The sequence below is a fragment of the Hypanus sabinus genome, chromosome 3, assembly GCF_030144855.1.
Source record: "Hypanus sabinus isolate sHypSab1 chromosome 3, sHypSab1.hap1, whole genome shotgun sequence".
In the NCBI taxonomy this organism is placed as follows: Eukaryota; Metazoa; Chordata; class Chondrichthyes; order Myliobatiformes; family Dasyatidae; genus Hypanus; species Hypanus sabinus.
The window spans coordinates 82621426-82763746 of NC_082708.1; the positions used below are offsets into that span (position 1 = coordinate 82621426).

The 142321-nt window shown below is 41.4% G+C and overlaps 1 protein-coding gene across 1 annotated transcript; it reads left to right on the forward strand.

Moving 5' to 3' along the window:
* Nucleotides 1-59825: 59825 nt before the first annotated feature.
* Nucleotides 59826-121649, forward strand: LOC132390786 (leukocyte cell-derived chemotaxin 1-like). The gene is made up of 7 exons (XM_059963333.1): nucleotides 59826-59956; nucleotides 60497-60634; nucleotides 73734-73874; nucleotides 77530-77643; nucleotides 93188-93341; nucleotides 100384-100616; nucleotides 120927-121649. The coding sequence occupies exons 1-7, from the start codon at nucleotides 59885-59887 to the stop codon at nucleotides 121149-121151; spliced, it is 1077 nt and encodes a 358-aa protein (XP_059819316.1). The 5' UTR covers nucleotides 59826-59884; the 3' UTR covers nucleotides 121152-121649.
* Nucleotides 121650-142321: the final 20672 nt, after the last annotated feature.

The window sequence follows — 142321 nt, forward strand, 5'->3', positions numbered from 1 at the left end:
AATTGGGGGACTGTTTTATCAAGCACCTCTGCTCTATCTGCCAAAAGCAGAATTTCCCAGTGGCCAATGTCGGATTGTCATGTTTTAATCCAATGTTTTTTTAGAAGTCAGGAAAGTAGCATGAAACTTGTTCCTTTACAATCATTGTATTAAGAATTGATAGAACAAAGGAAAGTTGAATAGGCAGTGGAAGAAGTCTACCAAGTGAATGGAAAGCGAAGGTTCAGATGGTGCTGCTTCGTGTTTAACTATTTTATAACCATGGGGATAAGGAAAATTCCATTCAAATTTGTAGATAGGAATTAACCATTTAGAAAGCTATCATTCAAATACTGCAGTACCACATTAACCAATGAGAAAGCACTTATTTAAATAAACAAAGCTTCCAGAGCTTTCCAGAACTGTACTGTGTATCGCCACTAGAGGCATATTAAGCTATTATATGTATATAAAAACTACTTAAATTACAAGCAGATAATTAATTGTTAGACTGCACAGAAAATAACAATTAAACAGTCTATCTAAGAATTAAACAGTCAGATCCAACAATTTGTTCAACAATTAATTGCTTAGAATCATTACATCTGAAAATTCAAATAACTTGTAGTATATTTGTTACATATAAAATAATCAAAAAACTGCTTAGGTTTTATCAAAGCATGCAGCTGAAGTCAGAAGTTTACATACACCTTAGCCAAATACATTTAAACTCAGTTTTTTGCAATTCCTGACATTTAATCCTAGAAAACATTCCCTGTCTTAGGTCAGTTAGGATCACAACTTTATTTTAAGAATGTGAATTGTCAGAATAATAGTAGAGAGAATGATTTATTTCAGCTTTTATTTCTTCCATCACATTCCCAGTGGGTTAGAAATTTAAATACACTTTGTTAGTATTTGGTAGCATTGTCTTAAACTGTTTAACTTGGGTCAAATGTTTTGGGTAGCCTTCCACAAGCTTCTCACAATAAGTTGCTGGAATTTTGTTCCACTCCTCCAGACAGAACTGGTATTAACAGTGTCAGGTTTGTAGGCCTCCTTGTTCGCACACGCTTTTTCAGTTCTTCCCACAAATCTTCTATCTGATTGAGGTCAGGGCTTTGTGATGGCCACTCCAGTACTTTGACTTTGTTGTCTTTAAGCAATTTTGCCACAACTTTGGAGGTATGCTTGGGGTCATTGTCCATTTGTAAGACCCATTTGCGACCGAGCTTTAACTTCCTGGCTGATCTCTTGAGATGTTGCTTCAATATATCCACACAACTTTCCTTCCTAATGATGTCATCTATTTTGTGAAGTGCACCAGTCCCTCCTGCAGCAAAGCACCGCCACAACATGATGCTGTCACCCCCATGCTTCACGGTTGGGATTGTGTTCTTCGGCTTGCAAGCCTCACCCTTTTTCCTCCAAATATGGTCAAACAGTTCAATTTTTGTTTCATCAGACCAGAGGACATTTCTCCAAAAAGTAAGATCTTTGTCCCCATGTGCACTTGCAAACTGTAGTCTGGCTTTTTTATAGTGGTTTTGGAGCGGTGGCTTCTTCCTTGCTGAGCAGCCTTTCAGGTTATGTCGATATAGGACTCGTTTTACTGTGGATATTGATACTTGTCTACCTGTTTCCTCCAGCATCTTCACAAGGTCCTTTGCAGTTGTTCTGGGATTGTTTTTCACTTTTTGTACCAAAGTGCGTTCATCTCTAGGAGACAGAATGAGTCTCCTTTCTGGGCAGTACGACGGCTGTGTTGTCCCATGGTGTTTATACTTGCATACTATTGTTTGTACAGATGAATGTGGTACCTTCAGGTGGTTGGAAATTGCTCCCAAGGATGAACCAGACTTGTGGAAGTCCACAATTTTTTTTTCCTGAGGTCTTGGCTGATTTCTTTTGATTTTGTTTGTAAACTTCTGACCCACTGGAACTGTGATATAGTCAATTAAAAATGAAATAATCTGTCTGTAAAAATTGTTGGAAAAATTACTCATGTCATGCACAAAGTAGATGTCCTCAACATCTTGCCAAAACTATAGTTTGCTAATATGAAATCTGTGGAGTGGTTAAACAATGAGTTTTAATGACTTCAACCTATGTGTATGTAAACTTCTGACTTCAACTGTATATATTTTTAAAATATTCATAAATTCATGCCATGGTTAGGCATATTAGTACCCACGCTTACATGAGGTTGAACAATTCTATTAATGATTGCCTGTAAATATGTAAAAAAAAATGTAAATTATGATAAGGCATATTAGTATGAATAATACGACTTGTAATATTTAATAACTGCAGCTTCAGGGGCTTAACTCAATCCAGTCAAAGAAATCCCATCCATCAGACTGATGTAGTTTAGATACGAATATGTTCAGCCAAATTAGACGTGTCTTCAGATTCTCAGGTACAACACTCATTGCCTATAACTGCACATCTTCCCCCTTCTAACTGTTAAGAGAAGATCTAATGCCAAGTGATTTTGTAGAACCATCTTGTCCATGACAATTATTGTTAATTTTCCCAAAGCTTTAGCAGTGTCATTGCTCACTCTTTCTAAGGCTACAGCAACATTTTTAGTCTGTCTTATACTTCTTGCAACACCATAAAGTGGGAATAAAATTTATGCAATTGATCTCCATTTAAAATATCTCATTTACATTTAGGCTCAGGAGATAAATGTAAGGCATGCATATGTCTCACAGCAGGAAAAACATACTTAAGTAACAAGATCCTAGCCAATTATGTGGAAGAGAGGTGCAGGCTCCATTTCCACACATAAAGTACATGATGTTTCATGAACTTAGACCATGTCTTACTACTTGACAGGAGCGTTAACCTGTTTTTAAGATGGCCCCAGTTAAACTCAGCAACTTGCTGGTAGCAACCAAAACAAACAAAACTACTAATTAATTTACTAATCACACTTTTTCTGGTAAACAATCCCTGAAAACAATAATCTGTAACACTCCTTTTAGGTTTGAGCTTTTGGATCGTCTATGACCTGGCATTTTTGCAGTGTGAATTGAAGTCCCGAAGGTGCAGGACAGTTGCGATATGACGTACTGGACCAAATCGAGGCAGTTTGGCACAGGCATGAGAGCAAGGAATGAGCCAATGTTTCACCATTGCTGGAGCAGAGTTGGATGTAACAGAACTGAGGCAAAGCAGAGTTGAGGTGGTGGGACCCAGGCCCAGGCCCGAGAGCAAGGGAAGGCCTGAGGTTTGATGAATTTATGTGCCGGGCCAAACTGGAAAGATCAGGTATGGGCCAAATTGGAGTGGTAGGTCCTGGGCCCAAAGGCGTGTTAAAGCAGCAGGGCCCAGGTCCGAGAGCAAGGAACAACCTGAGGTTTGGAAAATTTAAGTGACGGGCCAAATTGAAAAGGTCAAAGTGTTGGGGCAGGAGGCAAGTGATGAGCTAGTTCAGCTTGCTGTTCCATAAAGTTTACTTATCTCTGTGCTAAACTAAGGCCATGGCCTGCAACGAATGGGCTCCTGAATCCACTGCTGACTTCATGACTGTGGACTTATATTCGTGAACTTCAGTTCTGAAAGCTATTTGCTTACTTTTATTATTTGCACTATTCTTATCTGCACATTGGGTGTTTGATGGTAATTTTTTTAATGGATTTGATTGGGTTTCTTTGTTTTGTCGCTGCCTGTAAAGAGACTAATCTGAAGGTTCTATATAGTATACATACTTTGGTAATAAATGTACTTTGAACTTCATTGAATTACAATATTTTTCTGATCAGTAACAAACGTTCCAGAGTCATTATCCTATTTAGGAAAACGTAGAAGGTAATTGCATAAACTATGCCCTACTGGAATTTTAACTTCTGAACTCAAGCAAAAAAGTAACTTTTATAGTGATCAGATAATAGATTTAATTGCTTTGCATGAACATTAGATGTGGATATATCACAGGATAAGACATGAATAGGGTCAGATATTATATTCTCTAAATTATGCTGATTATATTTACATAAATGATCTAGTTTTAGATGATTTTGTGGGGCCATGATCATGGTATATTTATGTCTTCCTTGGGAAGAATGAATCCAAGGCATAATGTCAATATTGCCATTGCTGGAATGTTTAATAAAGCAGGCAAATGTTTGTTCTGGATTTGTAGGAATGTCTAGCATCAGTGAATATTTTGAATTGTGCAGTATATATTATCATACCCGACAGCTAGAGTCATTTGCATCAGGAAATTCATGTGGTATTCTCAAGTATACATTATGAATCATCTCAATTGGCACATTATGAATAGGGAAACTTGGCAGAAATATAACAACAACAAATAACATTAAAATAAACTTCATAGTGTTCTGGCCAGTTAGTGATTTAGTCACTGTAGCCCATCAGTTACTAGCATATTAACCATAGCATTTGTTGTCCTTGTCAGGTACCACTTTAGCTTGCTTGCAGTGGCTAGTGAGTATCCAATTTTACCTTTTACCTTCACTGCCATGTTGATAATTAGCGGCAATTGATAAGGACCTTCCCATTGAGCTCCCAGTGGTTCCTTATCAGGACCCACTCACCAGGAACCAGGATGTGTCCTCCTCCGACTGGATTACCCCAAGCAGCAAACAAATCTGTTGTGAAGCAGACTGGACAGCTTGGGTTAATTTCACACAATAGTTAATTAAACTGTCTTCTGTAATGTATATATCAGCCTCTCTGAGATCAAGGGCTCCTGGCAGAGACATAGGACACCCTGGTACCACTTCAAATCAACTTAGTTTAGTTTTCTTTGTTCGGAGTTGTTCTGATACTATATAAGATGATACGAAGTGCCACTGGTCATAGTATGCCTTCCTCATGATAATTAGTCAATTGTTGTTTGATAGTTCCATTCATTGTTCAACCTGTCCTGGTGACTCTGGTCATGTGGAGAATGAAAAGACCATTCAACATTCATCTATTAACAAACACTCCCGACGAAATACATTCCTTGGTCAGAATCAATGTGACATAGTCCTTGAGCAGAGTTTTTGCTGGGTGAGTGGCTGTGGCTTTCCTTGTCAGAATATATTCCACCCATCTTAAAACATTGTCCACTATCACTTGTGCGTCTGGGCATCCTCGATACTTTGGTAAAGAAGTGTAGTGCAGTTGGTAAATGTAAAAATGGACAAGGTGGTGCAGGAGCGCTTAATTATCATAACTACTCCATTTCTGCAGGATTTGTTTCCACAACTATAGTGATCACAAAGAATCGGTGGTAGTTGGAGCTCCACAACGACCACCAACATATTTCCTGTGCAACCAGAGGAGCCAACACACTTGACCACTGTTATACCACAATCAAAGATGCGTACCGTGCCATCCTACACCCACACCCAAATTTCGGAAAATACAGTCACCTGCTTGTACTTCTACTCCCAGAAAATAAAGACCACAGCATCAGTGGTGAAGACCAAAAAAGGTATGGTCAAGGGAGATGGAGGAGCACTAACAAGGTGCCTTTGAGGCAGTGGACTGGACAATATTCAGGGATTCATCTTCAAATCTGAATGAGTGTGCCAATGACTTCATCAAGACCTGTGTGAATGGGTGGGTGTTTTTGAGAACATACCAGAGTGTGGGGTCAAGCGGGCCTTTTTACTCTGGAAGGGGTCTCAATATGATGCCTGTTCTGTTTCATTTTGTCAAATAAAGAGACGGTTTCATATCTACCAATACATCTCTCTGCTAACTTGTTTACACGATAACATTTGGGGGCTCATCCAGGATGTCTTTGCCACCAATGTGTGGCTAGTAATCTCAGCAGGCTAAGTGGGTGAGTATTTTTAAATTCGTAACTCCCACTTGAACCTGATCGGGTTAGTGGTTATGGGATTGTTAGGTATCACAAACATGGTGGAGAGCTGAACAGGGAACTATAAAAATTGTGTGTGTGTGTGTGTGTGTGTGTGTGTGTGTGTGTGTGTGTGTGTGTGTGTGTGTGTGTGTGTGTGTGTGTGTGTGTGTGTGTGTGTGTGTGTGTGTGTGTGTGATGAAACTTTGTGTGATAATTTGGTGAGATGGGGTCACCAGTTGCGAAGGGTGGTTATTGAAGTTTGAGGTGCCAGTGGGAATGTGTATACTCATTCTGGGATCTACACTTCAGCACATGTATTTGTGAGTGTGTGTGCTTTGGTGTAACAGATGCAAAGGAATATGGCAGGAATCATGAGTTCTGATGCACATAAGTGGCAGATTGCAGAGTACATACTTCATGGTTTTAAGTATGTACTCTCTAATTTGTGTCTGTCATTTATGTTTTGCATAGTGTGGGAATTAGTATGGAGATCTTTCAAGGAGAGGTTTTACCTATATATATATATGTTGGGATATATTGAGGTCAAGCAACATCAGGTCTAGAATAGATGATGACTTGAGCCAGCCCTTGGCTTTGATTACAACCATCCATAAACCCTTCACCCCCGAGGAGAAGCAGAGCATTTTGTCAGAGCTGCCCTCAATCAAGGCCATTGGTGGGAATTCAGAATTGTGGTGCAAGCTCGAGGGTGTGGCTGAAATTCACCAGATGCACCCTAAAGATATATATGTGTTGGTAAAAATGTAGTGCCCGAGGGATATGTGGGACAGTATGGCCCAGGGAGTGCAGGATGGTACATGGGCAACTACGGGGAACGCCAGCAATGAACAGAGATATTGCCTCATTAAAGGGGAAGTAAGGCAGCAACTGCGGGGGGGGGGCAATGAGTAACTGGGGGGCTATAATGTCAGTGATTCAGAGAGCTAATGAGCCTGCCATAGATTATGCAGAACATAAATATTGAGCATATGAGAAGTATTTAGGGTTGGATAATTCAGGGAGGGACAACCCAGTCTTCCTGAAAATGCTGAATGAAGGCTTGAGCTCAGTCCACCAGGAAGTTTTCAATTTAGGGATAATGGTGGGATCCGCCTACTCAGCAACAGTGTCATGAGCCAGCGACATAGATCGGAGGAGAGGGAGTGGAAGTTGAAAAGTGACTAAACTGAACGCAGCTGCTGTGATGTCACAAAAGACTTGCGTTGTGTGCCAGCAGCTGGAGCACATAACAAGGAACTGCTGGGATAGATGTGGGAGGGTAAAGGAGATGACTTATTACAACTGTGGTTTCTCAGGCCATGGTTGGAAGCAGTGCTCTGAAAAGAGAGGACGGTGTGAGAATCACTCACCGAAGCAGGCGGAACCCACAGCAGTACCCCTTCTTTCCAATTTGTCTGCAGACCAGGTTATAGAGCTGGTGAGGTCAGACAAACGTTTTACAGCAGCCTCTGTTGACAGTGGTGGTCATCTACAGATATACACAATGGGTTTATTAGGAAGCCAACAATGTGAAATGTTAGTGGACATGGGGTTATCAGTGCTGATAACTGATCTACCGTTGGCCACGACTAGAGAGGCAATATACATTACCAGTGCAGGGAGTGAAACAATGAGCGTGCAAAGAAGTCAACCCCAGTTCCTTGGGTTTGAGGGAGAGCAGCTACCTGCAGATTTTTGGGTATAGCCAAACAATGACGGTACTATCCTGGGAGCAGACACACTGAGTAAGGCTATGTGTCACGAGGTCCCAAGCAGGGAGGAGAGACCGGGCAATGTGGGGGAATCATGTCACAAGGTCACAAGGTCCCAAGCAAGGAGGAGAGACTGGGTGATGTGGGGGAATCATATGTCACGAGGTCCCAAGCAGGGAGGAGAGAGCGGGCGATGTGTCACGAGGTCCCAAGGGGAGGGGCCGAGCACAGTCAGGAGTTGTTAGAGAAGTGTAGCTGTCTGAGGTGATTACAGCAAAGGCTCGCCAGAAAGGGGATAGTAAGGAGCAGAAAGGGAATGGGTGGGCAGACATCAGTGTGAGGAGGGCAGCGGAAGAACAAAAAGCAACTGAAATTACAAGTGTACAAAAAGAAACTACAACGGCCAATTTGATAAGGTTACATGGAGATGTGAGAAACACTGTAACCAGGGTAGAGTGGTGAAGGGCGGAGCAGAACAACAACAGCACATCACTGATCAGAGAGAGCTGGAGGGAAAGGAGGTAGTCCTCCCACAGCCCGGTGACCAAGTATGGTGAGGGTGCTGCCAGAAACGGCAGGGTTTGCTTCCAGATGGTACCTTTAACTGTTATGGTCCGGATTTTGATCTGGTCCGTGGACTCTGGACTCCAGGTCTTGTAGCCATCCCTCCTTTCGCCCTTGAGCCCAATTAGTCACACCTGTGGATCATCGTGGCTTGTTGGGGCTCAAGGAGGCGTACCTGATGCTCATCAGCTGTCGGTGTATATAGGGAGCTCTGGGACTGATGGGGGTGGGTTGTTGTCTTGCTTCTCTGGTTGACCTGGCTTGGAGTTCCCCTTGTTAAAGATGTGTTCTTTGAGTAAGTCTGATAGTCACCCTGGACCTAGGTCCCTTCCTATCCCTTGCCTCTGTTGGGCAAGCCTGTCTGGACTGCTGTTGCCTGGCAGGGGACTCTGCCCCTTTCCATCCCTTGCTGCTGATGCTTTCTGCCTTGCAACCTACCCAGGTGTCCTATGACCTGCTCAGGCCCCTGTGTTCCTGCCTGGGAGGTCCGGGCCCTGCCTAGGAGTTATGCGACCTGCCCAGTGAACTCCTAGATCCTGCCTGGGCTCAGGGATCCTGCCTTGCCTGGACTCTAAGACTCTCCTGGAACCCCAGAATCACCCTAAACATCACGTCCCTCATGCACACCACGGTCTCCACATCTTATCTATCATTTAGTTGTTCCTGTCCTGCACGGGTCCAGCCTCCTGTCTCCTTGTGACATTAACAAATGACACTTGTGAATGTGTGCAGACTTGGCAAGACAGCCAGTGGAAACACTGGACTGAGGTTAAAGCATAGAACTCACCCTCTTGTTGCCCTGACAGACAGAACAGGGGATCAAGTGTACCTTGTAACAGTGTTATTACAGAGAACCTAAGAGATGAACACCAGCCAGCTGGCCACACCAGGCCTGACCACAGTTGATGGAAGCAGACCCACAGCAAATGCGAGTGTGGCAGAAATCTGTGAATAGCATGCTGAAGTGTAACAGTGCTCTGTAATGAAGACTGGTTGCTGAAGGTACATGATTAGTTTAACAGCATAGAACAGAAAAGATATTGGGGAAAATAGATGGGAAGGGATTTAAGTTCCAGTGGAGACATCAAGTTCTACAACTTCAAAGGCAATGGCAGGTCAAGAAAGAGAAGAAATTGCGCGTGGCTTCTGAAGATAGTCACCCCAGCCTGAATGAGCAGTGACGACAAATGAGCTGGGCCTTCCAGTGGTTGGACCAGCAATCGACTGGACAGTTCAGAAGGGAGTGCCACTGGGGAGAGGTCCTTTCAGTAATCCAAATAGACACCTCCCCAACCCCTTCCTGTATATCAATGAGAGGGCCTGTGAGCCTGATATATTCACCTTGCTGGTGTCTCTGTAAAGAGAGAGTTTAGCTATCAGAGAATGAAGGGGTGAAGATAAAGAATGTGACTAACCTGCATTTGGCCAGCAGGGAAGGAGGAAACAGCCATACAAATGAAGCTGCATTTTTAAGGAATGTTATTCAAATTTCTGGAACAATCTCTCTACTTCGTGTCTTTTGGTAGCCATTAGCAACGATAGGGTGGATGTAGATGGACACGGGAGTGTTCTGAAGCAAGGAATTTCTGTTGCCCTATTTAAGTAGATCCTCCTTAAGGTTGGCCTTTCCTAATACAAATTTATTTTTGTCCAGGAGGGCCAAGAGGAGGGATTGTTAAGGCATTTTTGGGGTTAGCATGTAAAACAAACAATTTCAGCAACTGACTTCAGTCATATCACTCTCTCATTCTCTCACTCTCTCACGGATCTCAGCAGGCCAGGCAGTGTCTATAGGGCAGCAGAAATCACAGAGGAGGAGCAGTGAGAGAGGGTTTCTACTGTACCCCCATTGAAGAGAAGATTTAAACTTCTTCAGGATAAGCATCCCTGGAAGAGATTTTGCAGTGTGGTAGTCCAATCGCAAACAAGAGAAAGTCTGCAGGTGCTGAAAATCCAAACAATACACACAAAATGCTGGAAGAACTCATCAGGTCAAAGTGTCTCAGCCCAATATATCAACTGTACTCTTTTCCATAGATGTTGACTGATCTGCTGAGTTCCCAAAGCATTGTGTGTGTAAATGCTGATTTAAATTCACTATTTTGTCTGTGGTGTGGGTGCAAAGAGGGAGGTGTAAAGATTGTGTAGTTCAAAGGAAGCATTGTGGATGCATTGTAAATATGGAATTGTCCTGAATTGGCCTTTGATATTTATCAAATAAAATATTGTGTAGTGTTGGATCAAGTGGACCTCTTTCCTTCTAAAGGAGACTCAATATGATGCCTGGTGTGACTCATTTTGTTAAATAAGGAGGCTGCTTCAATACTACCAGTACTTCTCTCTGGTGACTTTGTTCATGTGACACTAACTGACGTATGCAAATCAAATGCTGTGGATGAACCAGGAGATTCGTAGTCTGCTGAGGGCTAGATCTGTGGCATTCAAGGCCGGTGATCTAGAACAATACCAGGTGTCCAGGTATGGCCTATGAAAGACTACTTCAAGAGCGAGAAAAAAACATTCAGATTGAAGTTTGAGATGGAAACAGATTAGCAGGGTCACTTCCTACAAAGCAAAACTTAAAATCATGAATGACTTTGATGCTTCATTCCCAGTTTAGCTTAACAACTTTTCTGCACACTCTGAAAGGGAGAATAAGTATACACCTGTGTGTATCCCTGCAGCATCCAGTGACCCTGTCATCTCTGTCTCAAAAGCTGAAGACAGAACTTCCTTCAAGAGGGAGGGTGCTCACAAGGCATCAGGCTTGATGGTGTATCTGTTAGAGCTCTGAAAACCTGGGCCAACCAACGGGCATCCTGACTCTCTCTCAGGTGCAGTCGAAGGGTCCCACCTGCTTTAAAAGGGTGAAAGTCATACCAATGCCCAAGAAGAACATGGTGATCTGTTTCAATGTCTATCGTCCAGTGGCACTTACATCTACTGTGATGAAGTGCCTTGAGAGATTGGTCATGGCTAGAATCAACTCCTGCCCGAACAACAACCTGAACCTGCTATAATTTGATTATCACCACAATAGGTTGACAGCCCATACTATCTCACTGGCTCTCCATTCAGCCTTAGATATTCCTGGACAATAGTAATACCTAGATCAGGCTGCTCTTTATTGATTACAGCTCAACATTCAGCACCGTCATGCCCAAGGTACTAATCATCGTCCAAAACCTGGGCTTCTGTACTCCTTTTGCAACTGGATCCTTGACGTCCTCACCAGGAGACGACAGTCTGTATGGTTCAGAAATAATATCTCCTCCTTGCTGACAATAAACACTGGTACACCCTAGGGATGTGTGCTTAGCCCACTGTTCTATTCTCTCTACACCTACAACTGTGTGACTAGGCACACCTCAAACTCATCAATAAATTTGCTGACAACACAACTATCGTTGCCAGAATTTAAGATAATGACAAGGAGGTGTACAGGAGCAAGATGGACCAGCTGGTTGAGTGGTGTCACAACTACAACCTTGTACTCAGCATCAGTAAAACCAAGGAATTGATTGTGGACTTCAGGAAGGGGAAGTCGAAGAACCACACACCAGTCCTCATTAAGGGATCAGCAGTGGAAAGGGTAAGCGGTGTCGTTCATGGGTATCAGCATCTCTGAAGATTTATCCTGAGTCTGAGATATGGATGCAATTACAAAGCAGACATGACAATGGTTGCATTACACTAGGAGTTTGAAGAGACTTGGTCTGTCATCAAAGACTCGCAAATTTTTACAGATATACCATGGAGAGCATCCTAACTGGTTGCACCACCATCTAACACAAAGGCACCACCGCACAGGATTGGAAAATGCTGCAGAAATTTGTAAACTTGGCCAGTTCCATCATAGGCACTAGCCTCCTCAGCATCGAGGACACATTCAAAAGGAGATGCCTTAAAAAGGCAGCATCCATCAATAAGGACCCCCATCAGTCAGGACATGCTCTTGACTCATTGTTATCATCAAGGAGGAGTACAGGAGCCTGAAGACAAACAATCAATGTTTCAGGAGCAGCTTCTTCCCCTCCGCCATCAGATCAATGAATGGACAGTGAACCCATGAACACTACCTCATTATTTTTTCCTCTCTTATTGCACTACTTAATTAATTAATTTTTTTCATATACTGTGCCTACAACCCAGCACCGCCCCTTGGAAGTTTTCACATTTTATTGTGAAATTGAATCACAGTGGATTTAATTTGGCTTTTTGAGACACTGATCAACATTAAAAAAACTCTTTCATGTCAACGTAAAAACAGATCTGGACGAAGTGACCTAAATTAATTACAAATATAAAACACAAAATAATCAATTGCATAAGTATTCACCACCTTCAAGTCAGTATTTGGTAGATGCATCTTTGGCAGTAATTAGTCTGTGTGGAGAGGTCTCTATCAGCTTTGCACATCTGGACACTGTAATTTTCCTTCATTCTTCTTTACAAAACTGCTTAAGCTCTGTCAGATTGCAAGGGGATCATGAAAGACAGCCCTTTTCAAGTCCAGCTATAAATTCTCAATCGGATTGAATTCTCGACTCTGACTTGACCACTCCAGGACATTAACTTTGTTGGTTTTAAGTCATTCATGTGTAGCATTGACTTTATGCTTGGGGTCATTTTCTTGCTGGAAAACGAGTCTTCTCCCAAGTCCCAGTTCTCTTGCAAACTGCATTAGGTTTTCCTCCAGGATTTCCTTATATTTTTCTCCATTCATTTTACCCTCTACCTTCACAAGCCTTCCAGGGCCTGCTGCAGTGAAGCATTTCCACAGCACAATACAGCCACCACCATGCTTCATAGTAGGAATGGTGTGGTTTTGATAATGTGCAGTGTTTGGCTCATGTCAAACAATGCTTATTCTAATGGCCAAAAAGCTCAATTTTGGTTTCATTAGATCATAGAACCTTCTTCCAGCTAGCTTCAGAGTCTCCCACAAGGCTTCTGGTAAACTCTAGCTGAGATTTCATGTGTGTTTTTTTTTCAACAGTGGCTTTCTCTTTGCTTCGCTCCCATAAAGCTGCGTCTGGTGAAGCACCCGGGCAACAGTTGTTGTATGCAGTCTCTCCCATCTCAGCCAATGAAGCTTGTAACTCCTCCAGAGTTGTCATAGGTCTCTTGGTGGCCTCCCTCACAAGACCCCTTTTTTCACAGTCACTCAGTTTTTGAGGACGGCCTGCTCTAGGCAGGCTTACAGCTGTGCCATATTCTTTCCATTTCTTGATGATTGACTTAACTGTACTCCAAGAGATATTGAGTGATTTGGAAATCTTCTTGTATCTTTCTCCTGATTTGAGCTTTTCAATAACCTTTTCATGGAGTTGTTGGGAGTGCTCTTTTGTCTTCATGGTGTAGTTTTTGCCAGGATACTGACTCACCAGCAGTTGGACCTTCCAGATACAGGTGTATTTTTATTACGATCAGTTGAAAAATCTTGACTGCACACAGGTATCCATAACAGATCTCCATTTAATTAATTCTGAAACCAATTGCCTGCACCAGTGATAATTTGGTGTGCCATATTAAGGGGGGTGGGAGGCGGTGAATACTTACACTATCAATTATTTTGTGTTTTATATTTGCAATTAATTTAGATCAATTTGTTAGAGATCTGTTCTCACTTTGACACAAAAGAGCCTTTTTCAGTTGATCAGTGTTTAAGAAAAAGCAAATTAAAATCCATTGTGATTCATTGCTGTAAAACAATAAAACATGAAAACTTCTGGGGGGGGGCGAATTCTTTTTATAGGCACTGTATAAACCTATTGTAATGTTATAATGTATTGCAATGTGCTGCTGCTGCATCTCAAGAAATTTCATAACATATGGAAGTGACATTAAACCTGATTCAGATTCTAAATCCTCTCCTATTAGATTCCTTCTTCTTCAGCCCTTTAGGTTTCCCTCTCACCTGGTCTCACCTATCACCTTCTAGTCTGCCCTCCTTCCCCTTTTCCCTTCTTTTCCAGTCCTGATGAAGAATCTCAGCCTAAAATGTTAACTGTTTATTTATTTCCATAGATGCTGACTTCCTCCAGAATTTTGTGTGTGTTGCTCTGGGTTTGCAGCATTTGCAGAATCTCTTATGTTTATGCTAGTATTTTATGAATGTTTCTTTGCTAATTTGGGAGCTGAACCATGGGAGTTCACATCCTGGCTCTGTCATTTCCATTGCAAGCATCTTTATGTTGGCACAAAGTAATCACTAAGCCAATGAATTTAAACCAGCTGCTTTCCATATCCATCCACCAAAATCATATGCCTTTATCTTATAAGTTAAAGTTTGGAAACTAACATCAGCAACATCTCAAGCTGGAGGTGTGCCATCTTCATGCAGTGAGCACAGTCAATGGTTGCCCTCTTGGTGCAGTTGTAGGCTTCAGGTGCTGTTGGGTTAACCCCATTTCATTGCATCAGCATTTGGCCAGACATCACGTGGACTGAGACAGCATGAAGTATTCCGAATGAACACCCAGTACTTTCCCCTTGTACCCCCAGTGATAACCTTAATTTTATTATGCAGGGAAGTAAATTCTGTTTATGTGATCTATTACTGAGATCAGGGAATCAATTTCTCCTTTTTATTATATCAACTTTAACAACTTTAAACTCCTCAGTGTTATTATTTCAGAGGACCTGCACTGGGCCCAGCACATAATTGCAGTTACGAAGAAAACACAGCAGCACTTCTAGTTCCTTAGAAGCTTGTGAAGATTCAGCTTGACATCTAAACCTTAGACAAACTTCTGTGGTCATTTACTGGCTGCATCACCAATGCCCTTGAATGGAAAATCCTTTGTAATTTATTTTTTTATTGAAGTTCATCATCAAACAAACATTTCCATAAGATGTATTTCAGACATTGTACATATATATCATATAATCATATATATCACAAATCTCCACAGAATATTTATCTGAGGTATACACTTATAGAAAAGAGTGGAAAGAAAAAACAGGCAAAAGGAAAGAACTATATACAAGTATGGAGTGATTATTTTTTACAACAGATTCATTGATTGTGAGAATAAAATCAGGCCCATGAGGCATTATGTAGTTAAACCATTTTTCCCAGTATGAATCAAATCCTACAAAATGTAATGGATATGGCCCAGTCCAACATACATAAAGCCCTCCCACCATTCAGCACATCTAAATGGAACAGGAAAGCAGCATCCATTATCACAGACTCCCACTACACAGGTCATGAACTCTCCTTGCAGCTGCCATCAGAAACAAGGTGCAGGAGCATCAGGACCCACACGATCAGGTTCAGGAACAGTTATTACCCCTCAACCATCAAGCTCTTGAACAAGAGGTGATAGCTTTACTCAGCTTCACTTGTCCCATCATTGAACTGTGCCCACAACCTATAGATTCATTTCCAAGGACTCTTCATCTCATGTTTTCAATATTCATTGAATATTTATTTATTTATTAATATTGTTCACTTTTCCTTCCTTTGTATGTGCACGGCTTGTTATGTTTTGCAGACCGGTTGCCCGCCCTGTTGGGTGTGGCTTTTCATTGATTCCTTATGGTTATTGGATTTATTGAGTATGGCCACAGGAAAATGAATCTCAAGGTTGTACGTGCATGTTGATAATATATTTACTTTGAAGTTTTGAACTTTGAAAAATTATATAGGTCAAATAATTTTTCTCTCTAAAGGAGAGCAAATTTGGAAAAGTTTATTCCAACTTTATTCCACAGAACATTTGGGCTTTCAAAGGTGTGTTTGTTCTATCATTTCTTAGTTTTAAATTGCATTTATTAAAGCCATTATAGAATATTTCCACCCCGTTCTGTTGATTCCCAAAAGAAACAAATCATTATTACTTCCAAATCTGCTATTGCATTTCTTAAATCCTTTCCATTAGGATTAATTGTACTGCCACATATTAAGTCATTATAGTGCTAAATGTGGTGCTTTTAGACTTCTTTTATTAAGGCAATTTTTTAAATGAATATTTGAGGCATCCCAGAGTTCTTCAACTAACTATTTATTTTTGGAATATTTAGTTTATGTTCTAAAGTGAATACCAGTCATAATATTATCATGATGTTTTGCATGAAGGAAACGTATCACCTGATCTTGCCATTTTATTTTATAGTAATGGTTTCTTTCTAGCAGTTAGATCTTAGAACAATATTAACATGTAGGCAGTTAGCCTTGAACTGAGCAGCTAAGTCCCTTGTTAGAGACCTGAATATATCACCTGAGCCATTGAACAGAGCCTGCTCCCACTTGGATAAGCAGGGTAGTACTATGAGGATCATGTTTTTTGATTTCTCAAGGGCCTTCAATAGCATACAGCCCTTATTACTGAGGGAAAAGCTCCTTTCAATGCAGGTTGGCACTTCTATTTTATCCTGGATAATGGACTACCTAACTGGCAGACCAGTTTGTGGTGCTTCAGATCTGTGTGTCAGACATGGCCATAAGCAGCACTGGGGTCCCACGGCGACTGTATTGACTCCCTTCCTGTTTATCCTGTATTCCTCAGACATTAGTTACAACACTGAGTCATGTCATCCGCAGAAGTTCTCTGATGGCTCAGCATTAGTTGGGAGTGTAAAGTAAGGATGGGAGGATGAACACAGGGCCCTGGTGCAGGACTTTGTCCAATGGTGCAAGCTGAATCATCTGCAGCTCAACATCAGTAAGACAAAGATGATGGTGATGGATTTTAGAAAGACTAAGTCTACACTTCTCCTGGTTGCTATTGATGGTGAGAATGCGGATATGGTGTGGACCTACAAGTACCTGGGGGTGCACCTGGATGACAGACTTCAGTACAGCACCCACTCAGAGGCTGTGCACAAGAAGGGCCAGAGTCGCTTCTACTTCCTGAGGAGACTGAGGCCTTTTGGAGTATGGAGGCATCTCCTTCACATGTTCTACCTGTAGATTGTATGATTCCCAGTACCGTTGTCTGTGTGGTGGTTTGCTGGGGCAATGGCATCAGCACGAATGATGCCAACAGGCTCAATAAACTGATTAGAAAGGCTGGCTCTGTTTTAGGAGTCAAACTGGACACACTGGAGGCTGTGGTAGAACAAAGGACCCTACAGAAAATCCCGGCAATTCTGGACAATGTTTCTCACCCTCTGCATGACACCTTGGCTGAACAGAGGAGCACTTTTAGTAATAGACTAAGACAACTAAGACAACATTTTAGGAACAGCTTCTTCCCCTCTGCTATCAGATTTCTGAACAGACAATTAACCTCACCTTTTTTTTCTCTTTTTTTTGCTCCCTATTGCACTACTTATTTAATTTATTTTTTATATGTAATGTATTTATTGTAATTTATCATTATGTATTGAACTGTACTGCTATACAGTATATTAGTTTTATAATATTTGACATTATATATACAGGGTGTCCAGGGAGGGGTATCACCTCTAGTGAAGGGGCTTGTTGAATCCATCCCAGGGCAGTTCAAGCAACACACACAAAATGCTGGTGGAACACAGCAGGCCAGGCAGCATCTATAAGGAGCAGCGCTGTCAACGTTTCGGGCCGAGACCCTTCATCAGGACTAACTGAAAGGAACAGCTCATTCACTTTTGGTCCACACAGGATACTCAGCTCCCACCTGAGGCTCCAAGTAGCTGTTTGTGTGCAACAACAGACACACTCTGGTGTGCTGTTTCGACAGGCAGACTAAACGAACTGAGGGTAGCTGGTGACCTCACACCCCAGTGAGATAAGGACATGCCTGTCCTAGCCTGCAAAGTCAGCTCCGGCGGACTCAGTAGATAAGAGCTACACTGAGATCCAGTGGCCAGGTTCAGCGACACTCCATGGAGAGCAAAGGGTGTGACAGGGCTCAGAAGATGTCGTGGTCATCCATTGCAACAAAGGAAGGCCCCAGTTTGTGACACCTGTTCATACCACTAGACCCAGACTTCTGAGGTGCATAGAATGGAACTGCCCCGAGCAATGGCCTTTTCACTTTAAAAACTCTCCTGCACAGGTTTCCTATCATTGTTGTACACAATTGACAACCACCATGTATATAAGTAACCTTCTCACCAGGTTCGTATACAAACTTGGCTTGATACTAGCTCTGCTAACAGCCATGGGACTCAACTGTGAAAGGTCACCTTCCATAAACACTGTACGTCTCAAGTCAGTATGATTTGGGGTTCAACCAAACTGGAATTTTGTGATGTTCCGATTAAAGAAACTTTGAATTGTGGGAATGCTATGTAAATGCTGAAATGTCAGTCAGCCAGAAGTAACAGATCATATACCTCAGAAAATTTTAAGGAAGTATATTTACCAATTTCAACTTTATCAAACAGTTAATAGGAAGAAGAAAAGAAAAATAATATAAAAGGGTCCATTACATTTAAACCACTCCAATGTGCATAAGATCGTTGGAGCTCATACTAGAGTAATCTTTTACTCAATGCTGGGCCCATGGTCTGCGTGAAGGCACTCACCACATTCTGACCATTCCTAGACATCCAACTCGAACAAACTGACCCTGTCTTAGAAGTAGTGGCCCTTCCTCCTTGGAACTATTCATCTACACAAAGCATTTTGTGCAACAGGGACTCTCCTTCCATCTTCCCTTCTGTGCCGCTCTGCAGCTCTTGCCAAAAGCCCCCGTACCAGACTATGTGTGATTCTGAATGGGGTTTTAGGATGAGTGGGGCTCTAGGTTAGTAGTAAGTGAGCAGTCAGCAAGCAGGTGAATCTGAACCAGGCACTATCAGGGTGTTTGGGCCATTGACAAGCAAGACATTGGGACTGGGGTGACCAGTGGGAGTCGATGCTAAGGATACGAGGAGAGTCGAGTCCATGCGGCAGCAAAGGGTCTGGGCCATGGGTAGCAAAGAGGTTAGTCTGGGATGATCACAAAATCTAAGTCAGGCTGAGATGAAGATTTGCTGGATTTTGAAGGTTGGTGGTGTGGAAACCAAGGATGATCAGAGGATGGTGTCAGTAGTGACTGAATTTTGTAGGTGAAAGCAGTCAGGTATTACAACTAAGTAGTCACAAAATCTTCTGGGGAGTTCAGCAGGCAGAGAACTGAGGATGCTTCAGATAGGTGCTGAAGGATAAAAGCATGATTATTAAAAACTACTGTATTTAAATCTGTTGCTCTTTACTACAGACCACTGCTGATTGATCCTTGAAAATACGTGGTTTATTTACTTCCATGATGGTCCAAAGGAAGATTACTAAGTTCAGAGTTCAAAGTTCAAAGTAACTTTATTATCAGAGTACATATATGTCACAATACACTACCCTGAGATTCATTTTCCTGCAGGTATTCACAATAGAATGGAGAACTAGAACAGAATCAATGAAAAACTACACACAAGGACTGACATACAACCAATGTACAAGAAGAAGACAAACTGTGCAAATACAAATAAATAACTGTTCCTGAACCTGGTGGTGTGGCTCCTGTACCTGCTTCCTGATGGCAGCAATAGGACACACTGGGAAGGGCTTTGTCAAACTTTTATTGTCAAGTGGAACAGGCTGGAAATTATTTCAGAAAACATTTTCACCTGTCTCAGAAGAAAGCTGCTGTGCAATCAATATTTCAGACTCTGGGTTTTTATGCACCAAACAAAGGATCACTTCCATATAAAATTTGCCAAGGTAATTCAGAAATCTTTCTGAACATTTGAATAAAAAGCTTAAGTTTATGAGATCCTTATTTTTTTTAGAAACTCCCTTCACCAATCTTTGTCTTACATTAATTTAACATCAGTCCTAGTTTTGGACAGTCCAACTAGTAACTGGTATGATACACTGAACTCATCGGTAAAATAATAGGTTCATCTTATAAGGTTCCTTAACATATGCATACAGCTGTGATGGTATTCGGTTTGCATGCCACAAAGATCTAAACTCAAAGATCTTAAGCCCAATTTGATAAGGATAGTAAAAGATAACTTCACTAAAGAGAAGTTATCCTGTAACTACCTACTTTTCAAAGACTTGTTCACTTCCCAGCTTATCCTCCACAGCAAGCTGAGCTGCCAATAACCACTATTTGAGTGGTGGGTCCCCACTCCCTACCAAGGAGAAGATGCTTCCAGCTGACTGAATAGTTAAAACCCTATTTATTTATTTTTAGTGTTACACTTTTAAATCTAGACAAAAATTTTAAAACACATTTAAAACTCACAGAGGTTTTCTATCTTATAAAATATTTTCAAATTTTAAACTATTTCTAATCCGCAAAGGAACTCCAAACTGCAGGTACAAATCTTATAAGCTAAAAAGACATACCTATGAGTAGCAGATGAACGAATTGTCCACCACAGAAGTCAAAGGCAGAGGGATGGATTCTAGTTCCCTGTCTTTCATTCATTCCTCTTGGTGTTCTTTTCTATTCCTAATAAGCCTGACTGCTCTCTACTGTTTCCCATTTGGGTGAATTCACACATATGTGATATTTTATTGGATACCTTTTCCCACAAGTGGTCTGAAAACTTCTGGGAACAGAGCTTGCATAATTAATGGTGTGAAGCTAACTCTTTGGGTACATAGACCTTCTAATTATGCATAGATCAGCTATTTAATGTGCTAAGTGATAGTATAAATCTGGTCTGCAGGCGTCATTGAATAAAATAACTTGTCTGGTTTGATACAGGCCAATTACCTTAACTCATTGTCTTACACTGTATCTCTTTAGAAATCAGCCCAGGCATTGTGGGCCAGCAGTCTGCCTTTAGACAGTGCCATTTGCAAAGCTGGCCTTCTAACTTCACACTGATTATAGGTTGCCACTTGCATTAGGAACTGCAGATTAGCTCCTATTTATGACAAGAAGCTGAACAAAAAATATTAGCTCGAAGCTTAACTTACTTAAAAACAACCCGTTGACCTTTAGATGTTCACAGACACTGTGTTTAGAAAACTATGTGTGATTAAAAAGAAGGCCTTCAGGCCCTGGACAGTGAATATCCATCACCTTGCTATCTATATTTATGCTTATTTGTACTAGTTTGGTATTCCATTTATCTATCTTACAAGCAAAAACCACTATGGTCCAACATACTGGTGTTTTTAAAGAAGATGTACAAACGTACAGCCCTGAGGGATTAATACAATGTACTTATTCACAAATATTAGTTATTAATTCTGCTTAAAGATGTTGAATTCTATGAGCTGAAGAATTAGGTACTCTATTTTTGTTATAACTGAATTAATCAATAATTCTAAAGAAGCCATTTATCATTTGTTTATTCTCATCAATACAAAGCCAATAAGGGAATACCAGTATGATTTGTGTTCTGAAAACAACAGAAAAATACAACCATGGAGGCAGCAAGACTTTCATCAATAGATGATAATATTCTCCATATATTTTCATGTTTCCAGCTTGCTGGCATAAATTTGTCAAGATTGACGTCCATGGGATTGAGCTTCAGAAACTTGCTCAAATATACAGTCACTTTGATATTGCACATTTCACTTACACAACCAGGGTATATTTCTTTACATCGTATCTGAATCATGGTTAGTTTGACTTTATAATCTTATATCTTGGACTAACAGAACAGTCACTTTTTTAAATAAAATTCTGAAATTACTATCACAAGTTTAGACAACCATAGGAGACACTGCCTGCAGATTCTGGAGTCTGGAGCAACAAATAAGCTGTTGGAGGAACATAGTGGGTCGATCTGTCAATGTTTTGGGTTGATGCCCTGTATCAGGATCACCATATTTCATAAAGGAGGTGCTTGTGAAATGTTTTGGAAAATGCTCAAAGCAGCTTTGAATAGGTCACAGTGAGGGGCATGGAATTCCAATCTGCTGTTCAAACAACACTGCATTTGTATCATTAAGAACAATTATCTTGTTTGAAAATCATAATATAGACAGCATCTTTGCCATGTATTACTATTTATGTTACTGGATAAGTTGTCAGCAGGAGTCTTAAGCCAAGATCCCATTTATTGACAGATCACAATAAGATTACACTATTACTCTTATAGTTCCCTATCAGTACATGTCATTGATAGATGCAATGATTACTCAACATTCTGTGAACTCCAACTTACTGAAATTTGTTTCACCAACAGCTTTGAATAGGTCACAGTGAGGGGTATGGAATCCCAATCTGCGGTTCAGATAACACTGTATTTGTATCATTAAGAACAATTATCTGGTTTGAAAATCATAATAAAGACAGGTTATTATACATTCCCTCAAGAAATTAATAGAATCTAAATAAATCAAACACACAAAAGAGATCCAATCACATAGGATGAGATCGTTGAATATGTCATAAGTAAACAAGAACTTTTCCTTATTACCAGTGCAATATAAAGCACTGAATGGAAGGAGTGAAGGTTTATTGACCAGCAAGAAACCCATCAATCTTTATGATATTCAGTGACAGACCAATATTGGAAGAATTAGCATTTATATTAACACTTTATTGCAAATCTCAGGAATGTCTCAAAGTACTTCAGATATAATGCATGTCTTTGAAGTCTAATCATCATAATTACGGAAACAAATGCAGCACCTCTAGTATTCCCAGTCACAGCCTACAAACCATCAACAATGCATCACTAAATAGTTACGGCACATGAACTAGTTATTGGACCGAAGAATTTGTAACACTTTTATGCCCGCAGAATCTCTCGTCCCACCTTTCTTCTTCTAGTCTCATATAAATACAATTACTCTTATATCCGGCATTCACTTGAATACGGCACTGTGGTGCAGCTATTTCAAAGCACCAGAGACCCAATCAGAGGCTCAATCCTCACCTCAAATTTACACATTCTCCCTGTGACCATGTGGTTTCATCCATGTATTCCCGTTTCCTACACTATTCCAAAGACAGTAATTACAGAATGGCTTTTGTAATCTATGGATCTATTTCTTTTAGCACAAAGACTGCCCTTAGCATTAATTATTGACTGATAACTTACGCATGTTCATTGATTTGTTGCTCTCTCTCTCTGCAAAGTGAATAGACAAGCGACGAGTACGAACCTGATTGTAAGTGAACATCACCAACTGCACTGACAATTGCAAGATGACATGACTCAGAGGAAGGGAGAGAGACAGCAAGAGGAAAGAGTGAACCAGTACAGAGAAGGCAGTCACAGATTCTAGAAATGGGCATGTGAGTACCAGTGCACAGTACACAGTGAGAGATGCACAACTAGGAAAGCTAAAGTAACATGACGATGGCCTTTGCAGAAAGTTAATGAATTTGATAGAGCCATTGTGGGCTGGGGATTGTAGATTGAGAGGGTTAATCTGTATTGTAATGCTAACAATGTGGATGAGGTAAAGAAAGTCTCCACACTTCTTAGCTTAATGGATGCTAGAATGTACAGTTTCTTATGCAACTTAGTAACTTGAAAAGCCAGCAAGCAAGATGTTTGAGGAAATTGTTGTAATTTTGCAAAATTGCTTGATCCTAAAATTGTTAGTAATAGCAAAGAAATTTAGATTTCACAAATGGAACAAGTCAAAGGATGAAAGAATTTCTGAATACATCGCAGAACTGCACAAATTTTTCCAGTTCTGTGACTTTAGAGATAGACTTTCTGAGGCATTAAGAGACAGGTGTGTATGTGGTCATTGTCAGAAAAAGTCCTAAACTTAGAACAGATGTTGACCATTGAAAACATTGTTGGAGACTGCAGAAAAATACTTCAGAATGTGAAACATATAAAATATCCCTGAATGATGTAAAAAGTCAAAAATGTTATCAATGTGACAAATCCTCCCATGATGCAAATGATTGTTGGTTCAAAGAAAAAGTTTGCAGTAAGTGTCATAGCCAAGGGCCACGTCAAGCGAGTGTGTAAGTCAGATAAAAAGCACAAGAACACAGAGTGAAAAACTTCAAACACAAAACTAAACAAATGTATAAGGTGACTGAATGTAAAACTGAATCAGACAACACAGAATCTGACAAAGGGTAGCTGTTATGTCTAGAACTGCATAGCATTACTGAAGCAGATCGCAAAATCATGTGTCTGGTGTAAAACTAAAAATGAGTCAGTTTTGTGTGTGTTTCAGAGGCTGACTACAATAGACCGTTTTCTAAGCAACCATTAGAAAAGACCCCAATGATGCAAAAGACCTACTCATACGAAATGTGTCTCCCAAAGGCAAAATGAAAGTGACATATGGAGGCCAAACGCAGCAGTTAGAGCTTTATGTGATGAAAAGAGAAGGACCACCACTTTTTGGATGTGAAGGGTTGAGAAAAATCTAACTAGACTGGTACACAAAGTTCTTAATGTGTCATCAATAGACAACTGCAGCCCAAACATTAGCACTAACCAGAGACTATCATAGCTGCTTAATGCTAATGAGAAGGTGCTGGAGAAGGTTATTGGTCGACTCAAATGCATGAAGGCCAGAATTAAAATGGATGAAGCAGCATCACCAAGATTCTGTAAAAGTGTGTCCAGTGTCTTACACACTACGTCCTAAAGTGATGCTGAGCTTCAGAGCTTCGAGACATCTGGCATTCTCTCCAAGGATGATTGGAGCAATGGGGCATTGCCCATTGTCCTGGTGATCAAGAAGAGGAAGGCCGGAACTATTTTCATATGCAGGAACTTCACAGGTAAGCATCAACCCTGTGCTGTGTTCTGTGCAGTACCCTCCGCCGTGAGTATCTTTGACAGGTGGAAAGGAGCTTTTAAAGATTGAATTGTTACAAGCCTATCAGCAAATGGAGATTGAGGAGTCAAGCAAGAAGTTTGTCACAATCTACACTCATATGGGATTGTTACAGTATAATAGACTTGCCTTTGGCATCACATCACCTCCAGCAATTTGGCAAAGAGCATTGCACCACGTGCTCCAAGATATCCCAGGAACACAATGTTTCCTTGATAACGTCATTGTGACCGGTAAAAATGATGAACAGCACCTCCAGAACCTTGGCAAAGTGCTTACCAGGCTGAATGTGCATCCTCTGTGTGCAAAGAGAGAGAAATGTGAGTGTTGCAGGACTGAAGGAGTGGCTGTCTTCACCATGGCAAAGAGTGCGTATTGACTTTTCTGGGCCATTCATGGACTCCATGTTTCTGATTGCAGTGGATGCTCATTTGAAGTGGCCGGAGGTCAGAAGAGTTCAGATTATTCATGAAGAAAAGTGGCATCAAATATTTCAAGTCAGCTCCTCACCACCCAGTAATGAATTGGTTAGCTGAAAGGCTTATCTAAACATTCAAGAAATCCATTAAAGTTATGGACAAGCAGGACAGTTCTCTACAGCACAAGGTGGGCAACTTCCTTTTTGCGTATCAGAACTCTGTTCATGCGACAACAGAACAAATAGGTGCAATGCTGTTTAAGAGCAGGAATCTGAGATCTTGCATAGACCTCCTGAAGCCAGATCTATGGAGGGAAGTGCAGAATAAACAGTACAGCCAGTTGCCCAGTAAATCAGCATAGCAGTTGGACAGAAGGTCCTAGTGTGAGATTACTGAGAAGACAAATGGACATCTGGTAGATTAACCACAAGAAACGGACCACTGATGTACACAGTGGATGTTGGAGTTCAGACATGGAGACGCCATGTTGACCAGATACTGGGTGGTCAACTGAAGAACACACCTGAGTCGACTGTGTCCAACATGACAGACACGTTACAGCCACCAAACTTACCTGTCAGTGATGATCATGTCACCAACAACAATGTGACACCTACAACAGAGAAAGTTTGACAAGACACCTGCCAAACCTGATGTCACTCCACGTGTCCAAAGGCACTATCCTGAAAGAAACAGAGCACCACCCAAAAGATTGAATCTTTAGTACAATGAAGTTTATTATGGACTGTTATTGTGAAAGCATTTTTATTGAATATGGTCTGTTAAATGGAAATTGAATGTGTTGGTACATATTAGATTAGATCAGATTATGAGGAGACTCAGACCTCATTTATTGTCATTTAGAATTGCATGCATGCGTTAAGAAATGATACAATTTTACAGCTTTATGTTATACTAATCTAAAGGGGCAGGAATTGTAGTATATGAATCTATTTCTTTTAGCACAATGACCGCCTTCAGCACTAATTATTGACTGATAACTTACCCATGTGCATTGATTTGTTGCTGTCTCTGCAGAGTGAATATACATGTTAACTTCACCTCCAAGTATATGCCTTTATTTATTGGAGATGTAATTGTCCGGGCACAACAGTTTTGACAGCCTGTTCAGTGCTCAGCTATCTCCTCACTATGGGTTGTCAGGCTATAATTGAATCTTTGTGAGGGTTGAGACCTGTTAAAAACATAAAATGAATATAGAATAGATTATTTTAAGTTAATATGTGCATACACATGTTTATTAATTAAAATGTTTAAACTAACTTAGATGTTCACTTGCGTTTTCTCTGCGAGTGAAACTCTGCCTTCCAGTTGTATCAGGCCATTGTTCTGATGCTAGTTTTAACCTGGTAGAGGCTCAGCAGGTTGATTCTCTAAGTGGAGAGCTGGAAGCCAGTGGGTTCAATCTGCTCCATTGGATCCTATGAGTCTATACATGTAGCACAGGTGGTGGGGGAAATGTCACAACTAATTTATTTATCATGACACAGAAAGGAATTGCAATAGCCAGGCAATAAACCGGCATGCCCGTGGGGTTTGGGAAGAAACCAAAGCATTTGGAAGGAACTCAGAGGGTCTCAGGGAGAATATGCTAATTTTCCCTAGGGAGCACTTAAGATCAGGATCAAACGCAGGTTCCTGGAGCTTTGTGCCGACAAGACTAACTGCTGCACCACTGCGTCACCCAGACTTAGACCTAGAAAGGGTTATTTCATTGTGATATGAAATGATCTACATACAACTATATAATGGATAAACAATATATCAGGCCTGCCCCTGCAAGCACCTCCCAGTCTCCACCCCCTAATAGGATTTACCTGCTGCTCATTCAAGACTCAGCACCTGCAGCCTATTTAACCCCAGCACATATTCACAGTCCTTGTTCACTCACTGAACTAGCCAGCCTCAACCAGCTGTTCCTAACCTTCATTGTCGTTGCCTAAAGTTTACCTTGTTGCCACCTGTGTTCAGTTTCTCTTCCCTCTTGATCCGTGGCCCCTTATGGCTTGTTATTTTATGGTCTATTAGTTTACTGTTTAACCATCTCAACCATTCTACCTTTGGGTCAAGCCTCCTCCTATAGTCCCTGACAGGATGAGTGAACCATCGATTGATTCAGCAGAGTATGTTCACCTAAAGGAAGTCACCTGTTGCAACTAGTACATGATCCAGAAGCAGCAGCAGACCTTCTCACCACTCTCTTTCAACTCACCACCTCGGTGCAGCAACTCCACAGGAGTCAACTTCCTCCCTCTGAGCCTCAAATTCTTGTGCCCAAGAGCTTCAATGGATCTCCAACATGACACCACAGCCTTCTGTCCCAGTGAGTCTTACACTTCGAGATCAGGCGTCTCGTTATACTGTGGACCCAGCCTCAATTCTCTCTTGACTGGGCAAACTCTGACCTGGGTTGCTGCTAACTGGGACAATAAAATCTGAATTTGCAACAAATATGAGGATTTCACTGCTGAGATGTGCCAGGTTTTCGACCATCTGGGAAGTGGAATGGAGGAAGCAAATCAGATACTTTGCCTGCGTCAAGTCTCACACTGAGTGCTGGATTACAACGTGGAATTCAAGATGCTCATTATGGAGTACAGGTGCAATGTGGAAGTGCAACTGGCCCAATACCATCATGGCCTCTCAGAAGCAAGAAAAAGTCTGCAGCTTCTGGAAATCCGAGCAACACACACAAAATGCTGCAAGATCTGAGCAGGCCAGGCAGCATCTATGGAAAAAAGTACAGTCGACGTGTCAGGCTAAAAAGTCAACTTTATTTTTTTCCATGGATGCTGCCCAGCCTGCTGATGGCTTCTCAGAATGCTTGAAAGGTGAGCTTTCGATCTGGCAAGTAGCCAACAACCACAAAAACCTCATTACTTCAGCTCTCCATATTGACAAGCTTCTTATGGAATGAGCCTCCTGGTCATCAACCAGACCCTAGTTTCATTCGCAGAAACATCTCACGTTGCAGGACCTTCCTTGTCAATACCTCCAGAACCCATGCAGCTAAAGGGGGCTCCCTTAACCCCCAAAGAGCGCGAAGGTCGGTGGAGAAACAACCTGTATGCCTATGGTGGAGCAGCTGACCACCGCCGAATCAAATGCCCACTATGTCCTGGAAATGAGACCTCCAAGTAGAGACCAGGGGCCTCTTATCATCCCTTGTCGGAGAGCACTGTGAGTCCATCCAATTCCTCCTGATTGACTCCCTCAACACTCCTGTCATCCTGGGTTACTGGTGGCTCTGCAATCATGACTTTTACTTTACTGGGAGCATCCAGTTCTCTGCTGAGCTGGGGACCCAACTGTCTGCAACATCGGTTAACCTCATCCTGTAATTCCATGGGGGGTGGAGGAAACCCTTGATTTTATCAAATTCCCATAGGAGTAACACAATTCACCGAGCACATTCAGTGAAAGGAGAGCCGGCACCTTGACATGTCACAGACCACACAACTGCACAATCGACCTCCCCCTGGGCATCATCCCTCCCTGAAAGTGTCTGTATTTCCCCCTCCTCCTGCAGAGAGCCAACCTATGATTGACAACATCACTGAAGCACTACAGCATGCTTTTATTCACTCATCCCAGTCCCCAGACATTGCAGGAATCTTCTTTGTCCAAAAGAAAGATGGGGGGAGAGTCTTTGTCCCTGCATTGACTTCTGTGAACTCAACAACATTCCCATTAGGAAATGCAGCCCTCACCCCTTGACGGATAGCACATTTGAAACACTCTGTGGCACCCAGACCTTCACCAAACTGGATCTATGGAGTGCATACAAACTGATCTAGGTCCAGCAGGGGGATGAGCGGAAAACAGTGTTCATTACATCCAATGCTCAATATGAATACTTGCTGATGACTTTCAGACTTTCTAACCATCCTACCATTTTGTGAGCTATCATTGCCAAGAACCTCCACAACATTCTACACAGGTATGTAGAACCACAGCACCCATATCATCTCCAAGGATCCCCAAGGCCAGGCCTTTCTCGTCCATTCGCTCCTTCAGCATCTTCTGAAAAACCAACTGTACTGCCAGGTAGATAAATGCCAGTTCCACACCTATGTTGTGAAGGGTTATCGTACCTGCCAGTCAAGAACCACTTCTGCCGTGCTGGTTACTGATAGGCCCATTCAAGAAAATGAGGCAGCTCTCTGTCATTGGGCAGCTTTCGTGCAACAGCACCAGTTTCCGGTTTCAGGCACCCCGGAGGTATAAGAATAATGCATGTGAGATGCTCTGTCTCTTTTTCACTAGGAGCTCCCTTCACACTAGGTCACAACCAGGGCTGAAGGGCCACTGAGAAAATGTGCTGCAGATAGGAGGGCCTACACACACAAGTAGATACAGTAAGCTCCTTATCCTTGTAAACCGAACAAGTGCTACACCTGCCCTCACACTTCCTCCCTCACCATCATTCAGGGCCCCAGACAGTCCTTCCAGGGTGAGGTGACACTTCACCTGTGAGTCAGCTGGTGTGGTATACTGTGTCTGGTGCTCCCGGTGTGGCCTTTTATATATTACTGAGACCTGACGCAGACTGGGAGACTGTTTCGCTGAACACCTACGTTCTGTCCGCCAGAGAAAGCAGGATTTCCCAGTGGCCACACATTTTAATTCCCCGTCACATTCCCATTCTGATATGTCTATCCATGGCCTGCAACCAGATGGCATGAACATTCACTTCTCGAACTTCCGTTAATGCCCTTCGTCCCCTTCTTACCCCATCCCTGATATATTTAGTTTTCTCCCCCCTCCTCTCTTTTCTCTCTCTCTGCCCATTACTCTGCCTGTTCTCTATCTCCCTCTGGTGCTCCCCTCCCCCTTTCTTTCTCCCTAGGCCTCCTGTCCCATGATCCTTTCCCTTCTCCAGTTCTGTATCCCATTTGCCAATCACTTTTCCAGCTCTTAGCTTCACCCCAGACCCTCCAGTCTTCTTCTATCATTTCGCATTTACCCCTCCCCTTCCTACTTTCAGAGCTCTTACTATCTTTCCTTTCAGTTAGTCCTGATGAAGGGTCTCGGCCCGAAACGTCAACAGCGCTTCTCCCTATAGATGCTGCCTGGCCTGCTGTGTTCCACCAGCATTTTGCGTGTGTTTGAATTTCCAGCATCTGCAGATTTCCTCGTGTTTGCACAGTAAGCACCTGTTTGTTGAATGTTTAGTGTTGTAGTTGTGTAACTTGGGAGACTTAACAAAGTACCTGTAGGGTTAGAAGTGGTATTGAATGTTTAGTATCATAGTATATGTAACTTAGGGGCCTTAATTAAACACTTGTTTGATTTAGATGCTTGCTTGAGTGTAAATAAGTAGTTAACATGCTTACTCGCAATCAGTGTCTTCTGTTCCATTTACCAAATCCATGAATCCATGAATCTGCTTCCAAGAAACAACACCTCAGTCATTTCCTTCCTGGGTTACATCCTTTCATCCCAAGGACTGATCATGAACCCAGGAAAAGTGAGCACTGTGCTGGAATGGCCACGACTGTGTTCTCTGAAAAAGTTACTTTGGGTTCTCCAACTTCTATGGCCATTTTGTCAGAAAAGACAGTTGAATCATCTCCCATCTCAACTCCGTCACCAAGTCACCTATCTCATGGATAACCGGGTCTGCTGCTGAGGATCTCACCTTCCAGAAACTTAGGAGAGGAGATGCTTCACCTCCTGTCCCATTCTCTGTCATTTGAACCTCTCTGGACATTTTGTGTAGAGGTGGACACATCTGACCTGGGCAGTGGGGCTATTTTCGCCCAGCAAAAACCGGATGGGATGATACCCCTTTTGGCTTCTTTTCATGCAAATTCAACCCTACATAGCATCATTACAGAGTAAGAGACAGGGAGCAACTCGCTATTAAATGGTCCTTTCAGGAATAGAGACTTGATGGGAGCCCCCCCGATCTAGTCTGACCACCAGAGCACAAAGCCGCCAACTCAAACCACAACAGACTTGCTGGGGTCACTTCTCTGAACGATTCTCCTTCACCATGTCTTGCCACAAAGGTGGACATCCTGTCTTGACAATTTAACCCAGCTGAAATGGAGATTGACCCTCAACACATCATTCCACCCTCCCATATCTTTGCCCCAAATGTCTTAGGCTTTGAGAACCAAATCTGCCAGGCCCTAGAGCACAAGCCTGCCCCAGTGACACACCTGTCAACCATATGTACATGCTAGTGGCTTTGGGCTCTGACGTACTCCAGTGGGCCCACTCCTCACCCCTGTCTGGCTATCCAGGAGCACAATGAACGATAGATATTCTGCAATGCTGGTTCTGATGGGTCACCTCTGTGAGTTTGTCCCCTGGCTACCATCCACAGAATAACTGTCACTCAGAAAGAACCAATCAGCAAGTGGAGAAGTTTCTGCAATGTTTTGCTGCCTCTAACCCACCACATGGAAGAAGCATCTACTCTGGGCTGAACTATCCCACAACCTACACACCTCCTCTACCTCAGCAATGTCAGCCATTGAAGTGCTCCATGGCCACCAACCCCTGTTCTTTCCCATGGAGGAGCCCACACCAGGGTCTTGGTTTTCTCACACCAGAATGCTTGGAACAGAGCATAGAGGGTCTTCCTAGCCACAAACCAAACCACCATCGATGCTCAGCCACACTAATCCAACCTGGGGACCTTGTCGGCCTGCCCATCTAAGATTTGCCCCGTGTCGTGGTTTCTCGTGCCCCACAAGTGACCAGGAGACGCAGAAGATTCTTCAAGAAGTATTAAAATTTAATTTGCAAATCAAAGCTGAGACAGTCATTGAGCTAGTGGCTGATTGCCCACCGATCCTTGGACATAGCATGTTTTATAGCAATCTCCTGGTTTAGTTGCATTAACATATCCAATCGGTCTATAGTTGCATATCACACGTACATCCGCCACTATTGTTTCTACCCATTGACTTAATCATGTTCTAATCTACATCTCTTAGCTACCTCTCATTAACCCACCATTGTCTTCTACATTCTTAAGATTTCATTCTCCTACTAAATTGGGTACATGCATAGCAAATAGCAAGTTTCAAAGCTGACTACACAGTTTTGGTTACACAGCAAACGATTTCAACTTTTATACTCCAATATATTCCCCCTTTAAGACCCAGAGGGTCTCACACAGAGAAAAGACTAAGAGTCTGTGCACAAAAGTCCCAATAAACTCAAGCACTTATTCCCAAATCTCGGGTTAAACTATAATTTTCTGCGCCAAGACCTCAAAGTATTCTCTCCCTGTTACCCTGGGCCGCTGAGCCAAAAACCTGTCCCTCTGTACCTGAGACAGGGAAAAAGACTCAGAAGCCCTTACAATCTACTCCCACACTGTCATTTTGCTCTTGTTCATCCTGCAGGTGTTGTAGGCTGTAACGATACATTTTCGGTGTTTCTTTCTCCATTAAGCTTGCTTCAGTAATTGCCACGAGCATTGGAAATTGTTTGGTTGTGTCGTGGTTTCTCATGCCCCAGAAATGACCAAGAGACGCAGAAGATTCTTCAAGAAGGGTTAAACTTTAACTTGCAAATCAAAGCTGAGACAGTCATTAAGCTAGGCGCTGATTGCCCACCCACCGATCCCCGGACACAGCATTTTTTATAGGATTCTCCTGGTCCAGTTTCACACGTACCACACGTATGCCCCATTGACTTAATTATGTTCTAATCTACATCTCTTAGCTGCCTCTCTCATTAACACACCATTGTCTTCTATTTTCTTAAGATTTCATTCTCTAGCAAATAGCAAGTTTACATTCTTAATATTTCATTCTCCTGCTAAATTGGGTACATGCATAGCAAATAGCAAGTTTCAAAGCTGACTATATCTCTTTAGCTACCTTTAACACACACCATTGTCTTCTACATTCCTAGGATTTCATTGTGGTTACATGCATAGCAAGCTGACTACCTAGTTTTGGTTACACAGCAAATAATACAACTTTTATACTCCACAATATTTTTATACTCCAATATATCCCCCCTTTGAGACCCAGAGGGTCTCGCACAGAGAAAAGACTAAGAGTCCGCACACAAAAGCCCCAATAAACTCAAGCATTTATTCCCAAATCTCGGGTTAAACTATAATTTTCTGCGCCAAGACCTCAAAGTATTCTCTCCCTGTTACCCTGGGCCGCTGAGCCAAAAACCTGTCCCTTTGTACCTGAGACAGGGAAAAAGACTCATAAGCCCTTACAATCTACTCCCACATTGTCATTTTGCTCTTGTTCATCCTGCAGGTGTTGTAGGCTGTAAACGATACATTTTCGGTGTTTCTTTCTCCACTAAGCTTGCTTCAGTAATTGCCACGAGCATCGGAAATTGTTTGGTTGCAGCACACACTACAAGAGACTTGAGACAAGGAAGAAAACAGCATAGGCACAAGCGCACAGCTCAACAATACAATACTGACAGTTATTGCTATTGTAGTCAGCCATGCTCCCCATGCTCCGAGTCTACTTTCCAACCAATCAAAGAACTGATGTTCAAATCTTGCATTCTGTTTGACCTCCGTCCGCAGATTCTTTAATTTATTTATTGCTCTGGTGGAAGACCCTTCTGGGCTAGTATTGTTCGGTATGAAAGTGCAGCATTGTTCTCCAAACATTACACACACACACCCTTTTTCTGCCAAAAGCCAATCCAGTACCTGTCTGTTTTGCCACGCCATCCTGCTAGTTGCATCCAGCTGTTGCCCTAAGGCAGGGGTCGGCAACCTTTACCACTGAAAGAGCCATTTGGACACGTTTCCCACAGAAAAGAAAACACTGGGAGCCACAAAACCCGTTTGACATTTAAAATGAAATAACACTGCATACAACGTTTTTTTTGCCTTTATGCATGTATAAACAAACTATAATGTGTTGCATTTATGAAATCGATGAACTCCTGCAGAGAAAACGTAATTACATTTCTGCATGCAACAAAAACATTTTGAACTCCGAAAAAAAAGACGTTGGGTTGAAGGTTACTTTTAAGTAAAATACTCAATGTCTTTTTGAGTCCTTCGTGTATTTATGAAGAACGCCAAACTTAAATTGTCCGCCAGCAGCAAACCAAAAATAACGTCAGCCAGCGGTCAACCTGAAAAATAAAAGGACTATTCCACTGAACAATGAAAAAAATATGAATATACGTAAAATAATAGGCAATTAAAATATTTATCATACTTGGTTAAAGGGATTTCTGCTCCTGGACACTCCTGGACAGTGTCTGCACATCAGGGCTGTATGACGTCACCTTCATCTTTACACAGGATCGCAAGCTGTCATCTGTGAGGCGTGCGTGATGTTTGTTTTTAATAAAGTTCATGTTGGAGAACACCTGCTCACATACATATGTGGATCCAAAGATCGACAGGACTCCAAGCGCATACTTTTTAATGTTTACATAGCATTCCATGTTTCGAACACAAGTTTGTCCAGTTTGGGGAGGTTTTCAATATCACTCCACTTGTGATTCTGAGCAAGAACGGCCTTCTGACGGGCAACATCTTCAAGGTCTGCTGTCAAGTGTCTAAACTTGGACTCCCATATGTCTTTGTTGGCTATGTCGGCCAGTTCCATCTCAAGATCAGGTTGACTCACACCTGACAATGCAGTCGTATTCAGTAGGGATGGATCGATGCTTAGGGGAGTGACCGGGAAGGATAATGTGTTTTTTTCCTCTCTGAACTCACAGAAGCGTTTCCCAAACGAAGTTTGCATTGCGATGATTGCAGAATGTAAATACTCCGAATTTATCATGTCGTGAGCTTGTTTGAACTCTCTCAAATTGGGGATGTGAGACAATGTGCCTTTCTGTAAATCTCTGGCAAGCACTGTCAACTTGCGCTCGAATGCCAAAACATCTTCCAACATGTGCAGGGCTGTACGTCCTTTCCCCTGAAGAGCTGTGTTCAGCATGTTCAGGTGCGCTGTCATGTCTACCATGAAGTGTAGCTTTTACAGCCACTCTGGCTGTTCCAGCTCAGGAAAGGTGAGCCCTTTGTTGCCCAGGAAAGTTTTCACTTCTTCCAGACACGTGACAAAGCGTTTCAGCACCTCCTCTCTTGACAGCCACCAGACTTTGGTGTGCAGCAGGAGATCAGAATATGCGCTTTCCAGCTCGTCCAGTAACAAATGGAATTGACGGTGATTTAAACTTTTTGCCATTATTTTATTGACAATCTGAATGACAACATCCATTACTTCTGTGCATTCTGGAGGAAATGTTTGAGCGCACAGTGCCTCGGTGCAAGATGCAGTGAAAAGTCAGCAGCTTTCTGTCCAGCGACTTCTGCAGTAAAGCCACAAATCCCTTGTGCACTCCTTTCATACTTGGTGCCCCATCAGTAGCTACTGACACCAGGTGGGTGGTCTTTATTCCTTTGGCTCTTAAACAATTTTAGACTGCCTCACAGATGTCCTCCCCCCCATGTTTGGCCTTTTAGAGGTATCAACTCAATCATTTCTTCCTGTGGCCTGGCAGATTTTACATACCGGCAGAACAACGCTATTTGTTCAATATCACCTGTGTCTTTAGACTCATCACAGGCAATCGAGTAGGCCACAGCTGAATTGATGTCTTTAATTTGCTGTCTTGTGATGTCTTCTGCCATTTTTATGGTTCTGTCTTTGACGGTCTTTGCAGAGAGGAGCGTATCCCTGATTTTCTGCACAATTTCACTCTTGTTTTTAAAGTCCGTGAATAGGTGTTCTGAAATCTTAATGAAAGATTCTTTTACATATTCACCATCTGTAAACTGCTTCCCGTGCCTGACTATTTCCTGAGTGGCAACAAAACTAGCATATGTAGTTGATTTTCCAGACTTCATCCACTTCTTGAAATGATTTTTGCTCAGATCAACCTTCCGCATCAGTTCCGAAACGGCTTTTTTCTCTCATCTCCATCCGGATATTTTTGAGCAAAGGCTGCGTGTTTATTCTGGAAATGTCTTGCGACTTTTGACTTTTTGTTGTTTGCTAGATTCTCATTGCATATTAAGCAGACCGGTAAACCAGTCTCGTCAGCAGTGAAAGCAAATGAATCTGCCCACATATCATTAAACATTCTGTTTTCTTCAGTCACTTTTCATTTTTTAGAATTCTCCATAGCTAGCCTACCTTGGATCGAAAAATTAAAGAAATCGCGCACTGGCGGGTGTCAGGCATTGTCATTGGTGAGGTATATTAATAGCGACAAAAAACACGTTTTATTTAGATTGTACAAGATCACCATAATCTTCAAATTTAGAATTACATTTCAAAAACTAACAAGCTAACATAAAATATATTTTAATTAAATACTCATCATTTATTTTCCAAAGCTACAGGGAGCCACAGCACAGAGATGAAAGAGTCGCATGCGGCTCCGGAGCCGTGGGTTGTCGACCCCTGCCCTAAGGCCTCCAGTGCATCATTGGTGTCGTTGATGAATCTCTGTTGATTGTAGTATATATAGTTTATCCATTCAACATTTTTGCTTACCCCTATCACAGTTATGATAGCTTCCCAGCCTGCAGCAATCTCATTTCGTGCCTTGAATTCATTCGGTATACCTCTCGGCTGTCCTATACTGTCAATCCGGATTGTCCAGTCAGGGTCATATTTTCTCTTCTGCCGTAGCAGTGTCCGCTGCTCAGGGAAGTTAGCGTTGGACTGTACTTCAGGGGACATTATAACTTCCTGAAGCAGCATGACACGCGTACATGTTCCTTCCCACCTGAGGGGGAGCGTAGATCTCAGACCACCTTCCTGTCCACACAGCCACCAAGTGTCTGCTAATGGGATAGTCTGAGAGTCCATTGCACCCTCAGGAGGAGGGGAACCCGTCAAGTGTCTTTTACCTGGGATTATATCCCACGTCTGAGTGCAGTTGCCTCGGAAGTGGCCAACCGGGTGAGTGCCCACCCGCATAAAACATTCATAATTCAGATGGTCCTGCATTATAAGCTGTTGCAGTGTAGGTGTCTGGCTTCTTTTATTTATAGCCCATGGTCTGCTGTAATTGCATTCAGAGGCAAGCTTGCTTTGATCAAACTGCGAGGAAGCCTGATATAGCATACACCAACAGGGGCACATTGGTGCATTGTTCATACAGTTTTGATAGCAGGGATCTGCTTTAACGCAAATCCTCATGACACAAGCCCTAACCGGACCTGGACACTGTCGTTCGCATTGTTCCCTGTGCTCTCTTCGCCACCGCGTGCAGGTGGAGGAGTTATAAGGCATGGGAACTGCATGCTAAGTGGGGCTTTCCCTTGAGCACAGGTAACAATTCTGTCTCTTCATCATTCCTGCCGTGTAAGTTGCACATTGATACCACTGATTAGTACGTGTCTGTAACCATGGTGAGGAGGTAAGTGTTGTGCTCCCCTTACTTCTTTTCTGTAGGTTACCAGTCCCATTCCATTTCTGCCCCACTAATGGTTCCCAAGTCTGCACTACAGTTTGTGGGTGCTTTGTCCCCAGGGGTACAACTGATCGTTCCCAGTTCATCCCCATTATCTGAAGAAGCCCTACTATCCACCACCACATCCTGAGGGTCTTCTGGCCCATCCTCAGAATCAAAAATCTCCCTTACTAATTGATCAAACTCCTGCAGTGCAGTGTCAGCTTCTTGTTCCCCCTGTCTGTCTCCCGCTAACTGCTCTTCTGCATCACTTACCTCGGACACTTCACCTGATTGCCCTTGCGGGACTGCCCTCGTGCAGTGGTTCAGATGGTACCAGGTGGAGCGGCCTTCTACCTGAACTGCGGTGGATGATGCCTTGGTCACCATAACGGGTCCTTCCTTTCTTGGCTCGTTCCACTTTCTCCGAAAAACTCGCACGTAAACCTGGCTTCCTGTTTTAATTGGTTCTTCCCCTTGTATGGTCTCCGGTTCTTTCTATTTTTCCTGGGCATAAATAGACCTATGTATCATAGTTAGCTGCTGCATGTATTGTTTCAATTCTATTTCCAATTGTTCCAAACTAGGTCCCTTATACGCCCCTCTCCACTGGGGCACTGGCATGGGCCTCCCAGTGAGCATCTCATGTGGTGTCAGGCATGTGATCCGATTAGTTTGCATGCGGTAACTCATCAATGCTAACGGTAAAGCATCGACCCAATTAAGTTTAGTGTCTGCACAAATTTTGTTTAGTTTGGCTTTCAGGGTTCCATTAATTCTCTCTACCATGCCCTGCGACTGAGGGTGGTATACACATCCAAATCTTTGCTTTATCCTCAGCGCCTGTAGTACCAGTTTGACCACTTTCTGGATAAAAGCTGAACCATTGTCTGAGTTAACTTCTGTAGGTATTCCAAACCTTGGGATCACTTCATTTGTCAGAAATTTTACCACTGTCTTTGCTCCTTGATCTTTTGAAGGTACTGCCTCCACCCATCTGCTAGATCGATCAATTACTACCAGCATGTATCTTATTCCTCTCACTGTCTTTATCATGTCTACGTAATTGATGACTAGATGTTTAAATGGTCCTTCAGGTACAGGAATGTGGCCTATTGGGGTTGTAATTCCCTTCCAAACATTATTCTGTGCGCATACCTCGCACTGTGACAAGACAAAGTCCACTGAAGCCTGTAAATAAGGTGACCAAAAACCATCCTTCTTTATTTTCTTTATCACTTCCCCCCTTGCACAATGGTCCATCCCATGTGCTTCTGAAATCAGAATCGTCAGGAGAGGGGTGGGCGCTACCAACAAACCATCTTCCATGCTCCACAAGCCTTCCGAGTTCTGCTTGGCCCCCCTTTTTCTCCACATTGTCTGTTCTGCCAAAGTTGCCTTACCTTGTATTTCAATTAGGTCCTTTACATCAGGTTCTGGAGTTAGGCTTACCTGGGGGGCAATGACAGCTGACGTACACCCAGACATTTTTCTGACTGCCTCGTCCGCAGCTTGATTTCCCTTTGTTATTACATCGTTTCCCTTTTTATGTGCCTGGCATTTTACTATAGCCAATGCTTTAGGTTTCATTATGGCTTTTATTAGGTCTAGAATTTGCTGACAATGTTGTATGGGATCTCCGCTACTTTTTTTAAAACCTCTCTGCTTCTACACTGCCCCGAACAAATGGCATACTCCATGAGCATATGCCGAATCAGTATAGATGTCTACTGTCTCACCTTCCATCATTTCACATGCAGCTGTCAGGGCTTTGATTTCCGCTAGTTGGGCGGAACACGGTTGGGGACAGGACTCCAACCTAATAATCTTATAGCTTGACTGATCCTGCTGCACTACTGAGAACCCTGCATGATTTCCATCATAATCTCTATAACAAGAGCCATCTATGAACAGAACCTTTTTATCTGCATCCTCTAGTGGTTCTGACCGTAAATCTGCTCTCAATTTGGCAAATGCCATCATCTTCCCTATGCAATCATGGGGTTCTCCTTCATAGTCTAAAGGGACAAAATGGGCTATATTACTGGTAGTGCATCTCTGTATAGTTATATCTGGAAATGTCAACAGCATCTGATACGCTGCTATCCTGGCTGGCGTCAGCACAAATTTCCCTAATGCTGGTGCTGACTGCAATTCCTGCTTAATAGTATTGAAAGCTATCTCCGCCTCTCCATTCCACTGTAAGCCGTTCTTCAAATTTGTATGTCCTGCTTCTTTCATTATCTTTCTCAAAGGTGCCACAATCTCAGCATATTCTCCTATCCAATCTGAGCTGTACCCTGCCATTCCCAAAAACGTCATCATCTGCCCTACAGTCTGGGGTTTTGGGGCCTTAGTTATTGCCTCAATCTGATCTGGTGCTATCGCTTTCACTCCCTTGGATATTACCCTGCCTAAGTATTCCATTTGCTGCGTGCAAAATTGCAGTTTCTTTTTGGATATTTTATGTCCTCCGTGCGCTAGCTTCTCTAACAGAGTTATAGTGTCCTGCTCACACTGTTCCTCGCTGTGGGAGCAAATCAACAGGTCATCCACATACTGTAACAATGTACTTTCCAATGGCATGCCCTCTAGGTCTGCCTTCAACACCTGATTAAAAACGTGTGGTGAATGTTTAAATCCTTGTGGCATTCTGGTATAGGTATACTGAGCACCTCTGTAAGTAAACGCAAACAGATACTGACACTGGTCGGCTAGAGGAATGCTGAAGAAAGCCAAACACAAATCAATCAGTGAAAAGTAACTTGCTTCTGGTGGAACATTAGTCAAAAGCGTGTGTGGGTTGGGGACTACCACTGGCCAGTCCTCTAACACATCATTTACTGCTCGCAAATCACGCACCAATCTCCACTTAGATTTATCTGCTTTTAAGACCGGCAGCAATGGGATATTGCATGGACTGTTAGTTCTTTTAAGCACTCCTATTTCAAGCAACCCCTGCACTGTCGATGCTATTCCCTCTTCTGCTTCTGGTCTTAGAGGGTATTGTGGTCTCCTGGGTGGAATTGCTCCCCTTTTCAGCCTTATTTCCACCGGACTAGCTGTTTTTATTTTCCCTACGTCCGTGTCATGCTGTGACTACAGAATAGATGGCAACTCATCTAACCTTCTGTCTTTCTGCTGGTCTCTTTCCTTTCCCAGCAAGGGCATGTGTGGTTGGGGAGTTATTTCAACCTCTCTCAATGTCCCTACCATATCTACACTGACCATTATTTTAAAGCAATTGTTGTCTTCTGATATCCAAACCTCTGGCGTGATTTTCCTCCACACTGTTACGGTTTCAGCACTCTTAACTAAGGGTCCTAAGTCTTTAGACTGATACCCCATGTTTACCAACAACATTACATGGGGCGCAGCCTCTGGTATCCTGTACCATTTTTCTAAAAAGGTGTTCTACTTAACTTGTAAAGCTGCCCCTTGCTTTCCAATTATCACAGCCTCCCCTTCCAGGTACTGCTGGGTACGTACCTCCAGGTGCCATCTCTCCTCTAATTCCCTGTTCTGAGTCTCGTCAAAAATCACTGTACAATGTAGCTCAGATTTGGGCATTACAGCCCTGGGTAATATAGCCTGCACGCCCTTTTTCCATTTTTCCAGGTTTCCTGAATCTGATCTGCGATGTCTCCTATCCAAAAGGCATTAGCCTTCTTGTCTTCTCGCACTATCAATTGAGCCCCTGCTCTCTCCACACTCAGCCCATTTCTGGTGCATTCTAATTTTAATTCCAGTTTCAATAAGGCATCTCTGCCTAACAAATTAGTCGGAGTTCCTTTAAATACTAGCACCAGCAAAACAATTTCTTTATTTCCCATTCTCAACCGCACGGCTCGTGCACTGTGTCAACTGTGTTTTCCCCGAGAACCCTACCGTCTTAATAAACATTCCTGACAAGGGAAGATGAAGGGCATACTGTGGCTGTACGCAAGTGTACGTGGCTCCAGTATCTATCATCATTGGCGTCAGTTGCCCTTCTAACATAACCTGAACAATGGGTTCCTCGTTTGCCTCCCTTGTTATCATTGGGTAATGTCCCTTCCCACTCGAGTTCTCAGGGCACCCCTAATACCTCGCATAGGGGTTCACAGGTCTGCTTGGGCCAGTGGGGGCTGGTCCTTGGCTAAACTTTAGTTCCCTTCTTATCAGTTCCTGCTGGTATGTGACAGGCCATGGTGTAAACGGACAATCTCTTCTCACGTGACCTGGCTGATTACATTTCCCCCTCTCTTTCCCCCTGTTTCCTCACTGGTCCCCTCTGCCCATAGCTCCTCTGTCCCCCTCCTTGGAACTTTCAGGCCTGTCTGGGCTGTTTGAATTTGGTCTGTTCCTGATAGGGCATTTGTGGGAATGCTCCTCCAAAGACGATTATTGGCATGGGGTTTTCCAGTCCTTGTCTTACAGTATGATTGGTTCCTCCATATAGCAGTGCTTTGTCCAGTTCGATGGCTGTACTCGGACCGGTGGTTGCTGGCAGTATCTTTTTGCTTTTCTCTTTTTCCTTCTTTTTGAGTTCTTCAAGCTGCATTTGTATTAACTTTCTTTGCACCTCTTCCTGCTGCTCAGTCAACCTTCATTTGTCTTTCCAGTATTTCTCAACTGCATGGACTACGTGGTCTCTAAATTCTTGTGGGGTCTTTGACGTTAGCCCAACCACTTCCTCCAGTTTGGATTATACTTGTGGAGGCATTGCATCCAAAATGCTCTGTCGAAACAGTGAGGTCATAAATAAACTATTTTCCACCTCTTGCTCAGTCTCCAGTCTCCACCTTTTCAACTGGTTTTCTACATAGGCTGCTGGGTTTTCAGTGTCTCCCAGTGGATCCCCTTTTAAGGCTTTGGGGTCCACTTTGGGTGGATAAAGCTTTCTGAGGGCCTGCCATACCCTCTGCCTCACTCTGTCAAACCCGTCTCCATCAGTTCTCGGGTCGTTTGAGTTTACTATGCCAGCCATTTCCATTAGTTCGTTAAATTTGGAGGTTCCCATCAACCTTATCAATTGTGCCTTCAAATCTCCCATAGCCAGTAATTGTCCTGCCGTTTCTTCTTCAAAGGCTCTAATCCATTTCCCTGCTCCTTCATGTAGATTGGGTAGAGTGTTTTTCAGCCCTTCTAGGTCCTGGGATCTCCAAGGGATATACTGCACTTGTCCTGATCCTTTTACTAACAACGGCATCATTCTTCCTCCTTCTTCCCACCTGCCCTGGCTCTCCTCCTCACCTGACTCCCCATCTGTCTCAGGCTATGTCTTTACTGCCTCCCACACAAATATCTCCGGGGTCCTCTTCTTCCCTCGGTCTCCTTGTGGAGTCCTTCTTTTCTGTCTTGATTCAGTACTTGGTTGGCCCCTGGAGTATTTTTCGCTTCTCTTCTGGCAACCCCCTCTCAGTAACTTATCTGGCTCTCTCTCTACTTCCACAAGTCGCTCCCTTACTGCCTCCTTCTGCTCTTCTGGGCTTCTGCCTCCAACCTCTTCCCCACAAATTCTCGCATCCTCTCTCTCTCCACTTAACTCTTGCTCCTCCTATGAGTCACCTTCTTTTCTAGTCTGTTTATTTCTATAGTATAACCGATACTCTTCATACTCCTTTTCCTCTCTCAAGTATTTCATCCGTTCAATCCCTTCTTCCATTTCTCTCTGTGCCTGTTCCACCTTTATCCTTTCTGCCTATATCTCCTTTCATAGCGCCACTTTTTCCTTCTCGTATTGTTTATTTTCCTCCTCATTATCCCAAACTTGTACTTCTCCCTGCATGTTTACTGTTCCCATCAGCAGGGGGCAATGCTTAAGGGTTCCTTCCTCATTATAGGGAGGGGGCTTTTCTGTTTCTTTCGCATCCGGGTACGGAGCTGAAGCCAGTTTCTCACTGTACCTTCCTGTCTCTCTAACAGGCTGTTTCTCCAGCACCTTAGTGTCTTCCTTGCTTGTAATCAATATTCTACCTGTCCTCCTCAGCCTTTCTCCCTCCATTCTGAAGAGTTTTAGCACTTACATTTCTCGTTCACTTTTTTGCTCTCTTTTCTTAGATTTATCTTTTGGTTTGTAATTTTTAATTAGTGTCTCCATTTCTTCGCACAAGCTTACATCAAACGTTCCTTCTCTTGGCCATTTTGTGACCAGGTTTTTGGTTCTTTTTTCCCATTTTTCTGAAGTTTTGGTGATCTCATATTTATTTACCGGGAATTTTTTGCTCAGAATCTCTACTGCCGTTCCTTTACCTGTCATGTTGTTCTCTCTTTTTAAGATATTTCAGAGATTCACAGTTCATTTACTGGATAATATTATTTACTCTAATTCTATGCCTAGTCTATCGTCTATCTACCAGCGCTTTAAACTATATATTGGACTGTCCTTGTTTCCTATTCTGTTCTGCCCGTACAGACCTTTATTCAGAGCAGTATCCACAGAATTTTTCTCTTTGCACCTTGTCTATTCAGACCCTTATCTCTTAAGGAGGTATTCACGAGGATTTTCTCTATTTTCCTTTCCCTGCCCATTCAGACCTTCATTTCATACGAAGCGGTATCCACAGGGATTTTCTCTATTTTCCCTTTCCCTGCCCGTTCAGACCTTTGTTTCATACGATGCAGTATCCACAGGGATTTACCAACACCACGTGGAATTTTTCTTAACTTAACTTCTTATTAACTTATTTGTACTTACCCTCACTGCAGTGTTCTTGATCAATCCTCTGAGCCTCCTGTTAATCCCCAATTCTGCCAGATTCTTTGGACCGGAGAGACCCTTTGGCAGTAGTTCCACACTTCTGAGACTCCAAGACCTCCCCAAAACCAACAGAATTCTTAGTCCAAATTGTTGCAAAAAGCGCTTACCTTTTGTTTGAGTGCACCCTTAATTCTGTTAGCCTTACGGGGGTCCCTAGAGGACTGGGAAGCGTCCCCAATCTGCCGTTTCCTTTCCGCGGGTCTCTTTCCGGTCCTGCCATGGTCACCAATTTTGTCGTGGTTTCTCGTGCCCCACAAATGACCAGGAGACGCAAAAGATTCTTCAAGAAGTATTAAACTTTAATTTGCAAATCAAAGCTGAGACAGTCATCGAGCTAGTCACTGATTGCCCACCGATTCTTGGACATAGCATGTTTTATAGCAATCTCCTGGTTTAGTTGCATTAGCATATGCAATCGGTCTATAGTTGAGTATCACAAGTACATCCGCCACTATTGTTTCTACCCATTGACTTAATCATGTTCTAATCTTCATCTCTTAGCTACCTCTCATTAACACACCATTGTCTTCTATATTTTTAAGATTTCATTCTCCTACTAAATTGGGTACATGCATAGCTAATAGCAAGTTTCAAAGCTGACTACATAGTTTTGGTTACACAGCAAACAATTTCAACTTTTAAACTCCAATACCCGCACACTGACTCCCACAAGCTCTCGCCCTGTTTCAAGATCACTGTTCACATTAGCCCAGTCACTTACCATCTTCAGCTTCCACCATCCCTCAGGACCACACCTACCTTCCACAGGTCCTGCCTTAAGCCAATTGTCTATGGACTACTCAACCCACCTGAAACTACATCTCCAGAACCTTGGATGGTGATCCCACGTACACAGTCTGCTGGCTGCTGAGTATACATTGTTGTGGATGGAGAGTGTAGTACTTGGTCGACAGGGGAGGGTACAGCCTGGAGAATGCCATACAGTTACACCTTGGATCCATTGCTCATTGATCAGTTCCACCAGACTCATTTGAATCATCACGGGCAGTCAGTGGTCAACTGCGGGGGGGAGGGGAGAGCGAGGTTGGCGGTCATGTCAGGCCTGCTCCTGCAGACACCATCCAGTCTCCACCCAGCTAATAGGGTTCACCAGCCACTCGTTCTAGACTCATCACTTGCAGCCTATTTAACCCCAGTCCTTGTTCGCTCATCAAACCTGCGGGACTCAGCCAGTTGCTCCTAGTCTTCATTCTGCTTGGTAAAAGGTTACCTTGTTGCCTATTATGTTTAATTTCTGTTCTCTCTTGTTTGGTGACCCCTCAAGGCTTGTTGTTTTGTGGTCTATAAATAAAGTATTGTTTATTGCTGAACCATCTCCGCTGCTCTGCTTTTGGGTCAAGCCTCCTTTACATTTCCTGACACAATATAAATGGAACAAGAGACATCATAAATGATTGCATTTCTCAGTGCTAACTCCCTGGTGGCATTGTCTTTGGATGAGAATATACGGTGTAATGCAAGAAACCCACCAAATCACTGATAAGGGCAAACAGCATGTTTAAAATCAAATCAAAAAGATGACTGCTCTGACAATGGAGCAGTCATCTCAGTACTGTACTGAAACATATTCTGAAATCAGTTTTGAGTCCACAACCATTGTACACAGAGCTAAGAACAAAATTCATTTTTGCACATTTCAAAAAACAATACATTGTCAGAAAAACAATATACAACTCACTTCTATTATATCATTATTCAGATTTTATTATCAATATTTAGATGTGATAATCACTCTACTTGGATTAAAATGCAATCATTTATCATGTGTTTTGTTACGGGGAGAAGGCCGGGAATTGGATCGAGGAGTAGTAAAAAAAGATCAGCCGGGATTGAATGGCGGAGCAGACTCAATGGACCAAATGGCCTAATTTTACTCCTATGTCTTATGGTTTCATGCAAGTATGCAGTATATCAGTTCATTTTGCATTTTGCCAGTGAATTGACCAAAGGTTTATCTGAGAAGAGACACGAAGTATTTCCTTTTTATTTCTCTCACTCTGTTACATATTCAGGCAACAATAAATATATGAGTTAGGCAAGGGATTTTATAACAAACAACACTTTTATTAAACACTGAAAACAAACCCCCCAAAAGTAAACAAACACTAACGTAACCGGAAACTGCTGCTGTGCGGCAGCTTAAACAGTTCTTAAAATGATGCAGCTCAAACAGTTCTTTAAAGTAGTATTGCCAAAAGTTCAAAAATGCTCACAGTCCATTTAAAAGGAGAGACCCTATAAGATGATTTAAATTCTCTTTCACGTCGTTTTGCTTCGATCCCCGGCGTCGAACTTTTCCCACGAAGAATTTACTAAACGAAACGGCTTAAAGGCACTGACCTTTCCTTTATCACACTGTTCTCAATCTTCTGCTATCCCGCAGAGATTAACACAAGAACAGTCAACGAATTTCTTCCATATAAGGATTAAATAAGGTTGAACCTGTTTCACCGTCATAAATCGATTCTCCTCGATCTTTAACTCCCGAACTCTGATCTTCACTCTCCACTGATTCTCAAACTAGCAGTATTACAAAGAACCTGCTGGCAATGACCTTTTAAACTTTAGGCATTAGATAAAAACTTCATCCTTCAACTAAACTGCGTCATCACAGTAAATTACGCAGTGGCATGAAATCAACTTGGCAAATCCAGCCACGAACTGCCCCTTCTCACATGGTGGGGTCTTCCTTTTATAACCTGTAAAAAAAACCTGTCACATGATCTCTACTGGCGGGAAAATGACATCACTCCACCGTCACAAGACCATTACCTCAAGTCCAGTACAGCTTCAACCCCAGTCACGTGACAAGGGCACCACTGTCATGTCATGAGTACGTAACACCTCCCTCCAAAAAAAAAACATTTTTGGTCTGACAAGAACAAAAATTTCAAAAATTATTTACAAGAAAAACAAATATATAAATATTATAACATACATAATATACAATACCATCATATAACAGGTTATAACTCACAATACAGTAGGAGTGCTACAATTGGAAAAAAAACCACTCCATAAAAAAATTACATTGTACATTCAACATCAAGATAGACAATCAGCAACCACATTATCTTTACCTTTAATATGAGTTATCACAATATTGTACTCTTGTAACATCAAACAATTTAATAATCTTCTGTTTTCATTTTTCATCTTACTCAGAAAAACTAACGGATTATGATCAGTGTAAACAATAAGTGGTTTTTGAATTGTACCAACATATACCTCAAAATATTCCAAAGCTAAAACAAGGGATAACAATTCTTTCTCTATTGTTGAATAGTTTCTTTGATGCTTATTAAATTTCTTAGAAAAGTAAGCTACTGGATGATCAACCTCATCACCCTCATTCCTTTGCATTAATACTGCTCATGCAGCCTCATCACTAGCATCCACAGCCAATGAAAAAGGTTTTTCAAAGTCAGGTGCCCTAAGCACAGGTTGTTGACATATCATTGTTTTCAATTTTTCAAATGCTTCTTGACAAGGCACTGTCTACACAAACTTCACATTCTTCTGCAGAAGGTTAGTTAATGGAAGGGCAACATTAGCAAAATTCTTACAAAATTTTCAATAATATCCTACCATTCCCAAAAATCTTCTGAGAGTTTTTTTCCCTGTTGGAGTGGGAATCTCTAAAATTGCCTGAACTTTTGCCTGAACAGGAGCTACCTTACCTTGACCCACAACATAACCAAGGTAAGTCACAGTGGCATGTCCAAATTCACTCTTAGCTAAATTAATAGTTAAGTTAGCTTTTGAAAGCCTTTCAAACAATTTTTCCACCGCAATAATGTGTGCTTCCTGTCACTAAATCATCAATATAATCATCAGTATCTTTCAATCCCTGAATCACAGAGTTAATCATCCTCTGGAAAGTACCTGGGGCATTCTTCATCCCAAATGGAAGAACATTATACTCATATAACCCAGATGGAGTTACAAATGCAGAAATCTCTCTACCTCTGTCTGTTAATGGAACACACCAATACCCTTTCAATAAATCAATCTTTGTAAGGAACTTTGCTTTTCCAACTTTATCTACACAATCATCTACTCTAGGAATTGGATATGCATCTGTTTTCATTACAGCATTCACCTTCCTATAGTCCATACAAAACCTAATACTACCATCTGGTTTTGGCACCATAACACATGGTGAACTAGAGTTAGAATGTCTAATAATATTATTCTCTAACATATATTCAATTTCTTTCTCAGCAAGTTCACATTTTTCTATGTTCATCCTATATGGATGTTGTTTAATAGGTTTGGCATCTCCAACATCTACATCATGTGAAGCTATAGTAGTCCTTCTCGGAACATCTGGAAACAACTCCTTATATTTAAAAATTAATTCCTTCATCTGTTGTATTCTGCTCTAGCTGTAAATGTGCTAATTTCTCATCAATATTTTCCAGAATAGTTGAATTTGGTAACCTAGCAGAAACAATGTTGGATTTAGAATGAAAGTCAGATGAATCATCTATCATGTTCCTAGTTAAATCAAACTTATTCTCACTAACCACAACAGTCACAGTATCAGATTGTTTCTCAAAATATGGTTTTATCATATTTATATGGCAAAGGTGTTGACCTTCTACGATCAGGAGTTTTTATCACATAATCCACGTCATTGATTTTAGACACAATTTCATAAGGACCATGAAATCTAGCTTGTAAAGGATTTGTCTGCACTGGGAAAAGAATCAACACCTCATCTCCAGGCTTAAACATCCTCATCCTAGCTTCTTTATCATACCAAGTCTTCATTTTCTCCTGAGCCAACTTTAAATTTTCGTTGGCTAAGCTACAAGCTTTATGTAACCTGTCCTTAAATTTCAAAACATAGTCCAACAAATTAGTGTGTACTTCCTTACTAATCCATTGTTCTTTCAATAAAGCTAAAGGTCCTCTAACTCTATGCCCAAATGCCACAAGTTCAAATGGACTAAAACCTAAAGATTCCTGTATTGATTCCCTTACTGCAAATAAAAGTAAGTTTATACCCTCATCCCAGTCACTTTCATTTTCCACACAATATGTCCTAATCATATTCTTGAGGGTAGAATGAAACCTCTCCAAGGCACCTTGCGATTCTGGATGGTATGCAGATGAAGTAATTTGCTTAGCTCCCAATTTATAAACTATCTGTTGAAATAATCCAGACATAAAATTACTGCCTTGATCAGTTTGTATTTCCTTGGGTATTCCAAAATAAGTAAAGAATTTTATAAGGGCCTTTGTCACAGTTTTAGCTTTTATATTCCTAAGTGGTACTGCCTCTGGAAACCTAGACGAAGTACACATGATAGTCAACAAATACTGATAACCAGTTTTTGTCTTTGGTAATGGACCAATACAATCTACAATAACTTTAGAAAATGGTTCACCAAATACTGGAATAAGTTGTAATGGGGCTACTGGTGTAACTTGATTTGGTTTACCCACAATTTGACAAGTATGGCACGTTTTACAAAACATTGCCACATCTTTTCTTAGACCAGGCCAGTAAAAATGTTTTAAAATCTTGTCCACAGTTTTCCTTACCCCTTGATGTCCACCTAAAGGCACACTATGAGCTAAAGTCAAAATCTCATTTCGATAAACTTTCGGGACAACTACCTGGTAAACAACATTGCAATCCTCACTTGCAGGAATTGTAGGCGATCTCCACTTCCTCATCAACACTCCTTTTTCCAAGTAATACCCTACTGGCACCTTCTCAATTTCACGACCTAGCAAAGCTTGTTCTTTTAATTTTATAATCTCAGAGTCTCTATTCTGCTCTGCTATCATCTCCTTCCGAGACAGAGATAAATCTTCATAGTCAGACTTACTCCAAGAATCTTGTTCAAACAACGAAGATAAGAAAGTCTCTGACACATCCTCAAAACTCAAATCCTGAGTTGAACAGTCCTGAGTAACAACCTCATTTTGCACATCAATCTTTTTAGCCATAGCTCTAGTCACAACACAGGAAGAATCTGTGTCAGAATTCAGCTCTGGTTCCTCTGACTCCATTGTCAAATGCACTTCAGGAAAAACTTGTCACCTGCCAAGTCATTACCTAACAATAAAGAAATACCCTTCACAGGTAAGCTATGCTGTAGTCCTACTTTAACAAATCCTGTAACTAACCCTGACTTTAAATTTACTTTATGTAAATGTACAGGCATAAAATCACTCGCAACACCTCTTATGTAATTTACCTCACCAGTATCAGACTCTTCATTAAACTTCAACACACTGTCTAACATCAGTGATTGAGAAGCTCCAGTATCCCTAAGGATTTTTATTGGCACCAGAGTAAACCCTTCTTTCAAGGATACAAACCCTTCAGTTATAAAATGATCATATCCCTTTTTAACTTGGTCAGACTCTAACAAAGCCTCATTTGTGTTTATCAAACCCTGTAACTTTACAGGTGCTTCAGTATGTTGCACACAAGCATCTGGAACTACTTCCTTCTCTAGCTTTTTCAATCTGGAACAGTTAGCTATTACATGGCCAGGCTTCTTACAATAGTTACAAATAAGGCTAAACTGTCTTTCCTTCACAGGCTTTCCTTCCTCCTTACCTTTCTCATTAACTTCTGATTCAATTTCTGATTTACCTCAAGTCTCCATGTTATTTTTCCTCTTAAAATTTCTGCCCTGAGGAAATTTATTCTTATGGATTAAAACATACTCATCAACTAATCTAGCACAGTCCTGCAATTTATCAGTACCCCTCTCATTTAAGTAGCTCCTTACTTCAACAGGAATGCTTCTTTTAAATTCCTCCATTAAAATCAGCTCTCTCAATGTATCATACTCCCCATTTACATTTTTAGAAGAAACCCATCTCTCAAAACACATAGCTTTATCATAGGCAAATTCCACATAAGTTTTTTCCACAGACTTCTTCAAACTTCTGAATCTTTCCCTATAAGCTTCTGGGACTAATTTGTATGCGTTTAGAATATGCATTTTCACAATATCATAATCAAGTGCTTGCGCAGCAGTTAAAGCTGTGTAAACTTGTTGTGCTTTGCCTTTAATTACACTCTGTAACAACACTGACCATTTATCTTTTGGCCACTCTAACATCCGAGCAATAGTTTCAAAATGTTGAAAATATCTTTCCACTTCTGTTAAACTGAATGGAGGGACCAATTTAATTTTTTGACTAGCAACAAACGGTTTTTTAGAACCAGAAGACTGATTCCCAGACCTTAATTCCTCCATTGCATATTCAAATTCCCTCTGCTTTTGTTCAGCCTCCAATTTACAATGCTCCAATTTCATTTGTTCGATTTGCAACTGCATCTCCAGATTACTTATAGGAAATGACTCTAAAACTGAATCATCAAAAACACCCGAATCCATATAGTGTGACGCGATTTTTCTCTGTATTACAGCCTTTGATGTAGTCATCAAAATACCTTTAAGTTGCAATCTACGAGCTATCTCAGATACCTCAGTTTTTATTGCCTTCGCTAACAACTCCGCGTCTGGTGAAGCCAGAAACTCATCAATATTCATTGTTGCCGAAAAACACTCACAAGCCAATCAAACAAAAGAATCGAGTATTCCCCATTTCCAAAACACCGATGCGAAAGTCAGCAAGCATTTAAACACAAATGATCCAATCCGGACGCAGCCCCCATATTTAATGTTACGTATTCAGGCAACAATAAATATATGAGTTAGGCAAGGGATTTTACAACAAACAACACTTTTATTAAACACTGAAAACAAACCCCTCAAAAGTAAACAAACACTAACGTAACCGGAAACTGCTGCTGTACGGCAGCTTAAACAGTTCTTAAAGCGATGCAGCTCAAACAGTTCTTTAAAGTAGTATTGCCAAAAGTTCAAAAATGCTCACAGTCCATTTAAAAGGAGAGACTTTATAAGACGATTTAAATTCTCTTTCATGTCGTTTTGCTTCGATCCCCGGCGTCGAACTTTTCATGAAGAATTTACTAAACGAAACGGCTTAAAGGCACTGACCTTTCCTTTATCACACTGTCCTCAATCTTCTGCTATCCCGCAGAGATTAACACAAGAACAGTCAACGAATTTCTTCCATATAAGGATTAAATAAGGTTGAACCTGTTTCACCGTCATAAATCGATTCTCCTCGATCTTTAACTCCCGAACTCCGATCTTCACTCTCCACTGATTCTCAAACTAGCAGTATTACAAAGAACCTGCTGGCAATGACCTTTTAAACTTTAGGCATTAGATAAAAACTTCATCCTTCAACTAAACTGCGTCATCACATTAAATCACGCAGTGGCATGAAGTCAACTTGGCAAATCCAGCCACGAACTGCCCCTCCTCACAGGGTGGGGTCTTCCTTTTATAACCTGTAAAAAAAACCTGTCACATGATCTCTACTGGTGGGTAAATTACATCACTCCACCATCACAAGACCATTACCTCAAGTCTAGTATAGCTTCAACCCCAGTCACGTGACAAGGGTACCACTGTCATGTCACGAGTACGTAACACTTCCACCTGACTTCAGACTGAATTTGCCCAATCTAATTCTCTCCTTGTAGTTCTCCCTCTTATGGTTTCTCAATCTTTAATCTCATTGATGAAGAAGTGCAGCCTATAAATTGTTAAAGGTATTTATTTTGATCAGTGATGAGCTATGGTGAGCTGACTGATGTCTCACCAAAGTGAGACTGTTTAAAGCGGTACTTCGATAGCTGCCTCACACAAGGATAGATGCAACTTCTAGTGGTTTGACTAGACGTTGACCAAGGGGCATGGGGGAAAAGGTCAATGATTGACAATTCACCTGCTGAACAAATTTGTCTTTACTTGTTCATGTTAAATGGGAGCAAATGAGCACTTCACTCTGCTTTCAAAATTCATTTCAATTGATGCTAATGGGTGCATAATTAAATGTAGAAATGCAGGGTTTATTTTGACGTTCATTAATTTGTCATTAGCTCAAGAATAGCTCAACTACCAACTAACTCCCCATGGGAAAGCAGCTCCCTGTATTTAAACTGTAAATATGAAAGACATTCTCAAGGTAAATCAAGCCTTGTCAAGTCTAAGTACTCTTCAACAAAATGATAAGTGTTATTAAACTGCCCTCACGGGGACTTATCATTAATGCTTAGAGTGTGGGGATTGATTTCTTCAGGTTTTGTTGTTATTGAAGATATTTAAAACAAACGTTTTTATTTCACTTATTATCTGTACATATATTCTCTTGTTCTCAAGGGTGTTGCATCATTTCCATTTTCTAATTCCAGAAACAAAATATTTTTGATCTTAAACAGGTACGACAAGTTAAATTAAAGTAATTGCTATTAGTTATTATGGACCACACTTTGTGTTCTCCCATTGAACTTGTGGCAAGCTTAACAAAGCTTAACATGAAAGAATCAGAGGAGAGATGTAAGGTATTTTTGTTTAGGAAAATAATGAAGGGCTGAATCAAATCAGCTAGCAGCCTGGCCCCAATGAACTGATATTAATATCCTGTGGAATCATAGAGCCCTTCAGCCCAACAAATCCATGCTGACCATGGTGCCCAATTTCCTGCTTTGTGTCCATATTCCTTTACATTTTCCTCCTCGGTGTACTAATCCACGTGTGTTTGAAATGATATTGGACCTGTCTCAACCACTTTCCTTAGCAGCTTATTCCATTTACTTATCACACGCTGTGTAAATTAAAAGTTGCTTTGCAGGTCTCCTTTCAATCTTTCCCCTCTCTCCCTAAATCTGTACCCTGCCCTGGGGCAAACACTATTACCATTCACCTTAACTATGCCTCTCATAATTTGAAGTATTTCTATAAGTTTGCCTCTCATTTTCCTATGTTCAAGGGAATAAAAACCTAGCCTGCCCACCCTCTCCCTGTAACTTCGCCCTCTAGTCTTGGCATATCCTTGTAAATCTGTTCTGCACTCAGTCCTGGTTAACCATAGGGTGACCAATACAGCAGACAGTACTGCAAGTGCAGAGACCACCATGGCTTACACAACTGCAACATAATGTTCCAGCTCCTATACACAATGTCCTAACTGATGAAGGCTAGCGTACTAAACACCTTTTTCACCACAATGCTGCTTTCAATGAACTGTTCACTTATATTCCTAAATCCCTCTGTTCCTTTATACTCTAGAGTCTGAACAACCCTTCATTGTATAAATCTTGCACTAGTTTAACTGTCCAAACTGCATCACCTCATACTTAACTGTATTGAAGTTCTCCCCTTGGCCCACTTCCTAGCTGACCAAAGTCCCCCTGGAATCCACAATGGCTTTCCTCACCATCAGCAGCACTTCCTAATTTTGTGTCATCCACAGATTTGCTGATCAAGCACATGGCATTTGTATTCAAATCATTTAGAAACAATAGTGAATAACAAGGATCCCAACTCTGACCCCTGCAACCTGCCTTCATTGTCACTGGCCTTCATTCTGAGAATCAGCCTTCAACCACCACCACCCCTTGCTTCCGGCCTCCGAGTCAATTTTGAATCCGTTTATCGTTTATTTTATACATGGCACAAAATATTTTAGCTTCTGTTGCTGTTTATATACATGCAGAGTGCCTAACTGATGAAAGACAACTGAGGGGAAGGTATAGATACACCTGCTCATTAATGCAAATATCTAATCATCCAATCATGTGGCAGCAACTCAATGCATAAAAGCATGCAGACATGATCAAGAGGTTCAGTTGTTCAGACCAAATATCAGAATGGGGAAGAAATGTGAAATAAGTGACTTTGACTGTGGAATAATTGTTGGTGCCAGACAGGGTGGTTTGAGTATCTCAGAATCTGGAATTTTTCACGTACAATGGTCTCTAGGGTTTACAGAGAATGGTGCAATAAAGCAAAATAACATACAGTATGCAGCAGTTCTGTGGGCAAAAATACCTTGTAAATGAGATCGGTCAGAGGAGAATGGACAGACTGTTTCAAGCTGACAGGGAGATGACAGTAACTCAGCTAACTATACATCACAAGAGAGGCCTGCAGAAGAACATCCCTGAATGTGCAACACATCAATCCTTGAAGTGGATGGGCTGTAGCAGCTGAAGACCATGAACGTACATTCAGTGAATGTAGATAATAAGCAGAATTAAACACTTACACTTAAATATAGCAGGTGGCAGAGTGGAGATACATCTCTACCATAGATGCTGTAAGGTGCTCCTTCCCTCTACTAGCCTGCAGGTCACCCTTGGGCAAAGCGTAGCACCTTGGGGTGGCTCTATTGGTAAAAAATGAAATCAAATCACTAGAAAGGGGTGACATAGGATTGGAAGGTGTAGAATCATTGTGGATAGAGCTAAGAAACTGCAAGAGTGAAAACAAACCCTGATAGAACTTATATGCCAACCTCCAAACAGTAACAAGGATGTGGTTTACAAATTACAACAAGAGATAGAAAATGCATGCTAAGTTGGCAATTTATGATGGTCATGGGAGACTTCAATATGCAGGTGGATTGGGAAAGTCAGGTTGGTGCAGGATTCCAGGAGGGAGAGTTAGCAGAAGGCCTATGAGAGGGCTTTTTGCAGTGGCTCTTACCTGAGCCCACTGGGGCATCATCCAGTGTGGTGCAACAAGCCAGAATTGATTAGAGAGCTTAAAGTAAAGGAAACCTGAGGGGGCAGTGATCATAATACAGTAGAAATCACCCTGCAATTTGAAAAGCAGAAGCAAAAGTCAGATGTAATAGTTCTACAGTGGAGTAAAAGGAATTACAGAGGCACGAGAGAGGAGATGGTCAAAATTGATTGAAAAGGAACACTAGCAGGGAAGAAGATAGAGCAGCAATTTTCTGGGAGCATTCGGAACGTATGGGATATATACCGCACATCCCCAAAGAAGAAGAAGTATTCTAAAGGCAGATGACACAATCATGGCTGACAAGAGAAGTTAAAACCAATGTAAAAGTCAATGAGAGGGTAATAGAACAAAAAACAGTAGGAAGCTAGAGGATTGGGAAGGTTTTAAAAACCAACAGAAGGCAATTTAAAAAGTCATAAAGAAGGAAAAGATGGAATATGAAGGTAAGCTAGCCAATAATATTAAAGAGGATGCCAAAGTTTCTTCAAATATATAATGTGTAAAAGAGAGGTGAGAGCATGTATCAGACTGCTGGAAAATTATGCTGGAGAGGTAGTATTAGAGGATAAGGAAATGGCAGATGAACTGAATTAAGTATTTTGCATCAGTCTTAACTGTGAAAGACATTAGCAATATACTGGAAGTTTGAGAGCATCAGGGGGCAGAAGTGAATCAACTTGCCATTACTGGGGAGAAGGTGCTTAGGAAACTGGAAGGTCTGGATCAGATGGTCTACAGCCCAGGTTTCTGAAAGTGGTGGCTGAAGAGATTGTGTAGGCATTAGTAATTATCTTTCAAGAATCAATGCCATGGTTCTGGAGGACTGGAAAATTGCAAATGTGACTCCAGTCTTCAAGAAGGGAGAGAGGCAGACCAGAAGAAATTATAGGCCAGTTAGTCTGACCTCAATTGTCAAGAAAATATTAGAGTCAATTGCTAAGGATGTGATTTTGGGGAATTGGAGTCACATGATAAAATAGGCTGCAGTCAGTATGGTTTCCTTAAGGGAAAATCTTGCCTGACAAATCTGTTGGTGTTCTGTGAAGAAATAACAAGCAGGATGGTCAAAAGAGAATCAGTGGATGTTGTGTACTTGGATTTTCAGAAGACTTTTGACAGGATCCCACATATGTGCCTGGTTAACAAGTTAAGAGCCCAAGGTATTACAGGAAGATTTTACATGGCTAGAGAACTGGCTGATTGGCAAGAGACAAAGAGTGTGAATAAAGAGAGCATTTGCTGGTTGGCTACCATTTACTAGTGCTGTTCCACAGGTGTCTGGAACTGCTTATTTTTACATTATATGTTAATGATTTGAATGAAAAATTGATGGCTTTGTGGCCATGCTTGCTGACAACACAAAGATAGGTAGAGGGGCAGGGAGCGTTGAGGAAGCAGAGAAGCGACAGAAGACTTAAACAGGTGAAGAGAATGGGAAGAGAAGTGGCAGATGGAATACAGTGTAAGGAAGTGTATGGTCATACATTTTGGTAGAAGAAATAAAAGCATAGACTAAAGAAAATTCAATTATCTGAAGTACGTAGAGACTTGGGAGTCCTCGAGCAGGAATTCAGAAGCAGGACGAGGGATCTTATTGAAATCTGTTGAATGTTGAAAGTCCTCAATAGAGTAGATGTGGAGAGAATGTTTCCTATGATGAAGGAGTCTAAGATCAGAGGACACTGCCTCATAAAGAGGGATTTCCATTTAGAATAGAGGTAAATAAGAAGGAATTTTTTCTAAATTTAAACATAACATTGTTTGAGAAAACCAATGAAATACAGCAGGAGGATTAATTTCCTTCCATTTCAACAAAATAGATCTTCTAGCCATTAGTGTAAGAAATGCAATCATTCGACAAGCGGAAGAAGATAAATGAAGTGAGTCCATCATTGGTAAACCAAAAATTGCGGTAATAGGATGGGGTTGTAAATCAATGTTCAATACCGCAGAGATAATATCAAAAATATCTTTCCAATATTTTTTCAAAAGCGGACACGACCAGAACATATGAGTTAAAGACGCTATTTCAGATTGACAACTATCACAAATAGGATTTATATAGGAATAAAAATGAGCCAATTTATCCTTGGACATATGAGCTCTATGTACGACCTTAAACTGTATTAGTGAATGTTTGGCACATATAGATGATGTATTAACTAATTGAAGAATTTTATCCCAATTCTCAATAGGAATAATAAGGTTAAGTTTAGAAGTTTAGAAGCTTAAAATTAGAAGTGGTGTATTTGACACTTCTACTAAATTTGAAAAGATATGGAGACCATTTATTCAATATTTTCATATGATGTAATATGACCCTGTTCCAGGCCTATTTGATTTTCCAGTTTTGATTTCATATATGTCAAGAGGATCGAAGTTGACGACACTGATGATTTTGTATTTTTGTGAGATATTATAAACAGCCCTTTTTTTCTCTCTTTTTTATTTTTTCTTTTTTTCTCTTTTTTGTTTTTTTCTTCTATTAGTTATTAGATTTTTAGATTAATTTTTTTGCATAATGATTTTTATTTTCTTTTTTCCTTTTTCTTTTTATTCTATATTATGATACACCTAGGTTTGCCTTGTCTATTTGTATATTGTATCATTTACGATGCGGGAATACTCATTTATACTGTAATCATTGTTCTTGTAATCTTTTATAGTTAGTTGAAATATGTACGTTTGTAATCCCATTATCTATGTACAAATTTTATTTTGTTGTTATTAATAATGATAATAAAAAAATGGAAAAAGAAGGAATTTTTTTTAGCCAGAAAGTGGTGAATCTGTGGAATTTGTTGCCACAAGCAGTTGTGGGTATATTTGAGGCACAGTTTGACAGATTCTTGATTAATCAGATCATGAAGGATATGGGGAGAAGGCAGGAGACAGGGGCTGAGTGGAAAATGGATCAGCCACAATGAAATGGCAGAACAGACTCAATGGGCAAATGACTTAATTCTGCTCCCATATCTTAGGGTCTTCTGGTCTTCTGACTAACTTGAGTACTTCAGTGAAGGGAGAGTTTAAAGTATATGCTCAAATTTCTAGTTTGGAAGTTGAACATGTAACATTGTGCTTTGAGCTGAGAGTGATTCTGCTGAGCAGTCTTTCTCTCACCCCTCACTCTTGTTGAAAGTGATGTCCATGCTAAGCTGTGGTTGGGTTTCCCATTGTTAACTCGATTTATAAGTGACTCACATCATCTGTGAATTTTGGTACTTAAAGGAGCCAATAATTCACTGCTGGTAACCATTTCATACAGTATCATCATTCCAGTGTCTGAATAGTAGTGAGAAATAGGAGCCCTGACTGATTTTATTTCTTGTATCTGATCGACTGAGAATAATTTTACAAGTGTTCAAACCAGGGTGGAAAATTTCAATGACAATCCCTAAATTTCTCACAAAAACCACATTGGAGTCTTGGGTATCAGACATTACAAGTCATCATTAACCATTCCTATTCTTGTTCTGCTAGAATTAAAATGGGCCAGGGAGAAAGAACATGAATTGGCACACATTCCCAGTTCTAATGAATAAACTGTCATTAATTATTGGTATCTACCAAACCACATTAAAAGCAATGTCAGCTAAAAGGACATATTTAATTCAACATTTTAACATCAAATTCACACATCACTGTTATTTATTTCATTTTTGATATTTCTGTTCAGAAATATCATAAATTAGTTGTGGCATTCTATATGTTGATTTATCATACATATTTTAGTTAAACTTTCTTAATGTATTTAGTCAGAATAAAATCTACTTATCATATTCTTAACCAATGAGCTTTTCCGGTTGGAAATGACGTGAAAGGGAATATGAGAGGTGTGTGTGTGAATTGGAGGGAGCAGCGGGGGGCAGGCGGAGGTTGTTAGATATTCAGAACACGTTGCTGCCTGCTGCGGCAGGGACAGAGATTATCCACGGACGCTGAGGGTCAGTGCCACACAGACACCATGGCAGAAACTTCAGAAAAAGTGCCCATAGCGCTGGCAGGGCCAGCTGACGTGGAGCAATGCCTGCCGCCTGTAAGTACATAGGAGAGGGAATAAAATGTCTTCAGCGCCTCCGTCCCTGGTACATTTACGTAAAGTTTAGACCCATTTCCAAACAAAGTTTCAAAGATTAGTTAAGCGAGACGAAGTGTGTAAATTTTAAGGGTTTCTTTGATAATATGAAATAGATTGCAAATTATTGCAAACCAATTCCGCCACTTTACATGACGAGAAGCTGTGTACTTTAAAAATCATGAGAAAAATATTCCAGCGTACTGGAATGAAGTGGCAACTGAAGTTCAGAAGGGGCAGTGAGGTGCCGGGATAACGAGCCCATTGTTTACCGGACAGGTTTTATTGAATTGCGCAGGATTTGTTACAATTTAGGTTTTGGGAAAAAGTTTCATATGTTATTCATTTCTGATGGCAAAATTCATTCAAAACTGTTTTGTCAAAGTTCCTCGCTGTGCGTGAGACAGTAATTCTATCATCAGTAGCGGTGCTGGCGTTTTTGCTCGAGTTTATAATTTGAAGTTACTGCCGTTTAAGAGTTCATTTCTGTCCCTGTTCAAGGCATACACCGTGGCCGTCAAACCCTCGAGCAGCGGCCGCCTGTTGAAGATCGGCGCCGTGATTCTCATCACCGGCTCTGCCCTCCTGGTCCTCGGAGCGATTGGAGCTTTTTACTTCTGGAAGATCCATGACAAAAATGTAAGCAACGTAACCCCGATATTTATGAAATTATTAGCCCCTCCACCCTTTCCAAACAGAAAGGGTAACGTAGAAGGGAAACTTGATCAAAAAGTAGAGGTGCAAAGCCAGCGACCAGCTGTGTGAAGCTTCGATGGTCTCTTGGCGGCACTAGGGTCGGCTGGTGTGTGGCATCGCTCTGTACATCGATCACCGCCGGTCGCTTCCCTTTAAACTGTTGCACAGTACCGGCCAGGGTCCCACTTATATCGTCTTAAACCCTTTTACTTTTGCAAAAGAAAGTGAACGGTTAAATGTTTTGACAATAATCCCGACAGGAGATGAGCCCTTGTAAAGAATGTCAATCAACTTTAGACACAGCTATATGGTAATGATGCAGTGATGGGAACGGGAAAATATTTTCTTTTAAACCCGGTGAATGTTGAAACGCTGGTGAAGGGAAGACTCTAGCCTCTCCTCTCATTTGTAACTAAAAGTTGGGAGAAGTTTGGAAGAAACCAAACCCGTTCGCAGCCCAGTCTTCCCCTTGCCGTCCCATCCCGCACCCTTGCCAGCAGTGCTGGTCATTGGAAGTATATATGGATTTTCACCAGCTGCTAAACAGTCTCTTTGGAGCCAAGGCTGCCGTTTTCTCCAGAGAGGAATCCAGGTTTAGGACAAGGCCCTTCTTATGTCCTGGAATTCCACAGATCAGAGGTGCTGCTCTGTTGGCCCTGAGGAAGGAATCTGCCAGACAGGAATTTTCAATGAATGAAAAGTTGGTAATTCTTGAGAGCTGCTCTTTTCCAGGCTATTACAGGCAAAATATACTAAACTAAACTGAATATACTGTATGTCTGTCCCTTTTGCACTGCAAGAGACTCTGTCTAGAAAGATAAAGAGCTGGAAATGTAGGGATTTTTGTCTGAAACAAGAGGCTCATTTCCAAATGTTTCCTTTCCATTTCTGCTGGAAGGTAAAGCAACTGGGAATGGAAAAATGAAAAAAAGTGGCTGCTCAATGCGAGTCCACATGCCAAAGTACTGTGGTGTTAAGGTGTTCACTCAGTGAGTCAACCAGCTAAAAATCAATCCCATGGCATTGTCCTCAGCCCAGATTCAAACTTTCCGTCTGGTTTATTTATTCTATATCCACTCCTTCCCTCTCCTTTCCCCTCTGATTGTAAGTGTAATTACTTCCAACACAATTTCAGTGTGACTAGTGAATCACAATCAAGTTTATTATCACTGACAAATGTCATGAAATTTGTTGTTTTGCCCAGCAGTACAGTGCAAAAGATAAAAATTATTATAGGTTACTAAAATAAATGGAAGGAGAAGCTGTTTGTAAAACATTGGTGGTAGGTCTTCGGAGACTCTGCTTGGACTACTTTCCACCTTTCCAGCCCCGCTGCTGACCCCACCACTTCATGCAAGAGGGAGGAGATCCTTGGTCAGATTTTTACAATCTATTTGTACAATGCACCTGGGAGCTGTGAGACTTGGAGCAGCGTAAGAGAGTGGTAGGTATTTTAACAGATAGGTCTAACTACTTGAGCTTGTCGGGGAGTAAGTGATATGAGTGTGTGTGATCAACACCTGTGTTTAGCACAATATTTGGTGGGGGTGGTGTTAGAATGGGCATTCAGAAGGTTAGAACTGGTTTGCCACTGAATAATAAAATAAGAAGGTAACTCAGATTTGGTGTACAGCTGGTAAAAGGCCCAGCAGGTGGAGGTTAATGGTACATTGTGATCCCCTTCCTTGTTTTCCAACACTATCCAATTTAATCCTTAAGGATTTATTACAGATGAGATGGAAATTCTAGGCAGCTTCATTAGCTGAAAATAAATAAATTTCCTGAGCCACACAGTATTAATCAGGCAGCTCTGAAGGATCTGAGAGCACTAATATCTGTTAGGAAAGAGATAATGTACACACAGTTTTTGGTGGGGAGTTCCAGAGATACAATTCAAACCACTAGTGAGAACCACTCATTATAATTGGCATTATTTGAACAGTACATAATCAGATACTGATAATTTCAGGCAAGTCTAAAGGCACAAATGGCATAGTTCTCATTGCTTCCCCACATCACATCATTCCCTCAAGTCTGTTTTATTGCTCCTCTCAGTTACTCTTGACTGTTCTATTTCCTACTAATTGACACCCTCACCACTGCTTCACCACCTCCCCACAGAGCTGTCATCTTGTTGCTTCAAGCACTGCCCTCTCATTGGCCCACTCACCACTTCTCCAATACCTCTTTTCACCTTGCCGGACTAGAAGTTTATCTCAGTTACTCGTAACAGACCATAATCCACTTTTACTATGTCAGCTTTATGGTCAAAGATGATCACACTACACCTGGGTCAAGAGTTGGATATGGACTTTGATCTAGACTCAGGATAAGGATATTAGACTGTGGCCAAAATGGTCCCTGGATATTTTGTCCCTGGGATATTGCCAATTCCTGTCGATCTTTGGGTTACATTGGGCCCTGACATCTTGCATCAGGAGGTTATTGAGGCCATATCAAGTGCATTCCAGGTTGTGAAGACAACAAGGGTCCATTCCTTGGAGCAGGTGTCACCATGTCATCACTGGAGCAGTGCATTTTGAAACCACTGGAAGATTGAAAATCACCTTATATAACTTCTCACATTCTCCACAGATGTTAAAAATGATCATAGGTAATTCTCAGAGCAATTTAACTTCTATTCCATGCTAAAAAATGGAATTGATGATCAGAAATACACCATTGAGGTCTAAGTTCCTTGCCAATGATAAATCCAGATTTTTTTCTGACTACCCTGAGCTTTTTAAGCTATCATTATTGTGAACTTTGTTAAGTCCTGTGCACTGTTCCACTCAAAGGGCTTTGCATGGAATTCCACATAATTTCAAAGCTCTGTTGATTCTTAGTATAAAGAACAACATAAAACATAGAACATAGTACAATACAGCATAGTACAGGCCCTTCAGCCCACAATGTTGTGCCAACCCTTAAACCCTGCCTCCCATAGAACCCCCCACCTTAAATTCTGCCATATACCTGTCCAGTAGTCTCTTAAATTTCACTAGTGTATCTGCCTCCAGCACTGACTCAGGCAGTGCATTCCACACACCAACCACTCTCTGAGTAAAAAAGCTTCCTCTAATATCCCCCTTGAACTTCCCACCCCTTACCTTAAAGCCATGTCCTCTTGTATCGAGCAGTGGTGCCCTGGGGAAGAGGCGCTGGCTGTCCATTCTATCTATTCCTCTTAATATCTTGAATACCTCTATCATGTCTCTTCTCAACAAGCTGAAGGAACAGTAACAATGTGTACATTTAATTAAGTTGGAACAAAGGGGGATGTTGGTTTCCAAAAAGGATATTAGCAGATCAATGGTATGGTCATTCTGTTCCTAATTTGTGTAAATGATCTGGATTCAGAACTTGAGTGGCCAGATAATATGAAATCTGGAGGAGCTATGACCATTGGAGGAGACCAGTTCAAAAACTGAGCCGGACAAGCTAATGTGAGTGAATTAATGGGGAAAGAAAGAAAAAGCACAGTTACTGCATATTGAAATTGGTAGGGTTGAACTGGAAAAAGATTATGAAATATTAGTTTCTTCAACTGTCATTGAAAAAGTGAAAAGAGTTTGAAATACACAACCAAATCCTGGAGGGTTAAAAGTGTAACCTTGGAATGACTGAATCAGCTGAATCTTGAATATTGCTGCAACTCTGATCAGCACAACAGAAGTGATTCCCTTGGTGAAGGATGTACCAACGAGAGGGTTAGTCTCTCTGTATGAGCTGCAGACCAATCATGATGTTAAGTTCTTCTTCCATCACATCCACCTCTGTGCCTATCCCTTTGCCAAGGATTTCATACCCTCTTTAATTGCGCTCCCTCTTCTCCAACACTCCTCCTCCTCCTCTTAAGGACCTTTTACCCTCCCTTTAGTTCTCCAACTACTGATGTGAGATCAACCATCTTGACCTCCATTCCTCTCACTTACTCTAACTTCACCCCTCTGAATGCACAACTCTCCACTCATTCTGCACGATGTCAAACATTTGCTAAACCTGCAGACAAGGGAGGTGTTGTTATAATCTGGCAAAAATCCTTGGTAATTGTCAGGCACTTCCCCATACATACTCGGGCACTAGTGATCATCATGCCACTGTCTCCAAAACCATCACAGATCTCACCACTTGCAGATGTCTCCCATTACAGCCTCCAACCTGTTAGTCTCCCAATTCCATACTGTCCATTTCTGTCACCTATTCAGGATTCACAAACAGGACTGCCTTGGTAGGCGTGTTGTTTCAGCTTGCTTTTGCCTCGTTGAATTCACATCCTCATACCATGAGTCTATATTGTCCCCCTACATCCAGGGCAACTCACGTGCTCTCCACCATTTTAACCACTTCTATTCCACTGCTTCATCTTTACCATGGATGTCCAGTCCCTATATGGCTCAAATTTCCATCAGGAATGCCTTCGGGTCTGTGCTTCTACCTAGAGCATAGATTCTATCAGTTCTCTTGAACTACCACTACCCTCCACAAATTCTCTTTTGATTCCTCTCACTTTCTATAAATAAAAATTATAGGCATAGTCATTCACATGGACTTATTTTCACCTGCCTTTTCATTGGCTATGTGGAGTGGGGTTTTTCCAAACCAACTCTGGCATCATTCACCAGCTCTTTCTCCACTGTGTTAGTTCTGCCTCCTGCACATGAGCAGAACTTCTTAATTACATCAATATCACTACCGATTTCAATCCTGCACTCCAATGCACTTAGACTATATCTGGCACTTCTCTCCCCGTTCTTAATCTTTATGCTTCCATTTCAGAAGACAAAATATCCACTAAAATTTACTGCAAATGCATTGACTCCCTCACTACCTAGACTATATCTCCTCCATCCTGTCACTAATAAGGATGTCAATCCTTTTGTTCACTTTCTCTGTCTGCACCACATTTGTCCTCAAGATGACATTTTTACTCTAGGACATCTGAGGTAACCCATCAGGAAATGTAGAAGAGGTTTGACCCAAACACAGAGCAGAGGAGATGACTGAATGGTGAGTGATAACTTTAATAATAAAATACAAAATAACAAGCCACAAGGGGCCACAGAATAAGAGAGAATGGATACTTGCTGAAGGCTAGGAGTAACTGGTTGAGGCTGGCTAGTTCACTGAGTGAACAAGGAGAGAGGGTGAGAGCTGGGTTTAAATAGGCTGCAGGGGATGAGTTGGAATTGAGCGGCTGATGATTCCTTTTAGCTGGGTGGAGATTGAGAAGTGCTTGTAGGTGAAGGTATGACAGGACCCTCCCACTTCCTTCTTCCTTATAGCCCAGGACAATCCAGGTGGGTCCTGCGATGTGATGGATCCAAGATGAAACTAGAAGGCACCCAATACCTCTCCTCTGGGCTCAACCATTCTCAGTCGGCCAGGTACAGTCCACCCTGTGGAAGACAATGTGAATCTATCAGCCAGCGAACCATGTACACTGGACCACCTTCCGCCACTCTTAGTTCCAGTGGTGCGGGCTCAGATGGGTTGAGTAGTCCATGGACAAAGCTTAAGGCAGGACACGTGGAAGGTAGGTGTGATCCTGAAGGATGATGGTGGCTGGTGGCAGTAAGTGACTGCATTAATGTGACTGGCAACTTTAAAGGGATCATTGAACTGGGTCCAGAGCTTATGGCAGTTGCTGCACAAGGGCAGATCATGGGTGGACAGTGAGACATGGTCCTCAAGCCAGAATAGTCTGGCTGGGCACCAGTGACATTGAGGCATAGTTGGCAGCTAGGATGGCCCTCCTTGCCCTTTTCCAGCATTCTGGTATCAGTCAACCAAGACCCTGGGGAATGGGACCACCACCATTGCCTTCTCCATGGGAACAATGGAGCTTGGTAGCGCTGATGTACTTCAAATGGTGACATACCTGTGGCAGAGGAGATCTGTTGTGGTTAGATCATTTAGCCCAGAGCAGATTCTTCTTCCATGTGGAAATGTATGAGGCAGCAAAGCATCACAGAAACTTCTCAACTTGCTGTTTGGTTCTTTCAGACTGATAGCCAGAGAACAAATGCACTGAGGTGCAGAGGAGAGAACAGAAGCTCAGCAGAAGCGGGAGAATAATTGTGGGCCCTGGTCTGTCACAATGTCATGGAGGCAAACTATGTACTTGCTGAAGAACAAAGTCCACTGACTCAGCGGTTGACACAAGTTTGGGAAGCACCATGAAGTGGGCCGATTTGGAGAACTGATCCACGACTGGCACAATTACCATGACCCCATCAGAAGGTGACAAATCTGTGATGAAATCCATGGTGATGTGGGACCACAGGTATCTAGGCACTGGTAATGGCTGTGGGAGCCCAGAGGGCTGCTGCCTGCAGGAATTGGACTGGGCACATTGAGGGCAGGCAGTAATGAACTGACATACATCTGTGATCATAGATGGCCACCAGAAGCAGCGTTGCGGAAAATTCAAGGTCCGTCATGCCTCAGTGCGCACAGTCGACAGCACGTACATATGATTGTCAGGTGTGTGTGTCTGCAGGAGCAGGCTCACGGTGTAGGGCCTGGCAGTCTGGTTCTCAATGTTCCAGATGATCAGAGTGAGGATCTGGGAAGATGGAATGGTGGGCTGAGGGTTGATCTCCATCTCAGTTGAGTTAAGCTGCAATGGCAGAGCATCTGCTTTAGTGTTCTTGGAGCTGGGTTGGTAGATGCTGAAGTTGTATTGCTCGAAGAAGAGGGCCCAGCGAGCCTGATGTGGGTTGCGGTGGGTGGTCTGCTAAGTGGATATGAGGTTCTGATGGTCTGTCCAGATCAGAAAAGGCTTAGTGTTTCCCAGCAGCTGATGTCTCCATTCCTCCAAGGCCCTTTAATAGTAAGTAGCTCCCTGTCTCTACTCCACAACAGCACTGTGTAGAGTTGAACATGAGTGAGAAGAAGGCACAAAGGTGTGTCTTCCCGTCTGGTCCTTGCTGGTACCAAATGGGTCCACCTTTACCACAAAAGCCCTGGAGGGCTTTGAAGGGTGGAGAATGGGAGTGGTAGTGAAGCATCTCTGAAGCTCCTCAAAACTATGTCCACAGCAACAGACCAGGTTGTTCATAAGGTAATGACTTGGTGAGGGAGGTGAGAGGAGCGGCAATTTGGCTGTAGCTCCTGACAAAATGGTGGCAGGAGTTGGAAAATCCCAAGTAGCACTATAGCTATTTGAGGGAGCATTATCAGGGCAATTCAACGACTATACAGACTTTCTCGGTTATGCATTGGGTGAAAAGACATAACCCAGGAAGGAAATGACTGGAGTGAGGAACTGGCATTTTTCTAATGTGCAATACAGTTGGTTTTCAAGGAGATGCTGAAAGACTGAATGGACATGGCAGACATATTGGGCTTCCTTGGAGAAGATGAGGATGTTGTCAAGGTAGATGAACACACATCTGCGCATCTCGTGACTGAAGGCTTAGAAAACAGCTGGTCTGTTGGAAAGTCTGAAAGGCATCAAGTGGCCAGTGGGTGTTGCAAATGCCATCATCTACTCATCCCCCTGGCAGACACAGGTCAGGTTGGATGCTCCAGTTTGGTGAAGATCTGGACCCTGCGGTGTGTTTTGAATGCACTGTCCATCAAGGGGTGAGGTTCCCAGTGGTGGTTTTATTGAGTTCACAATAGTGAATGCACAGACAAAGACCCCATCTTTCTTTTTGACAAGGAAGAATCCTGCACCAGCTGGGGACTGGGATGGTCGAAAGAAGCCTTGTCCGATTGAAGAACTTTGGCAACATAGTCATTTGTGCTTGTGTCTCAGGAGGCAAGAGGGAGAATGATGGCTTCCAGGAGAAGTATGCCCAGGAGGATGTCAATCGCATAGACATGTGGCCAGTGAGGTGGCAGGGAGCTGGATTCCCCTGTACTGAAGACGATGACTAGGTCATGGTATCCCTGTGGGAGTTTTGTGAAGTTGAGAGTTTCCTCTGTCTCTATGGATTTACAGGGTGAAGTCAACTGGGGATGCAGGCAGGTGGTGTAGCATGTGAGTCCATAACTCAGCAGTGAACCAGATGACCAGGTGCAGTAAGGTCATGAGTGGAGAGGCAGGAGTCAACCGAGATGAGAGGAGTGTTGGAAGAGTCAATTAGGAGGAATTAGATGGGCGTGTGGTGCTTTCTGATGTTCGTGTGCATAAACTGTGTGTGCGTTCTGACCATCGCAGACCCCAAGGGGCATCCGTCAATTGCCATGATGTAGAGGGGGTAACAGATGGGCTTGGTAAGGAGTCCAATCTGCATACACAGTGTCTAATCCGTAAGGTCACCTACTGGGGCAGAATCCATCTGAGCCCCCTGGGCATTCAGAGTAGTCAGGGTGTGTAGTCGGACAAAGTGAGTGGGTCAGGCTATTGTGCTGGAACAAGAGGCTGGAGGGGAGCTTACCAGATGCAAGGTTCCTCATCTCTACCTGGTGGTGCTGTTTTCTGGGATACGGAGCAGTTGATGCACGGGTGATCGGCTGCTTCACAGAAAGTGCACAAGTTGCTTCTCTACCGACACTTAACACTGTTGAGGGGCTTAAGGGTGCTGTGCCTAAATTCTCAGGTTTTGAAGGTGTTAATGATGAGGGTCCTGCAGCCTGAAGTAGTTCTGGGAGGAGAACTGGGGTTCCAGCAGATGACCTGGAGGGTTGTTCTATGAGATGCTTGTCAGTACAGAAGGACAGAGTGATGAGGCTTTCAAGGTCGGTAGGCATCTCCCAGGTAGGTAATTCGCTTATCAAGTGCTCCGAGAGGCCGTGACGATAATGGGCCTACAGCGTGTCCGCATTCCAGCTGCACTCCGCCACAAAGCTTTTGAATTCCACAGTGTAGCCCAACGCCATGTGCGAGCCTCGAAACAGATGAAGTACTCGATAAACTGCCTCCCTTCCTCTTCCCGGATGGTCGAAAGCCCAACACATCTCAGTGGTGAAAACCTCACATCTGGTGGTCAAAAGAGAGATGACAAAGGCAATCTGGGCAGAGTCCATAGAACACAGAGCCGACTGAAGCTCAAAATGTAAAACACAATAGGACAGAAAGTTGCCATATCGGGTTGGGGATCTGTCGAAGCATTCAGGAACCAAAGCCCAGGGCTCAGAGGAACTCAATACAGCCACAGGGCTCCTGTATTGATACAGAGAGTTGGTTGAGAGTGGTAAGCAGATGGTCAATGGTCTCCTCCTGCTTCTGGACCTTGGGCTCATGTTGACGGCCAACTTCCTTTAACCAAGCATACTCTGCCAGGTTAACTGTCAGGGAATGCCGAGGAGGCTTGAAGCAAATGCATTGCAGTGGAGACTAATGACCAATGAGCAATAACTTTACTAACAAACTGTAATGAGAGGCCACAAAGTAAGAGAGAGCAGATATTTCATGCAACAGGATAACTGAAACCTAGGAGTAACTGGCTGAGGCCAGCTGGTTTGAAAGAGTGAACAAGGATTGAGGGTGCAAGTTGTGTTTAAATAGGCTGCAGGTAATGTGTTAGAAATGAGTGGCAGGTGACTCCTGTTCACTGGGTGGAGACTCAGATGTGCCTACTGTGCAGGCCTGATATGACCTCCATTTTCAGGAAGTATCTCCCCTTCAACCCCACTCTGGTTGATGGAGCCCAAGCTCCACTATCAGGAAAAGTGTCCCCCTCCCCCTCACACACACCCTCGTTAATGAAGTCGATACCAGCATCTCCTCCATTTCCTGCGCTCACTCTCACTCTAGCTCCCCGCAGTCAGGGATAGAATACCCATTTCTGCTTAGCTTTCCTCCAACCAGCCTCCATTCTTAACACAGCATTCATCAAGAAGGCTGACTTGCACCTCTATTTTCTGAGGAGGCTGAAGTGCCTTTGCACATCCTTACCCACATCATTCTGCAGATGTGCAGTAGAGGGCATCTTAACATGCTGCATCACTGTTTGGTACGGAAACTGCACAACGGTGGACATGAAGGCCGTACAGCAGGTAGGCAGAACTGCCTAATGTGTCACTGACACCAGACCATATCCACTGGCGTCCACACTAGGAGCACCAGACTCAGAAATGGATACTTCACCAAGCAGTAGGACTGACCAACACCTCCACCAACTAACTCCACCACTACTTTGTTATTTCCTGTCAGTCATCTTATGTACAGTCTTGTGTCACTTTATGGACATATGATCAATCTATGTACATAAGCTATCTTATGTATTTATATCTAATGTGTTTTTTAAAATTATTATTGTGATCTTTATCTTTTTGTGGTTTTATTGTGCTACATCGGATCCAGAGAAATTATTTTGTTCTCCTTACACTTTGGTGCCGGAAATGGCATTAAACGACCTTGAATCTTGTACCTTCAACCAGCTGTAATGTGATCCCACCTCCAGTCAAATCCTGCCTTTCTGTTTTCCTCAGGATCCATTCTCTCTGGGACTCCCTATGTTGCTCACCCCTCCCCACTCATCACTCCCCAGGCACTTACTCCTGCATTTGTAGGAAGTGCGAAACCTATTCCAACATTTCCACCCACACTCCATCCAGAAATGAAAACAGCTGAGTTCCTCCATTTGTTTACTTCTCGAGCCTGAGTGTAAGACATTATTGGATAACCTTGGGCTTTTCAGTAAGGTATCTGGGGATGATCTTACATAGGTGGATAAATGTTTAACTTTGGATTAATTCATTTTAAGTTCAGAGTATTACATTAAATGTAACTGCAAAATATGAACCAACACAATTAGACGTATACCTGATAATGTGCAGAAATGGATTGTGACTTTGGCTGATAGAGCAAAAGGTGAATGATTGAAATCAGCCATCTGATTTTAACTGTCATAGGAACAAAAAATCAGGAGAAATGCAAAATGGGTTTCCAGTTTGCTCTTGCTTACTTATGTCATCAGAATCTAATCCAAAGAGCAGATAACAGATTTAGAGAGAAGATGACATATTGTTACCTCAGAAACAGCAGAAACGTTTGTCTTTCTTTTTGTAAAGTAGTCTGAAAGGGGAGAATACTCCTGCTCAGCTGTCATCGTCTAATGTCAGACCTGAGCCACATTAAATCCTGTAAAAAATGCTATAAAAGAAATTACATTAGTAAAAGCTTCATGTTGAACAAATGTCTAAAAATAAAACAGCAGGCCTGCCTGCCCAGTTTATTTATCCTGGCCATTTTGGAGAATTTGAATTGCTGTTCAGTGCAAATATTTCAATATGAGATACAAAGGAACAACGATAATGCAGAATGATTTATTTCAGATTCTAAATGAGCCAATAATTCATTTAGTGCATGTGATACTTTCCTTTACCAAGTCTGCATTTCAGTATTCCTCAGTAAAGTTCCAGTGGGTAATACCACAAACTCATTCTTCCGTGCAAATGGTCTTTGCTCTCGCTGAGAAGTTTGATGAAGTGGAAGTAGGCAGCCAAGACACCATCTTCAACATGAGTAGAAACATTTGTACAGATCTTCAACCATTTGCACACATTATAGTTCTAGATACACTGCAATGAATCTGAGCAATTGGTTCACAGAGAGCACTAATAAAACAATTAATTATATGAATGGATGTCACAGCAACACTGATAATATATTAAAAATGAGGCCATTGAACTGGCACTTAACAGAAGGAAAGGTATTCAAGTGTACATAACCTTTATGTTTGATAAGTGATACCTTATACAAGATAGTGTCTTACAACATTCTTTCCTTCGCATTAGTACAGCAGTTAAATGGCTAGCTTTTTCTTCTTTGCAGTTAAAATTACATAGCAATGTGAGCCTTTTTAAATGTTCATGAAGGCCTAGTTTTCAGATAATTGCTAACATGGGCAGCACTATGGCACAGCTGCCTTACTGTACCAGAAACCCAGGTTCAATCTGACCTTCACCATGTGGGCTTGTAAATTCTTCCCATTTCCCCCGAGACTTCTGATTTCATCCCGCATTTCAAAGAAATACTCCTTGTGGGTTGGTAAGTGGTCAACTGCAGGATTTGGGAGAATATGGGAAGCATGAAGTTAAGTAATGTTATTGAAATATAAATGGTCGTCACAAATTCAGTTGGGTTAAAGGACCTGTTTCCATCTGTACCTCTGAGGGGTGATCAACAGATAGAGATTAATCATGCACATAGAATAGAAGAGTACAACACAGGAGCAGGCCTTTTGCCCATGATGTTAAGCCAAACTAATTAAATGAGTAATTAAACGCTTATCTAAACTAATCCTTCCTGCACAATGTCTATATCCCACTATTCTCTGCACATTCATTAGAGCCTTTTAAATGCCTGTATGGTATATGCCTTGACTACCACCCCGACAGCAAATTCCAAGCACCTACCAATCTCCTTTGAACTTACACCCTCTCACCTCTGGACACTGGGAAAGAAATACCAGCTGTCTCCCCTATCTATGCTACTCACATCTTTCTGAACTTCCATCAGGTCTTCTCTCGGCCTCTGCTTCTCCAGAAAACAGAAATAGCCCAATTTGTTCACAGAATCAAAGGAAGCATGGTGTGGATGGAAGGCTGTCCTAATCATCAGTCAAATTAGCACTTATGCACCTCTTAGGAGCTAGCTTCAGAACAGTTTGTGAGAGGTGTGGGTCAGGAAATAATAGTTTTGTCTTTGGCACATTTGAATACTGATAACGAATTTGAGAGCAGAGAGTAAAATAGATAGCCCCGTGCATTTGGAACCAGAACTGGTTTGGTTATCTGGGAAACTAGGAATTTTCTAAATGTGATCCTATCACATTGTCTTCTCAGCATCTTTTATTATTCACAGCAACACTAACAAATCCCTTATCACTTCTCCACTCGACTCCAACTGAAAAGAATCTGAAGATTAACCTTATTTATCTCTCCATACATAGTATCTGATCTGCCTGAGTTTTTCCAGTATTTCCTATTTTTATTCTGTTAGAAGAGAGATCAGTCGTCTTGCTTTGTCATATTTGTACAAAGCAGAAATACACGGCCATTTTAAGCAGATGTTGAATGTGCAGTGTATGTTTCGTTCATGGAATGTGACTATTTGCCAATGACACCACTGGTCTGATTGCAGGTGTACAATATGCATTATAGCATGAGCATCAATGGAAAGGTAAAGGATGCATCACTGGAAATTGACACTGAGAACAACCTTGAGACTTTCAGAACTGGAAGTGGTAATGAAGAGGCAGTGGAAATTCATGATTTTCAAACTGTAAGTTAAACAGTGAATTAAATCTTAAGAACTGTTTCCATAGTTAGCACATTTTAAGAACACAGATATGAATAGCCAAGGATGGCACCTTGTTTACCCACTCATCATTGGATTTGACTCTGCCATATAAAACGTATTGTAGCGATGTGCTACACACAGCACTGAAATAACGACACGCAGTCGGTAAGTCGTTTCGAGACTAGTTTATTCAAACTTTGAGGCGCTGGCATTTAAATCCCTAGCGCCCACCCTCTCTGGGCGAAAATGACATCAGAGGTGCATTAACAAAGTCTCCCCCCGCGTGCTGGCTAATTGTGAGCCGGTTCGCCTGCGCAGAAAGTGGGTTGCCACAGTATCATGGTTATATCCCTATAACTGCCATATCCCTGCTTTTGTCCACCAAAACAATTCACTAAAGAAAAACAGGATAATTCTGAAATGCAGAACTAACTTCCAGTTTCTTTCCTCTCTAAAAGTTGCCTTTTAGATTTTTTCTCCCCATCAACAACATCTCTTCCAATGAGTGCAAAGAGCCCATGGAATTTTATTGTCAAAAGAAATGAGCCTACCAAATCTGTCCTACTCCCAAATTCACTTCTTTCAGTATTTCCTCATCCCCGTAATGCCCTCTGCAAACTTGTTCTGCACACCTCTAACCCTTCACTGTATCTCGATAGACTACTAACCATCCAATTTTCCTTCCTATCTCCTTTTGTCAGGTGACACTGCTAATGGGTCTTATAGTTAGGTATTATGCCATTGTCATTCACCTCCTCAAAATGCCAAACCATGCTCTCCATTCCTGTAAACTATTTCTCTGCCTCTAATATTCCTTTCTTCTCTAGTCTTCCTTTGCATGTTATCACCTCCCAAATATACACACAGCTTCACCAAAATTCTGGGTTTGAAACCTTACAGCCCTTTTCACATCACCACATCTCAGTAATGTATCTCCCTTTGTCTTTCTTAACTATCTTACTGCCTTTGACATAGTCACCTCACCTTGCTCTTCTCACAAGTCACCGCTGCCATTTAGTAACGCACTTGGTTCATTCTTGGCGGTTAAGTGATAGAGAGTGAACCTTCAGCAATGGCTTCTCCTCCGCTTTGCTTCCAGTATCCAATGGGACCCCATCCTTGGCATCCTCCTACTTCTCATTTTTGTGCTGCCATTGTCCAGAACAGTCATTTTCCACATGAGTGGTGGAGACAACTAGCTTTAACTCACCACCTAATTTCAGCCCCATCCAACTTTCATAAAATAAAAGACTGCCCAACATACGGAATAAAATAAAACTAAACATAGGGCAGACCAAAGTCATCATTTTGTGGTTATTTTCTACACCACAATGTCACTTCTAAACTGTTTTCTGCACTGGTCAGTATTTCTCCTGTGTGATAGACTTGAGTTCCCAACCCCATATTTTTGTTATCACAAAGGATTTCTAGTTGTGTCTTCTCAACATTGCCTGATTCACACCAGCCTCAGCTCGTGTGCTGCTGAACCCTCAGAACTTGTCTTTGTTACCTGTAGACTTGACTCTCCCAGCACACTCCCGGCTGGCCTGCCTCATTCTGCTCTACAAAAGCTGGAAGTCATCCAAGACTGCTCTGTATGTCCCTAGTTGCACGGTTCTTCCCTGCCTGTTTACACCACAGTAGTCAATAAAATTCTCATCCTTGCTTTTGAATACATTTATGGTCTTGTCCCCTCTTTTCTCTGTAATCTCTCTTGTTCTGTAGCCTCCCAGCATATTTCTGGCCCTCTGATTTTGGCCATTGTCATTTCCAGCTTTAATTGTTCTGTCATTACCAATTTTGCCTTCAACACCAGCAGTACCATTTGAAATTCTCACCTTAAGCCTCTCCCTCACTCCTTTTCCAAGACCCCTTAAAACCTGGTTCTTTAACCTAACTTCGGGATTCCTGCCTTCTTTGTTCATGTTCTGTTTTTATTTAGTAACTGTCTCAGCGCTATATTTTGTTCTTGAGATGTGGAGATGTTCTTGTGACCTTTAAGGTCGTATACATTGTTCAGGTTCTTGTTAATGATGTGTATATTGATTCATAAGGAATTATACCAATCTATCTTCATCTGAAATCATTTTGATATTCAAGTGTGTCTTGATTTGCAACCCAGTTGCTTTAAATCAAACTTTAAGGTCTAAGGGAGGGGCTTAAACTTTAAGGGAGGGGCACAGGCAGTGCACTGTCATTCAGTGCAGTAGCAGGGGAGAGGCTTTTAATGAAGCCGGCCAAAACAGAACTTCTGGCACATTGGCCTTCATAAGTAAAGCACTGATTGCTGGATATGATGTTGAAGTCACATAAGACATTGGGTAAGTCCAAATTTGGAGTATTGTGTGCAGTTCAGGTCACTTACCAACAGCAAAAATATCAGTAAGATTGATAGAGTACAGAGAAAATTAAAAGGATGTTGCTGGAACCTGAGTGCGTGAGTTGTTGAACAGGTTAAGACTTTATTCCCTGGAGCTTTGGAGAATGGTGATTTCACTGAGGTATACTAAATTATGAGGGTACAGATAGGGTTAATGCAAGCAGGCTTTTCCACTGAGGTTGACTGAGACTAGAGCTAAAGATCATAGGTTAAAAATGAAGGGTGAAATATTTAAGGGAAGCCTAAGGGTGAACTTCTTCAGTCTGAGGTTGTTGAGAGTGTGGAAGAAGCTGCCAGCAGAGGTAGTAGATGTTGATTGCAAATTTTAAGAGAAGTTTGGATAGGTACATGGGTGGGAGGGGTACGGAGGGCTATGATGCGGGTGCAGGTTGATAGGACTATCAGAATAACAGTTCAGTATGGACTAGATGGGCCAAATAGCCTATTTCTGTGCAGTAGTGCTCTATCACTCTATGACTTGATACCTGTCCCTCTTGGCTCCAAACATCCGGTTTCTAAGATGGTTCTGCCTTCTATTCGTCCAGTACCCTTTGGGCAGAACAGGTTTTACATTCTGCTTCTTGCAAGTTGCATTAGGCACCTACAGCCCAGGACTGGATTCTGTAGTTTATTTTTCCATAACATTTCAGTCTCCTTTGAGTGAGAACTCTGATTGCCTAATAGAGGGCTATGGATAACCCTAGGTAATTTCTCAGGTAAGGACATGTTCAGCACAGCATTGTGGGCCGAAGAGCCTGTATTGCGCTGTAGGTTTTCTATATTTCTATGTTTCTAAGGCACGTTGCTAAGAGCCAAATATATCAAGGCTAAGATAGAAAGAATTTGCATTAACATGGTATGTTATAATCTCAGGTGATGTAATATCTTTGATGTGTTTTTTTTCAAGCTGTGGTGTGGTAAATCTGCCAAAGCAGCAAAGTGATGATGCTCTGATAATCTTCTGGTGTGATCTTCTTCATACCAGCGAGATATGAATCACAAGGAAGAGACACCCCCCCCATCCTTCCTCAAATCAAGTTTGCACCCACCCGAGAGGATGATGTCCTACATGTTCTCAGTGCAGCTTGAATTGAGAGCACAGGTCTCCGGAGCGGGCTTGAACCGCAAGCTAGGGCTACTGTTCCTTGAATAGCTGAGAACAAAACTCCAAATTGTTTCACTTTTTCCTTCTCAGTAACATGAAAAGCTACAGACATGCATATAGATTATTAACTGCACGTAATTTCTGTTGAACAGGGAATCACAGGAATTCGCTTTGCTGGAGGAGAGAAGTGCTACATCAAAGTGCAAGCTAAAGCACATCTGCCGGATATCAAGAGTCTGAAAACAGAAGCAGTTTCATTTGAGCTTGTAGGTGTTAAGTGGATTTGAATTTCTAATGATTTTAGATCTGCAAGACCCAGGTAACAAAATCTTTAAAAGGAGAAAGTGAATCTAATAATTCTATTTAGAGCTGTGGTTTGCAGCATCTTTCAACTGAATGTATGCATAATTTGCAGACCTCTTGATTTCCCTAGACCTCCTCGCCATGTCAATCAGTCAAAGATACAGCCTGCTGCAGGGTAAGCTGTTCCCCATGAGTGTGACATTCAGATTTGTAAGGGACTCTGGCCTAGTTGCTCAGATTTTATGAATTTCATACGCTGACATTGTTGAGGAAAAACACCTGATGTCTGCTGGCTGACAATCCGTAAGAACTGTACGAAATGAAAAACACAGAGCTGTGTGCACAATGCACAGCCGAACTAAACTAAATAGGTTAATGCCCGATAACGTAGCAGGCAAGATGAATAATGGTTGATAGAGTAGGTTCAACTCAGGAATCCTTCATTTTAATCATGTAATTTTTAAAATCAGAACAATTTGCATATGACGGGGTAGCAGTAACTCTATTATAAATGAGAAGGTATACATTATACCTTCCCCCTTGTCTATTATTAGTAGCTAGAGCCCACCTGGACTAATTAATAGGATTACTGATATGCAAATTAGATTCAGTTGAGACAGAAAGAGATGGCACCTTAAATAATGTCTGTGGCAGGTTGGAAAATTGAAATAATGAGGATTCTATACATGTACTAATCTAGAGAAAGTGATGCTTAATTAGACTTTAATTTTTGACCAGTCACCTAACACCTTTCAGTCGAAGATTTCATAAAATATATAATTGCAATTTGAGGGGCTATGTTCAATTAAGATTTTAATTGAAAAAATGAATGTGATTTTTATTAAATTGACAGGCTGTTAAGAAAGATAGTGAGAATTCTTGGTCTAAGGGCTCAGAAAGCATTTTTGACCAGGATGGTGGGTTTATGTCTGATAATCTATATATGGTCTGATATATAGAATATGTGATTGCTATAAGCACCGTATGCTGCCAGAAGGAACACATTTAGTGCATTTACAAGTAGGAAAACTGGTCTATGATGCATTTGAATCTTCAGGTACAAGTTGCTTCAGTCTGCCTTCAAGTGGTTAGATTAAGGAACAAACTCTCGTTGGAAAGGTGTCAGTGGACTGAAACACGGCCACTGTTTATATCGGACCATACAGGGACAAGCCAATGTTTAAAAGGCCGGCAAGACATTTGTAACAATTGTCTATCAATCTGAAAAGAGGAACATGACAAAAGGCGACATGACTTCCACAACAAAAACAAAAAACTGTATTCAATAGACCGATAAATAAAGCAAAAACAGAGTGAATAGAAACAGCACCAGAAGTAGGGAAGGATGTCCACATCTGCTCTGTCTCAAATTTACCGAAGCTGAAGACATGAATTGGAAAACTGACTTTGCTAAGGGTCCCTCTTTAGTTATAAATTTAACAGCACATTTGCCAACTGATAAACTCGGAGGTGAAACTATACGAATGTTGAATCTGAATTTAAAATCATGCACCAATAGACATTTCTCATATATATCAGATGTCAGAGATTGCTAACGTAAGAAGATCTTATAGCTGAAGGACAGCACAGAGGCACTGCTCATGACTACACAAGAATAGTCACTGAGCACAACAGCAATAGAAGCGGGAGTCTATCACACCAGACAAGACCCACGATGCAAACTGTGCAAGGAATCCACTGAAACCATCCAGCACATAGCAGCAGAGTGCTTGATGCAGGCAGGGACAGCATACACTGAACGGTACAACCAAGTTGCAGGAATTGTGTACAGGAATATCTGCAATGAGTATAGACCGGAAGAGGTAGTGGAGAATGACAGAGCTAAGATCCTTTGGGAGTCCAAATACATACTGATAAGCAGGTATTGTCCAATCAACCAGACATAGTTATATTGCCAAGGAACAGAAGAAGGCAGCAGCAATGGATGTGGCAATCCCAAATGACATCAAGAAGAAAGAATATAAGAATCTGGAGAAACACCTGGTCTTGAAAGAGTGGATAGAAAGGATGTGAAAGGTTAAAGCCAGAGTAATCCCAGTGATGATAGGAGCACTTGGAGCTGTGACACCTGGAGAGAGAGAGAGTGTGTGTGTGTGTGTACGCACGCGCGCACACCCTTAACTCCTGGTGGGAGAGTGCTGCCAGCAAATTCCAGGAGCAACACCTGAGATCTTGGACCAGAAGAGCCCACACTACTAGGAACAGCAAGGATACTGCGCTGAGCACAAACAAGAGAAAATCTGCAGATGCCGGAAATCCAAGCAACAAATACAAAATGCTGGAGGAACACAGGCAGCATCTATGGAACAGAGTACCGTACAGTCGACATTTCAGGCCGAGACCTTTCCTCAGAACTGAGCCCTCAGGCTTCCAGGCCTCTGGTAGAGGACTCGAGATTGAGGGAAAAATACACAAATACACCACCCAATAAGGGGTGAGAGGAAAAATATATATTTATGATAAATGTTTATTGTTGCATGATTTAAAATATATGAATAGGGTACATTGTCGCAAAGCTGACGTCAAAGATTTATAAATAAGATCTTCCCCTTTTCTGCAGATAGATATTGATAAGGAGCTTTAAATCAGACTGAGGACTCAAGAGGAAAGTCATTTTTGGTAGCTAACAAAAATGCAAGTTCCATTGCTCAAAATGCTTAAGAGAAAGCAAAGAAATTTGGTCACAAACTAACAAGGTCAAGAAATTTGAAAATTTAAAACATTCCACTTTAACCTTAGAAATCCAGCCAATAAATACACTTACAGATCATAGACTAATATGGTGGGCTCCCATTACTTCAGCAAACCCACTTCCAACAGAGCAATGCATCAATAACTCAAGGAGAAATAGAATGATAATTTCAAACTCATTGGAACTGCAAAATATAATTGTTGGTAAAAGAGTAGCTGAATATGGATTTCAGCATGTTGGTCATCTGGAATCACAGAACATCTGTAGGATATATTGCCATCCTCATGGCATATATAATAAGAGACTGAGAAGATAAAGCAAAAGAAAGCAATCTGACCAACATGCATTCTATACTTGGCCAATATAGGAGAACCATTTGAAAGTAATGGACACTTAATGGACAGCCATCTCATTAGCACTTGCAAAAAGCACAAGAACCACTTCAGAACATGTGGGAGTAATGTAATGAAATCACACAATATTTATGAGGCACAACAAGCTCATTTTAACAAGGTTGCTTCTGGGAGTGACAATGAATGTACGCAATGGGCATTTAGACGTAACTGGTAACTAATGAAATTCAAAAACACTTCTTACTTCATTTGAGAGTAAGGAAATATATTTCTGCATTTTCTCACATTTGATCTATAAGTGACTGTACAAGCAGGACAAGTAGACATCTGAAACTATGCAAGTATAAGATGTATCTTCGTTAAAATAGATAGTGAAGACATTTTCAGAAACCTTGCATTTTGATCCTTCCATCTTCTTTTATGGAACCTGCACAGTCCTTTTAATTGACAGTACTCTTGAACACAATGCCTGTCTGAGTGACCTGGGAGTGCAGATGTGCATTCATTGTGCTTTAGTCAATTGGTTCATATAACTGAAAATCCTGTAAATATTCAATAGATTATGCAGCTTCTGTAGAGGGGGAAACAAAGGATTAACATTTTGGACCAATGGCCATTTACCAGAACTAGGAAACCAAAGGTATTTCAAACTCCAGAAAAAGGAAGTAATATAACAATGAGTAGGCACCAGAACTGGGACCTCTGTTTGTGATATATATAAAGAACAAAAGTGTAGGTGGGCTGCTTAGTAAGTTTCAGACAATATGAAAATTGGCTGTACTGTGGGTAGGTCATTAAGGATAAAGAATCAATTCCTAGTATGGACAAAGAAATGCTAAATTAGTCTAATCCATACAAGTGTGAGGTGTTGCACTTTAGGAGGGCAATTATATGAAAAATGTTGATAATGATGCCCTTGGAAGTAGAGAAGGATCTTGGGGTACAAGTCCATAGCTCCCAGAAAGTAGCAGCACAGGTAGATAGGGAGGCAAAGGATAAGTGCAGCATACTTGCCTTTATCAGTCAAGGCAATGAGTATTAATGTTAACAAGCCACATTGCAGAGGTTTAAAACTTTGGAATGGCTACATTTGGAGTATTGTGTGCAGTTCTGGTCACTGTAGACCATGTCTAGACAGATGGAATTAGTGTAAATTAACGTAATGTTCACCATACACTTCAGGGGCCAAAGGGCTGTTTCTGTTTTCTATGTTCTTAACATTATCATCTAAGTAAGTCTCCTTATTACATCTTATTAAATAAGCCCACAATTAAAAGAGCAATTATCAGAGCTAGAGGTTTAGCTTTTGTTCCCGGTTTTATCTCTCAGGTTGACTGGTGCTGACATTATGTTTCAGAGCACCAACTATTCTCACTCAAGATAATCAATGAAGAATCCTTTATTTGTGAGTATATATATCTTGAGTGAATGATGCTTTTTTCAGAAGGCTTGACTACCCCTGACCACCAGGAAACTAAAAAATATTTTTAAAAGGTATAGATCTGAGAACTACATTTGCAGTGAAGAAAATTCGTAAGTAAATGACTCCACAGAGCTTAATCACAGAGGTGTTAAGGAATTGATGAATCAAGAGAAGTGCTGAAGAAATCATTTGTTCATGAAAATTAGATGAAAACAATGATGAGAAGTTTTCTGGGACTAGCAGCAGATTAGAAAGTAGAACTTTCAGGAGATATAAATTGAGATTTTTATAAGTATTTCATGCTAATAATGGAGACAAAATGCAATGTGAACCGGAGCAACAGGATTGCACTTCCATATAAATACATTACATTTATATTGACATGCCAGGTTAAAAAGAACCAAAAACGGGCCAAAAATATGTGCTTCTTTTTAGGTTTTGAGTTCTAGTTGCTTGATATTTATGCAGATGTGAATGTGGAATTTTAGTCACTGAAAGAGTTGAACAGGCTGATGGAGTATGCTGTCAATCATCTCATCTCTACTTTCCAATTCAGAGGGTCCAAAGTCAATTTGCAGCGTATCCAAATGTACATTCCTCTTTGAAATAGGAAGAAAAGGACTCTGAGGAAAGTCAGAAGCTTCATCAAATTTATCTGGAGTTTCTTACCACCAGCGTACTGGCCTCAGATTTAGAATTTTTCACTTTCCCTTTGAAGTACCTAAAAGTTTAGGCCTGCTGATAATATTGTTTTGTATGACAAGTGGATTTGCACAAAGTCAGTGTTGCTGTCAACTTTTTCATGTTGTGTTGTCAGAGAACAAGCAGCAAAGAGCCACCCAGATTCACAGCAGAAGGAACTCAAGAAAGATTTTATATGAATGAAGACACAATGTTGTAGGAAGTTGTTTTTTTTTGCACAGCATATATTCCCTATCCATTGCAGGACCCAATTAAAATGTAAATGAGATCATTATCTGTGATTGGCGTAAATAGAAATACAAAATGAGCAGTAGGTAGTTCCTCCACAGATGGTGTGGGCTTCCTCCTGGAAGAAACTGGGCACAGGGCAATCTCATACTGGCCCATACAATCCCTTTGTCATTGCCGCTGCAACCTGTAAGTGTTAATCTTGCTTCAGAAAATGTGTGAAACCACTTCAAAGACAGGCCTGATGGTGATGAAAGAGCCATGAATAGGCATAAAGTAAGAGCCCTGTCTTTATCTAGGGCTCTGTCATGACATTCATCAAACTTAGAACCTTTCATCTTGTAGCAGTGGTTCAGGATGCTTCAATGTTGCAGCTAAGGGGATTTCTTTGAGGACACCACTCTAATTTTTTTTGACCCGGGTGCCACCCCTAATACTGCAGTATGCTTTTGTATCCTGTTGTCATCCTGCTTCTGACCCACTATTGAAGGAACAGCTGTCTTGTAACAGCCACGTTAGTTGATGCAAATAATCTTTATTTTAAGAGCTCCCGTTATATTGAGAGATCATGCTTTTAAATCCATGCTTCTTGCACAACTTCTGAAATAATTGTTTTTGCTATGTTTATTGTGTCTCTCACAATGAAAGAAGATACAAAATATGCATTTGATGTTTATTATTTGTGGTAATGATTTATCCCGTCTCTGTTTCTAAGAGACCATATATTTTTTCTTTCTTTCCTGTTAGTTCTAGAAGTTCTTCACTGCTGTAAAGATTCGGGTCTTGTTGGCTGATGATCTCTTTTACAGGGTAGAGTTATAACAATTATTTTTGATACCTGGACCTATGCCCATGACACAGGGAAATACAAAATGCCACCTCCCATCCCCACAGTGCTTCTACCCCTTATGGAAAAGTGTGGTAGTGTTCTGGGAGATGTCAGAAATGCAGTAACTGCTTTCCATTAATTTTTGATAAGAGGCACAGACCAACTGACCACCAAGAAGAGGAATAATGCTTTCTCTTCGCCTGCACAATGTGGACAAGTTATCAAATCAGTGCAAGAATGAGCCCCGTGCAGTCAGATTCTCAGCAGACTGGTTGATGAGGTCTTCTTGTTGTTGCTGGGCAGTAATAAAAATGTCAGCTGCACTAAATCTGATCCCATTTTCCATGTATTCATTCACAAAAAACTGGACAGTAACAGTGCTTGTTTGGAAGAATCTGGATGCTTAAAATTAAGGCTATGGCAATATTGATAGATGCTGGCAATGTCACATGGCTGTTAAAACTTGTCTGGGGGAAACATATGAGAACTGTCACAGCTGTCACTGCTTCCCTGTTGAACCTTTTCCTACAGGGACTGATCTCCAGATAATGATGCCTGGAATAGTATATCAGATGGGTAGAAGAGAAATGCAACAGTATAAAACTAAACCTGTTCTACTTAACATCTCGGAAACCCCTTCCCATTATTACTGTACTGTATGAACAAAGACTCTTGATTTTTGAGCTCTGAATAATTTGCCCATTTTAAGTAAAGCTCAGCATCCTGAAACTCAAATATTCACTTGGCTTATCCCCAGAAATACTCCAAAATGCTGCTTTTTGCAATAACTGAGGGTTGAAAACATGGTCTACCTTCTGTTTACTTGGCTTACACCCTGATACATTCAACCAGCACTTGGGTATGAAGTTGTTTTCCATCAACTATTGTCTGGAGATAATAGTTTGTATTGCTCAACAGAAAAAGACTTAAAAATGTATTCTAGAACCCATTCTGTTTGGAGCAGTTAGCAAAGGGTCAAAAGGAATATGGTATCTAGCTGTCACAAAGATAGTTTTTGAATTTCATTTCAGAATGCTGGCGAGCACCAGTGAAACTTTGATAGGAGGTGGGGATAAAGACCAAAACAATAACTGACAGTCACCACCTATTTTTTTAAAGCCTAGAACAACAGCCTACCATAACTATCAGCTGGGAAATAAGCAAATTTGTTCTAACCACAGGACTATCTAAAGGGAAATGTGATGGATACTTTTTTGTAAACTGAAATTTGCTTTATCTGAATGTAGTTCCATCCGGAGAATTTATAAGCAATCCCACTGAGACGTACTGAAGTGAGCCTCCAGGTCTTTTCAGAATTGTATTTTACTGCTGATTCATCTCAAGATTTTTTTTTAGAAATGACGATGTTAATAACTGTTAGCTCTGATGTCACATCCTGCTTTCAGATGATTGATCTGATGTAACATAACAGATTTGTATCAAATAATCAACTCTGGTCAGAGCATCTGAGACATCCAATAAGGAATACGGAGAAATTGCAGAGCTGCTATCTGGGTCTATGGTTTGGATCTTTGTGGATGAGTTTAAGCCAGCAAAGTACCATGACCAGTGAAAATAATCTGCAGTATATTTGCCATTTGTTTTATAGTTGTAGCACCAAACCCAAACAGGACTGTGGAGGCAGGTGGCTGTACAACACTGGTTAGGAAATTATAGATGGAGAATGTAAAATCAAAACAGAAAATTCGAGAAGCTCTCAGCAAGTCAGGCAACATCTACAGATAAAGGATTGAATCTTCTTCCTTGAATTCCTTTTTTAGTCTCAGAGCATTCAGATGGTGGTATGCTCCTCCTGCAACTTGTGGAAGATCTGGGAGACTTCCAGTGTCGCTGAGGACTTCACCCATGAGACGTCCAGCTGCAGCTGCAGATTGACCACCTGCAGGAGTTGGAGCTGGACACACTGTAAATCATCTGAGATGCCGAGAGGTTCTTCGATATGCGCTTCAGTCAGATGGGCACACCTAAGGTAGAGGCAGAACGTAGTTGGGTGATTGCCAGGAAAGGAAAGGGGAGCAGCGAGATAGTGCAAGATTATCCTGTGACCATTGCCCTCAAAAATAAGAACACTATTTTGGATTCTGTTAGGAAGGATGAGCATTCAAAAAAAAAAGGCAGCAGTAGGCATGTCTGTGGCACCAGGACTGGCTCTGAGACCTCAGTAGAGAAGGTGAAGGCAGAAAGGACTTGATAGGGGACTCAATAGTTCGGGGGGCTTGCAGACAGGAAGAAAGACTGGAATGATGTGTTGCTTCCTTGATGCCAAGGTCAAGGATCATGGACCAGCTACAGAACATTCTCAAGGGGGAGCTTGAGCTACCAAAAGTCATTGTGCAGGTTGACACAAATGGCATAGGGAGAGAAAGGGATGAGGTCCCATCGACTGAAAATACGGAGTTTGGGAAAAAATTAAAAAGCAGGCGTTTGAGGGTAGCAATCTCTGGATTACTTCCAGTACCATGTGCTAGTGAGAGTAAGAACAGGAGGATGTGGTAAATGAGTGTCTGGCTGAAAAACGGATGTGTGTGTAAGGTGCATATTTTTGGACCTTAGGCATCTCTTGTGGGAGACATGACCTCTACAAGAGAGACAGGGTACAACTGAACTAGAGGGGAACCAATATACTGGCAGGCAGATTTGCCAGTGCTATTAGAGTCCGGGAGGTGTGTGTAGAGAGGGGTGAAGATCCCAAGCTTAAGCTTCAGGGAGGTAAATGAGAGGCTGGAAACAGATTGGCAGCAAGTAATCAACATGACAGGAGAATGGCCAGGATCAGAGAAAGCCAGTCGGATTGAATTGCATTGCATGAGGTCTGAAAGGTAAGGCAGACGAACTTTTGGCTTGGATAGCTATGTGGAATTAGCATTTTATAGCCATGGCTGAGGGGGGAGGGGAACAAGATGGCAACTGAATGTTCCAGGATACAGGTGCTTCAGGTGGGATAAGGAGCGTGGAAAGACAGTTCCATTTTTGATTAAGAGAAATGTCACAACAGTAGTCAGAGAGGAAATCTCTGAAGGATCATCCAGTGAGGCTTTACAGATGGAGTTGAGAAATCAAAGGAGCAGAGCACTCATAAGTTACCAACAAATAGGGCATAGTTTTAAAGTGAGAGGGGAATGATTTATGAGGAATTTGAAGAGCAACTCTTTTAAACAAAAGTTGGTATCAACATGGAATCAGGTGCCAGAGAAAGTGGCAGAGGCAGGTACAATAACAACTTTTAAAAGATAGGTGGATAAGTACATGGATTGGAAAAGTTTGGACGGTTATGGCCAACTACTAGGAAATGGGACTAGCTTGAACTGGGCATCTTGGTTGTCATGGATCATCCCTGAAGCAGAATGTTCTGGCTTCAGCAAAGGCCTACCCTTTGTCCCCTGCTCCCATACTTCCCTGTCCGCCATGATGCCAAGCTCTTCTTCTACCTCCTCCATCTCCAAGCCTACTTACTTGTGAGGATTCTCCACCCTGCGCCGATCACCCCTTATTCCATCTCCGACACTCCTTCTCTTCTTGCACACCCTGCTTTGGTCCTCTACCCTTTTCACCTCTAATTGCTGATGAAACATCAACCCTTTCAACTTCTGCAGTCCTCTCTCCAATACACTCTGTACACTCTGCCTTTCACTATCTCTGTACCAATCTCAATCTCACCATCAAACCAACAGATAAGAAGGGTGCTGTTGTAGTCTGCTTGACTGACCTCTACATTGCTGAAGCCAGCCGGCAACCCTCAGACACCTCCTTTTACTTACTCCTTGAAGAGGACCACACTCAAAACCATCAGACCATTGTCACCTGCAACCAACCCAACCTCATCAACTCTGGAGATCACCCACCAACCTCCCTGCACTGCTCATTTCCACCTCCTAGCCAAGATCCACAAACCTGACTGCCCGAGCAGGTCAATTGTTTCTGCCTGCTCCTGTCCCGCTGAACTTATATCTACATATTTCAACTCCATTTTGACCCCTTTGGTTCAGACCCTTCCCAAATAGTACCTCTGTGACACTTCACATATTCTCAATGTCTTCAACAACTTTCAATTCCCTGACTCTGATCACCATGGATGTCCAGTCACTATACTCTTCTATCCCCCATCAAGAAAGCCTTAAAGCTCCTTTCTGTACAACAGACCTAGCCAGTCCCCCTCCACCTCCACCTTCCACTATCTGACGGAACTGGTCCTCACACTCAACAATTTCTCTTTTCACTCCTCACACCTTCTACAAACTCAAGGGGTGCCCACAGGCACCCACATGGGCCGCAGCTATGTCTGCCTTTTTTATCGGCTATAGGGAACAGTCCGTGTCACAAACCTTCACGGGTAATGCTCCCCAACTATTTCTTCGCAACATTGACAATTACATTTGTGCTGCTTCATACACCCACACTGAAGTAGTTAGTTTCATCAACCTTGCCATCAACTTCCACCTTGCCTTTAAATTCACCAGATCTATTTCTGTCACTTCTCTCCCCTTTCTTAACCACTCTTTTTTTTTTCATTTCTGGAGAGAGACTCTTTACTGATATCTTTTCTAAACCTACTAAGTCTCACAGCTGTCTCAACCATACCTCTACCCCCCCCCCCCGACATCTGTAAAAACGATACTTCCTTTTCTCAGTCCCTCCATCTCTGCCCCATCCATTCCCAGGATAAGGCTTCCCGGAACATTAGAGATGTTTTCCTTCTTCAAAGAAGAGGTTTCCTTTCCTCCACCATTAATGTTCGCCTCAGCCTTACCTCTTCCATCTCGCAGACATCTGCCCTCATGCCATCTTCCAGTCACCTTACCAGGGATAGAGTTCCTCATGCCTGTACCTACCATCCTACAAGCCTCTGGATCCAGCACATCATTCTCTGCAACTTCCACCATCTTCAATGGGATCTTACCTTGCCCCCAGTCTCTGCTTTCTGCAGGGACTGGCCCCTCCATGTTTCCTTTGTTCATTTGTCCCTCCCCACTAATCTCCCTCCTGACACTTAACCCTGAAGCAACAGAAGCACTACATCTGCCCATTCACCTCCATTCAGGGCCCCAAATAGTCCTTCACAGCGAGGCAGCACTTCAGCTGTGAGTCTGTCGGGGTAATCTGCAACATCCAGTGCCTCCTCTGTGTCTCATCAGTAAGACCCAACATAGATTTGGCAATATTTTGTCAAGCACCTTTGCTCCATCTGAAACAAGCAGGATCTCCCAGTGGCCAGCCAATGATCAGTCGTCAGTCCCCAGTCCCATTCTGACATGTCAGTCCATGGCCTCCTTTACTGCCAAGATGAGGACATCCTCAGGTTGGAGGAGCAACATCTCATATTCTGTCTGGGTGACCTCCAACCTGACAGCATTTCTCTAATTTCCAGTAATTTCTTCCCTGGCCCCTTCCTCCTTCTTCCATTCCCCATTCTGGCTCCTCTCTCCCCTCTTCTTACTTGGTGTCTGTCGTCTTTCCCTTTCTCCCATGGTCCACTCTCCTCTCCTATCAGATTCATTCTTCTTCAACCCTTTATCATCTCTCAGCTTCTCACTTCACACCCCCCCTTCCACCCATCTACCTTCCCCTTCACTTGGGTTCACCTATCACTTTCTAGCTTGTACTCCTTCCCCCCCACCCACATCTTACTTTGATATTTTCTCCCATTCTTTCCAGCTCTGATGAAGGGTCTCAGCCCAAAAAGTCAACTGTTCATTCCTTCCCACAGATGCTGCCTAGCTTGCTGAGGTCCTCCAGCATTACGAGTATTACACTGGATTTCTAGCACCTGCAGAATCTCTTGTATTATGTTGTGGACGAGGTGGGCCAAAAGGCTTGTTTTCATGCCGTATGACTCTACAATTCCATTTGAATCAGTGTTAATGTTTCTGCAGCGTCTTCAATCCAAATTGTTGACTCTGTTTTGGTCTCCACAGTTGCAGCTTGACCTGTTGTGTGTTTCCAGCAGTTTTCATTCAGCAGCAAATATAAAATCATTTATCATTGGCTTTCAGATTTTTGTACTAGACATGACATCATACAAAAACAATTATTTTTCATTGTACATATTGTGCAGATTATAAATAACATTTATCAGATCAAGATCTGTAGCAATTTCAAAGTTCAAAGTTCAATGTAAATTTCTTATCAAAGTGTGTAGATGACTCCAAAAAAGGTTCATTTTCTTGCAGGTGTACACAAAACAAAGAAATGCAGTAGAATTAATGGAAAACTACACACAAAGGCTAACTATCAATCAATGTGCAAAAGAAAAAAAATCTGTTGAAATGCATATATAGATAGATAGATAATACTGAAGACATCAGTGGTAGAGTCCTTGAAAGTGAGTCCATAGGTCGTGGAATCAGTTTAGTGTTGAAATCAGTTAAGTTATCCACAGTGGTTTAGGAGCCTGATGATAACTGTTCCTGAACCTGGTAGTGTGGGTCCTGGATGTCTTTCGCAATGTGAATAACGAGAAGAGAGCATGGCCTAGACGTTGTGTTCCTTGATGATGGATGCTGCTTACTTGCAATAGCACTCCTTATAGCTGTGATCAGTGCTGGGGAGGATTTTACCTCTGATGACTGCGCTGTATCCAACACCTTTTGTAGGCGCTTCCATTCCTGGGCATTGGTGTTTCTAGATCAGGCTGTGACGCCACCAATCAGGATACTCTACATTGTGCATCTGTAGATAACATGACAGATCTGCACAATTTTCGAAGAAAGTAGAGGCACTACCACACCTTTTCTGTAATGGCACTTACGTGCTGGTCCCAGATCAAATCTTCTGATATGATAATAATGCCAAAAATTCACAGTTACTGACCCTCTCCACCTCTGATCCCCTAACGAGGGTGAGCTCATGGACCTCTGGTCTTTTCCTCTCATAATCAATAATTAGCTCCTTGGTTTTGGTGACGCTGAGTGAGAGGTTATTGTTCAGCCAGATTTTCACTCTCTCTTCCATATACTGATTCATCAACACCTTTGATTTTGCCAACAATAGCAAACTTAATTATGGCATTGCAGCTAAGCTTAGCCTCACAGTCACAGGAGAAATAGATATAATTTGAACTATCGACTCCGGATTATTTTTAAACCAAGTGATTCCTGAAATATCAAATGGGAAATTTTACAAAGTCATCATCTGCTAAAGTGCAACTTAATGGGAATTACATGCTGACATAATAAGGAAGTGGTAGATTGCTTTAGTAAGGAATCCTCTGATCATTGGCTTTTGTAACATCTAGGATGAAGCAAGGAAAATTATTTGGAGGGACAAAAGCACAAGTAGAAGGGTCATTGCATGGTGAAGGAATAGACAGGTTGGAAAAATAATGACAGCCCAGAAATAAGCATCTGATTTCTGAGGCACAGATCTGGCCAATTAGAGGTTTTGTGACAGGAGATGGAGTTCCACTGATTCATAAACTACAATCCATTCAAAGAATCTCAGGGAAATATGATCCTGAAGATCATTTCAATTTGAGGGGAGGTGGAAGAGGTGTAGTGAATGATGGAAACAGGGGTGGGAGGATTGTGCAAAAAAGGAGAATTGATCGAGCAAGGAAATGAGGGCTGTGAGAACAAGTGGAATGAAAGAACCAAGGGAATGGTGTTGTCAAAATCACTGCGTGAGCATTTAATAAATCTGACAGAAAGTATCTGGCAATCAGCCACTGTGTTACTATCAAGCATCAGTTTTAATTAAAGTGCAAAATATATACCAGCACCTTCAAGAAAGATTAGGGAAATTCCAGCATGATAACTAAAAGCAATTTTGCTGTTATTGCAAAATGCCCTCTAAATGCTACAAGGTATTATGTAGCATATTTTTTAAATCCATCTTGATATGAGAATAGGGGAATTTATAAATTGTTTCTTTAATATTCAAGGGCCTACAGTAGTTTTTTACTATCAGTTGGTATAAGCGATTTCATAATATACTTAATAGCCATTCATTACTAAGCTGCGAGAAAAACAAAAAAGTTAATCCCTTGTGGCAGTTCTAACCTTTTGTACCTAGTCCAGGGAATGTGTACTTCAAAATGTCATTATATGAATTCTTTCGACATTTTAATTGGAGATTTTTAGTTTTAAACTGTTGGAGAGTATACACTTTCATGCCTTCCAATGAATCCTAATAATAATCCTAATATGTTTATACATAATTGATTGTATGTAGAAACATCTATGCTCATAACATGAGATCATACTGTATTAGTGAAAAGAAATCAAAAAGAAATACTGATATTTTTTGTCTTTGTTCACGTGGAATTGCCAAATAAATTGCCAACTGACATTGTACTTCTGGATACTCGAGTACAAGACCTTTAAGCGAGAGCAAGGCATATCTTTATGCCTGTCTGAGCAATGCAAGGTGCCCTTTTCACAAGATATTCCACCAAATCCTTTTCTCAGAAATGCCTAAAAGGAACACTCAGAAATCTCTCTTCTGTCAATTAGATTTTTTCTGAATTTTCCTTATCAAGAGAAGTTTTCTCTATCTACACAAGAAACGTGCACTTGTGGAGGGATGATATCTCCAATAACTTCAGCACGAGCTTGTCTCAGTGTACAACAGTAGGTTTGTCGACATTTGATGATGGATTGCAAACATCATTTTCATAAGTGAATCAATGCACTATGCACTCCTGGGCTAATGTCGCCATCTTGTGGTAATATGGTGTAATTCTAGATATTGCCAGAGGAACCATTTAAAGAGGAAAAGGATTATAAAATGCTCTAGATTGTGAAGTGTTCATCCTGGGCCATAGTCGCCTTTGTCTCCACCCAGTCTTTGTAATTGTTACTGACCTGACCTGGAAACGTCAGCTCTGCTCAGATTGAAGTGATCAAGATAACCATAGCTAGGTACCGTACAGAACAACAGGCTTTATAAAAATACTTCAGAAATGTTCCTGCTTGGGTGATACTTCTAATCGATTAGAAAATGTAGTCACAAAAAGCTCTGGAAATGTAAATACCACATTAAATTTTACTGTGATGTGAAATAATCCTGTTAAATGTTTCCTTAAATATTTACAGTAATAACAACTAAACTGGTACAACAGAGGATTTCTGTTCTGAGAACATAGAACCTTTCATCCATAAAATAACTGTTTAAAGCCTTGCAATACATTGACAGTAGAGCTCCCTTTCGTATTCCAATAACAGTGCAGAGAGTTGATAACTACATTATTTTTGAATAATTGATAACCAACTGAAATGCATTATTCACTATTCTCCAATTTAAGGAAGATGAAATCATGCCAACAAAATTTGAAGAAGAGTCCCTTATCTGGATGGCTGCAGACCAACCAATCAAAGACCATGCCTTCCTGAGCCCTAAGGTTTTGGAACTGTGCGGTGACCTCCCTATCTACTGGCTTCGTCCAACTTACACCAAAGGTAACTGTGATGGCAGTTTTACTGTTGACTGCTGCACTTCTGATTACAAAGAGTACATAGGGAATGGTGTCCAATCTAATAAAGTTTTCTTTCTTGATGAAAAGTAACAGGTCTTCTTGAAACAAATGAAAATTAATTAACATTTGAATCTATCCTAAGATACAATGTTTGATTTTGAGGTTTATGCTTTCAACCTTGAACTGATTCCCCTGGTCGCTATAAAGTTGACAGAATGGTTCGCTCAACCAAAGATCAGATCATGTGCAATTGGCAGCATGCCTTAATTTTTTACAATTAAAATTAATGTATTAAAAACTCAATAATAAATAAATTTAATGGCCAGAGTCCTTTCAATGTTTGTATTTCTTGATTTAGATTTGAGTAGTTTAACTCCATGGGTCAATGTAAGAAGACAGCACTGCTCAGGATAATACTGCATTGCATCTGTTATTAACTTTTCTCATATACAGTTAGTTATTAGCTGAGAATGAGCTTGAGCCAATTACAGTGCGTTCACACAAAACAATGGAGGAGTTCAGCAGGTCAAGCAACATCTATGGAGAGGAATAACGAGTCGATGTTTCAGGCTGCAACACCAAAACATCGACTGTTTATTCCTCCCCAGATGCTGCCTGACCTGCGGTGTTTCTCCAGCATTTTGAATTGAATTGAATTGACTTTATTACTTACATACTTCACGTACATGAGGAGTAAAAACCTTTTATGTTACGTATTCGTCTATATGTGCAATTTATAGTAATTTGTAATGAATAGTATGTATAATACGACAGTCAATATAGCGTAGAAGTACAATTGTATCAGTGTGAATTAATCAGTCTGATGGCCTGGTGGAAGAAGCTGTCCCGGAGCCTGTCAGTCCTGGTTTTTATGCTGCGGTACCGCTTCCCGGATGGTAGCAGCTGGAACAGTTTGTGGTTGGAGTGTCTTCAGAAGTAGGCCATTCAGCTCATTGAATCTGCTCCACGTTTCAATCATGGGTCGATCCAATTTTTCTAGACATCCTCACTTCCCTGCTTTCTCACCATACCCTTTGATGCCCTGGCTAATCAAGAAACTATCTATCTCTGCCTTAAATGCACCCAATGGCGGCCTCCGCAGCTGCTCGTGGCAACAAATTCCACAGATTTACCACCCTCTGACTAAAGTAATTTTGCTGCGTCCCTGTTCTAAATGGACGACCTTCAATCCTGAGGTCATGCCCTCTTGTCCTAGACTCCCCTACCATGGGAAATAATTTTACCATATCTGATCTGTTCAGACCTTTTAACATGCAGAATGTTTCAATGAGATCCCCCCTCATTCTCCTGAACTCCAGGGAATACAGCCCAAGAGCTGCCAGACTTTCCTCTGGGTCCCCAATGATCCTTTGTGCCCTTTTTACACACCTGTCTTTGTAAGTGTCCTGAATAGTGGGAAGTTCACATCTACAGATGCACTGAGCTGTCCACACCACTCTCTGCAGAGTCCTGCAATTGAGGGAAGTACAGTTTCCATACCAGGTGGTGATGCAGCCAGTCAGAATGCTCTCAAACATGCCACTGTAGAAAGACTTTAGAATTTGGGGGCCCATGCCAAACATCTTCAACCATCTGAGGTGAAAGAGATATTGTTGTGCTTTTTTCACCACACAGCCGGTATGTACAGACCACGTGAGATCTCCAGTGATGATTACGCCAAGGAACTTAAAGCTGTTCACCTTCTCAACCCCAGATCCATTTATGTCAATAGGGGTTAGCCTGTCTCCATTCCTCCTGTAGTCCATAACCAACTCCTTTGTTTTTGCAACACTGAGATAAAGGTTGTTTTCTCGACACCACCTTGTTAGGGTAATGATTATTTCTCTGTAGGCTGCCTTGTTATTATTTGAGATTAGGCCAATCAGTGTAGCCTCATCAGAAAATTTAATTAGCGGAGTGGGTGTTGACACAGTCATGGGTATACAGAGAGTAAAGGAGGGGGCTTAGGACCTGTGTTGAGGATCAGAGGGGCAGAAGTGAGGGAGCCCATTCTTACCACCTGCCAACAATCTTCCAGGAAGTCCAGGTTCCAGCTACACAAGGCAGGGTCAAGGCCAAGGTCTCTGAGCTTCTTGTCGAGCCTGAAGGGAATTATGGTGTTGAATGCTGAACTGTAGTCCAAGAACAACATTTTCACATAAGCATCTTTCTTCTCCAGGTGTGTAAGGACGGTGTGTAGAGCTGTGGTTATTGCGTCATCTGTCAATCGGTTGTGTCGGTAGGCAAATTGTGGGTGGTAGCGTGCTGCAGGTGTAGTCCTTGACCAGCCTCTTAAAGCATTTGCTTAATATTGAGGTGAGTGAGACAGGACGCCAATTGTTCAGACATGTTACCTTGGTCTTTTTAGGTACAGGGACAATGGTGGATGTTCTGAAGCAGGAGGGCTCTCCACACTGGGAGAGGGAAAGATTAAAAATGTCTGTAAACACACCTGCTAGTTGTGCTGCACACATCCTGAGTACCCACCCTGGGATGCCGTCCGGTCCTGTAGCCTTGCGACTGTCCACCTGTTGGAAACACCTGCGTTACTCAGCCTCAGAGATGACCAAGGTGCAAGTCACATCAGTGGTTCTCCTCAGGAGCTCAGTGTTGGCGACATCGATCCCAGCATAAAAAAAGATTTAGCTCATCTGGGAGAGAGCCAGCAATGGTGGCAGTACCACTGAGCTTAGCTTTGAAGTCTGCGGTGGTGTGCAGACCTTGCTGTGAGCTGCGTGTGTTGTTGGTGGAGAGTTGTGTCTGGATCTTGTCCCTGTATTGTTGTTTTACTGCCTTGATGACTTTGCGCAGATCGTAGCTGCATTTCTTGAGTTCCAGCTGATTGCCAGCAATGTCAGCTCTGTCTCACGTGATTGTTACGTTACATCTGTTTAAACGTACTATGGGTTAACAATGAAGAATCACATTCTGGAAGAATTAGAGAATTTTTATTTACAGTAATAAACAAGCACGTCTTAACCCAGCCACGTGCTGGCACATTCTAGCAATCCTGTGCATGCTCAGTGCTCTGTCCAATCATGTACTGGCACATCATTGCACATGATATCACCACAGCGATGAAAGTGCTGCTCACGTGGAACTGTTGATCCAGGGATTCTAGCTTGGGTAAACTCCGACCGATTTTTGGGGGACAATGTACCCTATGCACTTCTGGATGAAGCTTGTGACCCTTTCCATGAATTGGAGACATCCTCATCGCGGAAGACATTCCAGTTAACGTTATCAAAGCAGTCCTGTAGCATGGAGGCCGATCGGACCAACAGTGCACAGTTTTAAATACGGCCACCTCTTGTTTCAGCTTCTGCCTTTATATCAGCAGTAGCAAGATAGAGGAATGATCCAACTTTCCAAATGGTGGTGGAGAAGCGCTTTGTAAGCATTGTGGGAAGGACAGTAGCAATTGTCGAGTATGCTCTCTCCCCCGCGCTCACCTGACAAAACTTTAGTCAGTGATGCTCTATTAAAGTCTCCAGGGTGCTGATGGCCTCGTACAGTTCCTTGAGAGCCAGGTCAGTATCAGCCTGCGGTGGAATATACACCATAGTGATAATAACAGCCGTGAACTCCCTAGGCAGCCAGAGAGGTCTACACAGCAGCACAATGTACTCCAGTTCTGGGGAACAAAAGGATTTGAGGGCATGAACATGTGTGTGTTGCTCTGGATTTCCAGCATCTTCAGAATCTCTTGTGTCTATGCAATGTATTCACATCAAAATCAATAAACTCCATGACATTTCTTCAATATGTGCTCCTGTCAAATGAATCCTTACACCAATAAGTGAGCCTTACTAAGCTTATTCTTCAGGCTTGATATTTCATTCTGTTTTGTTCAGATCAGATATGTTCTTTCCAGTTATTTTTCAAGCATTGGTGGCTATTAAAACAGCCTTTGATCAAGAGATGCATCTGCTATTGGACTGTTTTTAAAGAGTTAGAAGTTCAAAGTAATGTTAATATCAACATATATATACGTCACCATAAACAACCCTGTGATTCATTTTCTTGTGGGCATACTCAATAAATCTTTAGAATAATAGCCATATTAGGAGTAAGTGAAGCTATCCCTTCAGGTTCGAGGCCCTGATGGTTGAGGGGTAATAACTGTTCCTGAACCGGATGGTGTGAGTCCTGGGGCTCTTGTGTCTTCCTCCTGATGGCAGCAGTGAGAAGAGAGCATGGTCTCTGTCTGGTTGGGTTCCCTGATGACAGATGCTGCTTTCCTGTGACAGTGCTTCATGTAGATGTGCTCAGTGGTTGGGAGGGCTTTACCCATGATGGACTGGGCTGTATCCATTCTCATAGAGTTTTTTGGCCAAGGACATTGGTGTTTTGGGACCAGGCTGTGATGCAACCAGTAAATATACTGTCCAATACACACATCTATAGAAGGTTGCCTAAGTTTTAGAAGTCATGCCAATTGCCTGCAAACTTCCAAGGAAGTAGAGGCACTGCCATGCTTTTTTTCATAATTGCATTTATGTGCTAGGTCAGGGTCCTCCAAAAAAATATCATCCAGGAACATAAAGTTGCTAACCCTCTCCATCGCTGATCCTCCAATGAGATCTGGCTTATGGATCTCTGGTTTTCCTCTCCTGAAGTCAATAATCAGTTCCATGGTATGGCTGACATTGAGTGAGAGTTATGGCACCACTCAGCCAGATTTTTAATCTCCCTCCTATATGCTGATTCATCACCACACTTGACAGCAGTGACATCAACAAACTTAAATATGGCATTGGAGCTGTGCTTAGCCACACAGTCATAAACATAAAACAGGTAGAGCAGGGGGCTAAGCACACAGCCTTGTGGTGCACCTGTGCTGATGGAGATTGTGGAGGAGATGTTGCTGCTAATTCGAGCTGACTGGGGTCTGTGAGTGAGGAAATCCAGAATCCAATTGCACAAGGAGGTATTAAGGCTTGGAGCTTATTGATTAGTTTTGAGGGAATGATGGTATTGAATGCTGAGCTGTAGTTGATAAAGAGCATCCTGAGGAATGCATCTTTGCTGTCCAGATGTTCCAGGGTTGAGTGAAGAACTAATAAGATGGCATCTGCTGTGGACCTGTTGCTTAAGTAGGCAAAGTGGAGCAGATCTAAGTCACTTCTCAGGCAGGAGTTGATGTGTTTCATCACCAACCTCTCAAAGCATTTCATCACTGTGGATGTAAGTGCTATTGGATGATAGTCATTGAGGAAGGTCACCATGTTCTCCTTCGGCAACGATATAATTGAAGCCTGCTTGCAGCAGGTGGGAACCTCAGATTGTCAAATCGAAGGGTTAAAGATCTCAGTGAACACTTCAGCCAGTTGATCAGCACAGGTCGTTAGTACTTGACCAGATATCCCATCTGGCCCGGATGTTTTTCGCATGTTCACCCTCCTGAAGGCTGCTCACACATCACTTTCAGAGACTGTAATCCTTGGGGGCTGTGGGAGTTTATGATGGTTCCCTCAAATTTTGGCGGTCAAAGTGAGCAAAGAAGGCGTTGAGCTCATCTGGAAGTGAAGCCATGTTGTCAACTATGTGGCTTGATTTAAATTTGTAAGAGGTGAATGAGGCCTACCACAACTGTCAAGCATCCTTCTTTGAATCGTTTGGTCTTTGCTAGTGAGATGGCTTTCCAGCGAATGTACCTGGGCCTCACATAAAATTCCAGGTCACCAGACCTGAATGCCTCTGGTCTGGCCCTCAGTAGATTTCAGATCTCATGATTCATCCAGGGCTTCTGATTGGGGAAGACTCTGAAAGATTATGTGGGGATGCACTCGTCTACAGCTGTTTTAATAAAGTCCCTTGCAACCATGGCATATTCACTCAGATTCCCAGATGAGTCCTTGAACATGGTCCAGTTCACTGACTCAAAGCACTCGCACAGCCGCTCCTCTGCCTCCCGCAACCAGCTCTTTGTTGCCCTGATCTCTGGAGCTTTTCTCTTTACCCTCTGCCTGTATGCAAGTAGGAGGACAGTCAAGTGATCCAATTTACTGAAATACAGCTTGGGTATGAAATGATAGGCATTTCTTATCTTATTATAACAGTGGGCCAATATCTTAGGACCTCTAGTGGACAGGTTATATGTTAATGGTAATTAGGCAGGTTTTTCTTCAAACAAACTTGGTTGAAGTCTCTGACTATGATTTGAAATGCTTCAGGATGGACATGTTTCTTTTTGGAAATGGCATCATGACAGCATCGCGAGCACTTGATTATAGTCGGCCGCTGGTGGTATGTCAACTGCAGTCAGGATCACAGGTGATAAATCCCTAGGTAAATTAAATGGATGGCATTTGACCCTTAGGTGTTCCAGTTCAGGGGGGATACAAGTTCAACAAAACTGCCACATCAGAGCAGCGTCAAGGGTTTATCATGAAACACACACTTCCCCTTTTGCCTTTTGGTTATTCATTGTGTTGTAATCAAAATCAATATCGATATCAATTGGAGACTAATTCAATATCATTTTCTTTCTTTGACATAATCTTCATTTTCCTGCACGTAATCACCAATGCCTTCCTGCCCTTTGCCCATATTCTCACTGTGGTCTTTCACCACATTCACTCCTGAAGTGAGTGGAATTTTCTGATAGGCTAAATCAAAATTTGAAAGCAATGTGTGACAGTCACAAAGCAAAAGAGATGAAAATGTAAGTTCTGGTTGACATTTATTGTCTGCACAGGGTTTTATTGAAGAATAAAAATAAGAATCCATTTTCCAGATGGACCTTCAATAGTGTGTCTATAAATTTATTGGATGAATGGAAAAAAATCCAGTCTTATATATTCTTTTGTATTTTCCTGTTGAATGAAGTGACATAAACTTTTAATCTATATATGAGCTTAATGGATTCTTCGATCTTTTTCTCATATCTGTTTCAACCATCCAACTATGCAGCAGAGAAAGTTGTCCTGAAATTCTGAAACTGATTAACAGCTGAACATTTACAACTAAGATTTATTTTGAAGCTAACCAAAGTTGCAATGTAATTTATTTTGTCTTCACAGATGGTCAAAGGAAGAGAAGATCAGTGGACCATGAGAAACCTCTGATACCTGACCCTTACTACTATGAGGTTGACTTTAACCCTGGTGCAGTGGATGATTTTGGCCAGATTGTGGGAGCTCCTGCTGAGGTTGATGTTGAAACAACAGAGGTACAAGCTCAGGATGCAAGGGCAAATGATACCATTCCAGAAGAAGGGGAACCATCTACCTTCAATGCAGAAAACCCCTATCATGTATGTACAAGTATTATTTCTCATAGGCCATGAATAGCAGTTAATTAGCTAATAGAGCTGAGATAAGGCTTGGCATCCATGCCAAGTAACTGGTGCAAAGCCTCAAAAAATATATAAATCTATTCTTTTATGTTTTGCATTGATTGTGGGCATCAGTGGCTAGTTCAGCATTTAAAGTCAGTCCCTCCTTATATACCTTTGAGAAGATGGTGCTGATAAGCTGCCTTTTTGAATCACTGCAACCCCTGTCTCACAGGGACTCCCGTGGAGCTCTTGGAGTTCCAGGTTTTTGGCACTCCAGTATTAAGAAATGGTGATAGATTTTTCAGTGTCAGTATGGTTTATGACTTGAAGAGGAAATTGAAATAGATGTCAGGATATATGGTCCTCTTGTCCTCCTACAATATACAATCTGTGATTCTTCAGAGTTTTTACCAAAGATGCCTTGGTACTCTGCCATAGTTCATCTGGTAGCAGGTCTACCCTGTGGCCATGACACTTCACTTTAAATGGTGTAACTGTTGAATGTAATGGATGGACTTTTCCCTGAATGATTCCAAAAATCTTTCTGGAACAGCACTCAACCAGACAATTAGAACATACTCTACTGCATTCTATATTAACATCTTGGAGATGATGAAAAAGCTAATAGAAATCAGGAGGGAAATTATACTGGTATTGCTTTATTATGATGATGTGTACCAGAATACAATGAAAAACTTGTGCTTTGGTAACCATCTAAACAGATGATGCCAAATAAAATTACATCAAGGTCGTACCAAAAAACAGAATGGAGAGGATCATTTTTCAGCTACAAAGACAATGCAGTACAGGTAGACAAATAAAATGCAAGGGCCACGATGAGGTAGAATGGGAGATCAAGAGTGCTTCATTTCTGAACGTTTGGAAGATTCATTTGAAGAGTGGGATAGTAGACTGATGATATGTACTGTCAGGCTTTGATATCTTCTGCCTGACATGAGAGAGGAGAAGGGATAGTGACGAGGGTGAGGAGCTCCTTGATTACGTTAGCTGCTTTCCTGAAGCAGCAGGAAGTGTAGAGAAAGTGTGTTGCCTATCTTTAGTGATTACTGTCTGTTGTTCAGGAAGACAAGAATCCAGTTGCAGAGTTGGGTGTAGAATCCTGTATCTAGGACTTTGAAGGTGAGCTTGTTTGGAATTATGGTGCTGAAGGCAGAACTATAGTCAATAAATAGGAGTCTGACATGGGTGCCTTAGTTATCAAGTCCCAGAGCAGAAGTGCAGGGCAGGAAGATGGCTCCCTGTTTCAGCGTTAGCTGAATTGCATGGGTCAATGTTGTCTGGGGGACTGGAGCTGATGTGTGCCGTGACTAGCCTCTCAAAGCACTTCATGATGGTGGATGCCAGTGCCATTGGACAGTGGTCATTAAGGCACATTATCTGATCTTTGTTTGGTACTGGGATGATAGTAGTCTCCATAAAGCAGGTGGAAACCTAAGATTAGGGTAGAGTTTGGTTAAAGATGTCTGAATGCTCCTACCAGTTGGTTCATGTAGGATCTGAAGACATGGCTGGAGGTTTCATCTGGGTGGTTGCTTTTGGTGGGTTCAAACTCAGGAAGACCAAGCTGACATCTACAACAGTAACCATGGGAACAGGTGCCATATCAGATGGTGTGATTTCACTGACCTTCCTTACAAAACACACAGGATGCATTCAGCTCATTTAGGAGGGATGTATTGTCCCCAGTGATGCCTCCTGACTTTGCTTTATAGCCTGTTATAGCTTACAAGCCTCGCCATACTTTACAAGCTTAGACTGGTGTTGCCTTTTGGCACTCCTGATTGCTTCGTGAATACAGTCAGGGTCACCTGTCTTGAACACCTCAGACCGGGATTTGATTAAGGGGTGGATCCCTCAGTTTGGTTTTCAGTTGGAGACCAATCAGATTGACCCATTTGGTACACATTTATTGGCTAAGACTGTGATGTCATTTGTCATGTTTATTTAGGTCAGTTGAACATGGACAAGTCCACCAAACCGAAGTAGTTGCGTGGGAGCTCATCTTTTCCCTCAGACCAGCACCATATGAATCTCACATTGCAGAATACCCAAATGCAAACGTACTCTTTGTAGTCACTGTACAATATTTGTGTAGCTGGTCCAGTTCGACATCTTATCCATCCCGGGATGTTCAAGATAGCAGATTTGATTGATGGTGGTGATATCATTGGATATACACAAGATATTCTGCAGATGCAACAGACACAAGATGCTGGATGAACTGAGCAAGTCAGGCAGTCTCTGTGGAGAGGAGTACACAGTCGATGTTTTGAGCCAAGGCCCTTCGTCAAGACTGATAAAAGGTCTTGGCCCAAAACGTACACTGTTTATTCCTCTCCATAGATGCTTCCAGGCCTGTTAAGTTCCAGTAGCATTTTGCAAGTGACTTTCATGTCAGAGATTCCAATTTATAGAGATTCCTGGAATAAAACAACATAAAAACAGGCCCTTTGGTCCAACTTAATGATACCAACCACAATGACTATCCAATGTAATCCGATTTGCCTGCATATGGCTCAATGTAAATCTGTAAATCTTTCCTATCTTCGTATCTGCCTGTGTCACCTCCTAAGCCAAATATTTGTGTATAAGACATGTTTCTCAGATTCCTCTTAAATATATCACCTCTTGTTTTGGACTCTCCTGTCCTTGGAAAAAGACTATGGCTAGATGCTCTATATATACACTCATTATTTTACGACATTTACAAGATCACCCTTCAATCTTCTATGTTCCAAGGACAATATTATCTAGTCTCTTATTCCAGTGCAAGCTCTCCATTCCAGAAAACATGCTGGTGAATCTTTTCTGCACTCTCTCTAGCTTAGTCACATCCTTTCTATAGTGTGGGAACTGATAAAAGGTCTTTTATCAGTTGCAACCTACACTCTAAATGTAGTCTAGCCAACGTCTTACATAGAAACATGGTGCAGGAATAGGCCATTCAGCCCTTCGAGCCTGCACCGCCATTCAGTGATCATCCAACTCAGAACCCTGTACCTGCTTTCTCTCCATACCCCCGATCCCTTTAGCCACAAGGGCCATATCTAACTTCCTCTTAAATATAGCCAATGAACTGGCCTCAACTGTTTCCTGTGGCAGAGAATTCCACAGATTCACCACCCTCTGCGTGAAGAAGTTCTTCCTCATCTCAGTCCTAAAAGGCTTCCCCTTAATCCTTAAACTGTGACCCCTCGTTCTGGACTTCCCCAACATCGGAAACAATCTTCCTGCATCTTCCTGTCCAATCCCTTTAGAATTTTATACGTTTCAATAAGATCCCCCCTCAATCTTCTAAATTCCAGTGAGTATAAGCCTAGTCGATCCAGTCTTTCTTTATATGAAAGTCCTGCCATCCCAGGAATCAATCTGGTGAACCTTCTCTGTACTTCCTCTATGGCAAGAATGTCTTTCCTCAGATTAGGGGACCAAAACTGCACACAATATTCTAGGTGCGGTCTCACCAAGGCCTTGTACAACTCCCTGCTCCTGTACTCAAATCCTTTTGCAATGAATGCCAACATACCATTTGCCTTTTTCACCACCTGCTGTACCTGCATGCCCACCTTCAATGACCGGTGTACAATGACACCCAGGTCTCGTTGCATCTCCCTTTTCCTAATCGGCCACTGTTCAGATAGTAATTTGTTTTCCTGTTCTTGCAACCAAAGTGGATAACCTCACATTTATCCACATTAAATTGCATCTGCCATGAATTTGCCCACTCACCTAACCTATCCAAGTCACCCTGCATCCTCTTATCATCCTCCTCACAGCTAACACCGCCACCCAGCTTCGTGTCATCCACAAACTTGGAGATGCTGCATTTAATTCCCTTATCTAAATCATTAACATATGTTGTAAACAACTGGGGTCCCAGCACTGAGCCTTGCGGTACTCCACTAGTCACTGCCTGTCATTCTGTAAAGGTCCTGTTTACTCCCACTCTTTGCTTCCTGTCTGCCAGCCAATTCTCTATCCACATCAATACCATACCCCCAATACCGTGTGCTTTAAGTTTGCACACAGCAAATAACAAATTGCAGGAGGAACACAATAGGTGGACCAGATTCTGTGGAGAGAAAATAATTGTCAACTTATTGGGTTAAGATCTTGCTCAGAACTAAGAGTAGAGATGGAAGGTAGCTTGTACAGAAAGAAGGTAGGAGGAGGAGGGGTGAGGAATGGTGGGCAGATGGAGCTAGTTTGGGGGAAGTGAGGATGAAGGTGGAGACAGAGGCTAATGGTGACGAGCAGGAATATAAATGCTGGTCAGGAAAGAAAGGTGATGAAGGGAACCATTTAACAGAGGGATAGAGAGTGAAAGAAACCAGATAGAGAAGAGAATCCAGTAAATAGAGACAGGTGGAACCAGGAAGGGGTGAGGGAAGAAAATTGGCAATGGTGGAGTTGCTGGAAAGGATATGGGGAGGGAAAACATATTAAGAGAACCAGAGGTGGATCAGAAGGAGAGAAAAGAGAACATAGGTCAAGGCTACCTTGAAGTTTGACCATATGGGTTTATTCTAGGTGATCCAGTTTCCTCTCACATATCAAAGGTTGGGAGGTTAACTGGCCACTGTAAATTACCCCGAGTGTGAGAGTTATAGAGTCTGAGGAGAGGTGGGGAATAAAGTGGCTCTAGTAAAGGATTAGTGTAAATGAGTGGTTGATAATTGGCATAAACTTGGTGCTGTACGGCACAGTGCAAAATCACTGTAATTTTGACAATAAGTGTTCTGAACTTACAAAGTATAATTTGAGAAAACCCTCGTGACCTTTTCCAAAAGAGTGGTTGCACTCAATAATGGAACTGTCATCTAATCTATGAAATGCCATTATAAGTTAGCATCAAAAGTTTACAAATGAGAAAAAAAAGACTGAAACCACAGTGAAGCGTGACCAAGGACCAAACAGAAGATGCAAGGTAACAGCTTCCCTGATAAACTAAAGCATATCATTAGCAAATTCCCACAAGGCATTAAAAGAGTAAAAGAAGACAAATAGTTTGTAGACAGTTCAAACATACAGATGGTTAAAGGTGGAAATAATGTAAATACTCCCTTTCTCCTGCCCTCCTTCCCACAGAATCAGTATTGACTCAGGTGAATGAAGAATATTGGAAGTGGAATTGAAGAGTGCAATTAGCTTTCCCTTGCTCAAATCTGGGCAAAAAGCAGTCAAAGCTTAGATCAGCACAACCCAGAACGTTATTGAAAAGTGTATAAAAATAAGTAATGGCACAAGTAAAATAAGAACAAATTCTATATGTAATACAGCAAGATATGATCTATGTGTAAATGGCTACAAACTGTTATTCTCTAATTTGAACTCCGATTTCTACACATTGCATAGTTTTAGCTCTTAACTCTGTCCTTCAACATATATTTTCATTCAACTTTCACTGTACAACTGACCAACCTTGTATGTGATTCCTTTTTGTTAATTTTAAATATTCCTAAAGCTTTAACCCTGTATGTGTCTGGACAGAATTCATCTTGGTGATCACATATATCCTGAGCTACTCTTCATGACAATCTGAGTGGAAATTTTTCCCTTTCAACTTTACCATCTTCATTGTGTCTATCTGACCTAGAACCATGAATCGAGTCACAAGGTCACAGGGTCACAGAGGCAGAGGGTCACAAGGACACAGAGTCACTGGGTCAGAGTCACTGGCTCACAGAGTTATAGAGTCATAGGGTCACAGGATCACCAGGTCACAGTCACAAAGTCACAGGGTCACATGGCAACAGAGTCACAGAGTCATAGGGTTACAGGGTCACCGGGTTATAGAGGCATAGTCACAGGGTCACAGAGTCACAGGTTCACTGGGTGATAGGGTCATTGAGTCACAGGGTCACATGGTCACAGAGTCACTGGCTCACAGAATCACAGGGTCACAGGGTTACAGTCATACAGTCATGAGGTCACATGGTCACAGAGTAACAGGGTCACATGGTCAGGTCATAGTGACCTGGAGCTACAGGGTCTCAGAGTCCCAGGGTCACAGTGTCACTGGGCCACAGAGTCACAGATTCACAAAGTAACATGATCATGAATTCACCGTGTCATGGAGGGTCACAGGGTCAAAGAGTCACAGGATCACAGGGTCATGGAGTCACAGGTTCTCAAGGTTACTGGTTCACAGAATCACAGAGCATTGAGTCACAGCGTCAGAGTGTCACAGGGTCACAGAATCAGAGTCACTGGGTCGCAAGTGTCACAGGGTCATGGGTCACACAGTCACAGTGTCACAGAGTCACAGGGTCAAAAAGTCAGAGTGTCACAAGATGACAGACATAGAGTGATAGGGTCACAGTGTCACAGAGTCTCTGCGTCACACAGCACCAAAACTGGTCCTTTACCCTGACTGGTCCATTCTGACCAAGAAACTCATTTAAGCTACTTCTATTTGCCAACATTTAACCTGTGTAATTCTAAATTTTTTCTACCCATCGAACCTGTTCAATTTCCAGTCGTTAATGTTGGTGTACTCACCTTAAACACTTCCTCTGTTAGCTCATTCTTTATCCTGACCACACTCTGGTTTTTGCACCTCAGGTTCCTATCCAATCTCTCCCCCTCACCTTAAGCCTGAGCCCTCTAGTTCTTGATTCCCCAGTTTCCGGAAAACATCTGTGTGTATTCACCCTATCTCTGTTTTTCATAATTTTGTATACCCCTATCCTATCACTCCTCATTCTCCCGCACTCTGAAGAAGAATGTGCTCACCCTCGCTCCACAGCTCAGTCCCTCGAATTGCAGCAACTTCCTTGTGTATGTTCTCTGGACACATTCCAGATTAATGGCATATTTCCTCTCAAAGGGTGACCAAACCTGGACAGATATTCCAAATGGTCAGCTTCTGTAGTCCATACCCTGAGTGATGAAGGGATCTTGCCAGAAGACATCTTCTCCATCCTGTGGGTTTACACACTTTTATCTACTTGTCCTTCTGGGTCCCTCTCTTCAATGACAGTCATACAATCCTAGTTTGTCTTCCCAAAATGCACTCTTGTCTGAATTAAATTCCACTATAGAAATTTTTGATGTTCAATCATTAGCACAACAATGATGGTTCAATGGAGAAAAATGTTTGAGCTTATATGCATCCCAAAGTGTTTTTGCCAGATAATATTCCGGTAGTTATAATCTCAAACAACTGTTGGAGGCAACAGAACACTTACTTTGGCATTGCCTTGTACATATTACCTCTGGTGACATTCCCACATTACAAGGATCTAGAAGACAAATTTGTGTTTGTATGAACAAATGCTTCAAGGCATCCTTCTAGATTACAGCCTGTTTGAAACATTCATCGCTGACACTAGGTTCCCTACAGAGTTCTCAGATGAAAGTTTTCAGCCAGTCTTAATTCACCACAAATTACACATTCATTCTGGGGAATTTTTTGACTCCAGGGATTAATAGAGACATTATAGAAAATATATTTATTAATTAAACTCTCCACAGGAGAACTGTTAAGATCAGGATTTCTAATCAGCCATCATTTGTCTGGGCTCCAATGTATCTGCTCAGCCTTGGTCAGTTGAGGAAATGGGTATTTAAAGATCAAGAGCTGACACAAACTCTTGGTCTACTGGGCACCGGTGATGTCTGATGTTCTGTGAGCTTCTGCAGGCATCCCAAACCACTGTAAGTGCACCACCAACATTTTCTCTGCAAAATCCTCAATTGTGAAGGGCTGCCAAGAAAAGCGAAGGTTCCTTTCCATTAGAAAATACAGGCAAAGTTGACAAATGTAAAACACAGAATTTGAAATTAATAAACTTCTTATGCAGGAATGATAAACAATGTCAATGTCCTCTCTCAGGCCAACAACCTTGGCTTTAAGGACTGGGTGCACTCAGCTGGTGATGTCATTTCATATTCCTACATTGTAGGAATTTTCCTACAATTTTCCTTTCCTCTCTCTCTCTTTATCCTCCTACTACTACCATTCATGAGCCACCGTCTCACAATTCCACCCTTGCTCACCTGGCACAAACTGTCCAACCTCTTACACCTCCCCTCAGGCAACCAGTCACCTTGGACTCTTTTCTCAATATTCCTCTCCTCTTTATGCTAGCCATCCCACCTTTTGCACTTAGTCCTGATGCAGTGCTTTGACCCAATGGTCAACAGTCCATTTCCCCCTCATGGAAACTGCTGGACCAGCTGATTTCCTCTGGCAGATTGTTTGTTGTGACACCATGTGCACATCTAACACTGGTCACCCAAAGCAGACACCCCAGTCTGACCTATGCCATAGGAGAAGATGACCAGGGAACTGAGAAAATCATTCAAGGAATTGCTGCAAGTTTCCTTGAAGACATGCAGCATCCCCCATGACTACTTTGAAAATTGGGCCAAGGTGATGTTGAGAACCTCAAGGCAATAAATTGAGAGTACAGAGAAATCCTGTGTAGATAATGGAAGGGCCATACAATCAAACAAACTACCCGGCCACCAAATGGGCCGTCTGTTGAAGAGTCACAAAACCGAGTCATTTTCAATGCTAAGGGACTGCTAAGAAAGGAGAAAGCTTCCTTCTAATAGGAACTATTTAGAAAAAACAGGCTCAGTTGGAAAATGTAGGGTTAAATGATTGAACCTCTTTGCTGTCCATCTCTTCAAAGAGGCTGTTGAGTAATATGCATCTTTCTTCCAGACCAAGCCCCAGTAACTAAAACTGGCCGAGAACTTTTCATGTGGTAAGAAATATTAAATTACAAAGCAGAGAAACAGGTTGTGGAGTAAAAAGAGGCTCAAAAATGTACTCTTTAAACATTCTGCTGAGGAGCAAGGATTGATTTTAACACAAACAGATCATACAGATATTGCCAAGATCAATTGCAAAGGATATCTGTTGTGCTCACATTTACACTTGCAAAAACATTTGAAAATCTATCCATTCTTTAAACTCGCACAATATCAGTAAACTGATAATTAAGATCATACATTTCAAAGGTGATTTCAACAGCTATAACCATCAAAATGCTACTGGGTCTACCAACCTCTGAAGCAAAATAGATTAAAGAAATAGATTTTGTAATTGAACCAGGCTCTATCATTTCAAATAATGGCACTGAGACTGTTATTAGCATCTTATGAGCATGCTCACAAATAACTTGATTCTGTTAAGAGAATTGTTAGTTTTACAGTGTCCATCTTACTGCATTAGAGATATTTAAGTACCAACAAGTAGTTCAGTGGCACAGTGGGTTTGATTTAGCACAAAATCAATTGATCTCTGTGGATTTACAGCTTACAGCTCTTTAGAAGTTTGCATAGATTCAGCGTGCCATTAAAACATTGGAGAGTATCATAACTGATTTCATCAACTCTAATCCCAGAAATGGAAAAGGCTACAGACCTTGATGGAAACAGGCAAAGCCTTCCCCACCATTGAGTACACTTACATGGAATGCTGCTTCAAGAAAGCAGCACCAGCCATCAAAACTCCCCGCCACAAACAAGAGAAAATCTGCAGATGTTGGAAATCCAAGCAAAACACACAAAATGCTGAAGGAGCTCAGCAGGCCATGAAGCCTGGCTCAGTCTCAGTCCTGCTGAAGGGTCTCGGCCCGAAACATCGTCTCACAGACTCCTCTTTTCCACAGACGCTGCCTGGCCTGCTGAGTTCCTCCAGCATTGCAAAACTCCAGGCCACGTTCTCCTCTCACTGCTACCATCATGCAGGACTTATATCCCACACCAACAGGTTCAGCAACAATTACTTTCTGCTTGTTATGCCACCAGCATTTAGGGCAGCAGTGAAGGTCCTCCATCTCTGGGTGGTGTTCAGGTTTTTGTTCATTATGTCAGGAGCTTCCTCTCAGTTTCCACTAGTGCCAGTCATGCAAATCCCAGGTGGAGACTCAGGAGTAGCATCTTACTCAGATGTAGAAGGATTCTTCATTGCTATTTCCACAACAGTTTTATTTTACCAGTCAGGGTTACTGACCCTGTGCTGAACCCCTGAATCTGCAGATCCAGTGAACCACTCTAACCTCTACCCTTTGACCTGTTTGGCATGGGTAACCGTATCAAGAGGCAAAGCATAAAACCCTGACTCCAGCCTGCATAGCTCTCCGGGTCGTTAAGGCACGCAAGCCTCCAAACCCAACGACAAGATTGTGGCCCCCTTGGAGGTCAGGAACAATTATGACCCTACAGACATCAAGCTCCTGAACTGGCATGGATAACTTCACTCACCACAACTCTGAACTGAGTCTATGACCTACAGTCTCACTTTCAAAAACTCTGCTACAACCCATATTCTTAGTATTATGTTTAGTTTGTTTTCTTTTGTCATTAGAGTTTGTAAGCCTTTGTCTACTTATGTATAATTTTTCATAAAATTCTACTGTATTTCTGTTTTCTTCTAAATGCCCACAAGAAAAAGAATCTTATTGTAGTATATGGAAGCATATTGTTTCCACACATGCTAAATGGTAATGTATATGTACTTTGATAATCAATTTAACTTGAACTTTGAGCTTTTGACTGTTCAAGTCCAAGGATTACAATCCTTTCTTCACCTTTTAGAATGGGTCTCAGCTTACAAAGTCAACTCATTCCTAGTTTATCTCGAAAAGCACATTGGTATCAAAAAAACGGTGTGTAATGCAGAAGGCCTATAATAATGCAGTCAAAATTATCGTGCAATGATCATTCTTAGCAGGATGTTCATAAAACATTTTAGAATTACGCACAAAAGAATACAGTGAATTCTGGTTAATTGGGACACATCGGGTCCAATACATTTGGCCCAATTAGCCACAGTATCATGGAAATAGTTAAAAAGACAAAGTATTAATTAACTGAGTAACAAATTATGCATTTAAATGAAATACAGAACAAATTGGAACACTAACAACACTGTTACAGTACTATAAAACTGTAGTTTCAATAGCTATCAACTGATGAATTCATCCAATGTATGCTGCCATGTTTGGTAGATTAACTGTAAATGAACAAAATCAATGCAGACACCTAGTGCAGATAATGACTGCCTTCAGACAATGCTTTTGATGATTGCATTCTCCAAATCTTCATCTTCATTGTAGCATTCAAGACAGTAGTCAATACCTTAAAATCCTTTGTAGTTTCTAACTTGTTGATGTTGTAAAATTGTTTCATTTTTACTTCAGGCTGTTTCTGGCATCTCCAAAGCCTGAAAGCTTGAAACTGCAGTGAGAAAAACAGTTCTGAATTTTCTTACTTCTTATTTCTTGTCATCTATCTAGACTCCACCAAGTTCAATTCTAGTAACCTCATTACAGGAAGGATGTGGATACTATAGAGAGAGTGCATAGGATGTTGCCTGGATTGAGGAGCATGCCTTATGAGGATAGATTGAGTGAACACGGCCTTTTCTCCTTGGAGCGACGAAGGATGAGAGGTGACCTGATAGAGATGTACAAGATGGTCAGAGGCACTGATTGCATGGATAGTTAGAGGCTTTTTCCCGGGGCTGAAATGGCTAACATGAGGAGGCATAGGTTTAAGGTGCTTGGAAGTGGGTCAAGGGAGATGTCAGAGGTAAGATTTTTACACAGTGAGTCGTGGGTGTGTGGAATGCACTGCCAGCAAAGGTGGTAGAGGCGAATACCATAGGATCTTTTAAGATCCTCTTAGATAGGTACATGGAGCTAAAAAAGATGGAGGGCTATGTGGTAGGGAAATTCTAGGCAGTTTCTAGAATAGATTACATGGTCAGCACAACATTGTGGGCCGAACGGCCTGTAATCTGCTGTAGATTTCTATGTTTCTATCAGTGACAAAAATCACTGCTTTTTGAATACAAATACACTCAACTGGCACTATTTAAAAAACTGTCTATTCCAAGCATGGTGTACTGTTCAACTGGCAAACAAGTGCACAGAACGGACACGAGTCAGAAACTTACACAACCATCTCCTGCAGCATAGTCCCAAATAAACAAGGGGAGTTCTGGCTATTTTTTGATTAGTTTTTGTTCTTAACTATTGTTATCCTCTGTATTCTTCTTTAAAAATATGCTGTGTTAAAAATGATAAATATAATTTTACAAGTATTGGTATTATCTGATTAAATTGTAATGATTGTACTTCAATGGAATTCTGAATTGTCTTTATTTGATGGTGTTTGAAATTGAAGGGTTGGTAATTGTACGCACCCCCGATGCATTGAGATTAATTGTCAGTATTGATGTGCCTTTCTGTGGGAATGGACAATGAATATGAAAAATAATTGTGTAACATTGTAGTAGACATTTTGTATAGGGACTGGAATGTTGCTCACTCACTTAGGACATGAATATGCAATATATACTTGCATATTTTTACATGTGTTATGGTACATTCTGACTATAATAACAACTCTGAATCCCTAGAGGATGTTTTTGATTGTTGTCTGCCAAGTTGTCATGAGAATGGAAAGAAAATTGACAGAGGACTGGGCCTGGCAGAATATTTTAAATGCACCTCTCAGGGGAGGATTCCTTTGTGCTAACTGTAATGAAATGTAAACCTACTGTATTTATAAAGGTTTAATTATTTTATTACCCAAAGCCTATTCAAGAAAATTTCCACAGTTTCAATCAATGAATAAATGCTAGTTTTGGCTCTTTTGGAACTGGTTGCCACTGGACCTCATTCTATCCATCCAATAAAGAAAATATAGACTTGAAATTAGGATGTAACAGAAAAAAGGGCTTAACTATGAAGAGATTTTAAAGAGCAACTATTATATTATTTCAATGCTGTCTATCATTCCGAACTCAAATGTGCCATGCACTATAAATGATCCACTCATGAATAATTGAATCTGACAGTTCTCACATTAAACAGTGCATATCAAGAGCTAATAAGGATGACAATAAAACTATCATTGATTGGAATAATGTACATTTGCTATTAAATTGACTTAAAATAAAATTACAGTTATGAAAATGCTGAATAGTTATATAATCTCTGCATGCATTACTCATCTCCATTTAAATCTCCAGCTATAGTTTATCTGTTACTTAACTAGCCTCAAGATGTTTTTTAGTGTTTTGGCCTGTTTATAATTTCATAACATTCAATATTCAATTTGGTATTTGATAACCTTGTCTGTGTTGGTAGAAAAGCTTGAACGGAATTTAAGCAATAACGTACCGTAATTCAATTCATTGATATTTATGTTATCTGGGAAAAAAGCTAATACATATTTCTATTTGTGTTTGACTCAGATGATATTACTTTATGGAAATGTAAAGTTCAAATAATGAAAAGAATTGTTTGCAGTATTTGTTAAGTTTGTATCATCTTGATTGAATTTGGTGAAAGTAGACCATGAACCATGAGGATGAATCATCATCGTTTTTGTATTCCCAAGCCAAAGTGAGATTTTGATTCTTAAAGCAAGAGTTTTTACAATCATTGATCACAGAAAAAGCAAGGATTTTTTTAATCCTTTCCCATTTCTGTGATCTGAGCAATGTCTTCAAGTCTAGCACTTAATGCCCAGTCCTGATTGATTTGAGAAATTGGTCTCAGAACACTTTTCTTTAACTCTGTAGTGTGTTATTTTGTAAATGGTTTGATACAGGTGAATAACCAGTCAAGGGACATTCAAAGGTCTATTAAATTGGTATGAAAATGGGACCTACAGACATTTGTACAAAACCAGATGGTTTTTACAAGAATCTGATAGCTGTAAAGTCACTTTTACTGGGAGCAAATCTTTATCTTCAGATTCTTAAAACCAAATTCAAACTCTCAAGGTGCTGTGGAATTATGACTCAAGGAAATGCCAGATGGAATTTCACTCTGACAAAGGTGATATGATGCATAGAGGCAAGTTAAACCAGGACAGAACTTCCACTGTATAAGGTGTGGTTGAACAGAGGGACCTAGAAGTACAAGCACACATTTCCGTGGAAGTGGCAACACAGTTAGACAGGGTGGTGAAGAGGCCATGTTTGTCTTCATCGGCTGAGACTTGAATATAAGAGTTGAGATGTCAAATTACAGTTGTAAAAAAATGTTGGTTAGTCTGCACTTGGAGTGTTGTGGTCACAGCATTACAAGAAAAATATGATTAAGCTAAAGAGGCTGCAGAGAAGATTCACAATGATGTCACTGGACTATACCTCTTCTCACCCTGACTCTTGTAAAAATGCCATCCCCTTCTCTTATTTTCCTCGTCTCTGCCATATCTGCTCTCAGGATGAGGCTTTTCATTCCAGAATTACTGAGATGTTCTCCTTCTTCAAAGAAAGGGGCTCCCTTCCTCCACCATCAACACTGCCCTCACCCACATATCTTCAACTTTGCACAATCTGCTGTCACACCACACCAGCAGGAATAGTGTTCCTCTTGTCCTCACCTACCACCCCACCAGCCTCCATGTCTGGCACATAATTCTTCCTATCTTCCGCCATCTCCAACAGGATCCCACCACCTCCAAGTTCTGTTTTCGACAAGGATCACTCCCTATGCAACTCTTTTGTCCATTAGTTCCTCCCCACTGTTTTCCCTACTGGCACTTACCCTTGCAAGCAGAACAACCTGACCCTACACCTCCTCCCTCACTACCAGTCAGGGCCCAAAACAGTCCTTCCAGATGAGGCGACATTTCATCTGCCGATGTATCTGGTGCTCCCGATGTGGCCTCTTGTATGTTGGTGACATCCGGTGTAAATTGGGAGGCCGCTTCACCGAGCACCTGCACTCCATCTGCCAGAAAAAGCAGAATCTCCCAGTGGCCACCTATTTCAATTCTACTTCCCATACCCATTCTGTCATGCCAGTCCATGACCTCCTCTACTGCTGTGATGAGGCCACACTCAGGTTGGAGGAGCAACACTTTATACCACATCGGGGTAGCCTCCAGCCTGATGGCATCAATTTCTCCAACTTTCGCTAATTGCCTCATTTCACCATTACCATTCCCATTTCCCTCTCTCATCTTTTCTCCTTACCTGCCCATCACCTCCCTCTGGTACTCCTCCTCCTTCCCTTTCATCTGTGGTCTTCTAGCCTTTCCTATCAGATTTCCCCTTCTCCACCCCTTTATCTCTTTCACCAGCTCTTTACTTCACCCCTCCCCCCTCCTGGTTTCACCAATCACCAACCATCTTGTACATCTTCCTCCCTTCCCCCACCTTCTCACTCTGACCTCATCTTTTTTTTCCTAATCCTGATGAAGGGTCTTGGCCCAAACATGGACTGTTTACACTATTCCTCAGATGCTGCTTGGCCTACCGAGCTCCTTGTGTGTGTCATAATGATGTTGCCTGGATGGTGGGGAAATATGGGGTAGGCTGGTTCTGTTTTTCCTGGAGCAAAGGAGGCTGAGGCGATAGAGATACAGTATATAAAGTTGTGACACAAATAGCTAGAGATAGAAGTTAGAGCCTGTTTCCCATGGTAAGGGTATTGGAATAGTTTTAAGCTGAGAAGAAAAAAATTACTGGGGACCCAAGGGGTAAGTTTTCCATACAAAGAGTATTTATCTGGAATGAACTGCCAGAGAGGTGGTGGAGGCAGGAACAGTAATGACATTTAGGAGGCACTTGGACAAATGAGGAAGGCACAGATGGGTATGGAATTGATGCAAGCAGTGGGATTTGCATAGATAAGCAATGATTGGCACAGACAAAGTGAGCCAAAAGGCCAATTCTGTGTTGTTAAACTCAATGATTCTGTGGTAAGTTAATCATTTTAAACCAGTACATGTCAACTCCATACTCCATTACTGTCCACTTTGATGCGGTGCAGCTCTGCACTTCGGTGTCCTGCTTTCTGCCATCTGAATGCCAAGGGCATTTTATAATATTGCCAAGAGATCTCCAGTCATATTGGCTGTTCCATTAAGAATAAATACTGAATATTTCTGAATGTATAACTTATTTTTATTTTTAAAATGGTATGTAAATATAGTTACCCTGCAGCTGCTATTAACTGATTAAGCATGAATGACCTTCCAGGTGGTCATATATGTCTCACCAGAATTTAGAGAAGCAACATACATTGGTCAAAATTTTTAAATTATAAAACAGAGGTCTTTCAGCTAATCACACTGATTCCTTGATAGAGCAACCCAACTTGTTCCTTTATTTTGAATTTTCAACAAAGCTCTCAATCGTTTTTTTTTTAACTCAAGCATACATCAAGTTCCCTTAAGAATATTATATTTGTATCTTTTATTTCTTGCAGATCACAATAAGGTAATGAATAAACAAAACTCCTTATTTTCATTCTGGATCTTCTGCCAATTATCTTACATTTACTGACCCATCTGCTTATGGAAACACTTTGTCCTTATCTACTCTACCAAAACATTTCATAATTTTAAATGGATTATTTTATCCCCATTCAGATTCGAAAAGAAATTAGTCTGTATGGAAGGATGTTATGACATCAATGAATGTGCCCTTCAACTTGGTAAAAGTTGACATTTTATACCTTTTTTATGAATTAATGAGATGCATGTCAGCACATGGATGCAATGATTAATTCAGATTTTAAGCTGAATGAACTGCAGACTCAATCCCAGGAGACACAGGCTATAAAGTGTTGCTGGTGATTTTGCTTTCCATAACCTTTTCTATAAAGTGTTTGAGGTAATGCAATGAAAGCAGGCTGCACACATACAATTGTAGGTTTTGCCTGCTGCAGCACACAAGTCGCATGAGTGAATGCAAAAGATTTCACTCCCCCTCCCCACCTTCACCACCCTGGAGAACTTTAATTTTCCCCATTAAGTTTAATAGATAGTTATATCAAGGCATCTCAGGATATTGTAAATCGTGACCGTCAATCGAAATGGATCTGCATCCATTTAAGGGCAATTGCATCAGAATGGTGGATTCTTGAGATTCTTAGTGTATAGAAATGTATTTAAGTAGCAAAGCAATTAAATTAGTAAGTGATATATTGATTTTGTATTAAGATACATATAAAATTATACTGTATAATAAATCTATATGCTAATTACCAATATACACTGAGAGACCACATCATTAGGTACACCTATACACCTGTACAATAATGCAAATATCTAATCAATCATGTGGTAGTAACTCAGTGCATAAAAGTATGCAGACATGGTCAAGAGGTTTAATTGTTGTTCATGCGAAACACCAGAATGGGAAGAAATTTAATCTAAGTGACTTTGACGGTGGAATGATTGTTGGTGCTAGACGGGGTGGTTTGAGTATCTCAGAAATTGCTGATTTCCTGGGATTTTCACACACAGTGACTGCTACAGGGAGTAGTGTGAATAACAAAAAGCATCCGGTGAGTTGCTGTTCTGTGGGTGAAAACACCTCATTAATGAGAGAGGTCAGAGGAGAATATTCAGACTGATTCAAGCTGACAGGAGAGCAACAGTAATTTAAATAATCACACGTTACAACAGAATACACAAAGCATCAAACCTTGAAGTGGATGGGGTATGGCAGCGGAGGACCACTCTCCAGCAGTCAGAGGCCATTTTATTGAGAACCGGAGGTACCTAATAAAGTGGCCACTGAGTTTAACACCAACAGAACTTTACACACAATGAAATATGAATGTCATTTTCCTATCCGTTGTGAAAAAAATCCAATGCAAATCACTTGAATAAACACCCCAAATTTTACGGGACAAATGAGAAAAAAATCTTCCACAAAATTCACTTCTGGGAATATGATAACTGAAGTTCTGTAATAGTATTTAAAAGTAATAATCGGTGTCACAGAGTGCAGAAACAGCTTCCTTCAGATCACCAAAATACTCCATTTGGTCGATCATCTTCTTTGAGTTGCTGTTTCAAGTGCGTGTTTATCACATCTTAAATGTTGTGAGAGTGTCTGCATGCGCCACCTCCTCAGGCAATGACTTATTCCAATTCACCAGAGTCTCTTAATTACTACTTTAACACCATGAATATTCCATCTCATTGTGTATTTGACAACGATTATCATCTTCCGTCACTATGAAATTGGATTGAATAGAATGGTGCAGTTGGTTTAGAGCAGGGGTCGGCAACCCGCGGCTCCGGAGCCACATGTGGCTCTTTTACGTCTGTGCTGCGGCTCCCTGTTGCTTTGGGAAATAATTGATTGTGGCGACCCTTTTCCTGGCACATCCGAACCGACTCACAATTAGATAGCCTACGGGGGTTTGCGAGCACAGAGCTTTGGAGCCTCTGCGCCATGGGGGGCAGGTTGAGGGAGGCTTAAAAGTGAGGCTGAAGATTTTGAAAAAAGTTTTTTCCTTCAACTGCAGTTACCGACTCCGTGTCGTAATTTTAGCGCTGCGTGTAGCACACCGCTACATGGTCAGTATTTAATTAAAATGTATTTTATGTTAGTTTGTTAGTTTTTGAAATGTAAATCTAAATTTGAAGATTATGGTGATCTTGTACAATCTAAATAAGACGTTGTGGCGACCCATTTCCTGACACATCCGAACCGGCTCACAATTAGCCAGCGTTCAGGCTAAGGGAGATAGCCTAAGGGGGTTTGTGAGTATGTGTCTTTTGGAGCATCCGCGCCCATGGGGGGGCGGGTTGAGGGAGGCTTAAAAGCAAGGCTGTTTAGTTCGAATAAAGCTATCTTTGACTGCAGTTACTGACTGCGTGTAGCACACCGCTACAACGTGTTTTTATCGCTGGCTGTCCAGAGGGGAGGTGTTGAAACGCTTTGTCGCGTGTCTGGAAGAAGTGAAAACTTTCCTGGGCAGCAAAGGGCTCACCTTTCCTGAGCTGGAACAGCCAGAGTGGCTGGAAAAGCTACACTTCATGGTAGATATGACAGCGCACCTGAACACGCTGAACACAGCTCTTCAACGGGGTAAGGACGTACAGCCCTGCACATGTTGGAGGATGTTTTGGCATTCGAGCGCAAGTTGACATTGCTTGCCAGAGATTTACAGAAAGGCACTTTGTCTCACTTCCCCAATTTGAGAGAGTTCAAACAAGGTCACGACATGATAAATTCGGAGTATTTACATTCTGCAATCATCGCAATGCAAACATCATTTGGGAAATGCTTCTGTGAGTTCAGAGAGGAAAAAAACACATTATCCTTCCCGGTCACTCCCCTAAGCATCGATCCATCCCTACTGAATACGACTGCATTGTCAGGTGTGAGTCAACCTGAACAAGTATGATAAATATTTTAATTGCCTATTATTTTACGTATATTCATATGTTTTCATTGTTCAGTGAAATAGTCCTTTTATTTTTCAGGTTGACAGCTGGCTGATGTTATTTTTGGTTTGCTGCTGGCGGCAAATTTAAGTTTGGCGTTTTTCATAAATACAAGAAGGACTCAAATAGACGTTGAGTATTTTACTTAAAAGTAACCTTCAACCCAACGTCTTTTTTTCGGAGTTCAAAATGTTTTTGTTGCATGCAGAAATGTAATTTCGTTTTCTCTGCAGGAGTTCATCAATTTCATAAATGCAACACATTATAGTTTGTTTATACATAGCATAAAGGCAAAACAAAACGTTGTATGCAGTGTTATTTCATTTTAAATGTCAAACGGGTTTTGCGGCTCCCAGTGTTTTCTTTTCTGTGGGAAACGGGTCCAAGTGGCTCTTTCGGTGGTAAAGGTTGCTGACCCCTGGTTTAGAGAAACAGCCTGAAACAAGGGAAGTTCTGAACAAACAACTCACTGGATTTCCACTCTCACTACATTGCTGTGAGAGGCTCAAAGCAGCATTTAGCAGGGTGAAGGGTGCTGGGGTGATGGTAGTTGTACATTTGAATAGAGAGTGGGTTTGATGAGAGATGGTGAAGAAACAGAATTAACCTTTGGTTATTGACCCAATTCAGTGTAGCATTGGCAGAAGTCCTGAAAGCCAGTGAACTGAATTGTCTTGCACTAGGAGGGGACAGGGAGACAAGGTAGGGTACCTGAAAAAATGACAGCTGACTGTTTGAAAATCCAGTACATGGACTGCTGATGAAATTCTGATGAAGTAAATGTGAAATAGATGAATAAAGCATTTATAAACAGTAACGATAAATACTCTATTAAATGTTGGCATATGGGCTAACAACCTATTGCCAAATTGTTTATACTATTTGGTAAAGGAATTTGCAAATTCATAGCATAAGATCTGTTTTTAACCTCGGTACAGTACTGAAATAAATAGTTGTTTTTCTTTTCTTGTTTAAGTATAGTGTGAGATTTTAGTATAACCTTAATTACTTGGAAAAGAATGATTTTTCAAAGGAAATGGAAGAGTAATTTCAAACTCTTGCTGCATTAAAATCTCTCTTTTGTTATTCCAGAGGATCTTAGAAGGCGAGGGTGCTACCATGACCTTTGACCCCATGCTGGATCACCAAGGGATATGTTGTGCTGAATGCAGACGCAGTTATTCACACTGCCAACGTATATGTGAACCCCTGGGTGGCTACATACCCTGGCCTTATAATTACCAAGGGTGCCGAGTTGCTTGTAGGCTGATTATGCCATGCTCCTGGTGGGTAGGACGTATTCTTGGTGTATTGTAAGCTGCTAGGAAGTCACATGTTTTAAATAAAATGCAGCCCCATGGTAAATAAATATTGACCATAACTTAATTAACAGCTATTTTTGGAAAGAGTGTTCAGATTGTCATATAATTGAAAGTACCTTTTATAATCTTATCTGTTAAACTAATCAGTCTGTGCTCCAAATCAACCAAACTGTGTAAAGCCACGCCAAATCATGCAAGACAAATTGCATAAGATGAGCTTGTTTATTTAGAAAACTTGTGCAGAGCTTCATAAGTGTGCAATAAAGCATACAGCAGCGTGTATGTGTGCTTCGATCTTTATTTGTACAGATAATATAATATGTGTACTTGTAACTCTGGAACAAAGAGACCCAATTATTACAATAGTTCTGGATGGCTAGGACTGTCAAATGTCTTCTGTTTTTATGCTTCTGGAGTTTCCATTTTCCATTTATTAAAGAATGTTGTGCATTTGTGTGTTGTTTTCCAGTTAAATTCATATCCCTCTCCTGTGTGTGGCATAGATATTTCAAATGACCAACCAGATTTCATGTTTCCTGGTAAATAAAAGTTAAAAAAAAATAAGAACATGCCCTATTGATTGTTAGCAGCAAAAAATGTTTGTAATTTATATTTTTACGTCTTGTTATGTTGGTGGAATGTGAGTTCGATTGCCCCCCCCATCTCTTCCCACCCACATACTAAGCATTTGATATCAGACTGGTTTGAAAACAAACTTCCCTAAAGCAAAGTGGAAATATTAGAGGGAACATGAAGCTTTAATGCTCCTAAGAATTGACAATGAGCGGAGCTGGTGAAAAATGGACAGGAGAAGCACAGTCTGCAGCTTTATTATTGGTCAATATTGGGAGGTGAAGTAATGCCATCCAAATAGTCCAAATGCTTAAACAAATATATACATGTCTAAAAACAAGTATTTTTGTAATTTTAGATCAACATTTAGCAACTTTACATACACAATAAAATAACAAGGCAGGAGCTAAATTAGCAACTCCTACTGATTTGAGAGATTATATTGAATAGGCCATTCAGGTAAATTACAGTTACAAACACCCAATTCATGTACAACTCGTGCATTTGGGAGACGTGGACAGAATTGCCAGCTGCTGCCAGAACTGAATTTGAAGACTCATTTCTGACTGACAAACCAGTCGAGTTATGAACCGTTCTCAGTAATGGACCCCTGTCATAATCTGATGAGTTCCTGTACCTATCAGGGGAAGTGAGAAACAACAATGAATAAGCTTTGGATAAAAAGTGTCAGAAATGGGTGCAAGCACAAATATATATCTTGTGTTAACATACAGACACCCAGGTAGTTTTCTGCTTCAGTGAGCTCACAAGATTTGAAAAGAGGAAGTTTAATGTCCTTTTGTATTATGGAATTAATAAATTAGTTTACACACATGGTTGTTTGGACAGCTTTCAACAATCCTTTTGGAAGGCAATCCAATCTCTAACAAACACAAGTAAGTGATGTCTGGTGAAATGCTTATCAAGCATGTGTTCCTGATTTCAAAGCGAGCATTCAAGGATGCATGAACAGATGGGGAATTGTCAAAGTGTAAATCAAATTGCTTCTTGTGATATGTATAGAGCATTAGATGAGATTAAATGTAAATTTAAGATTAACAAGTTTTTTTTTAAATCTAAGTGCCCAGATTTAATAGTTTGGTCCTACAGTTGGTAGAGAAAGCAATTATTTTCTTTCATTTAAAAAAGTGCTGGAAATATTCAACAGATCAGGCCACAACATTGGGAAGAGAAACAGAATGAACAGCTTAGGTCAAGAGTCGGCAACCCGCGGCTCCGGAGCCGCATGCGGCTCTTTGATCTCTGTGCTGTGGCTCCCCGTAGTTTGCTAGTTTTTGAAATGTAATTCGAAATTTGAAGATTATGGTGATCTTGTACAATCTAAAAACGTTGTGGAGACCGCATTTCCTGGCACATCCGAACCGGCTCACAATTAGCCACCGTTCCGGCTAAGGGAGATAGCCTACGGGGGTTTGTGAGTACGTGTCTTTTGGAGCATCCGTGCCCACGGGGACGGGGTTGAGGGAGGCTTTAAATCAAGGCTGTTTAGTTCGAATAAAGTTACCTTTGACTGCAGTGTCTTTATTTTAGCGCTGCGTGTTTTTTATCGCTATTAATATACATCACCACTGCCAATGCCTGACACCCACCAGTGCGCGCTTTCTTTTAATTCTTCGATCCAAGGTAGGCTAACTAAGGAGTAACCTTCAACTCAACGTCTTTTTTTCGGAGTTCAAAATGTTTTTGTTGCATGCAGAAATGTAATTTCGTTTTCTCTGCAGGAGTTCATCAATTTCATAAATGCAACACATTATAGTTTGTTTATACATAGCATAAAGGCAAAAAAAACATTGTATGCAGAGTTATTTCATTTTAAATGTCAAACGGGTTTTGTGGCTCCCAGTGTTTTCTTTTCTGTGGGAAATGGGTCCATATTGACTCTTTCAGTGGTAAACGTTGCCGACCCCTGGCTTAGGTTGAAGACTCAGTTAGAAATGGGAAGGAGAATGCACTGCAGGGAAGGTGGGAAAGGGGTGGTGTCTCTCCTAGGGTACAGCTGAGCTGACCATGGGGATAAGCTGTAAATTAGGTTGTATGGTGAGTGAGTGAATGGGACCAGTTAGAAAATGAGAATGTAAACAAAGGAATGTGGGAGTTGAGAAATGCAGAGCAGGAGGACTTGTCTAGCAGGTTAGGGTGAGCATGTTCTTTATTTGCAGAGAAAAACAAACAAACTGATTGAATATCACAGTTGGATGAGTGATACAGACTGAAAAATTGAATTATTTTAGGGTTCAGCAATGAGTTCCGAAGGCTGCGGCATGCCATGATGCAGTTTCTTCAGCTTTCATTGGGCCTCATTGTAAGTATAAATGGGTAAAATCTGATACATCAGAGAAGGGATGGGATGTAGAATTAACATTGCATCATCAAGACTAAATGCAGAAGTTAAGAGTAAGTGGAGCAGCCATTGTGGGAGTGGCCATTGTGGGACTGGGCAGGGATAGAGTGAAGGACTGAGGCTTTATATCGAGAGGCTTCAGCGAGAAGAGGCAAAGGGTAAAGTGGTGAGTTTCTCTTTCTTCCTTTGTTTTTGCACAGGTAAAGCAGCAAGAATGGAACCCCAGGGAAGTGGAGCATTCCTTTTGAATGATGTGGGAACCAGTCTCTTTGATGTCTACAACTGCAAGGGATGCATCCAGCTGAATCTCCTTGCAGACCATGTTATGGAAATGTAGTTGGAGTTGGACACCCTATGGATCATTTGAGAGAATGACAAGTTGATAGATAGGAGCTACAGGGAGGCACTCACACCTCAGTTGCAGGAGACAGGTAGCTAGGTGACTGGAAGAAGATAGAAAGGGAGTAGGCAGATGATGCAATGTACCCCTATCAACATTCCCCTCAATAACAAGTATATCACTTTGAGTGCTGTTAGGGGGAGCAATCTACCAGGCGAAAGCTGCAGCAATCAGGTCTCTGAGTCTGGCTCTGTGGCTCAGAAGGGGAAGGTGGAGAAGAGGAGAGTAGTGGTGTTAGGGAATTCAATAATTAGGGGAACAGACAGGAAATTCTCTTATCCTAACTATGAGCTGAGATTACCAGATGGCATGTAGCTTCCCAGGTGCCAGAGTCAGGAACATCTCAGATGGATCCACAACAATCTTAAAGGGAGAGAAAACAGACAAAAGTCATGGTATATATTGGTACAAATGGTATAGATAGGAACAGGGGTAAGTGATACAGGGATCTTGGTAAGAAGGTGAAAAATAGGACCTCAAAGGTAGCAATTTTGAGATTACTGCCTGTGCCACACTCTGGTGTGGGTAAGAATAGGATGATCAGGGGAGTGGGAAAGTCTGGAAAAATTGGACTAGCCCATGATTGAATGGTGAAACAGACTGGATGGGCCAAATGGCCTACTTCTGCTCCTGTATCATATGGTCTTATATGGCAGATGAATGTGTAGCTGAGGAATTGATTCTTATATTAACCTAAAACAAATAATAATAACATTGTTTTTGGTAGTCCCAGGGATATGTTGATCAAGCAGTTCATGTGCAAGTATGCAGAAAATGAAGGACTTCTTGCGTGTGGATAGTCAAACTCAGTGATTTGATTTGTAGAAAAAAATGCAAGAAACAATTTTCATTTACTAAAAATGATCTAAGTTGGTTCATTTCCAAGTTCTTTGATGTTCGATCTATGATGTTAGTTTAATGGTGCACATCACAATCCCAGAAATTTAAGAAAACATAGTTAAATTTGAGTTGCAGCAAACTTATTTTTGAATGTCAACCTTCTTTTGAGACACAGTTCAAACACTGTTGTAGTCCCCTGCCCTCTTGTCTTGAAATTCCTAAAAACTCTCCATTGGAAAATAAACCTAAGATTTCAGATAACACAAACTAAATGCTGGTGGAACACAGCAGGCCAGGCAGCATCTATAGGGAGAAGCACTGTTGACGTTTCGGGCTGAGACCCTTCGTCAGGACCGAACTTTTTAGATACTTTATCAGAGCCTTAAAGTAGTTCATCTTCACTCTGATCTACCTGAACAATGAAATATCGGTTTATTGATGACAGTTCAACATTCCTCTAGAATAGATAGCAAAAGGACTGTTCATATTTCATATCTTGGGAGAAGTTCAACTGAATATTATATATTGACTGTTATTCTCTTTTTTTCTACCTAAAGAATAGTCATTGGAAAGCTAAATGGAACTGCATTACTCTAGTAACTTAAGCATACTGTAATTCTAAAATATATATAAAGTTGCATTTAGTCTCCTGAAAGTGAGAACACATAATGCAAGCAGTGAGTATTTTGTTTAGCATTAAATAGGTAGAAAATGTTGCTAAAACGCTCTATTTACATGTTTAACTTAAATACCCAAAGCTGGAAGAATATGGACAATCCAAATCAACCAATGAGATTTAGCTATCTGGTTCAGGAGGAGCGCTTTCAGAATGTAAGGATCATAACTGGTGACAACAGCATCTTTGAGTCAGTCCCATTATAATAACTGTTTCCAACCTATCTGAAATTTTCAGAAGTACCTGGGTTGGTTGCATTGACAATCAGTTGACAAGACAATTTATATGAATCTGCTAAGGGTGCCCTTAAGCACAAATATTCCTACACCTCCCATAATAAAACCTAGCCCCATTACTATGGAACTGTGGTGTACTCAGCATGTGGCATTGTAACAGGCCTTACAGGTAACTAAGCCTCCAGAATGGTTATGCTCACATAATATAGACCCAGTACCCATTTTCCTTTTCCATTAGATAAAGGTTTTATTCTCCAATTTAAACCCAGAGAGAGAACCTGTCTTCTCCTTCAGTCTCCAGACTCCCTCAACCTATGATTTCCCTGACTTACTATTTCACCCACAGTCCAGTATGCCATCAACATTTAACTATTTATGCCTCCACACCCCCAACCAGACATACAACACAGAAACATGCTACCAAACACCTCCCTCCCTACTCATGCAAATGCAGCCTCATTCCTCACTGACCGCTCTCTAGCCTCACTTCTAGACTAAGACTGCTCAACCAAGGTGACTGTGTTCTGGGAAACAACGAAAAAATTTTAAATCAAGGCAGAACTTCAGGCCTTGTGCATTTTCAGGTTTTTGCATTTGTTAGTGCCCTTCGCTGAGCTCCCTACTCAACCCAAACTGTAGAATAAGTCTTCATTAAAGAATACGTACACGTTTTACAATTGCAAAAAAAAGTGCATAGGATACTACATTCTCCAAAAGGCCTATAACTCTGTACTGTCTCATTACTAAACTCACTACCATATCTTTACTCAGCTGCTTGAAGATGACTTTTGTAAATGAATCAGAATCAGGTTTATTATTACTAATATACGGTATGTCATGGAATCTTTGTTTTAGAATATATTGTAAAACCATAAGAAATAGGCACTGGAGTACATTGTCTGGCTTGTCAATGGTGCTCTGCCATTGAATAAGATCATGGCTGATCTGGCCACGGATTTAGCTTCACCTACCTGCCTTTTTCCCCATAAACCTTAACTCCACTGCTATGCAGAACTCTATCGAGCTGTGTTTTAAGTATATTTAATGACGCCATCTCTACTGGTCCTTGGGAAGAGAATTCCACTTAATCACTAATCTCTGGGCAAAGCAGTTTCTCCTCATCTCAATCCTAAATCTATTCTCCCAGATCTTGAGGCTATGTCGCCTAGCTCTAGTGTCATTCACTTTCCTGTCTCTATCTTATCTATCCCTTTCATAATTGTATATGTTTCTATAAGATCCCTTCTCATTCTTCTGAATTCCCAGGAAGTTCCAGCTCTCCTTATGGCTACATCTATGGAATCAACCTGGAGAACCTGCTTTGCACTGCTTCTAAAGCCAGTTGGGAGACGAGAAATGCATGCAGTATTCTAGGTGAGGTATCACTTGTACCCTGTACATAACCTCCCTGCTCTTAAATTCAATCCCTCCAACAAGAAAGCTAACCGTGCATTTGCACATACAAAACAACCTTTTGCAATGCATGCACAAGCACTGTCAAGTCCCTCTGCACGGCAGCATGCTGCAATCTTTCACCATTTGACAAGGTACCAGAACTGGCTTGCCCACAGAAGGCAGAGAGTGGTTGTAGACGGGTCATATTCTGCATGGAGGCCGGTAACCAGTGGTGTGCCTCAGGGATCTGTTCTGGGACCCCTTCTCTTCGTGATTTTTATAAATTTCCTGGATGAGGAAGCGAGGGATAGGTTAGTAAATTTGCTGATGACACAAAGGTTGGGGGTGCTGTGGATAGTATGGAGGGCTGTCAGAGGTTACAGCGGGACATTGATAGGATGCAAAACTGGGCTGAGAAGTGGCAAACACGAGGAAATCTGCAGATGCTGGAAATTCAGTCCTGATGAAGGGTCTTGGCCCAAAACATTGACGGTGTTTCTCCTTATAGATGCTGCCTGGCCTGCTGTGTTCCACCAGCATTTTGTGTGTGTTGTTGTTCTGAGAAGTGGCAAATGGAGTTCAACCCAGGTAAGTGTGAAGTGGTTCATTTTGGTAGGTTCATGATGGCAAAATATAGCACTAATGGCAAGGCTCTTGGCAGTGTGGAGGATCAGAGGGATCTTGGGGTCCGAGTCCATAGGACACTCAAAACTGCTACACAGGTTGACTCTGTGGTTAAGAAGGCATACGGTGCATTGGCCTTCATCAATCGTGGGATTGAGTTTAAGAGCCAAGAGGTAATGTTGCAGCTATATAGGACCCTGGTCAGACCCCACTTGGAGTACTGTGCTCAATTCTGGTTGCTTCAATACAGGAAGGATGTGGAAACCATAGAAAGGGTGCAGAGGAGATTTACAAGTATGTTGCCTGGATTGGGGAGCATGCCTTATGAGAATAGGTTGAGTGAACTCGGCCTTTTCTCCTTGGAGCAATGGAGGATGAGAGGTGACCTGATAGAGGTGTACAACATAATGAGAGGCATTGATTGTGTGGATAGTCAAAGGCTTTTTCCCAGGGCTGAAATGGCTAGCGTGAGAGGGCATATTTTTAAGGTTCCTGGAAGTAGGTACAGAGGAGATGTCAGGGGTAAGTTTTTTATGCAGAGAGTGGTGAGTGCAGGGAATGGGCTACCAGCGGCAGTGGTGGAGGCAGAAACGGTAGGGTCTTTTAAGAGACTACTGGATGGCTACATGGAGCTTAGAAAAATAGAGGGCTATGGGTAAGTCTATGTAGTTCTAAGGTAAGGACACGTTCAGCACAGGTTTGTGGACTGAAGGTCCTATATTGTGCTGTAGGTTTTCTATGTTTCTATTTAAATAATAATCTGATCCTCTATTTCTCTTTCCAACATGGACGACCTCACACTTACCAACATTAAAATCCAACTGCCAGAGGACTGGCTGCAGTGAGCAAGAGACAAAAATCACTATGAGTTACATAAATATATACACACATACTTCAAAAGAGAAATAGTGAGGTAGTGATCATGTCTCTATGGACCATTTATAAATCAGATGGCAGCGAAAAAAGCTGTTGCTAAGTTGTTGAGTGTGGGACTCCAATACCTCCTCCCCAATGGCAGTAACAAGAAGAGGGCGTATCACGGATGGTGAGGGTCATAAATGATGGATGCTGCCTTCTTGAGGTGCTGCACCTTGAAGATGTTCTCGATGTTGGGAAGGGTTGTACCCTTGATTGGACTAGCTATGTCTACAAGCCTCTGTAGCTTTTTTTGAGCCTGCACATTGGAGCCTCCTTACCAGGTGGCAAGCTTCTTCATAAAGTAGTTTCAAAACATCAAAAATTTTGAAACACTGCAAATGTTGAGGTACTACTGTGGTATTTTAATGTAGAAAATGCAGCCACCAGGCAGCATGTAATAAGGCATGCAAATAGGAATGTGACAACCAAAGTGGGATGGCTTGTACCTGAACAGGAGGGTGACAAATATTCTTACAGAAAGGTTTGCTAGTGCTGCTCAAGGGAGTTTAAACTAGAGTGCAGAGGATGGGAACCAGAGTGCCAGGGCAGATAGTGGAATGGTTGTGGTGAAAGTAGATGTTAAGCCTACATACAAAGTCAGGAACAGAAAGGTTGAACATGGTAGAACTGATATTCTGAGTTTCATCTGTTTCAATGCAAGGGGTACTGTAGGTAAGGCAGATAAGCTGTGTGCATGGATCAGCATATAGAATTATGGTATTTTAGCCATTGGTTGCAGGAGGGGCAGGACTGGAAGCTCAGTGTTCCAGGGTTCCATTACTCTAGGTATGGTAGAAGAGGAGGTATTAAAGGGAGAGGGATGGCATTTCTCGTCAAGGAAAATGTGAAGGCTGTGCTGTCAGGACAAGCTGAAGAGCTCGTCTTCTGACCTATATGGGTAGAATTTAAGAATAAGAAAGAGATGACCAAGTTAATGGGATTATTTTACAGACCTCCCTGCAGTCAGCAGGATTTAGAAGAGCAAGTTTGTAGAGAGAGAGAGCAGACAGGTGCAAGAAAAGTAAGGTTGTGAGAGTAGGTGATTTTAACTTTCCACACATAGAACAGGACTCTCATACTGTAAAAAACTAGATGGGATTGAGTTTGTCAAACATGTCAGGAATGCTTCCTAAATCAATATATAGAGTTCCCAACCAGAGAGAATGTGTTGCTGGATCTATTAGAGAATGAGACAGGTCAAGTGATAGGAGGGAAATACTTTGGATCTAGTGTTCATCATCCCATTAGTTTCAAGATAATTATGGTCAAGTTTCTAAATTGAAGAAAGGCCAATTGTGATGGCTTCAGAAAGAATCTGACAAGTGTAAACTGGGATAGGTTGTTTTCTGGCAAAGATATGCTTGGTATGTAGGAGGCCTTCTAAAGTGAAGTACAGAGAGTACAGAGTTTTTGTTCCTGTTAGAATAAAAGCAAGGCTAAGAGGTCTATGGAACTTTGGTTTTTGAGAGCTATTGAGTTTCTAGTTAAGAAGAAAGAGGTGCATAGCAGGTATAAGCAACAAAGAACAAATGAGCTGCTTCTGGACTATAAGATATGCAAGCGAACACTTAAGATGGAAATCAAGAGGGCTAAAAGAAGAAATAATGTTGCTCTGGCAAACAAGGTGGAAGAGGACTTCTCCCGATATATTAAGAACAAAAGAATAACAAGAGACAAAATTAGTCCATTTGCAGATCAGCATGGTCATCTATGCATGGAGACAAAAGGAATGGGGAAATCTCAAACTGAGTTTTTGCATCTTTACTTGAATGACAGTCAGTCAATTGAACTGAGGCAAAACTGTAATGACTATATCTGGATTACAGAAGAGGAGGGGCTTGCTGTCTTCAGGCAAATTAGGGTGAATAAGTCCACAGGGCCTGTCAAGATGTTCCCTCAGACTTTGTGGAAGGCTGGTGCAGAAATTATACTCCTGGCAGAGTTATTAAAATCACCTTGGCCATGGGTGAGGTGCCAGAGGACTGGAGAATAGCTAATACTGCTCCATTGCTCAAGAAAGGTTCTAAAAATAAGTCAGAAAATTATAGATCAGTAAGCCCAACATTGTTAGCAGTAAATTGTTGTAAGGTATTCTAAGGGATAGAAGATATAAGTATTTGAATACACAGGGCCTGATTAGGGATAGTCAACTTGGCTTTGTGCTTGGTAGCTTGTGTCTAACAAATATTATAGAATTTTTCGAGGAAGCTACCAGGAAGGTTGACGAAGGACAGGCAGTGGGCATTGTCTACATGGACTTCAGCAAGTCCTGTGACAAAATCCCATGCTTGGCATTAAGGATACCTTCAGTCTGCCCCAATTTGTCTATCATCACAACAGGTCAACAGCAGATGCATTTTCATTGGCTCTTCATTCAACCCTGGAACATCTGGACAATGAAGTCAGGTTGCTGTTCAATTACTACATCACAGCATTCAATACTTATCCAAGACCTCCTTATTTGACTGCACCTTCAATTTCCTCACTTACTGACCCCAGTCAGTACAGATTGACCATAACGTTTCCTCCACAAATCACCATAAGCACAGGTCCCCACCACTGTTATCAGCTGAAAGAAAGGAGGTGACAAATCAGCATATAGGAGGGAGATTGAAAATCTGACTGAGTGATGCCACAACAACCTTTCACTTAACTTAAAGAGCTGATTATTGACTAGAGGAGAAAGAAACCAGCGATCCATAAGCCAGTCCTCATTAGGGGATCAAAGTTCTTTGGGGTTTTATTGCTCAGCATTGTCCTTTCAGAAGATTTGACCTGGGTCCAGCACTTAAGTGCCAATTCAAAAAAGGCATGGCAGTGCAGACAGGCAAACAGACAGACATACTTTATTGATCCCGAGGGAAATTGGGTTTCGTTACATCTACTTTAGTGCATCTACTTTCTTAGAAATTTGTGCATATTCAGCATGTCATCTAAAACTTTGACAAATTTCTATAGATGTACAGTGGAGAGTATCCCAACTGGTTGTATCACTGTCTGATATGGAAACACCAATGCTGAAGAATGGAAAAGCTTAGAAAAAGTGGTGGATACAGCCCAGTTTAATACAGAAAAAGCCCTCCCACCACTGAGCACATCTACAAGGAACACTAGCACAAGAAAGCACCACCCATCATGAAGAATCCCCGCCATCCCTTGGGAAGGAGATGTGGAGCTTTTAGTCCCACACTGCCAGGATCAGGACCAATTATTACCTTTCAAAAATGAGGCTTCTGAACCAGCATGGATAACTTCATTCATCTCAACACTAAACTAATGTTACAACATATGGACTCACTTTCAAGGAATCTACAAGTAACGTTCTCACTATTGTTTATTTATTTATTGGTATTTGCACAGTTTGACTTCTTTTGCACATTGTTTGTCGGTCAGTCTTTGTGTTTCAATAAGTTTCAAAGGTACATTTAATGTCAGAGAAATGTATACATTATACATCCTGAAATGCTTTTTCTTTGCAAGCATCCACGAAAAGAGGAGTGCCCCAAAGAATGAATGACAGTTAAACATTGGAACCCCAAAGCCCCCTCTCACATACAAGCAGCAGCAAGGCAATGACCCCCCCCCCAGGAAAAAAATCATCAGTGCTCCCCATTGAACTCTCAAGTTTGCATAAAAGCATCAATAAAGACACAGACTTACAATACCCCGAAGACTGCTCGTTCACCCGGTAAATCGTTATCCCACAGGCTCTTTCTCTCCTTAATAAGGGAAAAAGAGGTGTCCACGTTTCACAGCAAGTGGGGAGACATAACAAATAACTCGCTGATTTATGAAGTTAAAAGTTTGTTGCGTCGCTTTTTCCGAGCTCTGCACCCAGAGAGTTCAGGTTTCAGGACACACAGCCCACAGCTAACCCACTACTCCCGATGTTCATGTTCTGCCGCAACATCTCAGTCAGGGGCATTGGCCGTGAATCAGCCTGTCTGCAGAGCCACAAAAATCCGACATCTTGGGATATCAAAATGTGGCCGGTCATGAGGCCCTGACAGCGGGTCCCATTTCCACAACGAACCAAAGTCAGGGTGTAACTCCAGGTCAGGGTCTTCAAAAGAACCTTGAAAAGGAAAAAGAGAGATAACAAAGATAGAAATAGAGCTGTTTCCAAAGATGCAAGCAAAGGGGTAGCTGTTTAGCACCATCATCACTTCACTCTGCCCCTCTTTTTCATTGATTCTATTGTATTTCTTTTTACCTATTGTGAATGCCTACAAGGAAATGAATCACAGGGTTGTTTATGGTGACATATATGTACTTTGATAATAACTTTACTTTGAAATTTGAACTTCAACTTAGAAGTAATAAAAGGGGATTCACCTTTGGCTTAATGAGAGAATCCAGAGATGGTTGCCTCTCAGAATGGAAGCCTGTGACTAGTGGAATGTCATGGAGTTCAGTGGTGGGTCCATTGTTTTTTGTCATCTATATTAATGATTTTGTGATAATGTGTGAACTGGATCAGCAAATTTGCAAATGATACCAAGATTTAGGACAGCAATAATGACAGCAAGGAGGCTATCATAGATTGCAATGGGATCTCAACCAGGAAAAATGGGCTGAAAAGTGTCAGATAGAATTAATGCAGACAAGTGTGAGATGTTGCTCTTTGGGAGAACAAAACAGGGTAGGACTTACACTGAGCTGTAGGACACAGAGGAGAAGAGTAGAACAGAGGGATCTGGGAATTCAGATCCATAATTCCGTGAACATGGCATCACAGGTACAGTAGATAATGTCATGAGAGCTTTTGGCACATTTGCTTTAATAAATCAGGTGTTGGAATGTTATGTTGAGGTTGTGTAAGATGTTGGTGATATCAAATTTGGAGTATTATGTGCTGTTCTGGTCACCAACCTACAGGAACAGTTATCAATAAGACTGAAAAGAGTTGAAACAGTACAGAGAACATTGTCAAAGATAATGCCAGGACTGGAGGACCTGAGTTATAGCGAAAGGTTGAATAGATTAAAATTTTACTTCCTGAAGTGCAGGAGAATAAGGAGAGATTTGATATAAGTATTATGAGGTGAATAGATAGGGTAAATGCAAGCAAGCTTTTTCCACTAAGGTTTTGTGACACTGGAGGTAGAGGTCATAGGGTAAGAATGAAAGGTGAAATATTTAAGGGAACCTGAGGGGGGAATTTAACTCAGGTGGTGGTGCAAATGTGAAACAAAGCTGCCAGTGGAAGTGGTGGATTTGGCATCGATTGCAACATTAAGAGAAGTTTCAATAAGTGCATGAATGGGAGGGGTATGGAGGGCTATGGTCCCCAGTGCAGGTCGAAGATCTAGGTGGAAGAACAGTTCAGCACAAACTAGGTAGGCTGGAGGGGTTTTTTCTGTGCTGTAGTGCTCTATGACATTATGACCAGCAATTTTGGGTTTTTTTTGCAAAATTGTTTGACAACAAATACTTACCAGAACACAAATGCAAAACAGCCACTTGTCTGGTGCTGTAACACCTAATATATTCAGCTAAAAATGGCTGTGGTCTTGAATTAACACCTGATTCAGAAGACAACTGGCCTGAAATTGTAGCACCCACATGGGACAACACTTTCATTTCATCAGAAATGTAAAACAATGCATCAGAAAAGTAATTTTTAAAAGTCTTTGTAAAGTACATCGAAGCTTTGGACACTAAATCGCTTTTTTAATATACAGTATTTCTGTTTTTGCATATTTTTTTAAATCTATCCAATATACGTAATTGATTTACTTGTTTATTATTATGTTTTATTTTCTTTCTCTGCTATATTATATATTGCATTGAACTGCTGCTGCTAAGTTAACAAATTTCATGTTACATGCCAGTGATAATAAACCTGATTCTGATTAATTGGGCCACAGTTAGAACGTTATGTACAATTCTAATTTAAATCATTGATGATTTAAAATGGACATCAGAGCCTGTTTTATAACTCTGTTGATTTTTATTGTGACAGTAAATATGCAGTGGAACAGGCTGCAACTTTTTATCATCCATTTTACATTTATCTCACAAAGGTGAAACTAACTCTTCAATGTGAAGATTCTCTTTCAAGTCGAGAGTTATTCACATTACCTCTAAAGTGCTCAGCACCTATAATTTTACTTCAGATTATGAGCATCTGCAATATTTTGCTTTTAGATCTGTTCTATTCAATAACATTGACTAAGGAGTCACTTCCACTGTTATATTCTGTGATGAAGTATATGTCTTTTAATTATACCTAAAATTGCTAAGCTAATCGGTTTTGAAATTCTGAATGAGAAAATTGAAGAGCAATTATTGTGTGGGTTATGTTATATTGAATGGGACCATGATGGGAGTATGTGAAATCTAATGCTGACAGTTGAATTTAGGAGATTGGAGACAGTTCCTGCAATCTAAGTAGAGTTGCAAGCCATTTCAGAAGGTACACAGACATAGACTCATCTTGGGAATTGGAGAACACATAAAAATATTAATAATTATAGACCTGTATCTTCTGTCATCTCTAAAAATAATCAGCTCAATTTTCACTCATTCTCTTATAGATGGTCTTGCCAGGACTTATTGCAAAGTGAAAGCTTACAAGCTCTGCTAATAAAATGTCACTGTAAAACTGAAATAGGCCACTAACTGATACAATTCTTCAACTTCATTCAAATTGGACTCTGTTCACATTTTTTTTTACCCCTAAGTCATTCTGGCTGGCCCACTTGAAAGACTGATTTTGTTTAACTTGTCATTGAGTTCTCACATTTATTTTGGTGCAGTTTCTTTACTTCTCCTGCCAGCATTTCTCCTTCCTAAACCCGTGTGCTCATTGATCAAAACATGAAGGAACTATCCAATGTATCTTATAAAGTAAGAGTTGGAGAGCTGATATTCCCATACTTCATATCTCAGATAATTTATTGTTTGTTTAAGCCAGAATATTTATGGATCAGTAATACCGACCAAGCAACTTTAATATAAAAGATATTGAAAGGAATACACTGTTTACTTCCAAATAAGGATTATTTTTTGATAGATATTTTTACACTCATCTTTGGAAACTGATCAGTCTTTAAATCCTGATAGGAGCTGGTCTTAGACTAGAAGCAAAGGCATTTAATCATTAATAGTGTACAATACAGGTATTTTCCAATTCCCATCTCTACACATAATATTATCCTATAGCAATTTTACTACAATATGGTTAGATGCTAGCCATAGCTTAATAGTCTGACTCTCACTTGGCAATTGTGGGTTAAATTCCTTAATCTAGGATAAATTCTGGTAGAGTACCCAGAGTTATGAGTGTCAACTTTACAATTTGACGGCAAAAAATAACCGAACTATACTCTTGGCACGTACTAAAGGTTTTTTGGTCAGATTTGAAGGAGATCAGTAGGATTTTCTAGGTGCCCTGCTCAAAATATTTCCTCAACAAACATACAATTACCATTAAGCAATCATAACCATTAAAAACTAATTATTGGGTTACAATGGCATTGTAGTTAGGGGATTTTGTTACATTCAAATTGGCTCCCATGTTTTCTATATTGCAAATATGCATGTATTTCAAAGGGATTTTATTGAAAAGATTGTATAAGATTGAAAAGGTTGTATAAGATTCTATATAAATACATATTTGTTTTCTTTTTACTGGCAATCTGAGTAAGAAAAAGGAGAATCCTGCACTACCACACACTTAAATCACACAGTTCATTCACTTCAGTTTTTGATCAATAGTAATCCACACACATACTTTCACAGAGCTTCACATACAAGTTCAGCAATAGATATTGATGAAGGAGGCCATTTGACACATCAATCTAGACAAAGATTCTACTCTACCATCAGATCAGTCCAAAATTTCTTGATGTACTGTGGCTGAAGTTCTTCTGATGTTTTCTCTGATCTTTCAGCAGACAACCTTCTGGCCAAGTAGGTTTCCTCTAGGTGGTCTGGTTTTTTCCCACATCCCAAAAATGTGCATGTTGGTGGTTTAATTGGCGAGTGTAAATTTTCCCGGTGAGTGGGAAGTGTAGGGAAGGGATGGATAAGAATGTGGGAAGAATAGAAAAAGGGATCAATGCTGGATAAGTACAAATAAGTGGTATAGTATGCCTGTGGCCATCAAACTTTACAACTCCTCCTTCGGAGTGTCAGACACCCTGAGCCAATAGGCTGGTCCTGGACTTATTTCCACTTGGAATAACTTATTTATTATTATTTAATTATTTATAGTTTTATATTGCTATATTTCTACACTATTCTTGGTTGGTGCGACTGTAACGAAACCAGATTTCCCTTGGGATCAATAAAGTATGTCTGTCTGTTTCGGTGGGTAAAGGGCACGTTTGTATGATATATCACTGTGACTCAATTTTAGCAGAAACGAACAAGGAAGACTTTGCAGTCAATTGTTCTGGAGTTTCATAGGTCCCTTAAAGTGACTGCATTGGGTGATTGCGTGGTAATTAAGTCATATGGCACGGCTGGTTTTATTAGTATCATAATGACGATAAAGGTCATAGTTTCGAATACTAACAATTTGAGAAAAGTTATTTTCCAAGGTGAGGAGCAAAAAAAAACTACAAAGAGCAAATGGAGAGCAAATGGCAAACTTTTTAAAAAATAGTTTCCTAATACTGAGAGTTCAAGAGCTGGGAAGTTATATTGCAACTAATAAAACTTCAGTTAGGCTACATCTGGAGTATTGCATTAAATTCCTGTTTGCCTCATTGTAGGAAGGATATGGAGGCTTTGGAGAGGGTGAAGAAGAGTTTATAGTGAGATGCTGTGTGAATTAGCATGCATCTGCTATAAGGAGCGGTTGGACAAAGTTACGTTGTTTTCTCTAGAGTGGCAAAGATGAAGAGAGATCTGATAGTAGTTTATAGGTATAAAAAAGGCAGAGACAGAGTAGGCAGCTGGTGTCATTTTCCCAGTGTTGATATTCTATTACCAGAGGACAGGCATTTAAGGTGAGAGGGAGTAAGTTCAAAAGAAATGTGTGTATTTTACACAGAGGGGTGGGTGCCTGAGGTGGCAATGGAGGCTAATATCATAGAGACATGTGAGAGGCTCTGACATAGGCACAGAAGATGGAAGGCAGAAGGGATTAATTTAAATTGGTATTTGATTATTAATTTAATTAGTCCAACACAACAAATTGTTGATGGTTCTGTTCCTGTGCTGTTCTGTTCGAAGTTCTATGTAATTTTTTGATTGGTGCCTAGATCAATGTCAGGCCTATCACCCAGTTTTATTCTGATTATAATTTGTAACAGCAGGTTTATGTTTTTGAGAGAGTTGCCTAATAATTTTTAGAGGCTGAAGAGTCAACAACAGTGTTGTTGACCTACAGCAAGGTAAGGAGAACAGAATCTCCTCCCTGAGCAACATTAATATACAAGGTTAACAAGTATATTCTAAAACTAAGAATAATTAGGTATATTCTTTTCATTAGCTTCTGACCTGCCTCAATCACTATTGTTCAGTAGCACTTACATTTATAGTGATGAAGTGTTTTTAGAGGTTGGTGATGAAACACATCAACACCTGCCTGAAAAGTGAATTCGATCCACTCCAGTTTGCCTACCAGTGCAACAGGTAAACAACAGATGCCATTTCATTGGCTCTTCACCAACCCTGGAACATCTGGACAGCAAGGGTGTTATTGACTATTGGTCGGCATTCAATACTATCATCTCCTCTAAACTAATCAATAAGCTTCAAGGCCTCAATATCTCCTTGTGCAATTGGTATCTTGATTTCCTCACTTACAGACCCTAGTCAGTTCTAATTGGCAACAGCATCTCCTCCACCATCTCCATGAGCACAGGTGCACCACAAGGCCTGTGTGCTTAGGCCCCTGCTCTACTCGTTTTACACATTACACGTATGACTGTGTGGCTAAGCATAGCTCCAATGTCATATGTAAGTTTGTAACCTCTCCCGTTGGCTGAATCAAAGGTGGCGACAAATCAGCATACAGGAGGGAGACTGAAAATCTGGTTGAGTGGTGCCATAACAACAACCTGTCATGCAATGTCAGCAAGACCAAGGAGCTGATTATTAGCTTCAGAAGGAGGAAAAAGGGGATCCACGAGCCAGTCCTCATTGGGGGATCAGAGGTTGAGAGGGTCAGAAACTTGAACTTCCTCGGTGTTATAATTTCAAAGCACCTGCCCTAGGCCCAGCCTGTAAGTGCAATTATGAAGAAAGCACAGCAGTGCCTTGACTTCCTTAGAAATCTGCAGAACTTCACCATGACATCTAATACTTTGACAAGCTCTGTGGCTGTGCAGCGGAGTGTTGGTTGCATCACAGACCGATATGGAAGTATCAATGCTCTGGAATGGAAAAGCCTACAAAAAGTAGTGGATACAGCCCAGACAATCACAGGTAAAACCTTTCCCACCATTGAGAACTACTTAATGGAATGTTGTTGCATGAAAGCAGCATCCATCATCAGGGACCCCCACCACCCAAGTTGTTCTCTTCACACTCCTGCAATCAGCAAGATGGTACAGGAGCCTCAGGACCAGTTATTCCTCAACCATTAGGCTCTTGAACCAGAGGAGATAACCATTCAACATCACTCACCCCATCAATTAAGTGTCCCCACAACCTATGGGCTCACTTTCAAGGACTCGACATCTCATGTTCTCAATATTTATTGTTTGCTTATTTATTTATTTTTCTCTTTTGTATTTGCTGTTTTTTGCATGTTAATTACTTGCCCACCCAGTTGGGTACAGTCTTCTGTTGACTCGATTATAATCCCTTGATTTACTGAGTATGCTCCCAAGAAATCGAATCTCAGGGTTGTATATGGTGAAATATATGTACTTTGATAATAAATTTACTTTGACCTTTTGGTGTCTTTCAAAGGAAATATTGGGGAAATGCTATTAGCGTTACAGCTTCTGACAAGGCATCACATTGGCAAGATTGAAAACTTGAGAAATCAAGGAATAAGAAGTGATAGCATTAGATAGACAATTGTCTTTAAAACCAGGTGTAAATGAGAGTGGTGATGAATAAGATAACCATGTTAGGCTATTTTCAGCAAATGCAGAACATAACTACATTAATTGTCATGCTAACAATGTGAGAACGATATGCTCCAAGATCAGATGCATAAAACCTACAAAGATTTAAGTGGCAACTTAATTTCTTAATACATTGCTAACAATGAGACAGGTCTGGGAATCTATATTGCTAATAAAATCCGAACATACTGTGGTTTGTTGCTTTAGGAGATCTTGAGAAATTGTATATGTGAAAAAGAGGCAGAGAGAGGGAGAATGGGAGAGGTGGGGAAGAGGGACAGTGGAAGAGAATGGGATAGGAGGAGACAAGGAGGGAGACAAAGAGAGAAGAAGAGAAAGAGAGAAGGGGTAGGGGGAGAGGGAGAGGTGTGAGGGGAAATGGTGAGTGAATATATTTTGTATGTTGTAAGGCAGCCCATATTCATCATAGATGATATTTAAGGTCTATAATTTTATGCAATTATCGACAATGGATGCAATTTAAGTGAGAATTACAGGCAAGTAAATTATAACTGCTGTGCACAGTATGTGGTTTGCGATGTGGCCTGAAATAAATGAGATTCTAAGAGCATTGACATCTAAAAAGGAATTTAGTGTAACTATTTTCTCTTTCCATATAAAAGGGCAATTATGTTTAAGGCTGTGGGTCTCACAATATAGTGAGTCTCACTAATGCATTGGACCTGATATGAATTTACAAACCCCTGCCACTGAGTTTTTGTTAAATTATAATCACTGCTCAATAAGCTTGCTGCTTCTAAAAAAAATGTGAATTTGTATTGTAATTTCTTCACATAAATCCTGGCAACTCTACCCCAAACTATTAGCTTTTATTGTCTAATTTTCCATTAGGTTCTTATGAAGACACATACTGTAAGTCCAAAACTTGCTAGCACTCCTTACTGGCACTTCCACTGAAGTTGGACTCCTTACTGGCACTTCCACTGAAGTTGGACTCCTTACTGGCACTTCCACTGAAGTTGGACTCCTTACTGGCACTTCCACTGAAGTTGGACTCCTTACTGGCATTTCCTTGGCTTTTCTGAGGAATGTGTCTACTAAAGCTGCACCAGAGGATCACGTCCATTCAGATGGGAAGGAGAAAGTGGATGCAAGGAACCTATGTAGTGTTTTTACTTAATTCACAAATCTGCTTATATTTTTCTAATATCGTAGTCATACAAGCATGGAGACATGACCTTTGGCTCATTGAGTCTGTGCCAACCATCTGTCATCCATTTACACTATTCCTACACTCACCTCATTCTATTCTTCCACATCCCCATCACCCTACACTCAAACCCTTTCAGATTCTACCACTTATGTACACACTGAGGGCAAGGTAGCCTGATCAGTTAACCCACCAATGTGTTTGGGGTGTGACAAGAAACTGGAGCACCTGGAGGAAACAAAAGGACGGTTCAAACCTCACACAGCAATGGGGAAGAGATGACTGAATTCAGGCTGTAGCAGATGTGAGGCATCACCTATACCAGCTATACCCATTGTTTGAAAGTGGTTTTGAAATGTTTTGATGTTTTGAAAGTATTTTGAAAGCTTTCCTGGTGTTTCGAGGGTGGATGATGTTCTCTGTCTTGTGTAGCACAGGCTGCGAATTCTATGCAATTTACCTATTAAAATGACTTGAACCTGATTGCAGCATGAGATAGTAATCCAGTCGGCAGCACAAAAAGTACATACGGATCTGGAGCTTTAGAATTACACCCATGCTTTTCTCAGAGGGCATACCATTTTCAATCAAAATTTAATGCATTTACCTTCATGACTGGTAGGCTAACTCCTGCTTTCAAAACTGAATAAGTCACATCCCTGTTAGGGTCATCAAAGCAGTGAAATTGAATGCATTTGAGTCATTCTGAAAGTCAAAAATATTATATGTTATTCATAAGTCACTTTCTAAGTTAGCATTTTATATTGACGGAGAGTCATGAAATCACAAAAATTATTATTGCATGGGTTTAAAATATGTAAAGAAGGCCATCAAACTGGCACATGACATCTTTGTTGATGCTGTTTAAACTGAGTGTTTCCATGAGTTATTGTTCTTAGTTCAGCTCTCCACTATTTTCCTTTCATTGAGTCAGTGA

Bases quoted from the DNA above. Each gene is read 5' to 3' on its own strand.
- LOC132390786 (XM_059963333.1), top strand. From the start codon at position 59,885: ATGGCAGAAACTTCAGAAAAAGTGCCCATAGCGCTGGCAGGGCCAGCT. The intron at 73,875-77,529 runs GTAAGTTAAACA...TCTGTTGAACAG, and splicing joins AAATTCATGATTTTCAAACT to GGAATCACAGGAATTCGCTT. The intron at 100,617-120,926 runs GTATGTACAAGT...TTGTTATTCCAG, and splicing joins ATGCAGAAAACCCCTATCAT to AGGATCTTAGAAGGCGAGGG.